The sequence below is a fragment of the Rutilus rutilus genome, assembly GCF_951802725.1.
Source record: "Rutilus rutilus genome assembly, chromosome: 8".
Taxonomy (NCBI): Eukaryota; Metazoa; Chordata; class Actinopteri; order Cypriniformes; family Leuciscidae; genus Rutilus; species Rutilus rutilus.
Window position 1 is genome coordinate 41,960,044 of NC_140222.1, and position 144,179 is coordinate 42,104,222.

A 144,179-nucleotide genomic window follows, 5' to 3' on the forward strand; every position below is an offset into this window, starting at 1 on the left:
CTGCAATAACAGAGCACTAGATGGCACGATTGAAGAATCAGCGCCAGTGTGTTGATGAGGCACAATGAAATTGAGTAGGCTATTGCAGGGAGCTGTGGAAAAACAGAATTGCTTTGTCAAGTCTAGTGGACAGTGGACTAGTGGACAGCCTCAAGCTGTTGCGGTGTGGCGAAAAGACTAGAAAATATGACAAGGCATATCTCGCCCTCAGATTCACCAGTACAATGATGGGTAATGAAGAGAGACCACAGGGTGTTGCGTGCCTCAAAATATGAACTTCTAACCATTATGAAGTTGAACAAGTGAAGACGCCACTTAGAGACTCATATCACATACAGAAGGAGAAACTTGTTGATGTTGAGAAGTTGTAGTACCTTATTAATTAGAATATTTTAAATAAATCAAGTTCCTGTCTGAGTGTCTTTTTGTGGGTGTATCTTTATTCATCAAAGAATACTGAAAAAAACATGAAGCAGCACAACTGTAATGTAATGATGCTGAAAATTCAGCTTTGATGACAGGATGTAAATGTAACATATTCAGATAAAAACCAAATATTTGAAGTTGGATTATTTCATAATATTGCCTTTTACTTTATATTAAATATATAAATGCACCCTTGTTGAGCATGAGAGACGTCCAAAAACCAAAAATCTTACATCACAAACACAAGGGGGGAAGAGGTCTTAAAAATATTTTTCTCTACAAAACGGGGTCTGGCAGAAAAGGTTAGGGAACCACTGCCATTGTCACACCACTGTATGAACGAGGACACAGAGATAAGGATAACAAAGGTTTATTTAGACACTGTATGCAGCTCCGGATAGCTTGGAGGCACAAATGGTCAAACTCAGGGAATATAACGTAGAACTTAGAGTTTCTAGAATGCAGGAAACAGATAGAGTCACTCAGGGCATGGAACTGGGATACATGAAGATTGGCAGGTTGAGACAAACAGGACTGGTCTTGATCTTGAGGGATTCCAGGAAATCACCGGTTAATGAAGCTGGCAGGGAACACACAGAGAGAGTAATGAGAGACTTGAACTTGAGGTATACTTGCAGAATAACAGAGTCGTGGAGAATAGCGCTGGGGAGTCACAGGTGTCTGAAGACGAGACCGGACAGTGAGCTGTGGTGTGACTGGGGTTTATATCCAGAGTGAAGTGATGAGTTGCAGGTGCAGACAATCAGAATTCGGGTGAGTGAGATCGCGACCAGGTGTGTTGAGTTGACGCTGGCTGAGGTGTGCTGAGTGGATCCGTGACAGTACCCCCTCCTCCACGGCCAGCTCCTGAGGGCCGTATGCCCCGACGACGAGGGCGACCCCTAGGACGAGGGGCTGGACGATCCGGGTGTTCACGGTGAAAGTCCTGGAGGAGCGTGGGGTCTAAGATGTCGTCCCGGTGTACCCAACAGCGCTCCTCTGGTCCGAACCCCTCCCAGTCCACGAGATACTGCAGTTGGCCCCCCCGTCGTCGGGAATCCAGAATGGCGTGGACCTGATACACGGCTTCGTCAATGGGGTCCACTGGAGGAGGAGGGGGTACATCACCAGCGTCAGCTTCTGTGGAAGGGGAAGAAAGAGGTGCAATGTAAGGTTTCAGCAGTGATACGTGAAAAGTGGGTGCAATCCTGTAGTGACGGGGTAGTGCAAGTCGATACGTGACTTCATTGACCTGCCTCAGTATCGCAAACGGACCTATGAACCTGGGACTCAGCTTACGAGAGGGCAGCCGGAGGCGAATATCCCTGGTGGAGAGCCACACCAGCTGGCCAGGGTTATAGTGGGGTGTGGCTCTACGACGTGCGTCGGGCTGCTGTTGGAACCTCCGGACTGCCCCCTGAAGATGGACATGGGCTGAGTCCCAGACCCTCTCACTCTCGGTGAACCAGTGTTGGACCGCTGGAACGTCCGATGGTTCACCTGTCCAAGGGAAAAGAGGTGGTTGATACCCTAGAACGCACTGGAACGGTGTTAATCCGGTGGATGTCTGGCGTAGGGAGTTCTGGGCATACTCTGCCCATGGGAGGTACTGGTTCCAGCGGTCCTGAGCTTCATGGCAGTAGGTCCTCAGGTACCTCCCGATCTCCTGGATTTTACGTTCTGCTTGGCCGTTAGACTGTGGATGGTACCCCGACGTCAAACTGACCGATACCCCCAGAAGTTTGAAGAAGGATTTCCAGACTCTTGATATGAACTGTGGCCCCCGATCCGAGACAATATCCTCTGGTATACCGAAATGGCGGAAGATCTCGGAAAACAACATTTCTGCTGTCTTGAAGGCTGTGGGAAGACCAGATAGGGAAATCAATTTGCAGGACTTGGAAAATCTGTCCACGACCACTAGAATGCAGGTCTTGGAGTCGGATGATGGTAGATCGGTGACGAAATCCACGGCCAGATGGGACCAGGGTCGATTCGGAAGAGGCAGTGGCAGGAGCTTTCATTCGGGAAGACGTCGGGGTACTTTGGCCATAGCACAAGCGGTGCATCCCTGCACATATCGGGAGGTATCCTGAGCCATGCTGGGCCACCAGTACCGTTGTTGAAGGAGTGAGAGGGTCTGTTGGCTGCCTGGGTGTCCAGAGCCCGGAGAGGTGTGTACAGAGTCCATGAGGGGAAGACGGAGATTGGTGGGTACGAAAACCTTCCCCTCAGGACCTCCCGGCGGAGCAGGTTCGGCAAGGGTGGCGTCGGCTATGAGTTCGTCGATGTTCCACTGGATGGGGCTGACAATCATAGTTGGAGGGAGGATGGTTTCGTTGATCTCTGTGGAGGACTCAGGCTGATATAAGCGTGACAGGGCGTCTGCTTTGAGATTCTTGGAACCAGGGCGGTAAGTAACCGTGAAGTTAAAGCGTGTGAAGAAGAGAGCCCACCTAGCCTGGCGAGGATTTAATCTCTTGGCTTCCCGGAGATACTCAAGGTTGCGGTGATCTGTGATCACTTGGAACGGATGATTGGCTCCCTCCAACCAGTGTCTCCATTCCTCTAGCGCCAACTTAATGGCCAGGAGTTCTCGGTTACCGACATCGTAATTCTGCTCCGCCGGGGACATCTTACGTGAAAAGAAGGCGCATGGATGAAGTCGTGGAGGGGTCCCCTGCCGCTGGGATAGAACTGCTCCAACTCCGTTGGTGGAGGCGTCCACTTCCACTAGAAATGGTAGTTCTGGATCTGGATGACTTAGCATAGGAGCAGAACAGAAGGCTTCTTTGAGGTTTTCAAAGGCTTGACACGCCTCTGTAGACCAGGTTAGCTGCTTGATGCCCTTCTTCACCATGGATGTCACTGGAGCGCAGATCTTACTGTAGTCGCGGATGAACCGGCGATAGAAGTTGGCAAAGCCGAGAAAGCGTTGCAGCTCTTTCAGGGTTTGAGGCTTAGGCCAGTTGATTACCGCCTCCACTTTACTTTGATCCATTGAGATGCCGTCTGGACGGATCACATACCCGAGGAAGTGCATGGATTCTCGATGGAATTCGCATTTTTCTAACTTCAGGTATAACTGGTACTCACGGAGGCGTCTTAGCACTTTCTTCACCTGAAGGATGTGTTCATCGAGGTTGGAGGAGTAGATCAGGATGTCATCAATGTAGATGATCACAAACCGGTGGAGCATATCTCGGAAGATTTCATTCATGAAGCCCTGGAAGATCGCTGGACTGTTGGACAGGCCAAAGGGCATAACCCGATATTCGTAGTGCCCCGCAGGAGTGATGAAGGCCGTTTTCCACTCATCTCCTTCTCGGATACGAACCAGGTTGTAAGCACTTCTCAAGTCGAGTTTGGTGAAGATTTTCGCTGAACGGAGTTGTTCCAGGGCAGAGGGCACCAATGGTAACGGATATCTGTACTTGACTGTGGCTGCGTTAAGAATGCGATAATCAATACATGGACGGAGTCCTCCATCTTTTTTCCCAACGAAGAAGAAGCTTGAAGCGGCAGGGGACGTGGATGGTCGAATGTATCCTTGGCGTAGAGCTTCCTCCACGTACTCCTCCATGGCCTTCTGCTCCGGGATGGACAATGGATAAACTTTCCCATGCGGTAGTGTGGCCCCAGGCAGCAGGTCGATTGCGCAGTCCCATGGCCGGTGAGGTGGAAGAATGGTGGCGAGTTGCTTACTAAACACGTCCTGGAACGCCCAGTATTCTGGAGGAATCTGAGGAGCTGTATCTGTGGCTGGACTCTCGATGGAGGTTGAACCCAGGATAGCAGGAGAAGTGACCAAGGACGGGGCGGTTGATTTCTTCTTGATGGGACGTAAACAATGCGATTTGCAATAATCACTCCATTGGCGTACCTCTCCAGATGTCCAGCAGATGTCAGGCGAGTGCTGGTTAAGCCAAGGGCGTCCCAGGACGATATCAGATGTGGAACCCTCCAGTACCAGTAATGAACATCTTTCCTGATGTAAGCATCCGATGGAAAGTTGTAACTCGGGACTGCAGTGAAGAATACTTCTGTTACTGAGGGGTTTTCCCAGAATGGAGTGAATACTCAGTGGGCGACTCAAGCGATGACGGCGGGCTTGTAACCGGTTGAGCAGAGAGGCTGATACGAAATTCCCCGCAGCACCAGAGTCGATCAGAGCTTTTGCTGAAACAGAATGTTTTCGGTAGGTAAGTAGCACTGGAGTTTGCTTCAGGTTTGATACAGGAAATGGCAGTTCAACTGTACTCACCGCCGAACGACTGGGACGAACGGGACATTCAGCTCGGTAATGTTCAGAAGCCCCACAGTAGAAACACAGATTATTGGTACGACGTCGATTACGTTCTGTTGTGGTTAGACGTCCTGAGTCGACCTCCATTGGCTCTGGTACTGGAGGGTTTACGGGCTCGGAGAGGCGAGGAGGTCGTGCAGAGGAATTTTGAAAGCAAGCAGTGCGGTGTTGAGCTATGAGTATGGAGCGTTGAATAAGTTTTTCTATCCCGATGGTGTCGTCATAAATGGCCAGTTGTAAACAGATGTCTGAGTTGAGTCCTTGCCGATAGGCTGTCATCAAAGCGATTTCATTCCATCCACTGCTTGCAGCGATAGTTCGAAACTTCAGGGCGTAATCTGAAACAGAGGAATTGCCTTGCCGTAGGCGAAACAACTGATCATGAATTGACATGGCATTGGATGCTTGAGAAAATACTATATTGAAATGATCAAGGAACCCATTGAAAGACTGTAATGCCGGTGCATTGGAATCCCAGAGAGCTTGAGCCCAGTTCAACGCTCGACCTGTGAGCAGGGAAATTATGAAAGCAATTTTGGCTTTTTCAGAAATGAACTGAACAGCATTTACCTCCATATAAAGCTTGCACTGTAGCAGAAATCCTTTGCACTCTCCGTTGCCCGAATAATTAGCAGGTTTGGCCATGGGACTTACTGAGGCAGGTCGGTAGTTCTGAAGAGTATGACTGAATTCCCTTAGCGTTTCTTGTAGTGTAGGTTGCGGGGTGACGGCTGTGTGCACAGGGGTACTCTGAGAGGCTTCGGTGGGTGAAGCGGAGATTCCGGAAGCCGTGGGAGCCTGCATTGTGTGTGGTCCGGTCTTCTGTCACACCACTGTATGAACGAGGACACAGAGATAAGGATAACAAAGGTTTATTTAGACACTGTATGCAGCTCCGGATAGCTTGGAGGCACAAATGGTCAAACTCAGGGAATATAACGTAGAACTTAGAGTTTCTAGAATGCAGGAAACAGATAGAGTCACTCAGGGCATGGAACTGGGATACATGAAGCTTGGCAGGTTGAGACAAACAGGACTGGTCTTGATCTTGAGGGATTCCAGGAAATCACCGGTTAATGAAGCTGGCAGGGAACACACAGAGAGAGTAATGAGAGACTTGAACTTGAGGTATACTTGCAGAATAACAGAGTCGTGGAGAATAGCGCTGGGGAGTCACAGGTGTCTGAAGACGAGACCGGACAGTGAGCTGTGGTGTGACTGGGGTTTATATCCAGAGTGAAGTGATGAGTTGCAGGTGCAGACAATCAGAATTCGGGTGAGTGAGATCGCGACCAGGTGTGTTGAGTTGACGCTGGCTGAGGTGTGCTGAGTGGATCCGTGACAGCCATAGACTATCAATACTCATGAAACAAGCCATCCAGGATCAGCAGCAGATCATCTCACTTTATTAGAAGTATTTGCTTGTAGAATAAATGCTGAAAGCCTATGAAATTGCTCTAGTAATACTATTATTTCTCAAATGACACAGAAAATAGAAAATAGCAGTAATATAAAGACAGACACTAATGTCACCCATCTTTATCAATCACTGTTATTTGTTCATATGAATCTAAATTTCCTAATAACTACATTCATAACAATAAAGTAATTAGTTCCCTTTCGAGAATACTCTCGTGTTGCGTAAGCTTTAGCTTACACTACAGGGAAAACCCCTTTTCTCGAGAAGATTGAAGCCAAAAATTATCCTTTAATTTTTCTTTAATTTAAAACGCACTTGCTGCAGCAAGCAGACCTAAGCGAGATGGCTCGCGCGCTTATTGGCTACTCTGCGGCAACTGCTGCAACCTATGGAGAGGCAGCTGTGACGTGTGAACCGATCGCACCCTCCGTGCGTCACAGCCCGCCAAAATGGGCGTGGCTCATGGCTATATTAAGCCATGGCACCCGAGGTTGCCCTTTGATTTCATCTCCTTCAGCGAATGATCCTCTTCGCTGACTCTGGAAGAAGCCTCGCGCCGTCGAACAGCACTTCAGCAGGATGACCTACTGCACTGCAGGACTGAGGAAGCCGGCTTCGGACACTCTCCCTACGCCGCCTTCAGCCGCCGTCTCCCGCTGCGCCATCCGCCGCGTATATATCCTTTGAAAGCTTCCCTGTGTGTCGCCGTTGCGTTCACACACGTTCTAAAAGAGCAAATTAATGGCCGTTGTTTCAAATGCCCCGCCTCACCTGCGGCTCGTGCCGAGCCGCCCTCACAGCTGGAGACCGCCACATCCTATGCATTTCCTGCCTGGGGAAGGACCACGCCGAGGCTAAAGGCGGCTGCCCGGAGTGCGATGAGATGGATTTATCGACCCTGCGGGCTCGAGTAGCTTTTTTCGGCGAGGACACCACACTTCGCCTCTCTCTCATGGGCCGCGCCTTAAGAAGCGCCGCTCTCAGAGAGCACCAGAGACTACAACATGCGAGCTCACGCCGGTGGGATCCCCACGTGCCTCGCTCACTGACTCGCCCTCACCTGTCTTCTTCACTGATGGTCAGCGCCCGGCTGTTTCCGCTATCACTCCCATCACATTCGGTGGACCATGCGGTGACGATGCTAATGAGGACAGCTGTTCTCTCGCCGCCTCGGGAAGCGAGGAATGCTCGGGCTCCGTTCCGGACACCGCCCCCCTCAACCCAGGCTAGTACCAGAAGGGTGAGAGCCAGTGAGGACGCGGAGCTTATCCGTCTGCTGACGAAGGCCGTGGAAGACCTCGGCCTCGAGTGATCTCCACCCGACGAACCAGCACGCAACAGGCTCGACGAATGGTTTCTGCAGGGGCGCCACCAGGCCCCTCAGCAAAGGCCCGCCCCGTTTCTTCTGGAGCTCCATGACGAGCTAACAAAATCATGGAAGGCGGCGTTTTCCGCCAGGCTGAAAACTTGAGTCTCCTCGCCGCTCTCCGTTGTTGACGGCGCCCAGGAAAAAGGCTACTTCCCCCTATCGAAGAGGCTGTGTCCACACACCTTTGTCCGACCTCCGCTGGATGGCAGTCTAAGGCCGCTCACCCCTCAAAAGCCTGTCGAACACGTCAGCTCTCACCGGTCACGCCTACGCCGCCGCCGGTCAAGCTGCATCAGCATTCCAGACGATGGCGGTGCTTCAAGTGATTCAGGCCAACCTTCTCCATACTATGGACGAGGTCGGTCCGGACCCAGAGGCGTTTAGAGACCTGCGCAGCGCAATTGACCTAGCCCTGCGAGCGGCGAAAACCACCGCTCAGGCTATGCGACACTTTCTGTCCAGGCGCTCGAGTTCTGCATCAGGCCGCTCTAAGAAGCAGCCGCCTGCCCAGATTTCAAAGCCGCCGCCGCCCCCGCCGCCAGCTATCCAGTGCCATCCGCCTGCTGAAGCTCGCCATCGCTCGCGCTCATCGAGCCGTCGCAGACCGCCTCCCCCACGGGGACCAAGGCCCAGGATTGTGCTAAACCCTTGAGCCTCCGAAGCCCTCCTGACCACAAGGGGGAAACAACAACGGTTAAGTCTCGCTGCGGCCGGACCACCATCGAAGAGCTCGCGCACACTTCTCACAGTTCAGTTCACAGTTCACTTCTCGCCTCCGCATCAGAGGCGACTGGAGATGTTTATATTGCAGTACACAAGCCTGTTACACAACATGCACGCCTGCACACAAACGCCATTTTTACGACAACCCAAATAAATCTCCAAAAGAGCAAAATGTCTCTTTTATTCGGCTCACGCCTACTGTGTTTTAAATGTAGGAACTGTGCCCACTATTCAGTGCTCACCCCTACTCATAAACACTGCGCGTTTAGAGTCACACACACACTTAGGGCTCCCATTAATAAAACACTTCCCCGCTCTCGCGGCGAATGTATCATGTGTAAACCAGGCTCCCGTAACTCAACGCGCACCTCCACATATAAGCACTGTATGTACAGTGTCACAAGCAAGAGTCAATCAGGTCACCGGATCCCTAGTACACAGCGATCCGAGCCTAGACACCATTCTACCCCTAGCCATACAGTATGTGCAAAAGCATGGGAAATCATCCCGGTGTGTCAGAATGGGTGTTATAATAAAGCGAGGCTACTCGCTGCAGTTTGCTCGCAGACCCCCGCGCTTTCGAGCCGTGGTCGAAACTACGGTGAAAAGCGAAGTAGCACATCTACTTCACGCCAAGATAGCGAAACTGCTGAGAAAAGGGGCTATAGAAACCGTTCCTCTAACACAGAGCGAGTCGGGTTTTTACAGTCATTATTTTCTCTTTCCAAAGAAGGATGGTGGTCTCCGACCCATCCTAGACCTCAGACATTTGAACAAAGCGCTTATGAGGCGATCGTTCAAAATGCTGACGACCAAACAAATCCTTGCGCAAATTCTTCCGGGGGACTGGTTTATGTCAGTGGATCTGAAAGACGCGTATTTTCAGATACAAATAGCGCCCCATCACAGGCCATTCTTGAGATTCGCCTTCTAGGGTCGAGCTTATCAGTACACTGTACGTTCACGAAGTGCATGGACACGGCGCTCGCTCCCCTGAGACAACAGGGCATGCGAATACTGAACTATTTAGACAACTGGCTAATTCTAGCTCAGTCAGAGACAGAACTGGTGACTCACAAAGTTTTGCTACTCAGTCATTTAGAGAATCTGGGTCTCAGAATCAATTGGACCAAGAGTTCGCTGTTACCCAGCCAGAAAATTTATTTTCTGGGAACAAAAATAGACTCTGTGTCAATGAAAGCGCGGCTTACGTCACAGCGCGCGCTCTCCATCCAGCGCCTAGCGGCGTCATTCAAAGCTGGCAATGTCACTCCTCTCAAAATGTTTCAGAGGATTCTGGGCCGCATGGCCTCGGCTTCAGCAGTGGTTCAGCTGGGTCTGCTACAAATGCGCCCCCTCCAGTACTGGCTGAAGTCCCGAGTCCTGTCTCGCGTGTGGACCTCGGGTCACTTTCGTCTCAGGGTAAGCCAGGGCTTTATCGAAGCCCTGGAACCTTGGAAGGCAGCCAACTGGTACCAGTTAAGGGAGCAACCACAGACAAGAAATTTTTATGAAAACACCTGTAATAGCCACCCATGCCTAAAAATCGTCGCAACTCTCTCCTCGTAGTGGGCACAGGGGATGCAAGAATAGCGGTCACTTTTGCGTCGACCGGACGTACTTGACCGTTTCCAACCTGTTTCCCCAAGTATGTAACGGAGGCTTTCGCAAAATCGCATTTAGTCAAATTTAACGTTAAAGAGGCGGCTGTTAATCGGCTAAAAACATTGTGCAAGGTAGAGATGTGCTCAGTCCATGTAGAAGAATAAATAACAACATCAAAATAAATATTACAGTTTGGAACGTCACCTAAAACTGTAGACATTAACCTTTGAAAGGTAGCAGGTGCGTTCCGAAGACCGAACGCCATGCGCGTATATTGAAAGAAAGAATCGGGAGTCACAAATGCGGAGATCTCAGAAGCACGTTCAGTCAATGGCACCTGCCAATAGCTTTTTAAAAGATCTAATTTCGTAATGTACCGAGCAGTGCCAAGGTTGTCAATACAATCCTCTATTCGAGGCAACGGAAATGCATCCGGCACAGTAACAGAATTCACCTTGCGAAAATCAGTACAAAAACGGAATGAACCGTTAGCTTTAGGTACTAAAATGCACGGTGAACTCCACGGGCTATTACTCTTTTTGGCAAAACCATTTGTAACCAGATAGTTCACTTCACATTTCATGATCTCCCGTTTACCTACTGGAGAACGATACGCATGCTGTTTTATGAGAAGTGCGTTACCCACCTCAATATCATGTTGGATGACAGAGATACCAGACGGAACATCACTAAACAAGTTAGGATAATCTTCTATTAAGTCAATCACATCCTGACCTTGGTCGCTAGATAAATAAGACAAATGAGATGGTAAAACTCTTAAAATCTCTGAATTCTTTAGAGGACCGCCACTGAACATCTCCGTTGACATTTTCAACCCATCATCTACATCTTCAGCACCCATGGTACTGGACAGCAAAGATACTCGTTCGACATTTGACACCGGCTGAACCTCACTCTGAGACAAGTCAGTCACCTCATCAGTCTTCACAGTTCGAGCTACATATTGTTTCAGCATATTTACATGACACAAACGTGTCTTCCGTCGTCGTTCTGGGGTATATATAATCTGGGGACTATATAATCAGTGTCACTCAGCTTGCTCTTAATTACATAAGGACCTGCAAATCGCGCAGCTAAAGCAGAACCAGGCAAAAGGAAGCAACACTAGTACTTTTTCTCCAGGCGTAAAATTACGCACAACCGCACGCTTGTCAAAACGACGCTTCATTTTCTTCTGCGAAAGAGAAAGAGCTTCTTTCGCGACAGCACAAGCATTTCGCAATCGTTCACGGGTACGAGAAACGAAATCAAGCACATTATGTTTCTCAGTCACACCGGTAGAGAAAAATTAATCTTTCAGTACTTTTAAAGGACCCCGTACATTATGTCCAAAGACCAATTCCGACGGACTAAAACCAAGTGACTGTTGTCGCGCTTCACGCAGTGCAAATAAAACCAAAGGGACTCCCTCATCCCACTCATTCCCTGCCTCCAGGCAATAATTTCGCAAACTGGACTTCAGCGTCTGGTGCCACCTCTCCAGTGCCCCCTGCGATTCAGGATGGTAGGCACTGGATGTGACATGTGACACGCTCAAACCTTTCAACACATTTCGGAATATTTTTGACAAGAAATTAGTACCTTGATCTGTTTGAACAGTTCTCGGCAATCCGAATGTTGTGAACAATTCTATTAGAGCTTTGGTGACGCTTTTGGTAGTTATATTCTGTAGCGGAATTGCTTCTGGAAACCGCGTGACAGCGCACATGATTGTTAAAATATACTGAGAACCAGATTTAGTTCGCGGCTGCGGCCCAACACAATCTACCAAGACGCGTTCAAACGGTTCACCTACAGCCAGAATAGGGCGAAGTGGAGCAGGTGGCACAATCTGATTGGGCTTTCCTACTACTTGACATGCATGACAAGACTTACAATATCGAGACACATCAGCTTTCAACCCAGGCCAAAAGAAATGCTGGAGCACCCGATGGTAAGTTTTATTTATACCAAGGTGCCCAGACCAAGGATGATCATGTGCCAAGCTTAAAATATGCTGTCGAAATTTCGAGGGTACCACAATCTGATGGACCACGTTCCAATCATCCGAATTTTCATCATTCGATAATCGAGCCTTCCAGCTACGCATTAACACAGTTTTGTTCCAATAGAAATGATGGTTATACGAAGGTGACTTTTTAGTGTCAGCACTTAAAACGACATTTCTCTAACGTATGATCACTTTTCTGAGCTGCAGTAAGAACATCGCACGAAATAGGCAAAAATACGTCAGGATCGGGACAAACAGATTTTTGGATCGAATTAACATCCACATGCTCTGTCATGGCATTTTTCTCAAAAATCTCTGCAAAGATAGACTCACTTAAATTCACTTCATTCTCCTTACCGAGACTTTTCGCCTGAGCGCGTGTCGTAACTGCACTAGAAGCAAAAACATTTTTAACAAAAAAAAATACATAAAAAAAGGATGAACAGTCTTAAGACTAGTCTTAGCAGTTTATGCAACCGGCCACAGGTCTCAACCGTCGACCACGCTGTTTTCGGAGGTTCTGGGTGTTATTGTTAAGTTTTGATTTTGTAAATAAAAGACTCCTGTGTTTAAATCCTGCACTTTTATTTCATTCTGCTTCAAACAAACCAGGACAGTTATTATTATTTGCTGAATGTTTTTATAAACGTTCCGAGTACAACGTTCATGGAACGTCCTTAAAATGTTACTTTTACTTGATGAAGGTTCTCATAACATTAATAGAAAACATTATTAGAACAACCTTGGAATGTCTTTATGATGTTTTATATATTTACTGAATGTTTTTGGAATGTTTGATTAAAACATGAAAACAATTTTAATGATTTTAGTGTTATTTGTCAAAGTAAAAAAAACTAATTTGCACAGAGCTTTTCACAATACACATTGTTTCAAAGCAGATTTACAGAAAATCATGATGTTATAATGTTGACAATATCATCATGCCTTCATTTAGCAGATTCCCAGCAAACAGGGGACGTTCTCAGAGCTAATGTTGAGTCAAGGTTTTCTTAAAATTATGAACAAACTTTCTTCCAGGAACATTAAGAAACAGAGATGAAACCTGGAGATAGCAGAAGTGCAGGTGATGACAATGGGGGAAATCATAGAAACACAGGTAAGGGATATAGGAGCTCTCTGGAGCACTGGAGAGCTTTACCTTTGGCATAAATACAGGGTGGGCCATTTACACCGTAATAACATGGGAATGGTTGGTGATATTAAAGTCCTGTTTGTGGTACATTAGTATATGTGAGGGGGCAAACTCCTCAAGATGGGTGGTGACCATGGTGGCCATTTAGAAGTCGGCCATCTTGGATACAACTATTGTTTTTTTCAATAGGAAGAGGGCCATGTGACACATCATGTAAATAACTCATGAACGAATAAAGTTACGTTGCAACCAAGCACACCATTGTTTTTCTTGTGACATTACCAATAAGTTTGATGTGTCACATGGCCCTCTTCCTATTGAAAAAACAAAAGTTGTATCCAAGATGGCCGACTTCTAAATGGCCACCATGGTCACCACCCATCTTGAGGAGTTTGCCCCCTCACATATACTAATGTGCCATATAAATGGCCCACCCTGTACATTTCATACATGCAACAGAACACTAGGATAATTTTTTTTTTTAAATGATTTCTATTTCTTATTTCCTTTTGCTGTTTTTAATGACATTTAAGTAAAGCAGTTTGTATTACCTTCATGTAAAAACGTGCAATATAAATACACTTAAGTATACTAGTCTATACAGTACCAGTTGGTAGTGTTTACTTCCATTAATGGAATCATGAATTTGGATTAAAAACTGAATTTTTCAGTTCATAGATAAATTTGTTGCATAGAGTTAGAACAGTAATTAATTTTGGTAAAACAATGAATAAATTCTTAAAACTTAAATATTGAAGGTGGGAAATCCTTAATTTAATTGGAGACTCATGAGACTCAATAGAAAACAAACCCTTTAATGATGAAGGTTAAAACGGTTCAGAGATACAGATTCTAGACATTTCCTTCAGTAATCAAACCCACATCAAGGCACCTCAAAGGACAATCATCAATGTTAAGTAATGGTTCACAAGAGTGCTATGATATTTGACAAGAAAGGGACTGGAAATAACACGAGTGGATTGGTTTTGTTGAAATGCAAATACTTGTGTTTAAAGGGAGATGGCAAGCCAGTCCACAGTCATCTAAGTGTTAATCTTCATCAGAAAATGACAACATGGTACGAATAAACCAAGGAACCACAGAAACACTAAGTTATTAGGGAATGAATTCCACACAAAGAAAGCTACAGGTAACAGTGTTTTTAGATACGCAAGAAAGTTTCTAGTTTGCTTTTCAAATCTCAAAAGATCCAAACTAATTTGTAGTGCTTCATGATCATGTTCAGGGTCTCCAGCCGTCTGTCTGAGATGTGGCTGTGATGTGGTTTACTCGGCTCCAGCTGCTTCCTCTTCCTCCATCTCTACTAAAGCTGCGTGGCGGTTGGCCTGCGAGCCCTCCTTGAAGAACACCTTCTTGATGACCCCTGCTTTGGGTGCACGGATGGTGTGCTGCCCAGGAAGAGGAGGACACCATCAGTTGTGATGTGGACTATAAAGTGCACTCAATGAGAAAGTGACAGAGCCTCACCTCCATTTTCATGGCATTCATCACCATTAAGGGATCTCCTTTCTGGACCGAGTCTCCAGCCTTGACTAGGACCTACAAACACAGCAAAGCACGAGTTTCACATGCACTGACCATAACAAGCACTCTCTACTGAAACCAGACAGAGTCACAGTTCGGCTGCCAGATAGAGTAAAGTGCCCCTATTATGCTATTTTAAAGGCTCCTGATTTTGTTTTGGAGTCGCCTACAATAGGTTTACATGCATCCAAGGTAAAAAAAACCGCTTAATTGTTCTCATAATATACATTACAGCATCAGCTCTCTTCTCACAGTGTCTGAAATGGTTAGATAAAGAACTCTGCGCTGATTGGTCAGATGACCCAGTCTGTTGTGATTGGTCTACTCTACTCTGCTCTGTTTGGTCAGATGGCCCAGTCTGTTGTGATTGGTCTACTCTACTCTGCTCTGTTTGGTCAGATGACCCAGTCTGTTGTGATTGGTCTACTCTGCTCTGATTGGTCAGATGGCCCAGTCTGTTGTGAATGGTCTACTCTGCTCTGATTGGTCAGATGGCTCAGTCTGTTGTGAATGGTCTACTCTGCTCTGATTGGTCAGATGGCCCAGTCTGTTGTGATTTGTCTACTCTGCTCTGATTGGTCAGATGGCCCAGTCTGTTGTGATTGGTCTACTCTACTCTGCTCTGTTTGGTCAGATGACCCAGTCTGTTGTGAATGGTCTACTCTGCTCTGATTGGTCAGATGGCCCAGTCTGTTGTGATTGGTCTACTCTGCTCTGATTGGTCAGATGGCCCAGTCTGTTGTGATTGGTCTACTCTACTCTGCTCTGTTTGGTCAGATGACCCAGTCTGTTGTGAATGGTCTACTCTGCTCTGATTGGTCAGATGGCCCAGTCCGTTGTGAATGGTCTACTCTGCTCTGATTGGTCAGATGGCCCAGTCTGTTGTGATTGGTCTACTCTGCTCTGATTGGTCAGATGGCCCAGTCTGTTGTGATTGGTCTACTCTACTCTGCTCTGTTTGGTCAGATGACCCAGTCTGTTGTGAATGGTCTACTCTGCTCTGATTGGTCAGATGGTCCAGTCTGTTGTGACTGGTCTACTCTGCTCTGAATGGTCAGATGGTCCAGTCTGTTGTGATTGGTCTACTCTGCTCTGATTGGTCAGATGGCTCAGTCTGTTGTGATACTTGTTAGATAGTAATACGAACAGATGGTGTTTGTTTCACCGTATCAATTCCAGCACGAGTCCTCATCCTTATGAAGTGCATTAAAGTGGATTCAGAAAAGCATAATGGGGCACTTTAATTATCATTTTATCTGTAAATGTGACCTTTTTTACACATACATTTTTGTATTCTATGATTCTTGACACACTACTCTAGTCTGTCATACTGTATAGAGGATGTACAGTACACAAACTTCAACCACAGCTGCCTAAATACCTTTTCAATAGTGCCGGTCATGGGTGCAACAGCGCCACCCTGTGCACTGGCGCCACTTACACCAGCCAGGAACTTGGGAACAGGCACATCCACCTGAGCACTTCCCTCCTGAAAGAGAACGAACAAAAAAATATCATACATAGTCTTGACATGAAACCTGAAGCGTAATTCAAAGGGTGAAAGAAACCCACCATAGAAAAGATGTGTACAGTGTTGTCCAGAATGACTAGTTTGGGTCGGGACAGAACCCCATTCACGGAGCAGCACAGGAAGGTCACGCCACCCTCCAGCTGCAGCTCCCCTGACACGTGGAACACCTGACCTCCAGTCTAACAACCAAAAATGACCCAGATACCTTAGTGAAAGGTTATATTTAGTGCATGACACATTAGTGCATCGTTGTTCTGACTAAGACTGCGAAATCTCTGGCAAAAACCCTGCTATTCTTTTTGATTTGGCAATGCAGATGTGCATCATCATCTTTACAGTCCAAAAACATAATTTACCTCCATACTGTACGTCCCATCTGGATTGAATGTAACAGCTAATGCCACTTCTGTAAAAGAAATAATACAATTAGTTAAATATCATCTGGGTGAATCTGACAGACACAAAGGAAATGTCCAGGTCATATTTCACCCCAAAATCTAAAAAAAAAAAATTTTCTTAAAGAAAACTAAACCTATTTAGGACAATTCGTATTTTCTTTTGCATTGTGGCATTATTTTATATGACAATTATGCATATTTCCTCCCCAGCTTTTAAGTATTGTCATTAATAATACTGTAACACACACACACACACACACACACAACATTAAACTGTAAAGTATGCATTACTATATATTACAGTAAGTGCCTCTAATCAAGTGAATCTAATACTGTACTTTGGTAACACTTTAAAATAAGGTTTCATTAGTTAACTAAATTATTAATCTCAGTTAATGTTAATCTCGACGTACTAAAACGTGATTAAAATCAAAAGTTGTATCAGTTAACATTAGTTAATGAACATGAACTAACAATGAACAGTTAGTATTTAAGAACTGTAATGAACGTATTGCTCATTGTTAGTTAATATTAATTAATGCATTAACTAACCTCAACTATTGGAACCTTAGTGTAGTCTTACTAATATTTTAAAAACATTAACTATACAGTACCAGTCAAAAGTTTGGAAACACTACTGTTTTTAATGTTTTTGAAAGAAGTCTCTTATGCTCATCAAGCCTGCAGTTAAAAAAAAAAAAAAAAAAAAACAACACAGTAATATTATTAAATATTATTACAATTTAAAATAATGGTTCTCTTTTTTAATACACTTTAAAATGTAATTTATTTTTGTGATGCAAAGCTGAATTTTCATCAGCAAGTACTCCAGTCTTTGGGGTCTTATGATCCTTCAGAAATCATTCTAATATGCTGATTTATGATCAATGTTGGAAACAGTTGTGCTGCTTAATATTTTTTTATAACCTGAGATACTTTTTTCAGGATTATTTGATGAATAAAAAGTTAAAAAGAACTGTATTTATTTAGAATAGAAATCTTTTGTAACAATATACACTACCGTTCAAAAGTTTGGGAACAATAACTTTTTTTTTTTAAAGAAATTAGTACTTTAATTCAACAAGGATGCGTTAAATTGATAAAAGGTGATGGTAACGATTCATATTGTTAGAAATGTTTTTATTTTGAATAAATGCTGTTTTTATGAATAAATGCTGTTAACGTTTTACTCATCAATGAATCCTGAAAAAAGTATTCCAAAAAAATATATTAAACAGCACAACTGTTTCCATCATTGATAATAACTGAGTATCAAATCATCATATTAGAATGATTTCTGAAGGATCATAAGACACCAAAGACTGGAGTACTTGCTGATGAAAATTCAGCTTTGCATCACAAAAATAAATTACATTTTAAAGTATATTAAAAAAGAGAACCATTATTTTAAATTGTAATAATATTTCATAATATTACTGTTTTTTTTTTTTTTTTTTTTTTTTTTAACTGCAGGCTTGATGAGCATAAGAGACTTCTTTCAAAAGCATTAAAAACAGTAGTGTTTCCAAACTTTTGACTGGTACTGTACATATAAATATACATTAATCATGATTAACTTTGCAGGAGCTTGACCCCTGACCTTTCCAAAATGTGACATTAATCAGAACATATATAACTAAACCACTGAATAAATCCTGATTGTGTAAAAACAATTTTCTAAAGATAAAAAAAAAAAAATCAAACAAAAAGTAATATAACAATAATTATTTGTGAAAGTGTTAACTCCAGCACAAATATGATCTTAATTACTGAATTCATCCTATAAAAATCTACAAGAATGCAGAATATTTATGGATGATGTTCCTGCAGATTTGTCAGGTGTAACTCTTCTCCTGAAGTGAATCGTTCAGAGTCAAACCTTCACTGGTTCAGACAGGCATCGTGGCTCAGTGGTGTGTGTGTGTGTGTGTGTGTGTGTGTGTGTGTGTGTGTGTGTGTGTGCACACTCACTGTTGTCCCCGAGCTGCAGTGTCAAGTTCCTGCAGTGCAAGACATTGAGTCGTCTCCCGTTACTGGAGGCAAACGGTGAGTACATGTCTGCGAGAGGAAGCTCAGGTTAACATCTCAAACAAGCGTCACACACACTGAACCAACAACATCAATGATCAACATCTCACCACTGGACTGGTCCCTGAACTCCTCGGTGTGCCGTTTCTCTCGGAGCAGCAGACCCAGAGCGGCCTGACACAGCACCGCACCACACGGGCTCTGGGCCGCGGGGAACAGCTGATCGTAGTGCAGCGGGATGAAGCTGGTGTGAACGTTCCCCGCCGCGAACTCGGGATGCCCCGAAAGACTCAGTAGGAAGTCGATGTTGGTGTTGAGACCCACAATCTGTCAAATGTACATTTGTTAAATACAAAGGACTGTTGTTTTTAAATGTCTTGGTAGCTGATGGTTAGAAAAGTTAATGTAATAATGTACTGTACATCCACAGAATAAACCCTGACAGGGTGATCAGGACAGGGCTTGTGACACCCTGAAGGGGTTTATTCTGAGATAACAACCGACTGCACATCCGTTACTTTTAGCCGAAACGACTGAACAAGTTCAAACTAGAAGAACATTTTAAAGTGTTCATCAAGAAAATCCAGCTTTTAAAGTCCGCGTGAACCGGAAGTTGCAAACGACTTTTCTCCAGTGTTGTGACGTATTTCCCAGTGAAAAGGAATATTGAACAGAGGGCAGGGTTTTACTCTAGCGCTCCTCCTCTCCATCTCTCGCTCATAGCAGACTAACGGTTTGAGGGGAGTGGTTAAGCGTTTCCCAAACCAAGCCGTCAAACATACGTCATCAGGGAAGGTCCTCCAAGGCAGAGGGGAGGGGCATTTTCAGATTTTGATTAAAGATTACAAAGCCAAAAAAAAATTTTGTGTGGATTGACTTGCACAGATGAATTGTTCACCACAAAACTAACAATTTAGGCAAACAAAGTAAATATGGTCAATTTTGAATTCATGTGGACTTTAATGTTGTTTATACATCTATGTGGTGTTTTTAATACGCTTTAAGACAAACCATGTGTAAACTCATAAGTCGACACCATTGCTGAGTATTTCCTCCTTAAAACTGCAGTGAACCGAAGACAGTCTCAAACACACGCTTTGGTGTTTCTGACGTCACAAACTACCTTGTAACCAATCAGATCAACGTGTGATCGTCAACCAGTGGATCTCTGAGCTGAGTGAGTGAGTGGAGGCGGGGCTCATTTGCATATTAAAAAAAACGTGCATACTAAATGAGGCAAGAGTGTCGAGTTACATTCAAGATATTTTTAGGCATGATGACATTTTTCTTTCAAGGAAAAAACGTTTAAATATGTAATTTTGGTGATCAAAGATGAGTTTTAAGGGATACAATTATGACTACAGGGGGACTTTAAGTACAGTCATATCACTCATTACACAGCTTTTCACCATATAGATCAGGGGTGCCCAACCCTGCTCCTGCCGATCGACTGTCCTGCACAGTTCATCTCCAACCCTAATCAAACACACCTGCCTTTAATTTTCAAGCGATCCTGAAGACCTTAATTGGTTGCTTCAGGCGTGTTTGATTAGGGTTGGAGATGAACAGTGCAGGACAGTCGATCGGCAGGAGCAGGGTTGGGTACCCCTGATATAGATGATTATGGGGACAAGAGATATTGATTTGAGATTAAACTGTTTTGAAATCTTACGCGTTTATTATCTTATAATCCATGTACAAAACAATCCTGGCAAGAAGATAAACACAGCAACAATATTACAGTACTATCTGAAGTCTCTTTTGATTTTGATTTTTAATAAGTCGAAAACATTTCACAGAGACGCAAGATGGCAGCAGCTGCATTAGTAAGAATGGGGGAAGAGCGAGTCCGCAGTGTGAAGCGACAGACATGAAAGATGCTCAGGCTTCAGATACCCGGATGTTATTCAGCGTTGCTATTGACGACGGTTATTATCGGGGAATAACACGCCTCAGACGGACCAATCAGAATCAAGTATTCCAGAGAGCTGTGTAATAATTGAGAAATAAACTGCACATGACAATAACTCACTGAATTACTCAACTATATAGAAGTACTTCTGTATCTGTATTGCTGCTGTGTTGATAAATGAACAATGGACCTTTTTCACTAACGTGAACAAACCTTATGAACTTTTGAACAGGGTTAACAAACATTTAAATAAATGAGATACTAAAGATAGTAAAATATCAGTGCTTGTGGATGAGAATGTGTGCTTACATTGTATTGTCGTAGACAGTATCTGAGTCTCTTCAGAGCAGCGGAGCGATCTTCTCCCCAAACCACCAGTTTAGCGATCATGGGGTCATAATGGGCAGACACTTCATCACCTTAGACATTATGAACAGACGTACAGCATTACCAACCAACACTAAATCATTCATGAATGACGTAAGTGCTCATATTTATTCTCTAATAAAGGTATTTTTTGGTAATGATTAAGTATTATCAAGGGTAAAACATCATTATCCAGGAGCGTAACTCTGGATTATTTATGTGCCATAATCATTACATGTTTTTCCTCAAGTCACAATGAAACACAAGTAGCGACAGATCTTTTCTTGTGTATTATTGTGATGCACATCCGAGTGTAATGGATTATCGAAAAAGGAAAGGTTATAATGCTCCTAAAATTCAAGATATCATGAGTTTTGTATGTGTGAGTTTGTACAGTATATCATTATATAGTAAAGCCATATCACACAAGTGATGTTTTTGTCAAATGTGATATTGATTTTATACAACAGTTCAATAAATAAGAAGTTAATATTGTGAAAAATATCAGTACCTTGATACAAAAACAACTAATATAAAATATTTGAATGTGGGGAAGAAATATTATTTAAACTATAAAAGAAAAGCCATTTGAATACATTAGGTGACTATGTACTATGAAGTGAAGCACCTTCTCGAACGCCGGTCTCTATGCGTGTGCACGGGTCCCCCTGCGGGGTGGACAGGTGTAGCAGGGGTCCCGCTCCGGGGAGGAAGTCGTTATTGGGGTCTTCAGCGTATATTCTGGCTTCAAAAGAATGACCCCGCAACATGATCTGCTCCTGCGTGAGGGGCAACTTCTCCCCCGCTGCCACCTGAGGGACAAACACCACATGACACGACTCAGCCACAAACGAGGAAAGCAAGCAGGTGTTATTGTGACCCCTTGTGGACAAATCTGCGAATGACTTGTGAAATATGTCAGTATCTTAGGTAGCTTCTGAAGGGCAGTGTTTGGAGTCTTACACGCAGTTGCCACTCCACCAGGTCCGTTCCTGTGATCATCTCCGAGACGGGATGCTCCACCTGCAGACGCGTGTTCATCTCCATGAAGTAGAAGTTGTGCTGCGCGTCCATGATGAACTCCACAGTTCCTGTTCAGCCAAAAATGAAAATTCAGTTATCATTGACTTCATCCATCAACTTATCCATTGTTTCTTGTTGATTGGGAAACTTCTTACTGGTGAATAAAACTGTTGATTTCCTTTAAAGAGAGCATATTATGGCCTTTTACAGTCTTGATTTTACTAGAACAGGTTTTCCTGCTTGAATGTTGATTTTTTTTTTCATATTCTCCATTGTTGCAGCTCCTCTCTTCCCAGTCTGTCAGTAACGCTCTGTTTAGTTCCTGTATCTATGAAGCCCCTCCTCCTGAAAAGCACACTGTGCTCTGATTGGTCGGCTGGATCAGTGTGTTGTGATTGGTCGAGCGCTTCGAGTGTGTTTGGGAAATGTCCCGCCCCTAATTACCATAACCGCCAGTTTAACACACTACTAACTAACTCAACCAGGCCCCGCCCCTTTATTCTGTGTATTAATTATTTAAATGAGGAATATTGTGACGTGTTCGTTCCCGGAAGAAACTCAAGACTACAATGGAGGCGTTTCAGGGAGTTCAGAAACAGTGAAACTGATAACTCCCGCTGGAGTGACGTTTTCATACTCAAACAGCAACAAGTAAAATATAATTTATTCCTGTGATCAAAGCTGAATTTTCAGCATCATTACTCCAGTCTTCAGTGTCACATGATCATTCTCTAATCAGTCTAATATGACGATTTGATGCTCAAGAAACATTTATGATTATTTTCAATGCAGTTGAGCTGCTTTATATTTTCCTGGATTTTTTTCTGGTGTTTTTGATGAATATAATGTTCAATAAAACAGCATTTATTTTGAAATCGAATCTTTTGTAAGATTCTAAATGTATTTACAGTCAGCTGTGATCGATGTACTGCATCCTTGCTGAATGAAAGTATACATTTCTTAAAAAATAAATTAAAAAAATACAGACCCCAAACTTTTGAATGGTTGTGTACATATTGTCATCACACTAATGCATCACAGAGGTCACATGACATCATCATCACCTGCTCCAACATAGTTGACTGCTTTGGCTGCCCGCACAGCGGCCTCTCCGAGCTTCTGCCGGACCTCAGGACTGATGCCTGGCTGTAGAGACACACACACACACACACACACACACACACACACACACACACAAATCAAGCCCGGGCATTTACATTAAAGGGATAGTTCACCCAAAATTTAAAATTAGCCCATGAATTACTCACCCTCAAACCATCCTAGGTGTACATGACTTTCTTCTTTCAGATGAACGAATACAATCTGAGTTATATTAAAAAATGTCCTGGCTCTTTGAAGTCCATAAAAGTGCATCTATCCATGATAAAAGTGCATCTATCCATCATAAAAGTGCATCTATCCATCATAACAGTGCATCTATCCAATATTAAAAGTGCATCTATCCATCATAAAAGTGCATCTATCCATCATAAAAGTGCATCTATCCATGATAAAAGTGCATCTATCATAATAAAAGTCCATCTATCCATCATAAAAGTGCATCCATCCATGATAAAAGTGCATCTATCCATCATTAAAGTGCATCTATCCATCATAAAGTGCATCTATCCATGATAAAAGTGCATCCATCCATGAAAAAAGTGCATCTATCCATCATTAAAGTGCATCTATCCATCATAAAGTGCATCTATCCATGATAAAAGTGCATCTATCCATCATAAAAGTGCATCTATCCATGATAAAAGTGCATCTATCATCATAAAAGTGCATCTATCCATCATAAAAGTGCATCTATCCATCATAAAAGTGCATCTATCATCATAAAAGTGCATCTATCCATCATTAAAGTGCATCTATCCATCATAAAGTGCATCTATCCATGATAAAAGTGCATCTATCCATCATAAAAGTGCATCTATCCATGATAAAAGTGCATCTATCCATCATAAAAGTGCATCTATCCATCATAAAAGTGCATCCATCCATGATAAAAGTGCATCTATCCATCATACAAGTGCATCTATCCATGATAAAAGTGCATCTATCCATGATAAAAGTGCATCTATCCATCATAAAAGTGCATCTATCCATCATTAAAGTGCATCTATCCATCATTAAAGTGCATCTATCCATGATAAAAGTGCATCTATCCATCATTAAAGTGCTTTTATCATGGATGGATGCACTTTTATGGACTTCAAAACAGAAACAGCCATTCACTGCCATTATAAAGCTTGGAAGAGCCAGGACATTTTTTAATGTAACCCCGATTGTATTCGTCTGAAAGAATAAAGTATATAATAAAAATAATAAAAAATATACACCTAGGATGGCTTGAGGGTGAGTGGGCTAATTTTTATTTTTGGGTGAACACCACCAGCACACATCATACCCACACAGGATCAAACTGAAGATGCTGAGTGAGTGAGTGAGTGAGTGAGTGAGTGAGTGAGTGAGTGAGTGAGTGAGTGAGTGAGTGAGTGAGTGAGTGAGTGAGTGAGTGAGTGAGTGAGTGAGTGTGACTCTTACCCCGGGTGCTTCCTCTATGATCTTCTGGTGTCGTCTCTGTACGCTACAGTCTCTCTCGAACAGATAGACCGCATCACCAGACTGATCTCCGAACACCTGCACCTCCACGTGTCTAACGCAACAACACACACACACACACACACATCACATCACACACATCAAACTATGTGAGTGACGCACACTGGATAAACCAAACAGACCTGGGGTTTTCCACAAACTTCTCGACCAGCATCACGTCGTCGTTGAAGGACTTGCGAGCTTCTCTCCGAGCGGATTCCAGCTGCTCCAGGAACTCTGCTTCCGAGTGTGCGGTTCGCATTCCCTGTGGGATCAAGCAGAGGTTTCAGACGAGCATATCACACACTACACAATCATTCAGAGGAAACACACGCCACCTTTCCTCCGCCGCCGCGCACTGCTTTGATCATCACAGGGTAGCCAATCCTGGCTGCCTCGCTCTGAAGCCTCTCGTCTGATTGGTCCTCGCCATGGTAACCCTCAATGATTGGCACGCCTGCAGCCGACATGATGTGTTTAGATGTGCTAAAACACAAGAAACAAAGATGTGTTTCTACTGCATAAATAGAAAAGAAAGACACTTTAATGTTGGTTAGAAACTGATAGTTTAGCGTACTTTTTAAAATAGTACTTATTACAGAAATAATATACCTTAAAAGAATATACTTAAGTGTGAACTGATTGTAATATTAAATGTAATTAGAGTGCTTTTGACACATTTAAGCAGGACTTAAGAACATCATCTTTACATGTAATTTCATAATTCTATGTCTTTGAAGTACATTTAAAGTGTTGCTGACTGTACTGTTAAGGATTTTTAGCATTATAGTATTATGTGATATTAAAAAGTAGATTTTTAATATATTTTAATGTCATTTCTATTCAAATTTGTATGTCGTGTATTTGCAAATACACATTTGTCATGATGAAGTTGTAATTTAGTACATTTAAAATGCCTTAACTTTAAAATGTATTATTGAATAAAACACAATAGTTACAATTATAATCAAGTAATGCACATTCTAGTACATTAAGCGCTGAACAACGATTAAAACAATGAGTTAAAATGTACTTTACATTAAAACCTTTCTTCGGAGTGCACTTTTTAAAAGAGTACTTAAGTGTGTTCAGAAACATAGTTTTGAAAGTGTACACTTAAATGTATAGTGGAGGATTTTCTTTTTCCGGGTGGATCATCAAGACTATTGGTCCTCCTAGTTGTCAATCATTCTGGTGATATGTTTACGTGAGGCCGTCGTACGTGCTCGTCCCTAGGTAGTTTTCGCTTTCTGAACACGCGCACTTTCGGGTGTATGTGTGTGGTGAGCTACGGTTTCAGCCATTCATTAAAGCTCGCCGTTCTCACCGGGTTTTTTCAAAATGTCTGACAGCAACTAGTAAACAGAGCATTTTTGGTTCTTTTCTAAAATTCGGGAAAATCCTCCGCTATACCTTTAAGTGGCATATTTCAGTAATATTAAGTAGTTTTTAAAAATATACTTTTTAAGATTTGAAGTACACTACAAGTGCACATTCAACACAATTAGAGAGTTGCTAACACAAAAAGAGTTGCTTAATGGGATACTTTACCTCTGGAAAGATGAATGTGTATTTAAAATGGGTAATTTATGTAGTAGAAATGTGAAATTATTTTTGCATTTGGAGCCTTCTAGACTGAGAAAAGCCAGAAAATGTATTTTTGGCTCATGTGGATGAAAGACAACAACTCACAGAAAGCACTTGCTTTGCTGCCCTAGGAGGCCACTCCCAAGCCACGCCTACCGGTAAGAGAGCGCAGTTAAACAACAAGGCTAGGCTACTAGTGAATCTCCGTGACGAGTTTGCCCGGGATTTCGAGATCGTCCAAAATTCGGCTTTTGCGTTCTACAGTCGCCATTCATCATGTTTACTGTGGCGAGCAGGACGAGGCTGAGGGGCGCGGGAGAACGATCAGAGGCCGGTGGTGTGATTACTGATTATCTCTCACGGAGGAGCGGGAATTTTCTTAGCAATGTTAAAACGCACATCAACCGATCACTTATTTAGCGTTCATGTAAACACTACATTCAGATTCACCAATCGGAATGAATTCAGTTAGACTGAAACAAAAGGTGTGCATGTAAACAATGAATGGCGACTGCAGTAGGGATGGCTCGATACCACAATTTTGGTTTCGGTACGGTACCAGAACCTAATACCTCGGTATCGATACTAAATCGATACCACAGGTGACAAATAACCAGCCTCAAAATGTAAGTGAATTGAAACAATTTTATTAAAAAACACTGCTTGAAACTCTGCTGTACCGAATGTGCAAACAAAAAATATCAAAATGTTAAAATAAATAAATAAATAAAAAACAGTCAGGGAACTTAAAGTAGATTAAGAAACCTGAAATGATACAATTAAAATAGGTTAATATCTATAATAATTGATTAATATAGAATAATAATAGAATAATGAAATGACAAATTTTTAGCTGTCATGCATTAACAGAGAATTATCAACATTTATAGCATTTATTCATCTTGGTTTGATTACTGTTTGGTTTGTGTTTGGGTTCATATTAGTTTAATGCATTGCATAAAGTAATGTTAACATGCTAAACATGTATTAGTATATTTAAATAATAATTACTGATTGATCTAGATTAATAAATGCTATAATACTGTCAGGTCAGGTTACCTAATGAATGTTGACAAATGTAGCTTAAATGTAAAGTGTTACTCTAACATTCATATTAGTAATATCCATATTACTAGGCTACTATTACTCTCTCTCTCTCGGCTGATTCCTCTAGAGGTCGCACTCGCCACAGCGGCAGTGATATGCCATTCATTTTACTATCAATAATCCTAAAATTAATATCACTAATCTCTTTATTCATTCAAATTCAATTAATATATGATTGTTTGAAAGTGCAAAAATTATGAGACCTAAACTTCATTGGTTCTAGCGTGTCATGCAAGCACATTTGAGCTTTCGTGTTTACCGTATCATATTTAATTGATAAGCTCTTATGTATGTGCGCTGTGAATAAAGTCTAAATTAAATCAGTTGAATGATGGACTCACCTGTCGATCTCTGAACTCTTTGAACAAGTCAGGATGAGCAAGTGACAGTGCTTAGCCAGATTGATGTGTTGCCTCCCGTCGCAAATTTAAAGCAGTGTTTGTAGAGTGGTGCATTGAGGTCTGTTGCTTCACCTTCCTCATTACTTTTGTAGGCAAATTAATGCTATATTTCACTCCTACTGCTCTCTTTATTTATTAATTTCGGGCGTGTAGAATGAGCTTCATCTGTTTGATCCATTTCCTCCGTTGTCACCGTTTGCCGGTTTTGCGTGACCCGCGTTAGTTTGGGTAGCGCACTGCCGCCTAGCGGTGAACTTCGAAACAGCAGCGCATCAAATACCGAATTGAGCAAAATTATGATATTGTACCGTTTGAAATATAATATATACCGGTATTTTTGCAGTATCGGTATACCGCGCATCCCTAGACTGCAGAAAGCAAAAGCCGAATCCCGGACATTTTGGACGATCTCGACGGCCGGACATGTCCGGGAAAAAGAGGATGGTAACCCCTACTACTCAGCTTTCTCCACAGAACAAGAGCCTGTTAGCTTAGCTTCCAAAAAAAGATGGCTGACACTATGTGTACATTCTGTGAGTGAGATCCTCTATGGGCGGGTTGAAAACATGCAGAACAGCTCCTACTACTGGCTGTAGTCTCTCGCCGCTGGCCAAAAAATCCTCAGATGACGCAAAATGATGATTTTTGCATCATTGGAGGATTTTTTCCAGACAAAAAATACATAAATCTCTCGTCTCAGGGGGATATGAGGGAGGGAAGCACGGTAACCCGAAAATACCAGGTTTTCTACTGATACAAAGCTTAATGCTAAATGCTGAAGTGTCCCTTTAAAGGACAAGTTCGGTATTTTACACTTAAAGCCCTGTTTACAGATCGTTTCTGATGAAATAGAACGGTTAAGATTAAAATTTGGACACATGCTGCTGTCCCGAGAATTTTAGGTTTATTTCGCTTCCCCCCCACCTACACATTGGTAGCCTATGGGCACTGGAACAATCCTTCCTAAAATGCATTAAACTTTCGTTTACAAAGACGTGAAACTCACCGAGTGGTCAGGGGTGTTCACTGATATGCTCACACAAAAATCGCTGCAAAAGATGCTTTCCAACAGGTTTTATCGTAGTTTTTGTCCAACTCCATTGACTTGTATTGAATGTGCTGTGTGAGGTACGGTCATAGACAGTATATAAACTGGACACAGCGACCCCATAGGTTTCAACGGAGAGAAGTTGAAGCACATTAGAAGCAGTCACTTCCTGATTGCCGAGCGTACTGCGCAGACTCAAACTGAGCTTGACGACGTGGATGTGACGTGAGCAGCCTGCCTGACAGTTGTAAGTTTTCTAGTAGCCGTGCCAACCGAAATCTGAACCATTCCCTTCCGAATCTTGCAGAGACGGAAAGCGTGAGTAGGATCTGTCCATGAGCTAGGAGCAGGAGCAACGTCATGACTTTCTATGGGCTTCTCCCTTTACTTTATCGGACTTTATGCCTCCACGTCCCCCCGATTGATTGCGAGCTTCTCTTCCTGGCTCTACGGTAATTTCCAGAGAGTCGCGTGGTTATGACGCAATCGTTAGCCTACTTTTACAAAAACTGCTTCTACGGGGCCATAACGTAAGATACAAGGTAATGGAGCCTTTTATACATTGCCGTGTTTCTTTAGAAATAAACAATGGACAAATGGAGTCTTTAAACGCCTCAGATGTAAAGTTATTCGCTGTCAAAGTGACGCCAAAATGAATGGGAGTCAATGGGATGCTAACAGCAGGTGAAGGCTTGTTAGCCAATGGCGGCTCCCGGGGGTACCTTCAAAATAATATGAAACCCTGACCGCCTGGGTACGGTATTACTCCGCTGCTTCTTCTTCTGCTTCTTCTTTGTATTCAGTGAAATGCCAGCGGTTTGCTTGCAATTGGCAAAGGTGCATTATCGCCACCAACTGGGCTGGAGTGTCTATTATTCAAGCTCTCAACGGAAGAATCTACGGGTGTGAGACGTTTGGAAAAATAGATCCACAGTTTTACAACGAATGGTAAAACACCTGTTGGAAAGCATCTTTTGCAGCGATTTTTGTGTGAGTATATCAGTGAACACCCCTGACCACTCGGTGAGTTTAACGTCTTTGTAAACGAAAGTTTAATGCGTTTTAGGAAGAATTGTTCCAGTGCACCTATACACCCATTCTAGAGGTTTTGGGGAAAGCGAAAGAAACCTAAAATTCTCGGGACAGCAGCATGTGTCCAAATTTGAATCTTAACCGTTCTATTTCATCAGAAACGATCTGTAAACAGGGCTTTAAGTGTAAAATACCGAACTTACCCTTTAAGCTTTTTCTAGGGTGCAGTTGTTACACAGACAAATACAAATTTTTTGCAAATGTTATTATGATCAAAATAACTGTACCTTTTGATTCCCATGTCCCGAATGGCTGATGATGGTGGGCCGATGAAGATGATGCCTTCTTGTTTGCACAGTTCAGCAAACTCTGTATTTTCCGACAGGAAACCATAACCAGGATGGACCGCCTTACCAAAACAATTAAAAAAACGAGAGATTTTCAAATGATATATATATATAAAATGAAAGATCTTGTTCAGAAAGACATGTGTTGAGGTCAGCACACCTGTGCGCGGGATCTCTTGGCCACGTCCAGGATCTTGTCCATGCACAGGTAACTCTGCTGAGACGCCGCTGGTCCGATATGATACGCCTCATCCGCCTGAGTCACAGAGGAGACCGCTGACTTCACTACCGCTAACTACTACTGTTTAATGTGTTTAATTCTGCTCACCCAGGCTGAATTTATTTGATTAAAAATACAGTAAAAACAGTGGAATATTATTACAATGAAAAATAGCTGTTTTCTATGGGAATATATTAGTAAAGTGTAATTTATTCCTGTGATCAAAGCTGAGATTTTACGTATTATCATTACAGTGATCCTTCAGAAATCATTATAATATGCTGATTTACTGCTCAAGAAACATGCAGTTATGATATCAGGACAGCTGGAGTCCCTCGTGAAAAAGAAGTGTATTGAATGTGGATATAAGTTTCAATAGAAATGACCTTTAAGTAGATTGTAGTTTATCATGAATTCTTGTCACTACATTCAGCAGTAACTTTAACCATATTTCAAAGACAATATAGAATTATGAAATTACATATAAAGATGTACATACCAGGGTAAAAAAACAAAACATATAACATTTATTTAAGTGTCCGAAACCATTACATAAGTTCGTACTTAAGTATATTCGCACTTAAGTCGCCCTTTGGTGTAAATCCAGCTTTTAATGTAGTTTATATGTCTATGTGGTGTTTTTAATGTGCTTTAAGACAAACCATGTGTAAATTCATAAGTCGACACCATTGCTGAGTATTTCCTCCTTAAAACTGCAGTGAACCAAAGACAGTCTCAAACACACGCTTTGAAATCGCTGGTGTTTCTGACGTCACAAACTACCTTGTAACCAATCAGATCAACGTGTGATCGTCAACCAGTGGATCTCTGAGCTGAGTGAGTGAGTGGAGGCGGGGCTCATTTGCATATTCATAGAACCGCGTATACTAAATGAGGCAAGGGTGTCGAGTTACATTCAAGATATTTTAAGGTGTGAATACATTTTTTTTTAGGAAAAAACGCTTAAATATGTCACTTTGGTGATCAAAGATGAGTTTTAAGGGATAAAGTTGACTACAGGGGGACTTTAATGTGTATTATTTTCCGTGATACTCTTCTGATAAGGAAAATACATCTGAATTCAGAAATTAAAAACGTACTTATCATAGAAAAGGTGTATTCAAGTCAATGTATGTAATGTGAGAATTGCATTTTGTATTTTTGGAATCCCAAATCATTGACGACTCCATCCACACGTTCGGTCTATCCACCCATCACACACTAATGAGGTGTGTGTAGTTGGTGTTTCCTCACCATGGCCACATGCATGGCCTGTCTGTCTGCATCACTGTACACGGCCACAGAGCGAACACCCATCTTCCTCGCCGTCCGCATCACACGGCACGCGATCTCTCCTCTGTTAGCAATGAGGACCTTCTCAATCCGGCCTGTGAGAGAGAAACAACACTGTAAATAATAATAATCATCATAATCATAATAATCATAATAATAGCATCCCCATGACAGGTCTCTTACCCACAGATGCATGTCTGAAGGATCCTCTGGTCCAGATCAGAGTCCTGAAGTCAAGAGAGCAAGAGATCATCTGAGCACTGGGCTTGTGTGGTAAACAGTGTCAAGGGCAAACACATCTGCAGAGGTCATGACCTCTCCGTTTAAGGTCAAACATGCAGATATATCACTTAATAACACAGCAAAACATCACACACATATTCATAACTTCACTATAAGCTCATCTTCAGTCACCAAATACACATTCATAAACAATCACACGTTATGTTTGACCCATATATGACTTCACAGCAGAATTTAGACATAAAGATATCAGTGCAATGAATCTCGAAGGTCCGAATGCATTAGTTTAAAAGAGAAATAAAGCTACTTCGCTTAAAGTTTGAATGTCATACTTCTGACAGATCGACTGATGCAGACACTGACCTCTGAACACAGCCAACTTTAATGGACACCTATATTTTGTTCTTTAAATGATATAATAAAGTAGCTTGTGACTTACAGCAGATGTTTGTTTATATCTCTGTTGATATGAGTTTTCAGAAACACTGCAGCCATGTTCACTGTGTTAGCGAATGACAAGTGTAACTTAACAGTTACTCGACTCCTGCCCTAAAACAGCGCATTGATTTAATCTTTTTCATGGGTTTTACAGCTCCATTATCATAACATTCATGGATTATTTCCAAACATGTATACTCTGTCTAACTAATCCGTGTGAAATGGCATTAAAACGATCATATAGGCTACGTGGTGCTAAGTGTAGCGGCAGCAATAGCAAAACACATTAAATTTGTCCTCTTTATGTTACCGTACTTACAGCAGCCAATCAGAAGACAGAGATTGGAGGCGGGGACTGACGTATGTGTAGGGATTATGGGATATGAAGTCAAAACAAAAAGAGGTTTCACTTAACATAGACGATTTAAAGCCATAATATATATATATTATAACATAATAGTGTGGCTTTAAATCTGTCGTGAATATAAATTCATATATATATATATATATATATATATACATACATATATAACGTTATATATAAAATATATATATATATATATATATATATATATATATATATATATATTTATTTATTTATTTATTTATTCTAATTTATTTATTTTATCCTCATCTCACACATCATAGATCTACACTTACTTTTGCAACAAGACAAATTCTATATAATGTATTTCTTTAATAAAATACATATGTGATACATGATCTCACCTCTTATGTGAAATGTGGAGGCAAAATGGCTAAACAAAAAAACTTATACAGCCATATTATCTTTTTTAAATGTATAATTAGCAAACAAACAATATAATTCTTGTTCAGAGTAATACACATGAAATTGATAATACACGATGAAATTAAATAAAAAAATGATTGCACAACTGTCCAGTAGGTGGCGATACGCACTAAGAATGTAAATCACTACTAAACACGCAGGGACCAGTGACGTTTGTGTGCAATTTCCCGCGAAATCCGTCCCGACATCTATGAAATATTAAGGCTGCGTTGGTTTGGGTAAAGTATATTCAACTATATTCTGTTTTGTTAAATAATAATGGGTAAATTAAGTTAGAAAGCATTTTTACTGTATAGACAAGCTTTAAAGTCTTACCTATGAAAAAGACAAAGACAAACTTTGCTGAACACACAGAATTATACTTGTTGTCACTTTCAACAAGGGTTGTTGAAAATACTGGGATACATTATGTCAATTAAGTCTTCTCCTGTTGGGACTTCATAATTAAGCAACATCAATTTTCTTATTGAAAAATCTGCTTCTTCTTTTTTTTCATGGCATTTTACAATGTAATGTAATACCTGCATTTTGACATATGGCCCCAAATCCTCAGACATCAGAATGAAAAAGCGACGTATGCATTACAATGAACACATTGACAACAGCAGTTCGTGTCTCTCGTATTTTAATTGTTTACTGAGATCATTTAAAACTGTAAAGCAATATCCACACACTATAAAACAATGAAATCTCTTGATTCATCTCCACTCGGTGCTCATCTAGATCTGCTCGTAGCCTCGGCCCCGGCGCTCTCGCACCAGCACATACGTCAGGATGGCGATCAGGCAAATGGCTACAGCGACGGCCCCCAGAATGATCGGGATCATCCGTTTGTTGTAGTCCGCCGAGCACTCAACCTCTGAAATTAAGTCACGATAAAACATCTTATTCTTGGGCAAACAGGTTGATAGATCACGTTTTGATTTATATGTGAATTATATTGACCTTTCCCGAAGACTCCACCGGCGAGGTCAAAGGCCTGAATCTGCAGCGGCACCAGTTTGAGCGTGAGGGTGCCGGACAGTTTCTCAATCGTCTCAGACTTGCACTTGAAGCTTAGGCCAGATTTAGCTGAGAAAAGCTTGTCATGATCCACGATTCCAACGTAGGTTTTATCTGTGGATTAAATGGCGGTAAAAAAAAAAAAAAGTAGTAATCAGCTCATATTAAGAAAATTCTCCTAAGCCAACAAAGATTAATCTTATGGAAACTGACAAGAACGATACCTGAGTCACATTTAACCCCAAAATCAAAAGTAAGAAATGAGGCACATTATGATTTTTTACACTGTGACATTTACATGAAAATTAAGTTTTTTTTTTTTTTTTTTTTTACCAAATTCTTATTTTGTGTGTGTATATATATATATATTGGTTTGGGTGTGAAATATATGGAAGCTTGTTTCATTTTAAAAGATAATTGAGACTTTTTATCTCACAATTGCGAGTTTACATCTCGCAATTCTGACTTTATTTCTCAGAATTGCGAGATATAAAGTCAGAATTGCGTGAAACAAAGTCAGAATTGCGAGATATAAAGTCAGAATTGCGTGAAATAAAGTCGCAATTGCGTGTTATAAAGTCAGAATTGCGTGATATAAAGTCAGAATTGCGAGATATAAAGTCGCAATTGCGAGATATAAAGTCAGAATTGCATGATATAAAGTCAGAATTGCGTGTTATAAAGTCAGAATTGCGAGATATAAAGTCGCAATTGCGAGATATAAAGTCAGAATTGCATGATATAAAGTCAGAATTGCGAGATATAAAGTCAGAATTGCGAGATATAAAGTCAGAATTGTGAGATATAAAGTCGCAATTGCGAGATATAAAGTCAGAATTGCGAGATATAAAGTCAGAATTGCGAGATATAAAGTCAGAATTGCGAGATATAAAGTCAGAATTGTGAGATATAAAGTCGCAATTGCATGATATAAAGTCAGAATTGCGAGATATAAAGTCAGAATTGCGAGATATAAAGTCAGAATTGCGTGAAATAAAGTCGCAATTGCGTGTTATAAAGTCAGAATTCTGACTTTTTTTCTCGCAATTGCGACTTTATATCAAGTCCAATTCTCTTTTTTTTTACCTCAGAATAGTTTATATCTCACAATTCTGACTTTATAACACGCAATTGCGACTTTATATCATGCAATTCTGACTTTATATCTCGCAATTGCGACTTTATTTCTCAGAATTGCGACTTTATATCTCACACTTGCAAGTTTACATCTCACAATTTGCGAGATATAAAGTCGCAATTCTGAGATATAAAGTCGCAATTACGAGATATAAAGTCGCAATTATTATTATGTATTTATTATTCAGTGGCGGAAACAAGCTTCCATAGAAATATGACCTGACTTGTTTTTGTAAAATTCACTCTTAGGGGCCGTTTACACGACAGTTTTCAACTAAAAACGTAAAAACTTTTTATATGTGTTTTGGTCGTTCATTTACACAACATCAGTGTTTTCGGGGCCTGAAAACACAAACTTTTGAAAACGAGTTTCAAAGTACAAGTTTTGAAAACGATACCGTTATCGTCTCCGCGTAAACTACAAAAACATGAATCTGTGAAAATGCTGATGTCATGCGCATGTGTATTATGTGATCAGTCTATAGTGTTTCTTTACAAAGTGACATCGCCACCTACTGGCCAGGCATGAATAATACAGCGTTTTTAGGCGTTTTCACGAATGGGGATCGTTTTGACAACGTTGTCGTCTGTACGCAAAAAAACGCAAACATTTCCATTTTTAGTACATGGTTGTCATTTAAACGTTCCCGTGTTATGAATATAAATATTGTATGCTTAATGATTAAGCACACAAAAAGGAGCCCTAATAAAAAGTTTTCCGTTTTTAATTGGAGAACAATGTTGTGTAAATGGCAGTATATCACAGGGTTCCTGATGTTTTCTATCAGTGATATCAGATTTATACTTACTCTGGCAATTTTTACAAGGAGGAGTAGGCATCAGAAGACCTTGGATAGTCTTCACATAGGAGACATCGCCTTCCTGCAAGTGTGGCGAAATACTGAATTGCATGTTGATCGAGGCTAGATGTTGTGCGCATATTTAACCTCAAGAGAAACGTGTCATAAATGCAAACAGATAATACTGTAGGTACCTTGATGAAAGTGAACTGCAGATTTCCACCATCAAAATCCAATGAGAGATGAGTCTTTTTGTTGCCACAGTATCCCGTGGCTTGTGTCGAGCCGGAATTCAGGTTGAAATAGTACTTTTTCTGGAATACAAGTTATGCAACGTGACTAATGGAGGCTGGAAATCAAAATCCTAACAATATCAAAACCGTTGGGATGTAAAGCTCAAGACACACAAATTGGGTTTGACTGACTAGAGGGAGTCGATTTTGCAGAATTTGCAGCAGCAGAAAGTCATATGTTCAACATTGAACCCTTTGAGTTTACTGAATGCATGGACATAGTGAAAAAGATATTGGTTGAAAAATTTGGCTGAAACGGGCTGACCCCAACACTGGCACACGAACAAACACGATATACAACTGGAAGTAAATAAATGTAAGCTGATTAATAATATCCCAAAATTCAGTTCATTTGAAATGTGAAATAAGTACACTTTAGCACACTTTAAAATCAGTAATTATTACACAAATAATATACTTTGAATATACTTAAGTGTGAACTAAGAGTAAAGTTAAATTAAAATGTTTCATATATTATGTATAATTCATATTAAATGTAATCAGCTGAACTTTAGAGTGTTTTTGACCCACTTAAGTACATCTTAAGTAATACACTTAAAACTTGTCATTTGTAATGATGAATCTGGAATTTAGTACATTTAAAGTATTAACTTGTAATATATATATATATATATATATATATATATATATATATATATATATATATATATATATATATATTGTTGCTTTACCCCCAAATGCTATTACTCCTAAGTGGTGCATATTCATACATTTACCTTATAAGTTATAAATATGTTAATAATTAGCAATTATTTTGAAGTTGATTAATAATATCCCAAAATTCAGGTCATTTGAAAGGTATCTCTCATGAAAAAGAAGTACACTTTAGCACAGTAATTATTACACCACAAAAATATACTTTAAAATAATATACTTAAGTGTGATCTGAAAGTTAAGTTAAATTAAAATGTATTACAGTTTAGATTGATATTATATGTAATTAGTTGAACTGTAGAGTGTATTTGACCCACTTAAATACATCTTAAGTAATATACTTAAATAATAACTTGTAATTTGTACTGATGAAGCTGGAATTTAGTACATTTAAAGTGTATATATATACACACTGAAAACAAAAACTTTGCATTTTTATTTGGCAAGTTTTTGCACGCATATTTTTAAAGTAAATTTCAAATATGGAAACTCTCATTTTAAGTAAACTCTACTTAAGTTAAGCTTTACTTAGAAACATCTAAGTGATAAATACAATAGATATTGTGTGAGACACCTTATCTACATATCAGAAGTTATTCAATATGTGACCTCAGAGACCTCAACACTTGGTAGACAATGACGGTAACATTTGATGGATCGTTTTTGTGTTTGAATGTGTCATTTTGAGTAGAAAATGAACTCCAATTGTCACAAAATGGCAAGTTACTAATCCTAACAACAAAAGCAATGATGAAACAGTGTAAATACAGCTGGAAAACAGTGAAAAATCAACCTCATCAAGGCCCAGTGCATAATGGGAACCCCAGTATCAGAAAAGTTGAATAAATTTACTTAATTTTATAATGTTGATATTTACTTTTGCTTTCATTTCTACAAGCATGAATTGAGTACTAATATAGAATTTACTTCGTTTTTCTTTTTTATTCTTGCCTTAACTAACTTTTTCATTCAACTTTTTTCAGTATTTACTTCACCACAAAATCATTTTCATCAGTGTAGTGTAAAGTAGTCAACATTTGAAGTGGATCAACAAAGTTCAAAGTTGTCCTAAGACAAGAATGCGTATTGTTCAAAATTCATGTAAAACTTTTGATCCGTGCACTTCAGATGTTGACTACTGTATATATATATACGGTAATAGAATATATTGTTGCTTTATTACTCCCAAATGGTGCATATTCATACGTCAAGCTCTTAATGAAACTGTCCCAGTTCAAAGCTGTTGTACCCAAAACCCTTTGTACCCTTTCTGCACACAAAGCTTTCTGACAGTGAGCCGTTGCAGATGTTAGTGTTAAACCAAGTGAGTTCTCACCCCTAGAAGGAATATGCTGAGAGGTGGAATAAAAGTGCTGAGAGCATAACAAGCTTACTTTGTTCTCTCTCACCACATACTGCGCTCCCAAACTGGCTCGCACACACACTTGTCCTTTAGGGTTCTTGAGGGTGTAGGTGACCTGAGGCGGGGCAGTTTCTTTGGGCTGCAGGACGGGTCTCTTGGGAGCACCTCTACTGCTGATTGCATGAACTTCATCACTGGAAGCTGCGGAGTCTGAAAGGTCAATAGAGTTTGAGGCTAGAGAATTTCCTGTTAGTACATTGTGGGGGGCTTCAAGATGCACCACTCGCGAGGAAGTGTTAACCAACATGAGGCATCGCAAGCAACAAAATGTGTTGCTTTGTGCTTGTGAACAACTAGACTACGGCTTGCTTTCTAAAAGTTGAACTTTCTCTTTGTAAATCACAAGTTTGTGGAATAATTTGATTCAAATGAAAAGGCAAATCGACTCACCAAGCCAGTGCAGGGAAGACAGCATGAGAAACAGAGCGATGGGTCGGCGCGTGCGAGTCATGTTGAGAACGAGGTTGTTGGGTAGCAGAGCAGATGCTGTTATGGTTTCGGCGTTAAACTAATGCCAGTGTGGTTGTGAAGGAGGACCCTTATGCCTCAATGCTGTCAGCAATTGTATGACACCAGGAAGCATTTTAGCCAAGCCCACAATTAGTACACCAAGTAATGATATGAGTAATGACTCTATATCAAAGTAGTATTATTTTTCTATTTGAGTTTTGGGAAATCTAGACATCTGTGCGATGAAAGGCAGTGGCACTGTTGTAGAGGCGGGTCTGGACATCACTGGTGCCAATTTTGGAGACAAAACCAAAATTTAGGAGAAAATAGTGTCACTCGTGCTTTTTTTGTTGGAGAAAAAATGCATTTAATGCCTCAAATGGTTCAATGTCACAGCAAGCACCACTCACATTTCCTAAAGACTATTAAATATTGAGTTGTTTTTCATTCAATTACCAAAAACATTTTTTCTTTAAATAAGTTGACTGTATGTGAGCATTTAAAAACTTCCACAACATCGTCGTCACAACTAACAGCAAGTTTATTAAAAGGATAGTTCACCCAAAAATGTTGTCATCATTTACTCACCCTCAGGTTTCTTTCTTCTGTTGAACATAAAAGTTGAACCAGACAGTTGCTGGTCCCCACTGACTTTCATAGTAGGAAAAATATATACAATGGAAGTCAATGTGGTCCATCATGGGGTCTGGTTACTGACATTAACAAAATATCTTCTTTTGTGTTCAGCAGAAGAAAGAAACCTGAGTGTGAGTAAATGATGACAATTTGCATTTTTGGGGGGTGAACTATCCCTGTGTTCAACTTTGCATGTTTATCTGCAGTTAATTGAAAAACCCTGACAAAATAAGCACATTTCTTAAACACTGGAGATACAAGTGTTTTGTCATTTTTGAATTTTGAAGGTGTGAACGATGAGCAGATTGCCCAGACTCGTCTGTTCACACTTTATGTGCTTTGTTCACTGTTTTACTTCCCTTCCCACTTCAGTTTTGGTTGCTGTCTCTCTCTCTCTCTTTTTTTTTTTTTTTTTGGTCTTTTGTGTGTTCAAGTTTCTTGTGTTTTTTATTTTATTTTAAACATTTTAGAAAATACTGAAGATGAGAAGGTGCAATCCATGTTGTAGCATACTTTTGAAAAATGTGGATGACATTATCTTATCAGTAATTACTACATTTATGGATGAATGATGTGAAACTATTTTATTGTCAAGTTTATTACTCAAAAATACATGCAAATATTCAACAACCTTTTCAATTTCTGAAGTAAAAGTTTAGAATTCTTCTCTTTTTTTTTTCTTTTTTTTTTTTGTGGTGCAATGTACTAACGCAAAATATTGTTTGTAAAATTAAAAACTTACTGAATGCAGGTAGTCTTTTTGATGCCAAAAATGCATGGTTTAACTTTTTTAACCACTTGTTTTTATGTCAAGTCAAGTCACCTTTATTTATATAGAGCTTTTTTACAATACAGATTGTATCAAAGCAGCTTCACAGTGATAACTGGAAAATAATACAACAAAGTTTGTTTCTAGAAGAAAATTGTGTCATCGTCAGAAGTAAGGCAGATCAATAATGTTGTTGAATATTAAATGTCCCCAACTAAGCAAGCCAAAAGCCAAGGCAACAGTGGCAAGGAACCAAAACCCCATCAGTGACAGAATGGAGAAAAAAACCTTGGGAGAACCCAGGCTCAGTCGGGGCCAGTTCTCCTCTGGCCAACGAGCGAACGGTGTATGATTATGATTCTGGCAGCATTACAGGTCAGACGTCAGATTTGATCAGAACATTCAGAATATTATCCAGTTCATCTGGTTGGAAGTCGGAGTCATCACGCCGGTATGGAGACGAGTTTGTTGAGGATCAGTGCCGATGGCTGTCGTGTCGATGAGGCCTTCACAGGGCTGATGAGGCTGGCACCTCAGGGATGCGTCATGGATGGGTCCAGGCGCAGGTCCACCATCTGATCTGGATACGGCTGGGATCCGACTGACTTCAGTAAACGGGAGGGACTGGTTCACACTTCAGGACTGCGTTGTTGTCACGTCCAGGCGCAGGTCCTTCATCAGATCTGGATACGCCCTGCTAAATAGGAGAAGGATCTACCGCCAGTAGTCGATTTTGATATTCTAGGTATTATCAACTGTCGCAATAGATGTGAAGGACTATAATGCGTTAAGAGCTCGCTCAAGTACTGCGGAGCTAAACCATTTAGTGCTTTGTAAGTGATCAGCAATATTTAAAAATGTATACAGTGTTTAATAGGGAGCCAATGCAGTGTTGACAGAACGGGGCTAGTATGGTCACACTTCCTGGTTCTGGTAAGAACTCGAGCTGCTGCGTTTTGGACTAGCTGTAGTTTGTTTATTAAGCGTGCAGGGCAACCACCCAGTAGAGCATTACAATAATCTAGCCTTGAGGTCATGAACGCATGAACTAATTGTTCTGCATTTGTCAATGAGAGCATATGGCGTAATTTAGACATATTTTTAAGATGAAAAAATGCGGTTTTACAGATACTAGACACGTGACTTTCAAATGAAAGATTGGTATCAAAGAGCACACCCAGGTTCCTAACCGACGACGAAGACTTGACAGAGCAGCCATCAAGTGTTAGACAGTATTCTACGTTATTACGTGATGACGTTTTTTGTCCAATAATTAGAATCTGTGTTTTTTTCAGAATTTAGTAGTAGGAAATTGCTAGTCATCCAGTTTTTTATATCAGCTATGCATTCAGTTAATTTTGTGAATTGCTAAGTTTCGTCAGGGCGCGAAGAAATATAGAGCTGAGTATCATCAGCATAACAGTGAAAACTAATGCCATGTTTCCTAATGATATCTCCCAAGGGTAGCATGTACAGAGTGAACAGCAACGGTCCTAGTACTGAGCCTTGTGGTATGCCATACTGAACTTGTGATCGATAAGACATCTCTTCATTTACTGCTACAAACTGATAACGGTCAGATAAGTATGATTTAAACCACGCTAATGCAATTCCACTAATGCCAACATAATTTTCGAGTCTATTTAAAAGAATTTTGTGGTCAATAGTATCAAATGCAGCACTGAGATCGAGTAACACCAATAGAGAGATACAACCACGATCAGATAAGAGCAAATCATTTGTGACTCTAATGAGAGCAGTCTCAGTACTATGGTACGGTCTAAATCCTGACTGAAAATCCTCGCAGATATCATTTCTTTCTAAAAAGGAACATATTTGTGAGGATACCGCCTTTTCTAGTATCTTTGACAGAAAAGGTAGATTCGAGATCGGCCTGTAATTGACTAATTCTGTAGGATCAAGTTGTGTTTTTTTAACAAGCGGTTTAATCATAGCCAGCTTACAAGTTTTTGGTACATATCCTAATGACAAAGATGAATTAATGATATTAAGAAAGGCATTTATGCTAGGGCTTCACAATATTGAAAGAAAACTGACATTGCAATGTTTTGTTTTTCAGCAATAAATTGCAATACGAAAGCAATTTCACCAGATGATTAAATAGCTCTGCTCGGAAAGAATTAATCCTTCTAGAATGATTGAGGTGATTTTTTAGGGGAGTGAATTTTTTAGCCAGAGTTCCCTTTCAGTCGGTCATGTTCGACGTGCCAATGTAATTGGGATCACTTCAGACACATGGTGCTCAGTCACCTCAGCCAGTTGGGACTTTGGGTCAACTGGGAGAAGAGAAGAGCAAACTCGCCCCCGTGCAAAGGATCACTTTTCTTGGTATGGAGTTGGAATCGGTCAGCCTAACAGCACGCCTCACAGAGGCACGTGTTCAGTCGGTGTTGAACTGCTTGAATTAGTTCAAACGCAGAACAGCGGCCCCACTGAAACACTTTCAGAGGCTCCTAGAGCATATGGGATCCGCAGCCGCTGTGACGGATTGCTTCATATGAGGCCGAGCACTGGCTTCACAGCCGGGTCCCGAGATGAGCGTGACAGCGTGGCTTGTACCGGATTTGTATCACCCTGTACTGCCGCCAAATCTTCAGCCCTTGGTCGTACCCTTCATTTCTACGGGCAAGTGTTCCCCTAGAACAAGTGTCCAGGCATACTGTAGTCTTCACGGATGCCTCTGCCACCGGCTGGGGCAATATTATCTGTCTGCAGTCCCGGAGGCTGCATTTTCAGGACCGCACTTCTAGGACCGCATTTCTAGGACCCTAGTTTTTTGTGACAGCGCCACCTACCGACTCGGAGAACCGCAGTCTCAGGAACGCATTTCCAAGACCCTAGTTTTGGAAGACTGAAAAAAGTGCCACCAAGGCAGTATTTCCACCCAGTTTTACTTACATTAGAGTTTTACATTTTTTAAAGTTTTATTACACACAAATTCTACTTTCTTTATTGCAATTAAACCTGGTTCCTAGGAATGTTGAGGAATTATTGGGTCTAGCATAATAGGCCTATAATAACTCAAGTGAAATAAACAAGGAATCAAGTTATAGTCTTTTCAGTCAGATCGACCACATTTTCAAGTAAAGAGGGAAGACAAGGATGACTCTGGGTTACCCTATTTAAGATTGTGTTTATTTTACAAAATAATATATAACAACTGAACTTCAACACACACAAAAACATATTTGTTCCTGACGTGAACCACATAGACAGAACGTCATGGACAGCATCATCACTGACTCCTAAGAGAGAGAAAGAGAAGTGAATTAAATAAGGAACATTTAGTTGAACATGTTCTACTCTCTAATTTTAAATTTCATATTTAAAAGATCTTAGTTACCACAGAGTGCACACACATATATGATACAAAAATTATGATATCAATCTTCATACCAATTAATGTTCATAATACTATTATTGCATACTCTTCAAAGATTTGAAAAAAAAATATTTATTTTGATGTTGTGGGAACAAAGGTTTTAAAAAAACTCATGTCAATAAAGCCCATCTCAACTGAGAAAAAATAATAATAATAGAGAGAGATGCAAGAAATCTGAATAGAAATAGCATATTATACATTTGTTATGTTTCTTGAAAAACATTTTTAAGTTAATTTCATATAAATAAATAGACATAAATAAGGCCTAAGCTTAACCAATTTATTTATTTATCTTTTGTCATACTATTGCCTACCCTGAGCTGTGTCCTTGAAAGCACTTCATATAGAGTAGGCTAGCCTACAGTAAACAGTAAATGACACAATCTAACACGTGGTATTTTAACAGTCAGTTATTATGATGGCCTCTCTGTTATGTCTGACTATTAAAATGTCATGTCTCAACCAACTTTATAAAACCATGTCAAAATGAAGAGACGTACTCAAATGTATTGTGAGTAGGCTAACATTAAACAGACTGACTGTGAGCACGTGACAGTGAAAACATTATTTTAACTGAATTAAAATGGAAAAACAATGCGTAATTAACAAGCTTTCAGAACGAACATGCTACAGTTTAATGAGCTTTCAATAAGTCAACACGGGCTTATCATGCAACAGTTCCGTTAAATGAATGTGCTAACAATTCATTTTACAGCATTAGAGGCTAATATGATGGCTATGCATTCAAGACTATTTATTTACCAAATCCCCATCGCGTTAGCTACGTTAACTTTCCAATGAAATGCATCACAGTTGTTTTTAAAGTTAAACAAATATGAAAATTGATTCGCATTTGATACTCACACTCTGATTGTCATCCATCTTAGTTCGCTGGTCCTCTAATTCGGTAGGTGGCGTTGTCACTAAAAACCTAGGGTCCTAGAAATGCGGTCCTAAAAGTGGGGTCCTGAAAATGAAGCCTCCGGCTCTGCAGGCAGACCCTTCTCGGCTGGGGGGCCACGTACAACGAGCATGCAGTGTCATGTCTGTGGACGGTGCCTCAACTGCACTGGCACATCAACTGCCTCGAGTTGCTAGCAGTACACCTTACTCTGAGCCGCCTCAAGGGGCCGCTACGAGGCAAGCATATACTGGTCTGTACGGACAACACTGCGGCCGCTGTGTACATCAACCATCAGGGTGGTCTACGCTCCCGCCGCATGTCACAACTCGCCCGCCATCTTCTCCTATGGAGTCAGATGCATCTGAGGTCGCTTCGTGCCACTTATATCCCCGGTCTGCTCACCCGTGCCGCTGACGAGCTCTCCCCAGGTGGTCCAGCTGAATTGGAGGCGCTTCGGGACCGCACAGGTAGATCTGTTTGCCGCGTCTGACACGTCGCACTGCCAGTTGTTTTATTCCCTGACCGAGGGCACCCTCGGCATGGATGCGCTGGCACACAGCTGGCCCCGGGTCCTACGCAAGTATTCGTTTTCCCCAGTGAGCCTTCTCACACAAACACTGTGCAAAGTCAGGGAGTATGAGGAGCAGGTCTTGCTAGTTACACCTTACTGGCCCAACCAGACCTGGTTCCCAGAACTGTGAAAATTACAGCGCTGTACTTAAGGAAGTTGCGTAGATCTGCAAAATATTGTTGAATGCAAAGAGCAAAACTCCTACCTTTGTAGCCTCCAGGATTTCATAGAGAGCCAGTTGAGCCCCTTCGTGATAGCCCCTCCTTGGCCCATTCCTTTGAGAAAGGAATCCTTTCAGTCAAGGGTAAGTCGCTGGGGAAGCGCGACCTGATCGTCAGGTTCCTGAGGGGGTCGAGAAGACTAAATCCTCCTCGCCCTCACTCGATACCCTTTTGGGACTTGTCTTTGGTGCTTACAGCACAGCAGAGACCAACCTTTGAGTCCTTGCAGTAAGTGGAGTTAAAAATGGTGTCTTGGAAGACAGTACTCCTGGTTGCATTAGCCTCCATTAAGAGGGTAGGGGTCCTGCATGCATTTTCCGTCCACGTGCCTGGAATAAGACCCGGCCAACTCTCACGTTATTCTGAGACCCCGGCCGGGATACGTGCCCAAGGTTCCTGCCACTCCCTTCCGGGACAAGGTGGTGAACCTGCGAGCACTGCCGCTCGTTATAATTAATTATAAATATACAGTGCTCGAGTTACAAACTGAGTTCTCTTTCGTGTTTTGAATGGTTTAATAAAACTGCATTAATGTTTAAACTGACTGGTCCTTAAACACATTCACTCTATGATGGTTAAACTTTTCAATTAATCCGAGAATCATGTGGGCTTCGAACCGTGGTACCTGGTCTATACTGATCAACTACGATCCCTATTGGCATCGCTAAAACGATACGTTGTGCAGCCCTACTGTACGTCTCACACAATGAGAATTCCTCTGAAAAAATCCTTAAAGACAACCTGTGGGCATCATTTTTAAGGGATATGTTTCATAATTTAGAGTATTATGCTAGGTATTCCTCACTGAGTGCTGATTTCTGCTCGGCTGCCATTTTGAGTGATACGCTTCAAGATGAGCAAAACAGATAAAGGTATAAAAAGATAAACTACTATACAGCAGACATAGGCATATGGGATAGGTTACATTTCTGTATTAATGAGCACATAACTAAAAAACAAAAGTGAGAGAAATATAACTATTAAAATATAACTAAATGTAATGCATCACATACAATTCTGAGAACATCCTGTTACTGTTTTTCACCGTCATGCTTTTGTACATAGAAAAACTATTTTAACAATTATTATATAAATATTTAATATGTATGTTAATGTAAAGTAAATGAACAATTAACATTACTGTAGCATTTTTACCAATTTAAAAAATATATATTTTAATACATTATGTTATTAGTAAATTCAAGTACATTCAAGTAGAGACTGAATTCTATGTGAGATCATTTCTTTAATTTCATGAGAGGAAAACTCACAGCACAGGACAAAGGTGGAGGGGACAAAGTATTCCCTTAAATACACACAGCTACTTTTGTCAATTTGCTTAGCGCAACTTTGCTTTCTACCACTGGTAAATGCTGCGTGTTTGTCTCTGTTATGGACTTTTTTCTGTCATTCTTTTGTTATTTTATTGTGTAACTCACGATAATATGAATACTTGAGATAAATACGTAAAATATATCCAAAAAGCTGTATAATCAATAATCTCTTTGTAAGCAAACTGGGCGACTTGCAAACAAACAACTTTCTATTGGCTTGACAGCTAATGTTTGTGTCCAGAGCACATGGATTGATTATTTTTTTTTTGGAACAGATTGTCCACCATAATAAAATGTTAAAACAAAGTCAAATTGTGCACCATCATGTAAAGGTCTCTGTGAAAGGTCTCTTATCATTGCTTTGGAGTTGGACTTGTGATTCAGGGAATTCTGCGTGTTGTCGAGAGCGTCTCAAATGAGTAAACATTTGCTTTACAGCTGCTGAATACCAGCTCACCATATTTGGACAGGTGGAGATAGAGACAGAATTTAGCGATAAAGCAGTGAGTAAATCATTACAGGGGCGGATAGAGTCCAGTGGGAACATTTCTGAACACTTTCAGTGGTTTCCAGACGAGCAGAGACGTTCATGACACCATGATGCGGGACAAGATCTTGGTGGTTTTTGCTTTAGCTTGGCTCTACTGTTCTTTGGGACATGGACAAACTGACACACGCATCCCGTGTGACGATAAACGTGTGGAAGATGTTGTCAGTTTAACTCTCACCAAACATAACGAGATATTAACCGAAGGCGCAAAACTGGCTCTCTATGAAATCCTGGAGGCTACAAAGGTAGGAGTTTTGCTCTTTGCATTCAACAATATTTTGCAGATCTATGCAACTTTCCTTAAGTACAACGCTGTAATTTCACACAGGCTCAGAATGAATCGGGGGACGTTCTGTTTGTGCGCTTCACAAGCAGAGAGAGCGACTGTCCCGCGGGAGGAGACAAGCCTTGGCATCAGTGCGACTACCTGCAGCGAGTAGATGCGGTAAGATCTGACCAAGTTATCTACGTGAACATTATCGCAAAATAAACCCCAACTTTTAGAAACAAGCTATGCAAGAAATCTAAAGAATATCAGTTACACAGGTTAGAATTAACAATACAACATTTTGATTGCACAATGCCACTATTGACCAATCACGATCAATAATCTAGCCTGACAACAGCCTTTATCCATGACCCTAGTCACATTATATTAGGGGTGTAACGGTACACAGAAGTCACGGTTCGGTACGAACCACGGTTTTGGTGTCACGGTTCGATACGAGTTCGGTACTACAGGAAAAAGCAACAAATCCCCAATGCTAGGTTACTTTTTATTATTATTTTGAACAGACAGTAGAGCAAATTACAGTTTGTACCACCTAGCAGCATTTAGTCCCCTGAGGTAGTTGGTACATTACAGCCTCCTATAGTGTAGTAAGCACTAAGCAATGAACAGAATGCACTCTTGCCAATTCCCTCCAGATTCCTGATTGATGAATAGGGATGCATAGGGGGCGCTAGTGAACTATGGGTCGGTAGGTCGCACTCCCCTGCAGCTCCCGCAAAATTATTATTAAATGTACTTTTTTTAACATTAATTTCTACATAAAGAGTTTTCCTTGCAAGCTGGATTAGTTTCGTTTACACTCATCGGCTACAAGATGAAAGCGAGCTTGAAGACACAATCCTCAAAAAAGGAATAGGGATGCACAATATATCGGCCACCATATCGGTATCGGCCGATATAAGCGCAAGTCTGTCATATAGGCCACATAAAATTATAATGTGAACATCATTATAATTGTGTGTTTGGGACATGGCTTTTAATGGTGAGACTTTTGTAATCATGCTCTCAAAAATTTGGATTTAGATGTATCGGCCAATATATCGGTTATCAGCTTTCAAACATAAAGAGTTATCGGGATCGGCCAAAATGTTCATATCGGTGGATCCCTATTAAGGAATAGTTGGTTTGAATAACGTGTTGTGCGTAGCCTACTGTTACGAACTGCTCAGAGGCACAAAGGTTTGAGATCCAAACGCAGCTTTTATGGAGTAATCCAGAACCGTAATCCAAACACAGGCAAAGGGTCAAGCACAGGAAGGCAGTCCAGACAAAACAAACAAACAGGCAAAAGGGGAATCCAAGAAACAGGGAAAAATCGAAGAACCAAGAGACATGAAACCAGAGAGAATGCTCAGAAATGCAGAGTAACACTAAACAAGACTTCGCCATGAATGACTGAGATAACCAGGCTATTATAGGGTGAGATAATGAGCTAACGAGTCACACAGGTGGATGTAATCATGGCTGATTAGTCTGGGGCAAAGGATTATGGGGAATGGAGTCCGTGATAATGTGGTGATTGTCCGGGGTGGAGTCAGAGTGCCCTCTGGTGGCCATCGAGGGCACTCCAGCTGGTGATCTTGACACCTAAGCTGGCATTTTCTTTGCGCACAAGGGTTCATTAACATGCGGACGCACAAAGTTCAATATTATGCTTTTTCAAGAAATCCCAAATCGGCACAATGCCAAATGATTTTGTCTCACTATAACAGCAACTTAAAATACATACAGATAAGAGTAAGAAACTGTAAAGGGTTTACTTTTATGTACACTCACAATAAAAGCAAAACATTGTGCTTTTGAAAAGTAAAAAAACAAACATGATGCCGCTTTCTGCCGTCCCGGTTCCCTTTCCCTGAAGTTTCTTGAGCGTGTCACAAAAATTTATCGAAACTCAGCGTACAGGCGACTATCAAGCTCTTGCACGCCCTCTGAACTCTTGTTTTTGGTTGGTGCATAGACAGTATATAAGCTGGACACAGCGCCCCCATTGGATTCAACGGAAACAAGTGAAGTCAATTAGAAGCACTAACGTCCTGATGGCTGAGCGTACTGCGCAGACTCAAACTGAGCTTGACGACGTAGATGTGACGTGAGCAACCCGTCTGTCTTCTAGTAGCTGTGCCGAGAGAAATCTGAATCATTCCCTTCCGAAACTTGCCGAGACGGAGAGCGTGAGGAGGAGGTGTCCATGAGCTAGGAGCAGGAGAAACTTTTGCTAGGTATTCTGATTAATTATTTTGTCATTTTGCCTCCACGTCCCCCCGATTGCCCGCGAGCTTCTCCTCCTGTCCATACGGTAATCTCTCTACTGTGCGACAGAGAGTCGCGTGGTTATGACGCAATCGTTAGCCTATTTTTACAAAAACTGCATCTACGGGGCCATAACGTAAGATACAAGGTAATGGAGCCTTTTATACATTTTCGTGTTTCTTTAGAAATAAATAATGGACAAATGGAGTCTTTAAACGCCTCAGATGTAAAGTTATTCGCTGTCAAAGTGACGCCAAAATGAATGGGAGTCAATGGAATGCTAACAGCAGGTGATGGTCCGCTAGCCAATGGCAGCGCCCGGGGAAGCTTCAAAATAATATGAAACCCTGCCCCCCTGGGTTGGTGCATAGATCATCTTTTCTTCTGCTCTTTTTCCTGTTGTGGTGGTTAGTAAACAACGTTGCATTACCGTCAGCGCCCCCTTCTGTATTGGAGTGTGGATCGCCTGTGACTGACTGTATGCACTGAACCGTGACGTATACATGTACCGCTGCACCCCTACATTATAGCATGGCTTCTTATTACTGAAATATCTGTCTTTCTTGTCTTGGGGTAACGTACATTTTGTGGTTCCTCAGGCACTCAGAATCTGTCATGCAAAAGTTCTGTTTACAGAAGCAGGTCAAGAGTTACTGATGCATGACTGTTCAGGTATGTTGTATTATGGCTGCCGGCTGAATGTTATAACAATATCTCATGGCTCATTTCTTCAGTTCTAATGACACATAGTAATTTTTCCATATTTAAAGGAATTAATAGAACTTTTATGCCTTAAACGCAAAACTCTGATGCTTTTCTTCTGTCGGTCAAACTTATTTTTTTTTTGCTCAATGAAATGATTGTACTATATTTTAGGTCAATAATGTTTTTTATTCAATATTTTGTATTTTTAGGTGATTTTATGGTACTAAATTATAATTATGCAGTAGTTATAATCCATTTATTCACTTTTTTGAGCATAAACCTGAAAATGAAATTTCCAACTTTAACTCATAAATCTTGAATGCTTTGGAGCGCAGGCTGAAGTTTGGTCCCTTTTTACAGACGAGACTTGTCGGATTATTGCTGAAGTGAAAAAAAGTTTGAAAAAGTGAACTTGGAAAAAATGTATAAAGCTTTACATTTATTGTTATAAATTTTTATATGAAACAAATTTTCCAAAAAATGTTTTACTCTAAAACCATAAATCTAAACAAAAGCTGTGTTCCAAATTTGAGGTTGATATCTCAAAAAAATAGCTTGTTTGTGCGCAGTACCAAATGGTTCCACTAGATGAAATTTGTCTCCCATTTCAAATGCGCTCATTTTGACCGCGTACAATAAAAGTGTGACTATTTTTTTATTTATTTTTCAGGACCATTTAACCTTTTTGAATCATGTCCATGATTTTTTTTTGTGTGTGTGTTCATACAGTTAGTGCCAAAACCTTTACCAAGTTTCACACCATTCCGATGAAGTAAAAAAAAAAAAAAAAAAAACGTTAAATGTTTCGATCAAAACCGGACGAACAGCACCAGAGGATTAATATGCCTTATGACAGACAAGATTCAAGCACAGACAAGATTCATCCCGTACATCACAGCATCTGATTCAAAGTATTTAATCAGTAGAAATCAGAAGACAAATGTACAAGACTGTGTACTCTTCCCATAATGCACTGCGAATTATGAAATTGGGTTAAAAAATGCCATATTATAAAACTATTTATGTGCAGTCCTTACATAAAACATTTAAACATTTACAAATACTTATATCACTAGTTTGAAAATGTGATTTCCATTTTAATGGTAACGCTGGCTTCTCTGATTGGTGGATCTGTGTTGAGGATTCTGGGTAGTGTAGTTTTTCCACTATGAATTAAACAGTATTTTTTTTAAAGGAAGTTGAAATCACTCTGGATGGTGGAGTACATTAAATTTTACTCTCTCTTTCCTAAAATTCTCTGACAGCTGAGCCGGCTATTTCCTCTAAAGTTGCCCATTGCCTGGGCTGCCCTGAAAAGATTGACTTACATCAAGAAGAACTGAGAGAACCGCTCATTCATTCTTTGACCAAAGCCAACGCTATGGTCAATCATCAGCATTTCTACATCTTTAAGGACTTGACATTGGCAACAAAACAGGTACACTTTTTCTTTCCGTGATCCTGTAGCTCAGCTGGTAGAGCTTGGCACTAGAAAAAAAGGTTCAATGGGTTCTGTATAGAACCCTTGGGTTCTTGACTTAATTTTAAAGAACACTTTAGGCCAAAAAAGTACAATATGAGGAAAAAAAAATTAATCTTGTTATTAATAATTAAAACTAAATCCATAAAATGGTCCCATGATGGAAACCCCTATATATGAAGCGCCAGACAGAACCCAGAAGACAGAATCCCAAGGTTCTAGATAGAAATTTGAAGTCACTTAGAGCCCTTTCTTCTAAGAGTGTGTAGCAACTCAGTTGGTGTGACTTTGGGTAGATGCATAAATATGAACGTAAAATCACCTCATTTAAACCATTTAGCTATTTTATTGTTGAATTGGGCTGCGGTGTTAATGTTGTGGTGTTGTGGTTCTTCTCTATGTGTAGGTGGTTGCTGGATTCAGGTACAAATTGCAGTTTAAAATTGAGAAGAGCAACTGCACCAGGAAGGAATTCAAATTTGTTACTGAGGAGTGTCACCCAATGCAGGAGAACACCGTAAGATTCACAACACTTTTGTATTTTAGTGGAAACCTTAATACTTTTTTTCAAGATTCTTTGAATCTCATTTATTTGAAATAGAAATCCGTTATAACAATACAAATGTCTTTAATGCATCCTTTCTGAATGAAAGTATTAATTTATTAATTTATTAAGAAATGTTATTTAATTTTTTATTAAATTTTTTTACTTACCCCAAACTTATAATATTAAACATTATTTTCTATTAATTTAGTCTGAGATGGCACAATGCACTTTAGTAACACTCAAAGATGTTCTTTGTCTGACAGAATGTTGAAAATTTTTATATACATAAATGTATGTTATTGTATGCAATTATGAGTTTATATCTGGCAATTCTGACGCTTTTCTCGCAATTGCGAGTTTCTATAACAATTCTGACGTTTTTCTCGCAATTGCGAGTTTATATCTTACAATTCGGATGCTTTTCTCGCAATTGCGAGTTTATATCTCACAATTCGGACGCTTTTCTCGCAATTGCGAGTTTATATCTCACAATTCTGACGTTTTTCTCGCAATTGCGAGTTTATATCTCACAATTCTGAAGTTTTTTTGCAATTGCGAGTTTATACCTCACAATTCGGACGCTTTTCTTGGAATTGCGAGTTTATATCTCACAATTCTGACGTTTTTCTCGCAATTGCGAGTTTATATCTCGCAATTCTGACACTTTTATCGCAATTGTGAGTTTATATAATGAAATACTGATGTTTTTCTCGCAATTGTGAGTTTATATCTCGCAATTCGGACGCTTTTCTCGCAATTTCTAGTTTATACCTCACAATTCTGACACTTTTCTCGCAATTGCTAGTTTATATCTCGCAATTCTGATGCTTTTCTTTCAATTGCAAGTTTATATTCCACAAGTCTGATGCTTTTCTCTCAATTGCGAGTTTATATCTCGCAATTCTGACACTTTTCTCACAATTGTGAGTTTATATTCCGGAATTCTGATGCTTTTCTCTCAATTGCTAGTTTATATCTCGCAGTTCTGGCGCTTTTCTCGCAATTGCTAGTTTATATAACAATTCTGACGTTTTTCTCGCAATTGCGAGTTTATATCTTACAATTTGGATGCTTTTCTCGCAATTGCGAGTTTATATCTCACAATTCGGATGCTTTTCTCGCAATTGCTAGTTTATATCTTACAGTTCGGATGCTTTTCTTGCAATTGCTAGTTTATATCTCACAATTCTGACGCTTTTCTCGCAATTGCGAGTTTATATCTCACAATTCTGACGTTTTTTTGCAATTGCGAGTTTATACCTCACAATTCTGACACTTTTCTCGCAATTGCTAGTTTATACCTCACAATTCTGACACTTTTCTCACAATTGCTAGTTTATATTGCAATTCTGATGCTTTTCTCGCAACTGCTAGTTTATATCTCGAAATTCCTACTTTCTCGCAATAGTTAGTTTATATCGCAATTCTTATGCTTCTCTCGCAATTGATAGTTTATATCTCGCAATTCTTGATGCTTATGTCGCACTTGAGTTTATATCTCGCAATTCTGACTTTTTCTTGCAATTGCGAGTTTATATCTTGCAATTCTGACGCTTTTCTCACAACTGTGTTCATATCTCGCAATTCTGACACTTTGCTCGCAATTGAGTTTATATCTTGCAATTCTGACTTTTTTTCTCACTATTATGCTTATCTTGAAATTCTGGAAAAAAAAGGTCAGATCTGTGAGATTGTAAACACAGATTCTCGTAAATTCTCTTGCGAGAAAAGAAGTCGCTTCTATTCTAGCTCTTCTAACTCTTTTTTCAGAATTGTGAGATAAACTCGCAATTGCGTGACAATGTCAGAATTGTGAGATAAAAACTCACATTTACCTTTTGTATATCATTTTATTTATTTTGTGGCGGAAACAAACTTCCATAGTTGTGTATAGAAACAAACTCAAAGAAAGTGTACTTGTATCCTCACACGTACAGTTGTTGTTTAGGAGGTTATGCAGTGTAACTCCACTGTGGATGTTGCTCCTTGGAGACACGAGGTCCCAGAAGTGCATGTTGAATGTCAGCCAGGTGTCATGGGGGTGAGCTACCCATCAATATATTTACACATAAATGAATATATTCAATTATATAGATCATTTTCACCGCATAAAGTATTGCGATCGATTTTCAATGAACCCGTTTGTGCCCAACATCTTGCTTTCAGGAGTTAACAAGATTCAAACGGCCACCAGGCTGGTCTCCTCTTAGGGGCTTGAAACTTCCCAAACCCAAAGAATCCTCAGAGGATTCCAAGGAGCGCATTAGTGCAACCCAAAGCACACCGCTGAAATGTCCTACCAAACCCTGGAAAGAGTTCAAGCCCGTCACTGACAGCATTGCTGCTCCAAACACTACAGAGTCGGCCACAGCAGACACTGCTCTCAGCGATCTGGATTTGATGTGATGAGCAGCCCGTGTTTGTTTGTCTTTATGCGCTCTGTGGTTAAATGATTATCTAAAATAAAAAAATAAGGCAAGGATGAAAGAAAATGCAACTAACATTCTTATAATGTGTTTTATGGAGTTTTGTCAGTCATTTATTTGTGGATTAGAATAATTCACAGTTGTCTCATATTTCACAATAAAGAGGAATATACAAATATGCTATTTGATGAATTGTATTGCTTGTCTATGCAACGTAATAAAATCTGTTTTTTTTCCCAAGAAGATTTGTATGAAAAAAACAACAACTGCAACTAGTAACAGCGACTTTATCTCACATTTTTGAAAAATCACATTATAAACTCGTAATTCTGACATTTTATCACAATCGCGTGTTTATATCTTGTAATACTGACTTTTTTCTCCAAATTGTGAGATAAAATACTTCCTCCTGGGGTCAAACTAACTACTTCATGCTTGTATGCTCAGGCACTATAAAACTTTATTAATCATAACTTTTTTTTACACAATGACAAGAAAATGCACAAGAGGGAAATAAAGAGCTAAAGCGTATTAGCTATGTTTCCATCCACCTATTTGTATGTGCATAATGGGATATCGCATAAAAAAACGCTGGATGCATCTCGAATGTTGGTTTTTGGTGGTTCTGAAATGCAATTATTTTTAAGCTTGTGTGGTTGTAAAAGCAGTAAGCACAATTAAAGTTGGTTAGAAACAGACCCAAATTTGACACGTCACGGCCACAAAAAAAAACGGGTTCCCCTTCATCTCCGTTTCAGCGCTTTTCTGCGGCACTGAGGACAGTGAGGACTCAGTAGCCTACCTGAATTTAATGCGTAATTAGCATAGGTTTTAAAAAAAATTAAACTGGAATTTTTTTTCGCTTTTTTTAATACAATTACAGTTTCATTTAATTTATTGTTTAATAAAATTATAGGCCTATTATTTTTAGTTTATTAACAGCAACAACAGCTGTAAAGATGAAGTTGACGATCGCCATCTCCATAGTGAACGCGCCTATAGAGAGAAATGCACATCATGGATTACATAACCAGAGAGTAGCCTATTTCTTTTAGTTTTAAATTGTTAAAAAGACATTTCAAGCTTTCTTAAGATATATTTCATGTCTGTGAGGCATATGCTGAGTTTCGTTAAGGTAGGATGAGCGCTCCTGTTCACGAGCAATGCAAGTGACTGCGCAGGCGCCTCCATGATTATGTTGTCTGCTATATTTGCTTCTTATTTATTAAATTAAATTTAAATTAAATTAAAAATTATTAAAATTAAGATACAATTTATACAAAACGAAATTCACTTAAAAAAAGGCTTTAAACAAAACAAACCTTAATTAAGTGGTCAAAATCATGTCTGACCCGCTCCATGTCTCTCGATATTGCGCATCATATCTTACTCATAACTTTTCATAATCAACATAAATGAAAAAATATCATTATAATATTTGAACAAATATGAAACTAAATGAGCTTATTTAATGGCTACAACACATATAGTAGGCCTACAGACTCTCTATTTGTACAAATTGCTGCACATTCATTTTATACTGAATTTTGCACTAAGTTGAAAGGCATTTGTTTGTGCATGCATGTAAACATATCTCCAACATTTATCAAGTTCACTGATAATTATGCGTGCATTTAATAATTACTATTTTAATGAATAATGTAACAAGGACGAAGCATGTAAACTGCGCTGTTTGTTTAGAATGGAATGGATCGCAAATAGATCCGAATTAAGAAACGTACAAAACCATAGTAGAAAATGGGTGGGCACGGACCTAAAATGGGTGGGCCTGGCCCAATGGTAGCGCCGCGGCTGGTCACGGCAGGGTTGACATCAGTGGCATCAAATGCCAGCGTTTCTCTCATATAACACGTATCTGAATGTGATGAACTCATAGCTGTTGTATGTATGACTTCAGTCTGCTTATATGATCCTAACTTATTTTCTCTACTTTCGTAGTATGGAAAAGAGCAGCATGAACATTCTTTTAAAGTTCTCTTTTATTGTTCCACAGATGAACGATTTTCAAACAGGTTTGGACCTAATCGGAGACGATCTTCTGTGTATTATAGTCACGGTGAACCATTGGCGTAATCTTGACTTTAGCAATCTAATTGTTCAGTTATTCATCAACGCTGAGATGTTTACTTTTGTTTGCAATTCCCTAAAATGAGTATTTCTTGTCACGGATGTTCCGGTGATGAAATGATGGTCTGCGGAAATAAAAACGGTTGGTAATTGTAGTCAAAGATGAGGTTAGGTGTACATGAATGGGTTGATGTTTGCGGTTCACGGGTCAGAGGTATGAATCATCTTGCTGACGTTCTTCGGTAGTTTGCATTGCCTTCGGAGGTGCTGTGAGGTCGCGACCCGTGTCAAACACCGCGTTTCACGTGGATGCGTTTAGAAACGATACGTGTGAGAGCATATAAACGCTTGAGATGGTCCTAGTTCTGTCACACGAGAGGAGTCGCTCACAACAGACGTCTGTCTCAAATCAATCCTGCCACTCGACACAATGGTCAGAGAACGCATCTTCCTTCTAACCGTAACCTGCTCCGTCTTGATGTTACTAGTCCGCTGCGATGATTTCCTAGAGATCCGCTCGCCAGGAGATAACATGAAGGCTCAAGAGGAGAAGGAACTGGTGAGGCATCTTTTCTTAGTCAGGAAATCATTCATTCATCATAGCATTGACAGTTAAACTATAAAGGGTAAAAAAAAAAAAAAAAACATTTTACAGATCGAGGCTCTTCAAGAAGTTCTTGAAAAACTGAGAAACAAACAGATTCCCACCGCGGAGAAGAAGTTTGGCTGGGTTCCGTCGGTAAGTCTGTTCATTGGTCATTTGTACACATTAATGTAATTAATTACATAAGCAATAACAATGTGAAATTGGACAATGTGTAACTTGATTATTTACACAATGACATGAAAATAAACAGGATGGAAATAATGAGTTAAAGTTTTTGTTACGTTTTTGTTTTTTTACATATTTTTTATTATGTTATCATACCAATTTCTTTAATTTTATCAGACTTTCTTTTCGTTATCAACTTTTAAAGGGGAACAAACCGACTAATACCTCTAAACATCAATAATTCATCAAATCCATTTCCAATCCTGTTGTTTAAACATTAAGGAACTTGTTTTTCCGAGCTGAAGGGATCCACTAAAGCCGCTAGTTTGAGCACGCCAAATTTCTTTTCTACACCAAAAACTCTACGCAAGAGTCGGTCCATAGACCTTATTCACAGCAGCGTCATCTTTGATGTTTAACGGGAATGAAAGCGAACACTTGAACTTACATTAGCGTGATAAATACTATCTAAAACCATCTTTGGAAAAAACTTATTTGAGGTGTAATTTGATGTTTTAATTTTGCTCGCGTCCCATTAGATTACATGGAGAGGGCGGGGCTTAAGACCTGTACTGCAGCCAGACACCAGGGGGCGATAGACATATCTTGGTTTACTTTACTTTTCAGGATTTATGGCACGAGTCGGACACAAGTGTGCTGCACAAGTCCTGAAAAGTCAAGCCAACATGTGTCGATCGCCCCCTGGTGTCTGGCTGAGGTACAGGTCATTTGTATGCATTTGCATACATGGACATTTTCTTCACAGACACTGCAACGGTTGTGATATGACATCACATGTCTGTTTTCTTAAACATAAAATCAACGAATGAAATCCAGAAAGTAAAAATATAAAATCGACTTCACTTTACTGAAAAATTGCGTTTTTTTAATTCATGTCATGAATGTCATACACCGATTTTTTTTTTTTTTCTATTATTAAAGTCAGTGGCTACCGTCAACTCAATCAAATTTGATTATCAATCAAATATAAAATTTTGAATTTTTTTTTTTTTTTTGGTGAACTATCCCTTTAACAGAATGGGAAGCAATATCGTGAACATAAGAAGATGGTTAAGGTTAAAACATTTTGTTTAGAGAAAGGAAAAATATTCCAAATTATAAACTGCTTAATAAAGAGATTGTTCAAGTTGTATTCAGCACACACTAATGTAATTACAATGTATTGTAAAAACAGTGATGCATTTATCAAGTGTGTGTCAGTGTGATGCAGGCGAGCAGTGTGCGGTGCGGAAAGGCTCTCGCTTCGGGAAGCTGTGCAGTTGTCCAGGAGGAACCAGCTGCAGTTTCTCCATCCTCAAGTGCTTGTGAAAACATCTCCCGCTCTGTCATAAGCCGTTTATTGTGCACATGTTTGTTGTTTCCAGTCACAGTTGTAACATGTTTTATCAAACTGACGCATAAAATAAATGCATGCATTTTTGTATAAATCTCTATTTTTATTCAAAGTCTGATTACTCTGAGAACATGTAAAACATTAAATGTCGTACTACTGTTTCTTATTCTTGTTGACTTTTATAAGAGCTTGCAACTTTATGACCGGCCACAAGGTGGCGCTAAGAGTATTTGTATTTCCTGATGAATATGAATCCTAAATGAATCAGGAGTATGTGTCATATCAGAGGGCATGTTTAAGGTCAGGATCTTTGAACCTCCTAATAATTAAGAGTCTAACTTTAAATAAAAATATTTGCCACACTGCACCAGGTTATTTACACACAGTTTTAACCTCATTTTTAATGCCAATTTGCATGCATTTCATTGCATTGCATATTAAATACTCTCTTTTTTATTCAATGCCACATGAACAGGAGTTATTACATAATAATATTAAAGTTGTCATGAAACATAGGCTAGTCTTTTCCTCCCTATTGTGACGTATATCCGAGTGAAACGGCTCATCAACAAGAACAAATGTGACGAACAAAGTTAGGGAATTACATTTGAAAATATTGCATGATATATATATCCCACAAACTTGTTTATCTCAAAATTCACGCCTGTTGATCATTTTTGTAAGACAGAACAAGAATCGTTAACTCTTTTTTGGTTGTTCCTTTTGTATTACATTCTGGAAAGTATACAATAACAATTGAAGGGAAACAGATTATTACCTATTTTGATTGTAAAGATAGAAATGTATGTAATATTGTAAATCTCTATTTTACTAGGTAAGTTCCATATTCATAAAGCAAAATTTTCCAAATCAAGACCATGCTTTAAATTATTCCAAATTGAAACTGATATATATGTATATTGAGTCTCAGGTAAAAAACTTCCAAGCTTGAGTATATTGGTAAAAAATAAGAAAGCTATGTTAATAACTGATATATACTCAAAACTTTTCAATTAAAAAATCCTTTTATCCTTATAATTATTGAAGGTTTTAAGTCTGTTGTTTTTTATTTTTATAATTTTTTTATTTAATTCATGTTATTTATTGTTTGCTACTTGTAATTATTTGATGTATATTCTTTGTTTATGGACTGTGATAACTGAATGTTTGTAAATTGATTTCTAAATAATAATAAAATAAATAAATAAATAAATAAAAACAAGGACAAATGTAGGGCGGGGCTTGATTTTGTCTGTGGGGAATTGATTGGATGGTGGTGGTTTGCTATTGGCGGATCTCATGTGATTGACAGGTTATAGCCCCGCCTTGTTGGAGAAGAGAAGAGATGAGCTGCGGAGGGGAAGTTATTCTGATTATTAAGATTATGAGGAACATGAATTTAAAATAATAATAATGTGCACCGATAAATCATTTATAATAAATACAGCAATATTCCAAAATATAACACAAACTGTCCATTTTGATTTCATGGATTTTTAAAAAAGTGACATCAGTGACATGTTTTCAGCTCTTTTTTGTTTTTAGTTTGTTAAAAGGATTTATATATAACTTAAAATCATTTCTAAAATAAGAAATTTGGTTAAAAAGAGCCCACTAATGCATATGACATTTTCCTTATAAAATAAATAACTTCACAATGTATTGTTTTTTTGTTTTGTTTCATTTTTTACATTTTTCAGATGGCATTCTAAAAAAGCTCATCAAATGCACAAGTTTTCTTTTAATATGGTTCCAAAATACCAAATTTGCAATCTCTTTATCAGCTGATAGGACACAAATGACGTCAGGCACTATTCCCCGCCCCTCACATGCAAATTGTGGGTGTTTCCCTGAGCGCATCTCGCTTGTAGAGTACCATTGGGTAGTCCGATTCATTAGAGGGGATCGGTTCGTTCGAACGAATCATTTCAATAAACCGGTTCTTTCGAGTCTAAATTGTTAATACCAGAAGTCAACACGCAGCATTTCGCGTTTCTTTGTTTCGCACCTATATTAATATTTGGCTGTTATCACCATCTTTTCGATTAAGTTATATATATAGTGTGAGTTATTGGTTGTATTCAATGAAAATGTGTACCAGATTAATTTGCTCAAACTGCGAGTCCCTGGTTTGGCTTATCAGTTATTCAACCTTTCTGCATATTTGAAAAAAAGAAATCATCTTTGTCTCAAATTCAGTGTTGTTTGTTGCTCCTGTTTTCCTCTCACAGCAAGTTCCCCGTAATGGATCTGGAGAGAATCGATTCGACCGAATCATTAAAAAGAGCCGATTCAAATGAACAATTCGTTTGCGAATCGGACATCGTGAATGTGATAAACTTTGCAACATGGCGGCGGACCACATCGGCGAGTTGGCAAGCATGGAGAACTCCAACCGAAGCGCTCGTCCCGGTTTCTGCAGCGATAAATACTCTCTGCTCGTCATTGTCGGACAGCCCGGTCCGGCTGGATTTGTGGATGTACTAGTGTCCGAGATTGAAAGAGGTAAACATTTGTCTTACTGTGGGATGGTGACTGAATGAGATCCAGCGCGCGCTTCCCTCGCCCATCACTCCGAGTCTACGTCATGAAGAGAAAAAACGCTGAAAACAAACTAGTTTATCAATGCAGCGTCTTCAGAAAACGACGGCAGTCTCTTTTTGTAGCTCTTATTGCTGGAACATTATTATTGTTGTTATTAAAAATGTTGGAATACAACGAGGAAGAACTAATTTTGTAGTTTCATTAAATTTCTGCTGCCAGTTTAATCCTATTATAACTTTAAAATGCATCTCAGTATTGAGGACTGGCTAATATAAAAGGCTGGGTGATATAAATGGGGATGTTTGCTGAGTTTTCATTGAAAGTCTCTTGAAAGCTGTCACATGGCATGGATGTAACCATAATACTAAACTCCAGAGACTCCCTTTTGTTATCATGACCTTGACCTCCTTTCATTTTGTCTGCTGAGTAGGAACTAAAAGAGATGAATGCCCACACAGGGCTCATATACGCGTGTTTACTGTTGAACTGGGCTCTCGGCTTTCAGCAATGCCATAGTCCTGTACACACCGCGAACAAGATGTGTTCCAAGAGCGTTTTGCGAACATTCCATTTAAGTTCTAAAAATGCTATTTTGGAATGTTCTCTGAACGTTCAAACCGTTTAAAAAAATGTTTTACCCACGTTTTATTATTATTGGTTATGAAAAAGATAAGTGAGCATTGAATTTGATCCCTTTGCAAACATTTTGGTAACGTTACTTCTGAATGTTATCCGAATGCACCCCTAAAAGGTGCATAATAGTACCTTAGAGTAGCAATATGTACCTTTGAACATTTCAGGGGTAAATGAGGTACAAAGATGTCCCTTTGTAGGGTTACTTCAGCCAAAAATGAAAATTACCCCTTGATTGTTCTCTCTCTTTAAGCCATCATAGGTGTACATGCCACCTATTCTTTCAGACGAATACAATCAGAGTTTTATAAAAAAAAATATCCTGGCTCTTCCAAGCTTTATAATGGCAGTGAATGTAGGATGAGATTTTTTTTTTCTTACTTGACCCCCACAGAGCCTGTGTTGCACTTTTATCATGGATAGATGCACTTTTATGATGGATAGATGCACTTTAATCATGGATAGATGCACTTTAATGATGGATAGATGCACTTTTATCATGGATAGATGCACTTTTATCATGGATATGATGGACTTTTATCATGGATATGATGGACTTTTATGATGGATAGATGCACTTTTATCATGGATAGATGCACTTTTATCATGGATATGATGGACTTTTATGATGGATAGATGCACTTTTATGATGGATAGATGCACTTTTATCATGGATAGATGCACTTTTATGATGGATAGATGCACTTTTATCATGGATAGATGCACTTTTATCATGGATATGATGGACTTTTATGATGGATAGATGCACTTTTATCATGGATAGATGCACTTTTATCATGGATATGATGGACTTTTATGATGGATAGATGCACTTTTATCATGGATATGATGGACTTTTATGATGGATAGATGCACTTTTATGATGGATAGATGCACTTTAATCATGGATAGATGCACTTTAATGATGGATAGATGCACTTTTATGATGGATAGATGCACTTTAATCATGGATAGATGCACTTTAATGATGGATAGATGCACTTTTATCATGGATAGATGCACTTTAATGATGGATAGATGCACTTTTATGATGGATAGATGCACTTTTATGATGGATAGATGCACTTTTATCATGGATAGATGCACTTTAATGATGGATAGATGCACTTTTATGATGGATAGATGCACTTTTATCATGGATATGATGGACTTTTATGATGGATAGATGCACTTTTATGATGGATAGATGCACTTGGATAGAAGCCAGGACATTTTTGTATATATTCGTCTGAAAGAAGAAAGTCATATACACCTAGGATGGCTTGAGAGGGTGACTAAATCCTGGGCTAATTTTCATTTTTGGGTGAACTATTAACCTTTAAGGGAACTGCCCCTGTGAAAAGCGGTTGTGCAGATAAAAGGTGCAATTTTTGCACTTTTTTTTTCTTTTTTTTCTGAGAGTGAATGTCTAAATAACAGTATGACAACAGACTAAATAACAGTATGCTGTGGCATTTCAAGCCTTCGGTTCATGTCCATGTAGAGCCTTGCCTGTCTGTGCAACAATATATTTTTCTTCTAGCCTCACTGAGGTGGGAATTATGCTATTGGTTTCCCAGTATTTTTATTTTTTTGTGCCAGATTCTTGGCCTCTGGATCCCAGAGCACATAAACAGACCCATGCAGCTCTGCAGAACATAAATAATGCAGCTCATTTACTTCAGCATGGCTTCCCTGTCTGCTAGAGATCTCTGCGGGCCTGCAATCCCCAAATCTGAACGCACACTCTCATCAAGGATAAGCGCAATCGCGCCGCAGCAGATGTGCGTCGATGACTTGTTTTTTCTCTCGGTTGAAAGTCCCTGAAAAGGCGACGCACTTCTTTTGTCGATGGACAGCAGGGTTATATATAGCGAGTCTTGTGTTTGCAGACTCTCCTTCCTCATTGTGCTGGTTTGTGCAGCTCAAAGTTCATCTGTAATGAGTGTGAGGTGCATCTGCTGCGTTGAGAGAGAGCCGTTTCGACACTGTTTGGTTGGTCAGACTGGGAGAAAACACTGGTTAGACATGATCGAGTCATTTTCCTTTTATCATCCGCTTTCCTTTGATTTTCAGTCTCTTTATCTGAGGCTATACACAAGGGCCGTGTGACTGATACACACACATCCTCTTTCTGACTGTTGCCAGCGTTTCCTTCTCTTCCTGGTCAGACGGTGCCGCTTCCACCACAGTGATCTGACAGGAATAAGATGTGTTCTGGTTTAGATGGTGTCAGCATCTTCGGAGAGAAACTGTTGAATCTGGTTGAAACTCTTCAGTTGGTTTAAATCGCCTCAGTTTGGCCCAATTTTTCTGCACCACTTTCATTAAAACACGATCAGCTGCCTTCTTTATTCTCCTAAAAGACACCAGTCCGCAAAATTAAGTGTGCTTGAGGCCGTTTGTTCAACAAACACTCCTCGGCAACTGCATATCAACACCTAGGCTGTAGCAACCAGTGTTGGACAAGCTACTTTGTAAAGTTGTTCTGTAAAGTCCCCCTGTAGTCAATCATTGTATCCCTTACAACTCCTCTTTAATCACCAAAATGACATATTTAAGCATTTTTTTTCCTTGAAATAAATTCGTCATGCCTTAAAACATCTTGACTGTAACTCGACACCCTCGCCTCATTTAGTATGCGCGGTTCTATGAATATGCAAATGAGCCCCGCCTCCACTCACTCACTCAGCTCAGAGATCCACTGGTTGACGATCACACGTTGATCTGATTGGTTTCAAGGTAGTTTGTGACGTCAGAAACACCAGCGATTTCAAAGCGTGTGTTTGAGACTGTCTTTGGTTCACTGCAGTTTAAGGAGGAAATACTCAGCAATGGCGTCGACTTATGAATTTACACATGGTTTGACTTAAAGCACATTAAAAACACCACATAGACACATAAACAACATTAAAAGCTGGATTTTTCACCACAGGGGGACTTTAAAATAAATTGGACTGAAATGCCAGAGTCCCCTAACAAAAAAACTCCAAGCACTAGAAATAAACACAACATAAATTGCATAAAGTAATCAAATGTATAAAAACACTGCATGCATAGTCTTCACTGTGTAAATTAAATATAGGCTACATTTATTCTTATTAAACTTACAAAAGTGATTGATTAGCATTAATAACAGCAAGACCGGCTGCACTGATCCAATATACTTATACGTTTTCCTTCTCAACTGTTTACGTACACTTAAGACATAAATGAACGTTTACTTGCAAAAGACTTGGTCACTTTGACACACAGATATGTGTGTTTAACAGTTCAAGACCAGTTAGGCGTCAAAAAGCACTCGGTTTTCACTTGCTCTATGAGCAGCGGCTTCGTGTCGCACGTTTTTAAGACCGCGCTGACACCGAGACACAGTCTGACCGCGCGCGCATATAGCAAAATGAGTTGTCTTTTAATGCCAACTGTGCTTAAACAGTTTAAAATCACTTGTTTTTAAACCGCGATAGGTAAAAACACATGCAAACGGTAATATTTCGTGACCGCGCAACACATCAGCGTAACCGCGATAGAGGCAATAGTCCTCTAATAGTGTCTGCTGGTGTATCGCCCACCCCTGGTCATGGTCCACCACTGCTGGAAACTCAACAATTGGTGTCTCTTACTAAACCCGAGCTGGTATTTGGCAGTACATGAGAAACCTGAAGTCATTGCAGTAGTAGGGTTCTTCTTAAATGAGTCAGTGCTGGAAAGAGGTCATCTTATTTTGGCTCAAAAAAAAAAAAAAAAACTTTTTCCAGTTTCTTTTGAATTCTGTATTGTGGCTCTTTGGGTTATTTCTGTCCAAAGGACAAAAGTTTGACTTCAACCTCATTTTATAACTTTATTTATATATCCGGAGAAGAAAACATGAGACCTAGCAGCTTTCGCAGAACCTGTGAAGTCTGTGGTTGACCTACTCATTTCTTTCACGGCAGAGGCAGAAAATCTCACCACAGGGTTTCCGCCGGGCATTAAAAAGCATTAAATTGATTTTGCGAAAATTAAGGCCTTAAATAGCATCAAAAAGCATAAAATTTTATCCTACAGGCATTAAAAATTTAGATATAGTTTTGAAGAAAATTGTCTACTATCAGTTTATTTGAATATAGCCTTCATAATTAATCATTTTTATTTGCTGTCGCAAAATATGTGCGTTAGTGTGATTTACGCAGAACCGGTTTGGTGATTGCTTCCGGCCGGAGCAGAAAAAAAAGTGCAAATTACATTAGAAGTGGATATTTAACGCAATTAACGCAGCATCCGTACATTTTTGTTATCCTTTGGCAAGTTTTACATTATATGATCCCGCTCTAATTCATGCTTTGAACCTGAACTTGCCTTGAACAAACAGTAACACCTTCATTCATTCATAAGAAATATGCCATTAAACATAAGTCTGTTTGTTGTTTCTACATTGATTTGGAGATTAACTGTGAAATTATTACATTATAAAATATATAAACTAGATATAAACCTACAAAAATGCAGAACAAAATTGTGATTGAGTAAATTTTTTTAATCGATTGACAGCACATGTAATATTTTGTTATTTATATAATATTTTATTATTTGTATTTATATAATATGTATGTATGTTATTTGTATTTTTGAAAGAAGTCTCTAATGCTTATCAAGGCTGCATTTATTTTATCAGAAATACAGAAAAAAAACGGTAATATTGTGAAATATTATTACAACTTAAAATAATAGTTTTCTATTTGAATATACCTAAAAAAATAATTTATTCCTGTGATCAAAGCTGAATTTTCAGCATCATTACTCCAGTCTTCAGTGTCACATGTGACATCCAGCCTATCACATGATCCTTTAGAAATCATTCTAATATTCTGATTTATTATGAGTGTTGGAAACAGTTCTGCTGCCTAATATATTTGATGAATAAAAGGTTAAAAAGAACTGCATTTATTTAAAAAAAAAAAATTCTAATTATGTAAATCTTCTTTACTATCACTTTTTATCAATTTAACACATCCTTGCTGAATAAAAGTATTGATTTATTTCAAAAAAAGAAAGAATAAAATTACTGACCCCAAATTACTGACTAGTAGTGTATATTGTTGTTACAAAAGATTTCTATTTTTTTTTAAATTTACTTCTTTTTTTTTTTTTGACGTTTTATTCATCAAAGTGTCCTAAAAAAGTATCACAGGTTATGAAAAAATATTAAGCAGCAGAACTGTTTCCAACTTTGATAATGAATCATCATATTAGAATGATTTCTAAAGGATCATGTGATAGACTGGAGTAATGATCCTGAAAATTCAGCTTTGCATCACAGAAATAAATGATAATTTAAATTTTAAAGTATAATAAATTGAAAACCAATTCTTTTTAATTGTAATAATATATCACAATATTACTTGTTTTTTTTTTTTTTCTGTATTTTTGATCAAATAAATGCAGGCTTGATGAGCAGAAGAAACCTCTTTCAAAAACATTAAAAATAGTAATGTTTCCAAACTTTTGACCTGTACTGTATGTATATTATGTATATGTATACTATATATATGTATATGTGTATATGTGGTTAGTGTCATGTATGGCATTAAACATTTTTAAAATGGCATTAAAAAAGGCATTACATTTTATTTGAAGACGCCTGCAGAAACCCTGCACCAGGAGGGTTATAAATAGTCTGTGTCACTGTCTCTTGTCCCGTGGACCACAGGATGATGTGGACGTTGAATGTGGTCGATGAATAATTGAGCTTCCGCATGTGTTGACTGAAGTCTGACTGGGCTGGATTTGTCTCTGCACAGGTGTTCGCTCGTGGGACGTCGACCTGACCGCCTGCAACATAGACGAACAGCTCAAACTGTTTATTTCAAGACACTCCGCTTGCTTCTCTGAGGACCTCAAAGGTAAGAAGCTAACAATATATGAAAGATTCACCCTTGTGTTGTTTTGGCATTTTCATTTTGGGGGGTGATCTGTGGAATTTTGTGGGATGGAAAAGAATATGACATGGGAAGAAATAATATTCCAATGATTTTGTGGTCTTTGTTTTAGTTTTTTTCACTGCTCTATAAAACTTTGCGTTCGGACAAAAATTATTGGGGCAACGCAAAAGATTTGCAAGCAGAGTTTCATGGGGGAACTAAAAACTTTGTGCAAATGAACGCAACGTTTCATGGTGAACACAAAAGTTTTCGTGAGCGAACGCAGTTTCAGTTTTTGTGAGCGAACGCAAAAAGATTTTGTGAGCGAACGCGACGTTTCATGGGGGAACGCAAAGGTTTTTGTGAGCGAACGCAAAGTTTCATGGGGGAACGCAAAGGTTTTTGTGAGCGAACGCAAAGTTTCATGGGGGAACGCAAAGGTTTTTGCGAGAGAATGCAAAGTTTCAGTTTTTGTGAGCGAATGGAAAGTTTCGTGGGGGAACGCAAAAGATTTTGTGAGCGAACGCAAAGTTTCGTGGGGGAACGCAAAGGTTTTTGTGAGCGAACGCAAAGTTTCGTGGGGGAACGCAAAGGTTTTTGTGAGCGAACGCAAAGTTTCGTGGGGGAACGCAAAGGTTTTTGCAAGAGAATGCAAAGTTTCAGTTTTTGTGAGCGAATGGAAAGTTTCGTGGGGGAACGCAAAAAGATTTTGTGAGCGAACGCAAAGTTTCAGTTTTTGTGAGCGAACGCAAAGTTTCATGGGGGAACGCAAACGTTTTTCGTGAGCGACCGCAAAGTTTCATTGGGTAACGCAAAAGTTTTTGCGAGAGAATGCAAAGTTTCAGTTTTTGTGAGCGAATGGAAAGTTTCATGGGGGAACGCAAACGTTTTTCGTGAGCGACCGCAAAGTTTCATTGGGTAACGCAAAAGTTTTTGCGAGAGAATGCAAAGTTTCAGTTTTTGTGAGCGAATGGAAAGTTTCGTGGGGGAACGCAAAAAGATTTTGTGAGCGAACGCAAAGTTTCAGTTTTTGTGAGCGAACGCAAAGTTTCATGGGGGAACGCAAACGTTTTTCGTGAGCGACCGCAAAGTTTCATTGGGTAACGCAAAAGTTTTTGCGAGAGAATGCAAAGTTTCAGTTTTTGTGAGCGAATGGAAAGTTTTGTGGGGGAACGCAAAAGATTTTGTGAGCGAACGCAAAGTTTCAGTTTTTGTGAGCGAACGGAAAGTTTCATGGGGGAACGCAAACGTTTTTCGTGAGCGAACGCAAAGTTTCATGGGGGAACGCAAAGGTTTTTGCGAGAGAATGCAAAGGTTCAGTTTTTGTGAGCGAATGGAAAGTTTCGTGGGGGAACGCAAAAAGATTTTGTGAGCGAACGCAAAGTTTCAGTTTTTGTGAGCGAACGCAAAGTTTCATGGGGGAACGCAAAGGTTTTTGTGAGCGAACGCAAAGTTTCATGGGGGAACGCAAAGGTTTTTGCGAGAGAATGCAAAGTTTCAGTTTTTGTGAGCGAATGGAAAGTTTCGTGGGGGAACGCAAAAGATTTTGTGAGCGAACGCAAAGTTTCGTGGGGGAACGCAAAGGTTTTTGTGAGCGAACGCAAAGTTTCGTGGGGGAACGCAAAGGTTTTTGTGAGCGAACGCAAAGTTTCGTGGGGGAACGCAAAGGTTTTTGCAAGAGAATGCAAAGTTTCAGTTTTTGTGAGCGAATGGAAAGTTTCGTGGGGGAACGCAAAAAGATTTTGTGAGCGAACGCAAAGTTTCAGTTTTTGTGAGCGAACGCAAAGTTTCATGGGGGAACGCAAACGTTTTTCGTGAGCGACCGCAAAGTTTCATTGGGTAACGCAAAAGTTTTTGCGAGAGAATGCAAAGTTTCAGTTTTTGTGAGCGAATGGAAAGTTTCATGGGGGAACGCAAACGTTTTTCGTGAGCGACCGCAAAGTTTCATTGGGTAACGCAAAAGTTTTTGCGAGAGAATGCAAAGTTTCAGTTTTTGTGAGCGAATGGAAAGTTTCGTGGGGGAACGCAAAAAGATTTTGTGAGCGAACGCAAAGTTTCAGTTTTTGTGAGCGAACGCAAAGTTTCATGGGGGAACGCAAACGTTTTTCGTGAGCGACCGCAAAGTTTCATTGGGTAACGCAAAAGTTTTTGCGAGAGAATGCAAAGTTTCAGTTTTTGTGAGCGAATGGAAAGTTTTGTGGGGGAACGCAAAAGATTTTGTGAGCGAACGCAAAGTTTCAGTTTTTGTGAGCGAACGGAAAGTTTCATGGGGGAACGCAAACGTTTTTCGTGAGCGAACGCAAAGTTTCATGGGGGAACGCAAAGGTTTTTGCGAGAGAATGCAAAGGTTCAGTTTTTGTGAGCGAATGGAAAGTTTCGTGGGGGAACGCAAAAAGATTTTGTGAGCGAACGCAAAGTTTCAGTTTTTGTGAGCGAATGCAAAGTTTCATGGGGGAACGCAAACGTTTTTCGTGAGCGACCGCAAAGTTTCATTGGGGAACGCAAAAGTTTTTGTGAGAGAATGCAAAGTTTCAGTTTTTGTGAGCAAACGGAAAGTTTCATGGGGGAACGCAAAAGATTTTGTGAGCGAACGCAAAGTTTCATTGGGGAACGCAAAAGTTTTTGTGAGAGAATGCAAAGTTTCAGTTTTTGTGAGCGAGCGCAAACTTTCATGACGGAAAGCAAAAGTTTCAGTTTTTGTGAGCGAACGCAAAGTTTCATTGGGGAACGCAAAAGTTTTTGTGAGCGAACGCAAAGTTTCATTGGGGAACGCAAAAGTTTTTGCGAGAGAATGCAAAGTTTCAGTTTTTGTGAGCGAACGCAAAGTTTCATTGGGGAACGCAAAGGTTTTTGTGAGCGAACGCAAAGTTTCATGGGGGAACGCAAAGGTTTTTGTGAGAGAATGCAAAGTTTCAGTTTTTGTGAGCGAATGGAAAGTTTCGTGGGGGAACGCAAAAGATTTTGTGAGCGAACGCAAAGTTTCATGGGGGAACGCAAACGTTTTTCGTGAGCGACCGCAAAGTTTCATTGGGGAACGCAAAAGTTTTTGCGAGAGAATGCAAAGTTTCAGTTTTTGTGAGCGAATGGAAAGTTTCGTGGGGGAACGCAAAAAGATTTTGTGAGCGAACGCAAAGTTTCAGTTTTTGTGAGCGAACGGAAAGTTTCATGGGGGAACGCAAACGTTTTTCGTGAGCGACCGCAAAGTTTCATTGGGGAACGCAAAAGTTTTTGCGAGAGAATGCAAAGTTTCAGTTTTTGTGAGCGAATGGAAAGTTTCGTGGGGGAACGCAAAAGATTTTGTGAGCGAACGCAAAGTTTCAGTTTTTGTGAGCGAATGGAAAGTTTCATGGGGGAACGCAAACGTTTTTCGTGAGCGACCGCAAAGTTTCATTGGGTAACGCAAAAGTTTTTGCGAGAGAATGCAAAGTTTCAGTTTTTGTGAGCGAATGGAAAGTTTCGTGGGGGAACGCAAAAGATTTTGTGAGCGAACGCAAAGTTTCAGTTTTTGTGAGCGAACGGAAAGTTTCATGGGGGAACGCAAACGTTTTTCGTGAGCGACCGCAAAGTTTCATTGGGGAACGCAAAAGTTTTTGCGAGAGAATGCAAAGGTTCAGTTTTTGTGAGCGAATTGAAAGTTTCGTGGGGGAACGCAAAAAGATTTTGTGAGCGAACGCAAAGTTTCATTGGGTAACGCAAAAGTTTTTCGTGAGCGACTGCAAAGTTTCATTGGGGAACGCAAAAGTTTTTGCGAGAGAATGCAAAGTTTCAGTTTTTGTGAGCGAACGGAAAGTTTCATGGGGGAACGCAAACGTTTTTCGTGAGCGACCGCAAAGTTTCATTGGGGAACGCAAAAGTTTTTGCGAGAGAATGCAAAGTTTCAGTTTTTGTGAGCGAATGGAAAGTTTCGTGGGGGAACGCAAAAAGATTTTGTGAGCGAACGCAAAGTTTCAGTTTTTGTGAGCGAATGGAAAGTTTCATGGGGGAACGCAAACGTTTTTCGTGAGCGACCACAAAGTTTCATTGGGGAACGCAAAAGTTTTTGCGAGAGAATGCAAAGTTTCAGTTTTTGTGAGCAAACGGAAAGTTTCATGGGGGAACGCAAAAGATTTTGTGAGCGAACGCAAAGTTTCATTGGGGAACGCAAAAGTTTTTGTGAGCGAGCGCAAACTTTCATGACGGAAAGCAAAAGTTTCAGTTTTTGTGAGCGAACGCAAAGTTTCATTGGGGAACGCAAAAGATTTTGTGAGCGAACGCAAAGTTTCATTGGGGAGCGCAAAAGTTTTTGCGAGAGAATGCAAAGTTTCAGTTTTTGTGAGCGAGCGCAAACTTTCATGACGGAAAGCAAAAGTTTCAGTTTTTGTGAGTGAACGCAAAGTTTCGTTGGGGAACGCAAAAGTTTTTGCAAGAGAGTATAAAAATAATTATATGAATGAATGTAATTATATTATTCCTCCTTTTTTGATCAGTAGTGAATAGATGTTTGTAAAGAGAGAACAGATATGTAGGCCTGAAACTTTTTATCATGAATCAGCGAAAATGAGGAAACCAACATGTCCTTGCACAAACTGTGTAAACGTCCCCTCCAGTCCGGTTGAAGACTGGAGTGGGGCAGAAAAGACCAACAGCTGACCGAACAGCTGAACTTCTCCAGGCCCAAGTCATCTTTAATACTTCATATTCAAGCCGCGCTGCTCAAGGGAATCCTTTATAACCCTGTTTAGTGTGTGTGCTGTGTATTCTTCCTCGGCCCTGAATCATCTCAAGGCGTGGTGATGTGATTCTGCATCTCTGATGCTTTGTTCTGATGCCGAGTGCGAGTGATCGTTCCTGGCGTCTGATGATGGCTGCTTTTGCTTTGCCCTCAGCAATGACGACACCAATGAAGTCTGACTTCCTATTCTGTCTCATGGGTGTATATTAATGTCCAGTGGATTTTCAGGCCTGTCTTGATTTTCAGATCCTGTCATGACCATTTCATTATCTTGTGTTAGTGAAATGCGGTTAACGCACAGATGAAACAGTCAAGCCAGTTTGCATTTCTCCTGTCACCTGCATGTAAAGTTTTGACAGCTTTGCTGAAGTAGGTCAGGATGGACAATGATGGTCTTTTAAGCACGGTCATACAGTGAGGATTAAATCAGCAATGTCACAAATTTAGTGACCAGCTGCCGCCATCCTGGCTGTGAGCCGTTAACTGCTGGTTGTTGTTATTAAAAAGTCAGTCTGTACTGGTTACACTGGGGGGGGAGAAATGGTGTAGAAACCAGTTTCACTTGGAAATTGCTAGTAAATGCCACAAATATTTAAAAAGAATTGTCAAGTTGAATTAAATGAGATTTTGAAGTAGAAAGATGGCAATAGTGTTTTCTTGTCAAACGCATTCAAACAATCTGTGTTATTTACAAATTAGTTACATTTCTGTGTAGTGTCTTGGTTGAGGTTACAGAACAATGTTTTCTTTGTGCCGTTTTGATCGAGATATTCCTCATTATTCCTCACTTATGTTATGATGAATCTAGTTTGGGCTTGGCTGAGCGATGTGTGACGGTTTATAGTGTGTAATGGAGAAAACGGCTTTGCTCTTTTAAACTGCAGATGGCCTGTGTTCACACAGCTGTCGATGGGCTTCATTAATACATGCTTATAATAGTACAATAAATAAAATAATGGTTGCGCTGTGTCCTTTCACATGTAATGTAAACCAGGACTGGTTTACATTACATGTGAAAGGACACAGTGCAACCATTATTTTATTTATTGTACTATTATAAGCATGTATTAATATTTGAAATGTTATATTTTCAGCTTTCATTTTAATTTGTTTTGTTTACTTTTTTTTGTGTGAAATATTCATGTTTTATATTTTAGTATTATAATTTGAATAATAAAATGTTGTTATCATTTATGTAGTTAAATATTTTAGTTTTAGTAATTTTAATACTTCAACTTTTGTTATTTAGTTGCGAAGATGACATTTCTATTTTTCGTTCATGTAATATTTCTTTTATTTCAGCTTTTAATTGACGAAAATGCAATGAAACTAAAAACAACAAAACTCATTATAAACAGTGATTCTGTCTACACAGATCTCAGACAGTAAACTGATGCTTCGTTTGATTTTTGACGTACTGACATGGACAAATGCTTTTCATCGGGCGTTTGTCGCTTCCAGTGTAGACATGTCCGGTGTAGGGTTAGCGTTAAAGACCCAAATAAAGGCAAGAAAACGAGTCTTTCTATGAAACTGTTCTTGCACATATAGCTTAATAACTTCGATAACCGATGATTTAAATGTTTACCTTTTTAACTCAGGATTTACTAGATTATATATAATAATGTTTGGGTCACACTTTATATTAGGTGGCCTCAACTACTATGTACTTAACCATTTGATACAATTTACTTATTGTGTACTGTGGTGTGTTGTAATTACATTTAAAGTGATTGACTTTAACTTTACCCTTAACAATGATCTAATTGTAGTTTAGGCCAGCTAATATAAAGTGTGACAAATTTATATGTATATATAAATTACATTGCGCAACTTAAGGTGTGCATTTAATTTACTGGTTTATTTATTCACAGGCTATGCTTACTATAATTCCAGCAAAATACCATTGCTTTGTTGTCGTGTAAACATGCCTTAGCCTTATTTTACATCAATGTACTAAAAATGGGAACGTCTCTCCTTTGCATTTTTCACGTAGGCTACAGACGACAACGTCATCAAAACGATCCCCGTTCACACGGATCTGTGAAAACGCTGTATTATTCATGCCTGGCCAGTAGGTGGCGATGTTACTTTGTAAAGAAACACTAAGTGCCTATAGGCTGAACACATAATACACATGCGCATGACGTCAGCGTTTTCACAGATTCACGTTTTTGTAGTTTACAAAGAGACGATAAAACGGTATCGTTTTCACAAACTTGCACTTTGAAACACGTTTTCAAAGTTTGCCGGTTCAGGCCTCCTGTCGTGTAAATGAACGACTCGCCAAAGCGACCGTTTTTGTAGAAAACAGTGTTGTGTAAACCGCCCCTAAGATAAGATGTCTTGGATGTTATACCGAATGTAAAAGAGTCTCCCTGATCTGAACTTCCCCTCCGGCTCAAACTGTTCTTTTCGTGGACGTCACCTCTCAGAGGAATCCGCTCGAAGGACCCGTCTATATCTGTAAACCTCTCTGTGCCCAGAACAACACAGCCTTTCACTGCAGCACAAACAGACCGAAACATTTTTCTTTGTGTCGTTTAAGAATTAATAATTCGTTTGTGCCTTTTAGATCACAGGGAGCTCAAGCTTTCGGTGTTTTGATTTGGCTTGTACAATGAAGGCACTGTGTTGAAGCGTTCGGGACCAGCAGGGGGAAAACTTCATTACCTCCGTCTCCTGTCCCTGAAGACATTGGCAGCATCTTTCACACAATGTTTTTTTTTTTTTTTTTTTTGGGCTTACGTCCGGCTGAATGGGACAGGTATATACACTGTCCCAGTCATTTCCAGGCACATATGCTGACTAATCCTGACTAATCATTGAGCAGCTGTTCAGGAATGCCAGTCTATCTCTTGTCAAGCTGTTTTATCCTGTACCTGGACACTGATTTATTTCCACAGTGCGTCTATAATGGTATTGTAAGGTATAATCAAACGCTTTTGAATTATAAAACCCCATTAGTGAGTCTTTTTGTCCCTCATGGGTTCCCAGCTTTCCCGTCTGATAGATGTTTGGGTTCTGTATACTTTTTAGCAGTAGTGACTCTTTTCCCCAAGACCAAAGAGACTCTGTTTCTGGAGATCTGCCTCAATCTAGAGAAAAGATTCATTTTCAAGTTGTATTTTTATTAACCAAGTAACATTTAACAAAGATCAATATACTTAATAGTGCTCAAAGTCCGATTGTAGCGTTTTATTGTCTTTACTTTATGGTATTGTTCATATTTGCCCCAAACAGCTGTTTTTTTGTTTGTTTGTTTTTTTTGTATGTAGGTTCAGTGTTTTTAGTTTTATTAGTTTGTGTTCAAGTTTAATGCTGCCATGCTGATTGAGATCTTCCTCTAACTATATAATTTGATTGTCTAAAAAGACAAGTTTGGGGACACCTGATGATTACAGCAACAGGGCATTCCTACTCTTCTGGGAAGGCTTTCCACAAGATTTTGGTGAGTGTCTGTGGGATTTTCTTTTTCTTTTTCCATTTAATCCAGTGGAGCATTTGTGAGGTCAGGCACTGATGTCGGCCTGTCTCGTAATCTCCGTTCCAGTTCATCCCAAAGCTGCTGGACGGGGTTGAGGTCAGGGTTCAGTGCTGGCCAGTCAGAACCTCCACACCAAACTCATCGAAACATGTCTTTATGGACCTTATTTTGTGCACTGGAGCGCGTGCTGGAATAGAAAATGGCCTTCCCCAAACTGTTCCCAAAAGTAGCATTATCCAAAATGTCTTGGGTATGCTGAAGGATTACGTTTTCCTTTCACTGGAAGTAAGGAGCCAAGCCCCTGAAAAACAACCCCGCACCATGATCCCCCCTCCATCAGACATTACAGTTGACCCAAAGCAGTCAAGCTGGTACCGTTCTCCTGGCACCCGCCAAACCCAGACTCGTCCGTCAGACTGTCAAATGGAGACGCATTACTCGTCACTCTACAGAATGGGTTTTCACTGCTTGAGTCCAGAAGCGCTGTGCTTTACACCACTGCATCCCACGCTTGGTGAAGTGAGGCTTGCTTGCAGCTGCTCGGCCATAGAAACCCACTCCGTGACGCTCCCGCCGGCGCCGCACAGTTCATGTGCTGATATTGATGCTAGTGGAAGTGTGTAACATTGCGCTGGCGACTTTTACACACTATGGCCTCGTTTACACTGCAGGTCTTGATGCCCAATTCTGATTTGTTGCCTATATCCGAATTATTTCTTTATTTTATTTTTTGACCGTCTGTTAATGCCTGGTTCAGATTATACGATTTTAGCCCGATTTCGGCTCGATCCGTTTGACGTAGGGTGTCGTGGGGATTTGTAAACGACAACGGGCGTCAGGACGCAAGATTCGATCGCTTCATCTCGTATAGTGTGTCATAGTGGCCGACAACCGACGTCGCGTCTGCGATGCTTCACGACATCACGATAAAAAGACTAGCATATTACTACCACGACGGTTCCGTCGCGAGTGAGTGTGTATGTGTGTGTGTGAGACAGCACGTGATGACTGGTCGGAAAGCAACGTGTAGGCCAGGCATTCTCAACCCTGGTCCTGGAGGGCCACTGTCCTGCAGAGTTTAGGTCCAACCTTGATCAAACTCACCTGCCTGTAGCTTTCCAGTAATCCTGAAAGGCTTAATTAGCTTAATTAGCTGGCTCAGGTGTGTTTGATCAAGGTTGGACCTAAACTCTGCAGGACAGTGGCCCTCCAGGACCAGGGTTGAGAATGCCTGGTGTAGGCTGACATAGGGCTGCACAATATATCGAAAAATTATCGTTAACGCTATAATAGTATATGCGATATCCGTTTCGCAGAGAGGTGCGATAAATTGCATTTATTTTATGTGCCAAGCGTTTGTGTGATGCATGCATAGGTTGTTTATCCAAATTCGACCAATCAAATGGGGGCTTACTATCTTTAAACCCGCCTCCCCAGTAGGTGCTATTATGCTATTGGCTAGATCGGGCCCAAAGGGGAACCTAGTGGCTCAGAGCAGAGAGAGGAAAATAAAAACTAATGACGGGAGTAGAAACAAGCGAGGAGAATGACAACAGCGAAGAACCTGTGCCTTAAGAGAACTGTACGTCTGAAATATGGCAATATTTTGGCTTCAATAGAGAAGACGTGTCATAAATGCAGGTACTGTGAAAGGGGCCGTTCACATATCGCGTCTTAAAAACACATGGAAAGCGCGCCCGCGCCGCTATCTCCTCCTTTCCACAAGCGCTTGCGTCTGTCGTTGCTATGCAACCATGACCTGCGTGAGCTTGCGGAATTTGAGCGCAAAAAACACGATATGTGAACATAAGTGACGGTGTCACTAAGTCGTGCCGAAAAATGTTGGCCACGTCGAGAGGAAACTAATCTCCACAGTCATCTGGAACGCCACCTTAGGGAGATATATGAAGACTTCAGAAAGTGTAAGCCCAAATCTACCAAAACTGCTAATGCCAAGTAACAATAAGAGTTTCACAGACAACCATTAATCAGAGTGTTGCATGTGTAACGTTAACTCCTTATGAAAAAAACTGAGATATTCTTCTGAAGATCATATTCTTGATGTTTATATAAATATATAAATGATAAAAAAAATTTGTAATAAAAATAGCATTTCTCTAGGGTAATCACAATACTCAACAACAATATCGCATATCGCATATTTTCCCAGTATCGTGCAGCCCTAGTCGGACATGTTTCTTGTCCACGGCAAGATTTTAGGAGTCAAAATCGCGTAATCTGACACCGTGACTATCGTAACAGACAAAAAAAATCGTGTAATCTGAACCGGGCATTACACGTTCTTTCAATTGTGACCCATATCTGAATCATGTGTTTACTCTTGTCATACTGCTGTATCTGAAACATCACGCATGCTTAAAGGGGGATCTTGCACAGATGGACGAACGAGAAATGAGCTTGATGCTAGCTTTGCGCTATATCGAAGTTCGCCAAACATCACCATGATTTTGAGGCGGAGGAGGAAAGGGGCCATCATCAATGCATTGCATATTGTGGCGGGCCTTAACGAGGAGCAGTGGGTCCGAAACTTTAGGATGAGCAAGCCAACCTTTGATATGTTGTCAACGTTTGTCCACATTCCTCTCCGACGACGACACAACGTTTCGTTTGTGCCATCCGTCCCTTTGCAGATCCGCGTCGGGGTTTCTCTCGTCATTGTACTGCGGAGACGTAGCCTAATGCCTCAGTCACATTGGCACATATCTGACTTATTTCCACATATGAATGAGGCCTGAAACCGATCTCGAAATATCCGAATGCATGCGTTTTTTCCCCCGTTTACACGGTCATAGAACACATCCGATCTGTGTCACATATGAGCACAAAATCTGAATTGGGTCACGTGTAAACGAGGCCTGTCAGCGCTCATGGTCTTCTGCACTGTGGCCGAGTTGCTGCTGTTCTTAAACACTTCCACTTTCCAATGAAACCCCTCACAGTTGAGCGAGACATATCTAGCAGGGATGACATTTCAAGAGCTGACTAATCACAGTGTCACGCTTGAGGTCACTGAGCTCTTCAGAACGACACAGTGTTTTCACTAATGTGTGTAAATGCAGACTGCATTGGCTAGGTGTTTGATTTTACAGACCTGAAACACATGAAGTCAATAATTAAGAGATGTGTCCCAATACTTTTGTCCATATAGTGTATTAACATCCCCATTAGTAACTTTTTTTTTTCTCAATAGTGTGACTGTAGTTCAGCTGTAGAGCAGCCGGTCCCGCCGGTATGTTGTGAAAGCTAGCACCAGAGAGATCAGATTAAACCCCTCACACCCATTCACAAAAAGTGACGGAGAACAGGACCAGCTGGGAGCATGTGCTTATCTGAGCCCCAGTACTCTTGATCATGTCCCATACACAACACGAATAGTACTGTTATTTCCATATGCTGTTGTGCTTCTGTCGTCGGCCACATGTCTCTGCTCTGAGAGCTGTCGCAGTTTCAGTCAGCGCTGCGGTTGTTTGTGTGTTTGGGGAAGGGCAGCCACAGCATATAATCGCTGTTAGATAAGATCATCAGAGATACGCTGAAGGGAGTCGAGGAAAGCTTTCGCTGGAGTTTATCATTCTGGTAAACAACAACAGTACTGGGACACGGTTTCTGCAGGTGCCGTATTCATGCCCTTGATTTCTAACTGAAGTATGGATTTGCTTTGGCACTTTGCACCAGAATTCAAACATTGAATACGCCTAGAAGGATTCAAGAATGTGTTTTAATATTTTAAAATTGAAGCTTTCAAACACATATTTTACACTATAAAATAATTATATGATCAAACATATTTAGGGCTGTGAAACGATTAGCCTATTATATTGTGTGTATAAATACACACACACACACACACACGCATATATTTAAGAATTTTTTTTATATTTCTATATATGAAATATTTCTATATAATAAATTATATATACGTGCAAATATTTCTATATATGTTTATTATATATATGCATGTATATATGCATGTGTGTGTATTTTATTTATATATATATGCATCCACTAGTCTTTTCTAGCATATAAAATTCAATAGGTTTACATTTTTATGTTATGTCATTAAAATATCATGTGATGTTGCCATCAAATGAAAAGTGATAAAATATTTCTTTACACTTTGACAACATACGAATGTAGACCTCTTGAACAACACTTTTGAAATATTTTTCATGTATTATTTTTTTTAAATATTCATACATTTTTAGACAGTTTCTCCAAATGACATTTTCCAAACTAAAGTAATCTTGCCTTTTCATGGAAAATGTATAATTTTTTTCTGATATCCTAAAAGACCACATGACCTTCTGCCAGAGTCCTCTCTATGATATAATTTCCTGTTTTGTCTCGAGTTTCTTCTCTTTGAATGAATTGATCCCATTAAAGGCTAGATATGTCCTGCATGTATTGATGCAATATGTCGACTATATATGACTATTATTGGTTGTGTTCAGTGTAGATTTTACATGTTTTAAAAAATATTGAGACTTAAGTTTAATTTTAGTCATTTTGTTATGGGCTTTTGTCATTACATTCATTTATTACATAAATTTTTTTTTTTTTTTTTTTCGGTTTTAGTTAGTTTTAGTTAATTTATTTCCAGGTAATAATTTTAGTGCTTCAACTTAAACTTATTTCTGTTTATTGCCAAGGCAACATTTCCAAGGCAGCATTAGGCCTATTTATATTTAGATTGTATTGTCCGCATTCTTTAACACAAACATATTTAATATTTTTTGTTACTGATAATAGCTCTGGTTGCATCCTTTAATTTTTAATTTAAAGGACCCACACCTGTGCAGTTGAGCGGCTCCAGTGCCTCCACTTTCATTTGTTATTCTGGAGACCTAGATATTGTTTGTCAATTTGTCTGTTGACTGATAGAGGCTGCAAAGATGTTGTCATAGCTCAGCGTCTGCTACAGGAAGGAAGGAGAGGCCTTCCTACCATGTGTTTTCGACTCGTCATGGTGCCGAGCAGAAGGCTAGAGTTACCTTCGGCTCACGTTTGCTCATTGTTTGTGGAGAAGACAGGAACATGTCACGCAGCTAGTCTTCTTAAACATCCTTTTTCTGACCCCTTTAACGTCCTGTACTTCCTAATCCACAGCTTGAAAAAAATGAAAATACAAGTTTGAGGAAGTAAAGTAGAACCTTTCATCTAGAGCAATAAACCCACATGATGATATTTGCTGCTGTGGTTTTGGACTTCACACCATTCGGATCAGGAAATCTTCAAACTTATGCAACCTGCGCCAGCGCCATAGCTCAATGTGTACGAGCTCATAGACTGTCTGTTATTTCCATTAAATTGTCACTGTGCTGTGGCCACTGTGTGTATCTGTACATACTCAATTAAAATAATCACCTAGTGTTCATGGACTAACGTTTTTAAAAGATCTCCCACTCTGTCTCCATCCACAGGCCAGAAGACACTGCAGCACAGCGGGGATGTGCTAGAGACCCAGGTGATCGTTAACCCATCTCATGATTTGGTTTGTTCAGAGGTGAGTGTCTTAAGTGCTTTGTGTAGTTTGCAACACACTAATATCATCACATGCTTAGCATAACTAGTAGAGTTGTCAAAGTGGCCAAATTCATATTTCTGTCTTAAATATTAGCTATATTCGAATTCTGAAGACAATATTAAGAGGAAAAAGTACTGTATCGTCCCCTATGCACACAAGGGGGTACAAGAAAATAAACCAAATCAAGCATCGTATCTTTTATTGATATTGACATTCACTTTTTAAAATGCCTTCACTTTTGAAACGAGTGCTCTTAAATAAAATATAATTTCCTTAATGTGCATGCAAGGGAAATTAGGTTACAATAGTGCATAAAACTGTGTATGTGCATCAGTAACCAGAGAAAACACGCTTCAACAGACTGCGTAGTGTAACCAGGGTGGCCGCGGGTCCTTAAAAAGTCTTAAAATGTCTTAAATAAAGTTTTCCTAATAAAAGGCCTTAAAAAGTATTAAAATGCCTTAAATTCAGATTCAATAGGTCTTAAATATTTCTGGTCACGTTAACACTAAAATGTATCCAGTCTGACGGACCTAATGTCCGTCAAATAACCAGTGAAGCATCGAATCGCGAGAATGATTCAGATTTTATTACATATTAAACAGCTATTGATAATGATAATGTAGGCTTTTTTTTGGTAACCCTGTTGAGGCTCGCACTGCTTGTCTCTGTGATAGATTTTATAGGAAGAAATCAAAACAAATGAGCATAACGGCAAACACAAAAAAACTCCCAGAAGAAACATACTGAGGTAAAAATTCTAAATGTTGAGTTTTTTTATTTATAACATGTGATATAGTTAAGTAACATAACATGACGGGAGCAATTTTGCTGAATATTCTCACGACTGCAAATGTTACATTGATTTTAGTTCAATAAACAAGTAGTGAATATTAAATTATTTCAATTACTTAGGTTAAATATTACATATACGCATGTAATATAAGGTGTATTTCCATCGCAGGTTTGGTCTTAAATTTCATTCAAAGTGGCATTAAAAAGGTCTTAAAAAGTCTTAAATTTAACTTGTTTATATCTGTAGACACCCTGGTAACGTTACTACATGAACACAAAATAGCAAACTTGCCATTCAGAAACAATCCACATCTACTCACGACACATCTACATATTGTTTGTCTAAAACACAATCATCATCATCATCATGTCTCGCGCACCACACACCAAAAATTCGAATGAACGGTTTTTGCACTCGTATATGCAGCTTTTTTTTATTAAATTTAATGAATATTCGAAATGCGCATTTTTATTCAACGGCCCTAATAACTAGTTTACCTGGAGCAGGGCTGCTAATATAAAACTTAGCAACATTGTGAATATCACTTTGATGTTAATTATCTTTTTATTGGGCAAATAAATCGATAGATCAGTTTTGTAAGTAATATTTTAGAGTTTGAAGTTGTTAAAACCATATCCTCTTTGATTTAAACCTCAGAAGCCAAAACATTGATTCAATACATTTTTTAAATCATGCGCATGGAAGTCCCTGCCAGATTATTTTTATAAACAGCAATATTTAACAATAAATATTAATATATTACACTGCACTGTTACATTTTTCCTTCTGAATGAAAATATATATGTTAAGGCATCAAAATACTGCTAAAATCATTCCCTGTTCCAGCTTGTACTATTCTAGATGTTTGAAACTTTCAACACTTCTCACTTCATTTCCTCCTTAAGATGAATTGCTTGTTGTATTCCGCATTTGATAATCTCTTTGGATAAAATCGTTTGCTTAGTGAATAAATGTAAGTGCAAATATAAAGATTTTTTAAAAGCTAAATTACCCAACCCTGTTTCGCTTTTATGATCCAATTGATTTTCTTATGTTTAAACGGTTAAATATTGGTTTTGCTGTATAATTCCACACTTGCACCCTCAGTTCTCTGGCCACTGCAGTTATTTCCTGATAAATGTATGAAAGCTATTTGACTGGTGTTTACCCAACTGTGTTTGACTGTGTAAACATAGGGAGATGTTGATGCATTTCTTGAAGTACCTTGTCCAGTTATATTTGCTATCCAGAGCAGCAGCCAAGTGTCTTCTTTTAATCCCTCTTAAAATGTAGTTAGGGACTTGATTTGAGGGCTGAATACCTGTTTGTATAGTTCAACGTTAGCTTGCTTATACTCTCCAATAATATTTAAGTGTAACCCATACTTGTTGCACTTAATGTGGTCTTTATGATGCTGGTCTTTATTTTCGTAGGTCCGTCGGCTCATTTCTGATACGTCTCTTCATAAGCTGCTAATTCTTGCTGGACAATGTGTTGAAGATACTGGAGACCTTGAGTTGCAAATTGGGTCTTTTTCACTAAATGACTTTATCCAGATATTTACAGATGAAGAGGTCAGTCATCTGTTTGTCATACAAGTTAATTATGTAGTAATTCTACTCTTTTGATATTAAAATACACAAAAACAAATGAATTGCCTCCAATTAATGAAAGTTTCCATTTCCCTACACAGATTGGAGATCTTCTGAGCTCTGCAGACCCTACTCAGAAAGCCAGCCTAACCCTGAGCTGTCCAGAATCTGGGATGTGGAAAAATTCTCAATTAGAAAAGCATAATTTGCAAGATTATATAGAAATTAAAACCAACCCTCCATTAGTGCTACCAGAGATGGAGGGCCTTCAGGAGTTCACCGAGTATCTGTCAGAGTCTCTTGAAGCTCAGTCGCCTTTTGATCTCCTTGTGCCACCCAGTACAGTGGGCTTCCTGAAACTGTCCCGTCCCTGCTGCTATGTGTTTCCTGGAGGAAGAGGTGACTGTGCCTTCTTTGCTGTGAATGGTTTCAATGTCTTGGTCAATGGGGGGTCTGATACTCGATCCTGTTTTTGGAAACTGGTGAGACATTTAGACCGAGTCGACTCAGTATTGCTCACCCATGTTGGTGTGGATAATCTACCTGGTATGAACAGCCTACTTCACAGAAAAGTGGCTGAACAACAAGAAGAAGAGGAGTCCGCTGGATCGCAGAGTAATGAAGACTGGCAGAAGAATCTAATATCGCCAGAACTAGGGGTTGTATTTTTCAATGCTTCTGAAAGACTCAAAACATTGCAGACTGACCCCAAGGTCCTTCGAAGTTGTGATCAAGTTGCCCTAACGTTACAGCATTTAGAAAGGTTGTCAATTTTTCCAGAACAGCTCAGTCGCTCTGCTGGGCCGGCTATCGAGCCGGTGATTCTTTTCCAGAAGATGGGTGTAGGTCGCCTAGATCTTTATGTACTCAATCCAGTCAAAGGTAGCAAAGAACTTGAAGCTTTCTTGCAAACTTGGCCTGCTAGCACTCCAAACATAAAAACCTCAGAAATCCCTCTAGACTGTATGGTCTCCATATGTGCCCTGTTGGTTTGGCATCCAGCGAATCCTCGAGAAAAGATAATTCGGGTTCTGTTTCCTGGGTGCACTCCAGAATCCAAGATCTTTGAAGGTTTAGAGAGACTAAAGCATCTAGAGTTTCTCAAACACCCAGTAGTTAGTTTGAAGGACCTTGAGACATCAAAGTTGGATAAACAGCCAAAGCATGCTGGGAGCAAGGAAAGTCTTAAGAGTATTTCCAAAGAATCTCGACCTGGTAGTGCCTTACTCAAAGACAAGGTAAGCAAAGTAGAGTTGAAAAGGCAAGACACTAAAACAAAGACCAAATCCACTAATGAAACCGTTCCAAAAGAAGGGAAAGAGGGTGAGGAAAAAGCAAAGCCAAAAGATGATGTGAAACAAAGACCATCTAAGCCTGAAAAGCAAGTGACTAAGAAAGAACCTGCTAAAGATGAAAAGAGGGAAGTTAGGAAGAAAGAGGAACGGCCACCGACAAGTATTGCAAAGAAGGATGAGAATGTAGAGAAAAAGAAAGAACCCTTGAAAAAAGATCTCAGTGCAAAGCCTAAGAAAGATATTAAACCCGATGTGAAAAAAGAGGTTAAGAAAGAGGTCAAACCAGAAGACAAAAAAACAACTACAAAAAGTCTTGGTAAGGATGTTAAGAAAGTCACTGGACATTTGCCAGGCAGTGCAGAGTCTAGAAAGTCAGTTGTTAAGAATGGCTCACTAAAGAAAGATTTGATGGTCCCTAAAAAGGATCCTTTACCCAAAGGGAAGCCAAAGCCAGACAAAAAAGAGCCTGACAATCTGAAATCCTCAAGTGAAGCAAGTGCAGACCGGCCAAAGACATCTACGCCTGAGGATGTTACTGCACAAATGGAAAAGTTGAAAATGGAGAATGAACAATTGCAGGATGTTGAAGGCAATAATCTAAGCTCAAGAACTGAATGTGCCTCTGGCAACAACGATGTGCAGGTGAATGGCTCTAAAAAAGGTACTGACGAAAGTCCAGAGAAGTTTCGGAGTATGGATGGGAACCCTGGCTCAAACATTACTATTGGACCATCCTCCCCACTTGCACAGACTCCAAAGAGTGAGAGAAGTGTAAACTTTGATCTCACTCCAACAGAGCTTAATGGATGCCCCAAAGAGGAGGTCTGTACAAGCTTGGACGAAAAAACTCTCGAGTTAGTTTCTCCCACGGACTCTGTGAAGAATAATGCTTCTCCGGTCTCTGGCGAAGATTGTAAGGCTGGTATCAGGGCTTCTGGTATCGGTTTTGAAGACAGTCAGATGGTATTCTGCAAGAACTCGATGGCAGGTTGTTCGAGAAGCAATCTAGAAAACAGCTCCATATCATCACAAGATAGACAACCAAGCTTTCTCTCCTCTACTTCACTTAAAGATACTCTACCCGACGCCTCTCCTAGCCTCACTTCCTTTCCTGCGGAAGTTGGCTCTCCACACTCCACTGAAGTAGATGATTCGTTATCCTATGAACAAGTGCCTGTTTGTCATTCACAGGAGGAGATTGGTAATTTGGCATACACTAATGGACATTTAGCAGACCGCGACCCAAAAACGGATTTAAAAACATCTCTTAATACTCAAAACACATATGATGAATCTGAGAATCACCTCTTTGGACCACAGATTGACATCCTTCCACATGATGTCGATCTATGTCTGGTTTCACCTTGTGAGTTTCAGCATCACAAATCTCCAGAGAACCAGCAGGGACTGTCCTGTGAGGTTGTTGCCCCAAGTCCTGACCTCTCTCAAGAGCCGAACCAGTGCAGTAGTAGTGATCATCAGTCAGTGGATGGTCAGGAGACAACGTCCTCTGTTAGCGTCTCCCTCATCTCGGTTTCTGATTCTGATGCGCCACCGGCCACTGAAGAGTGTCCCTCCATTACTGAGGACTTGGACTCTGATGAGGAAGCTAGTGATATCTTTCCACCCCACCATCCTCATGACCATCCTAGCACTCATTCGATACACCACAATTCCCAGCGTGTCTCCGAAGACCCTCCACCTGCCCCGATGAAGGATTTACCACCGCTGCCACCCCAGCCTGGTGCCTGCATGGCCGACCCAGAGGCCGATGCTCAGGGGAGATCTTCCAAGAATGTAACGTCAAAGACCAAAAAAATAGCAACTATGTCCTCAAAGACTGCATCTGCAAACATAACGCAAAGTGGGAAGGCAAAGACTGGTGCTCCGGTATCTACCAGTGGAACTTTTCGGGCTATGTCCAGTCTGGACACCAGGCCTGGATCCCGCAATGCTACCAGTGGATCTAGACCAGGGCTTTCAAAGTCCTCATCCAGTGAGTGCTCATGGCTTCTTCCAGAAATATATGAATTGCACATCTATTGGGGATTGGGCATTTGACTAGTCCAGGGATTCTCGACTCTGGCCATCGAGGTCCACTTTCCTGCAGAGTTTAGCTCCAACCTTAATCAAACACATCTGAACAGGCTAATCAAGGTCTTCAGGATTAGTAGAAAATTGCAAGTATTTGAGTTTGATCAAGTTTGGAGCTAAACTCTGCCAGAAAGTGGATATTGATGGCTAGAGTTGAGAACCCCTGGATTAGTCAATTAGTGAGGGATGGATTTCTATCTAAGGGGATTTTAGCATGCTAACCGTAACCCTTGGATTCCCTAAAAGGTTGTGTCTCTAAATTCATTCAACCATACAGGAATAAAAGTCCAGTTGTGCATAATGTCAATGCCTCTCCTTGCAGGTTCTGTCAGTGCAGTCTGTTTGGACTTGGCATATTTGCCCTCTGGCTCGGCAGCTTCCACTGTCGATGTGGAGTTTTTCCGGCGCCTCCGCTCATCCTGCTATATAATTAGTGGAGATGAGCCGCACAAGAAAACAGCCATGAGATCTATTCTCGACTCTCTTTTAGAGGGCAAAGCATCCTGGCCAGATGTTCAGGTAACTAGATGTTTTATTTATTCATCGCCTTTCCCAAGCTCAAGGTGCTTTACAAAAGGTGTAGAACATACAGCAATATTACACAAAAAGCCGAACCTTCTGAATAATCTCCAGCATTGTTTATACAGTTGTATGGATGGTTTAAACTTAAAGGAATAGTTTTGACAAGGTTCACTCACCCTGATAGTGTCAGGTCTTTGCACAGGTTGACTGTCAGATAGTTACTGTTTTACTGATAAATTGTTTAATAGTTTTTCCGTTCACTTCCAGGTGACTTTGATCCCCACCTTTGATTCAGTGACTATGCACAACTGGTACCAGGAGACCCATGAACGGCAGCGAGATCTGTCAATCACAGTACTCGGAAGCAACAGCACTGTCGCCATGCAGGACGAGACCTTCCCAGCATGCAAAGTGGAGTTTTAAAGACACCTGAAGAATCACACCCCTTGCCTGTCACTAGAGCACTTCTGTTCACTTTCTAAATAATGTGCAAAATGATGCCTCTCAGTTTCTTCACACATTTTACCTTGTTTACCATGAAGCATTTCGGTTCAGTTCATCAGCAATGATGTTTTATCTGTAATTTAACATGTACACTTGCTGCTTATTAAAGTGTTATGGATTCTGTGTGAACAGGGTAGACAACATTGCCATTTTCTTTTTTTTTTGCTATTTTTAGCAGTTTGGTTATGTTATTTTATATAATTCATTGCATCTAGTTGATATCTAGCATGTTGATTTCTAGATGTTACCAGCTCATGGTCCTACATTACTTACACATATATTTTGCACAGTTTAGATGCCCCTTGGAAAACTATGGTAGAATAGAGTTAAATATCCAGGTTAACACTTGATATGTCTGTAAATGGCGTTTCACTGTACAGATCCTGCGCTGAATCATGCACAGCAGGGCCAATGTGTATCAGTGGCACCTTTAACAAGTTTAGGCAAGTAAAATCTGTTTTGTTTAACAAAACTGAACCACCTTCGTCAATTAATGAACAAAAACTAAGCTATACCATCTCGATAAAAATTTCACTAAGGTAATTGAGGTTGTACTTTGAACCAAATGACGATTTTTAGATTAAACCGTTCAACGGAAAGTGTGGTTTCAAAATGTCAGGATCTATTTTATTGCAAACACTATGTAGGAAAGTAGAGTTTATTTTCGTGGAACATATATGTAGTGCAAGCCAGGTGACAAATTAGTTCTGCATTTATTGATAATACTCTGAAAATAGGCCCCTTGTCTTGGCTCCTTTTGGAGGAGAAACATTATATGTATACAAAGATGAATGCCTTATTGTTCTGCCATCATCGACTAACACTAAAAGCAGCATGTCGTTTGAATCGTGAATACTTTTTGCTGATCACCTTGTTTTTGTTGAATGTCATGTTGTAGACAGCTCAACTAATGTGCACATTGTTGTCACAGCAATGGCTGCAATACTTAATGAGAAATAAAATGTTTTATGGAAAGGGCCTCACCAGACCACAATTAAAACATGTTTTTCTTTGTTTGGTCCTTTATAAAGCTGTTAGTGGGACCGTTTATGCGTTACTTTTTTTAAAATTGCACTTTGATTGTTTTCCTTTCTGAGCCGATAAAAACGATTTTTATGAGGTACAAGTACTATGTTTTAGATTTTTTTTTTTTCTTAAAAGGAAAAAAAAAGAAAAACAGCCAAAAAAAGAAAATAAATATAGCAAGTGTGTGCTAATGTCACTAACAGGCTTAAATATATCAGTACGAGATTCCAAAATGTAAGCATATTTTCAAATGTCAAATAAAGTTGATAAATTAAGAATGACAGTACTTTGTGTGTGTGTGTGTTTTTTTTTTTTTTTTTTGCAGTGACGCTCACAAAAAATCCTCCAGAAAACTATGACAAACAAAAAGTTCAATCTTTCAAATTGACACCAATGAAATACAAGTGTGTACTATGCTACTGTGGCAATATAATGACAGTCATATCAGATGGCACCTGAATGATTATATTCATGCAATATATCATATCATGCCAATAAATTGTACTTAAAAGAATACCATGGTACATGATTAGATACAGTTGTATTTTATGGTACTTATTACTGTGTCAAGCGTGTGGGGGGTGGGGGAGATGATTATAAAAATATTGACAAAAATGAATCCTTGTTCGTGTAATGGAAAGATATTCATCATCAAGATAATAATCAATGACCAAAAATATATTTGTGCACGCTTAGGTTTCGAGGTCATGCAAAACTGAATAGAGACAAAAACATATTTATATTTAATCAAGGATCTTTTAAAGAACGTGTTTGACCGCGTTATTTGATTGTGTATCTGAGTTATTTGAATATATTGGTTTTCCCTGCAACAATAATGCATGAAATGTCTGCCCTCTGCTGGCCGGCAGTAAAACACGCCACATGCACTTTCGTTTTCTCGATATCGAGAACAACATTGCTCTTGGATCATCGGATCTCTTTCAACTTCAGTGTTGTAAGTATGTTTTAATTTGGTTTGCATTGACATACTGAGTTATATGTTCCTCACAAAAATAACCTGGTAAAGCTCTACTGAAAGGTTTTGAAAGTTTGAGAGGTCTGACATTTATTCGGCGATGCAAACACATCTTTAATATATGCGTTTCATTGACACGGCTCAGTGTTCATATGTGTCCGTGTTAAACTGAAGCAGTGCTGGAGTTTATTAGATTATTACTGTAAGTCAAGTCACCTTTATTTATATAGCGCTTTTTACGAAAAACAGATTATTTCAAAGCAGCTTTACAGAGATAACAGGAGAATAATGCAATAAAGTTTGTTTCTAGAAGAAAATAGCATCATAGTCCAGCTTAAGTAAGTTCAGTGATGGTTCATTTCTGTTGTAAAAAAAGTTATTAACTTAGTATATATATACTAGCATTTATATATATAGCCGCTCTGGAGAAAACCGTGATGTAATCGTCCAGCTCAGTGCAGTTCTCATATAATGGTGTCAATGCAGGCAGATCAATAATGTTGAATATGAAGTGTCTCCAACTAAGCAAGAACTCAAGCCAATATTAAATGATGAACACGTGTTGTGAGCAGGAAGTTATTAACTACAGTGTAATTTAGACACTCACATACATAAACAATCGGCATATGAAATGCAACAATGCTGACATGTTTCATGCCAGCATACAAAAACGTATTCATGGCTCCCAGCATGCATTGCAGAATGAATAATTGTCACCATTGTTGAGGTTTGAATGATGAGTGCTGATGTGTAAGAGCGTCTCAACTTACATAACAGAGGTTGTAGTGTTTTTGGAAGATCTCACACAGATCCCACCAGTATTACAAATGATCTTTCTGTCACAACAGCTGAATTTATAAGTTCATCAATGCTTCAACTTCATAACTATTTAAATCTGTCATGAAACTACAGAAAAAAAGCAGCCATTTTTATCTTCTTTTTTGAGCAATGCACAAATGTTCACTGGAAATATTATTGTAATTGCTGAAAGAGAAATGAGGTAAAAGTCAAGGCTCAAGAGCACATCTAAAGCAAACAATGATCAGCATAATGGTGACTTAAAAACCCTATTTTCAACATCTAAACCTCTGTTAATCTCATTAAAAACTTTTGTACATGAATGAAATAAAATGAAGACAAACTGTACTGTAATAAGTGAAGATGTAATGCTGTGAGTTGTTTAAAGTCCCCCTGTAGTCAATAATTGTATCCCTTAAAACTCATCTTTGCTCACCAAAATGACATATTTAAACATATTTTCCTTGAACAATTTTTTTTTGTCATGCCTTAAAGCTCCTTGATCACTTACGATTTTCCACAGCTTATATTGTCTGGGGGTTTTTGTCTACTGAAATTCCTTGGAAAGATATTTTTGCAGTGATTCGTCAGCAGAACAATCCAAAAACACAAGAGATGTATGTCTATCCCTCACAGCCTCGCTTTCATTCCTGTTAAACATCAAAGATGGCGCTGCTGGGAATAAGATCTATACTTCTGGTGTTATGGATGATTGTCAGTGCATATGACGTGTGTGTGTGTGTGTGTGTGTGTGTACTGAGTAATCTAAGATCTTGTACTGCTGTCTATGATTCTAGGCACATCAGCAAACATTCCCTTATCTGATCAACAATGTTCGCCGCCCTTTCCAGCAGCAAGCCTGAACCAGTCAGTTTTAGTCCATCCACACCTTTCGGCTCCATTTCCAGCAGCAACCCTGAACCAGTCTTTTGTCTAGCCGCAGCATCATCTCGAGAGACCAAATCTGCTCGCAAAACTGAAAAAGCAACAAAACCTCAGTTCTCTCCTCTAGGTAAAATAACACAGTTATTCAAACAACCTCGCAAATAACTTTAATGAGAAGTCCTGCTGTCTACTTCAGAACTATTGATTTTTTTATACCTTAACAGATTTTATACCCTTGCTGGAAAACCAGTGGAGAAGTATGGATTGGAGTGAAGAGTAAGTGGAACCACAGCTTGGAAACTGGATGTTTGTATGTCATGAGATTGAGGTATCTAACAGCATTAATGTGTTTAGAGCGAAGGAGACCCTGATGGAGTCGGTCAGGTCGTTTAAACCAGCCAGTGAGAGCGTGACCGAAGCCAGGGTTCTGCTGATCGGCCCAGTCGGCGCTGGGAAGTCCAGCTTCATCAGTTCTGTCCAGTCCGTGTTCTCCGGACGGGTCATTAACAGAGCCATGGTGGGATCATCATCCTCTACCAGCTTCACCAAGAAGGTAAACATGTCTAGAACTGGAAGCTTTGAAATCAAAGTGAATCTGAGGTTGACGATACACATATTGAAATAGTTTTGAGCTAACAAAAATATGTTCTAAGAATGTTGTAAAAATGTAATAAAAATGTTGTTTCTGAATGTTCTCCGAACGTTCAAAACTTTTTTTTTTCTTGGTTATGCGAACATTAAAGCAACACTATGTAACATTTTTTACCGTAAAATAATGTTTCCAAAATCGTTTCAGTGGTTCATCAAGTCGTAACAGGGTGAAAGGCACTTATGCCTTCGCTTTGCGGCCCTATATCTGCTATAACCACACTATGTAAGATTGCCAGATCGGGTCGCGTTTCTGTAGTTCTAATGAGACATAAGAAACTACAAATTTGACTTGCTTTACGCCAAGCGTTACAATAGTCGTTATTTTGTTTTTCTTCGTTTCTGATGTCGCAATACATCATACTTTAATAAAATCATGCATCATACTCTACCTTGTCTGTGGACATCGTTCTTTCCAAAGCCGGTGCTGGATAAACAGTGAGTGTGCATGCGACGGTAGGCTGTGGGAGGCTAAATGATTTACGACAGCGGTAATGGACAATTCCGCTTCCAACCTGTAGGGCGACCGAAGAGGAAAAGTTCCATAGTGTTGCTTAAAAGGATTGGTTCACTTCAGAATTAAAATCTCCTGATAATTTACTCTCCCCCACGTCATCCAAGATGTTCATGTCTTTCTCTCTTTAGTCGAAAAGAAATTAAGGTTTTTGAGGAAAACATTCCAGGATTGTTCTCCATATAGTGACTTCAATGGGGTCCAAATGTGAGTTTCAGTGCAGCTTCAAAGTCTCGACACGATCCAGCCGAGGAATTAGAGTCTTATCTAGACAAACCATCCACCATCCATTTTAGTTGAAAGGTCAAGCGTGATGTAGGCGGAAGTACAGACCTAGTGTTTACAAAGCCAACGTGCAAAGACTAAGTCAAACGCCGTTCACAAAAACAAACAAATAAAAGGTAAAAAAATGATGTCGGACATTTTTTGAAGTTGGAGGAGAAAATGAGATTGAGTTTTTCGCCCTACATTTTTTAACCGGTACACACGTGACCGGTCAACGTGATTATGTAATGTGTGGCGCATCACAGCTAGTGCAAGATGAGCATTTGTGGTTAAAAAGTATATAAATGTTTATTTTTTTATAAAATGGCCGATGGTTTGTCTAGATAAGACTCTGGGATCGTGTAGAGACTTTGAAGCTGCACTGAAACTCACATTTGGACCTTCAACCCGTTGGACCCCATTGAAGTCACTATATGGAGAAAAATCCCATCCATCCAAAAATGTTTTCCTCAAAAACCTTAATTTCTTTTCGACTGAAGAAAGAAAGACATGAACATCTTGGATGACGTGGTGAGCTAATCCTTTAAAGGAACATTACCTTTTATCATTCTTCAAATATTGTGGCGTTAGGCAAACATCCAACTAAACGTTTCATGAACGATTCATAAGTAATGTTTTTGTGCTAACATTATTAAAGACCAGACCACTTTGAATGAATGTTTTATCAGAATTACTGGAAGAAGGCTTGTTCATAACTTTGAGAGAACCTTGCCTGAACATTAGCTGAAGTTCTGAGAACGTTAGCCGGGTTCATCTATATTTTGCCCAGTTTTTGCAGAAAGTAGTGGTTTATTTTGGTTGGTGTTTCTCAGCTTCGCTCGTTCACCATCAGAGGGGCGGGAGAGAAGGCGGACGAGCCCACAGCTCTGGTCATGTGTGACGTCATGGGGGTCGGCGAAGGAGAAACCACTGGACTGACTCTTCACGATGCGCTGTCGGTCATTAAAGGACACGCTCCAGAGGGACACCAGGTACATCTCAGTTGGTTAATATGACTTTCATGTCTTTCAAAAAAAAAAAAAAAAAAGTTTATATATATATACAGTATATATATTTGTTTTTGTTTTTTTGTGAACCTTAGTGTTAAAAATACAGTGACAAAACTTAAAGCATCACATTAGTATGTCTATATATTTTACAGTTTATAAATGTATGGTTATGTTATATTAATATTTTAAATTTTAATATTTTAATAATAATAGACTTAAAGACTTAAATACGCTTGGTACTTTTTAAATGCAAAGGTAACTTCCATAATTACACAGGTGATACAATGAAAGACCACATTATGACTACACAACATTTAAATTATGTAAGAAATATTATATAATCAGGGGTTTTCAAACTTTTTGAAACTTTTTGACCACCAAATATAACTCCCTTGTAAAGGACCCCGATGGAAAAAAAAAAAGGCTGCCATATATATATATATATAAAACTTTTTTTTTTTTTTTTTTTAGGTATAAAACTTTTTTTTTAAGTATAAAAACTTTAAAAAAAAAAAAGTAAAAATTAAGTAAAAAAAAATATGAACCAATTATTATACATTTTTTCAAAATTAAAGAATTTGCTTTTACATTGTCATTATGCTAAAAACAATTTGTTAAAATATTATCTCACATAAGTGAACAGTGTATAATTTTTTCACCCCACACAAAAATATTTAGAAAAGTGAACAAATTGTGACAGAAAAATTGTATAATTGCAATTAATATCTTGATTTCTGACCAGTCTTTAGAAAGCAATATTATACTACTAAATTTAGTAAATGTGAATGTTATAAATAATTATGATAAACATGTTTCACTAATATCTTAAGTGCACACACTAACTTTGACACTCCTAACAATAAAGTTGTTCAGTTATTATTATTTATTTTTTATTCAGGCTGTAGTGAAGCCTTGAAGAAGACTTAAAGAAGGACATTAATAACGTATATTTGTAAAACGAAAAAAAAGTCTTTGTTTAGATCCACACGGGACTCTCAGGAGATCGTAGGAGATCAAACAAATACAACCAAGTTAACATGAATGATAACGGACAAAGAACTGAACAAAAGACAGGGCTTAAATACTGAAATGAAGCGTAAAACAAAAAAAAAAGATGCGTTTTGGCCGTTCGTTTTCACGACAATGGCGTTTTGAGTGCCTAAAAACGCAAACTTTTGAAAACGGGATTGTGTAAACAACAAAAACATGAATCTCTGAAGACGATGACATCATGCACATGCGTATTACGTGTTCAGTCTATAGTGTTTCATCGCCATCTACTGGCCTGGCAGCAGAATACGGCGTTTTTAGTCGTTTTCGCGGGTCCGTGTGAATGTGGATCGTTTTGACAATGTCCGTACGCGGAAAACTCAAAGTGAAAACTTCTCCATTTTAAGCATGTCCGTGTCGTGTAAACGTACCCTTAAGCAGGCAAAACAGGAACAGAATGAAAACGAACCTAAAACAGACTACATGTTACAGGGGGTCCTCAGTTTAACCAAAAATCCAAACTAAATAACGTAAATGTAACATTAAAACATGTAACCGGTTTCACAGACAGGGCTTAGATTAAGCCAGGATTAGGCCTGTGTTAAATTAGGACATTTAAGTAGCTTTTATAAACGTGCCTTAGGAAACAAACATTACTGTTGTGCATCTTGAGACAAAACAACAGCAGTGATATATTTGAAGATTTATCAGCTCAAACATGCTTTTTGATTTCTGCTTTTTAAATAAATATGAGGTGATTTATACTTCGGAAACAATATTTTAGCGTAAAAAGACTGGTTCTTTCTTGGGAAATAAATTAACTGTAAATTATGAGGTCATTCTTTCTATATTTACAAAAACAAATTTTACATTATTATACAGTAAACTTTCATTATCATTCAAAATGTGGTATTTACTACAGTTTAGTTTACTGTACTGTACGATTTTACATTATTTACATAAAAAATTCAAGTATTTTTACTGTGAACTCATTACTTCGTCGACGAAGTGTGTGTTTGTCAACAGTTATTGCTGTTTTCCAGTGAAACATGGCTTTGTCTGTGCAGTTTAGTCCCGAGCAGCCAGTCGGAGCTGATACTGTGGGCTACGTGAGGAAGCCCAGCATCACAGATAAAGTGCACTGTGTGGTGTTCGTGGTAGACGCCTCAAAGGTCGCCATCCTTCCCTCGGGTCATTTTGACCCGAAACTATTTTTTTTTAAATGTTAGAAAATTGAGTGTTCATCGGAGGGGTCCAAGACCCCAGTACTTTTGTCGCACTTGAACCACGAATACACACAAAAAAATATTGAATGGATTCGAGGAGTTTTGTGGTTGAAATTTAAAAAAGTAACAAACCCTTCCCTCACGGGTCAATTTGACCCCCATAGGAATGAATGGGATGCGAGGAATGCTTCAGGACACATAGAAAAACCTAAAAATGCTCAAAATTCAAACTAAAAATACTTTTTATAATGTCTACATGTGTATCTGAACGCATACTGAATGGCTTTAGGACGCAGCGGAACAGCTCATTTGCTCCATATAGAGCTATAAGGTCATCTAGTGGCAAGAGTCATGAAATATCATGTTATTTTATTATTTTTCCACAAGAGGTCGGCAAAGACACCCAATGTAAGGTATGTTGAGCTGAATTAAAAGGGTTATGCATGAAATTGTGAGTTATTTTGAATTTACATTTTTTAAATCTTTAAAAAAAATTGCATTAAAATAGAAAAAAATATGATCAAAATGAAATAAAATAAACTTTCTGGACAAAAAAATAATAATTCATGCGCTGAACTCAAAGATTTAAGACTTTTTCTATGTACACAAAAGGCCTATTTCACTCAAGTATTGCTCACAAATCTGTCTAAATCTGTGTTAGTGAGCACTTCTCCTTTGCCGAGATAATCCATCCACTTCACAGGTGTGGCATATCAAGATGCTGATTAGACAGCATGATTATTGCACAGGTGTGCCTTAGGCTGGCCACAATAAAAGACCACTCTAAAATGCTCTTGGCTTGTTGCGGCTTTCTGATTGGTGGAACTTCTGTACAGCATCATGGGTAATGTAGTTTTTCACCACGAATTCTGCTGTAAAACACAATTATAAAAATGTTTTTCCTACATTTATTTATTTTTTGTATATTCAGAATAAATTTTAGAAGGAAAGTTATTGATGACAGATTTCACATACAAATTTGTGCGTATGCTTGGTGAATGAGATCCAATGTGTTTTTTGAACATTCAAGCGCGAAAACCTATTCTAGAAGAGCCAAAAAACAACAACATCAAGACTTTGTTAAAGGGCATAATATGGCCTCTTTAAGAAACTATGATAAATCTAAAACCCTTCTAATTTGCAGGCGTACACCAAGTGGCATTACTGACCCACGTGGACCAAGTTTGTAAATCTACCGGAAGTGACGTCACCCATGTTTACAGGAGCCAGTCCGTTCAGCAGGCAGTATGTCATGCTTGATGGTTTAACTGTTTCACCTGCTGTCTGCCATGAGCTTCCCATGATTCCCTCTGTCTCTCTGTAGATGGCGAAGGCCGGAGCGCTGCTGGGAATGGCCACCTCCTACATTGTCCCAGTGAAGAACTACTGCTCAGAGCTGGATCTGGACGAAAACATAGATATTCTACTGCTCAAAGCTGTCGATCATATCTTACAATATGTCAATCTGTATTTCCAGGACAACAGCGATTAAAGCACTTCAGTAAGAAAAACGTCATTCCCCACATTTCCCAAAATGAGTTCATCTCAGATTTGTCCCTTTGAAATGTTGATGCCAAAGCTTGTAATTCTTTCATAAAATGTTGTGGTGATCTGAAGTTTATAAAGCTTTAACTTTCTTTACAGTATTTATGCGTTTGAATTGTCTGCGAAATATCAGTGTGCTTTGACCAAAGCTTTGGGTTGGTTGTGAGGTTATTCGGTTATAAATGAGAGTCTCGTGTGTTTTAGTCTTGTTTAATGAAGACACATATTTAGCTAGAGCTGATGTGCACCCTAAGTGCTTATTTATACAGAATGAAAAAAAAAGTGTGGTGGAATTTAAAAACTATGGATGTTTGTTTCTGCCACAGAATCAAACAATTAAAAAGTTATTGCTACTGGGCTTTATATCTTTGATTTTGATATAAACTTGCAATTGTGAGAGAAAAAAAGTCAGAATTGTGAGATTAAAAGTCACAATTACCTTTTATATATGTGGCAGAAACAAATTTCCGCAAAAAAAAAAAAGCATTTCTAGACATTTCTATTTTTGTTTTGTTTTTCAAAAACGCTTAATGTGTGAATGGTTCCCAAAACATATGAATAAAAAAGATATCCAACAAGTGCGCCATTATAGGTTTGCTTTTTCATCCGTAAAAACTTACAATACAAAAATATGTATAGGATTATATGTAGGCCTATAGGAATCCCTGGTTGTCAGGTGACTGCTGACACCAGCAAATAAAAACACCTAATACATGAGATGGCATATAAGCCATTGTCCTGATCGTAATATTTTTGCCCAGTTGAACATTGAAATCTTGCATATTTTACACGTACATAAAGTTGTTAAGCGAAAAAAAATATTTTTGCGTTGGCCGGGAATCGAACCCGGGTCAACTGCTTGGAAGGCAGCTATGCTCACCACTATACCACCAACGCCTGCTGTCGGTAACGCGCAGCACCTCAGTTATTCAGCGTCAACACGGGTGACACTGAGGAACCCTTCTCAATTATAATGCTTTTAAGGATTTAATTTCTTTCACTGCTGCTCTGGTCCTCAGCTTGGCTCTCTTTAGCCAATGTATTTTGAACGCAACTTCAAAAAAATAAAAAAATAATAATAATAATAATATTTTTTAACCGAGTCCACCTTTTTGGCGAAATTTGCTTTTTTAACTCAGAAAACTTTGAATCCAGTAAGTGATTCGTTTTACAAATATAACCTGTCTATTTCTTTGTTAGGCTAATCACTTATGCACTTAGGTAATCAGTTAATATGCGCAGCACAGAAATCTGCTGCAGCAATACGTAGTAACATTATTGTTAAAAGAAAAGAAGTGTTTGCTCATATTGTACACTGTGTATGAGTGCATCGCATGATGCTTTGCATAAGCTCTTCTTCTGTATAATTGTTTTTGTCACACTTCATCTATATCAAGGTTGTGGTTCATTCACACCTTTTCTCGTACGCACATACGCAGGTATAAGCTGTAGTGTAGGCTTTCAGTATAGATTTGACTTTGAGTGAACTAACACTTCTGTGCAGTGCGTCATTCTTGGTCCCTGATATCAGTGTCACTCTCTGTGTCTTTAACTCGATAAGGAAGATCCATAGTTATTTATCTAACAATTATTTAAATAAGTAACAATCACGTAAAGCGACGAGAAAAGAAACTAGTATCATATCGGGATAAGTCTGCAGCTGTCTGCGTAGTGGTGGACATTTTCTCTGTAGGTCACGTGATCGTTGTTGCACCAGAAGGTGGCGGCAGATGACCGTGTTTATGAGCGAGTCCGAATCATTCACTGAACCGATTCGTTCAAACACGCTGATTCATTCAGGGAAGTAACTGCGAATTATGCGCAAAAACTCTTGTGGTTTTCGCTCAACTCTACTCAAGAACACACAGATCAGTTCATGAGCTCGTATAGAATATAATTATTATTATTACTTATTATAACAAGCTGATAGTCGAAAGTGTGTTAAATAAAGGAGACATACAAGGCTGTGCAGTGCTGTGGTCCAAAATCACTGATCTAACCTATGAAACAAATTTGTGATTTTTTTTCATAACATAATCAAACTTTCAATAGAAAGAACAATGGGTAATTTGCAACTTGCAAGCAGAGTAATTGTATAACAAAACCCTTAAAATATTGTGTGGTTCAAAGGGGAAGTTGTTGTGATTTATCTCTGAGCTTGGTGTTTTATCAGGACTCTCTATAATAAGTTTTTGAATTCATGGGAATTTCATTTTGATCAGAAAGACAAACATTACTGTACATCTGCTGAACACCAAAACGCCAGCCTGCAACGTGCGCGTGCGCGTTCATACAGCAACGTAACGTATGTTACGACGTCATCACGCTGGACTCTGAGCCTGTTATTTGTCATGATCGAGTAAAATAACAAGTAAAGACCCGAGTTGTTCAGCCGAGGACCCTGGAGTAAAGGTAAGTCAGAAGTTACCTTCGGATATAACTTATCTGTTACGGAAGAAGACAGTCTCTGTGAAGCTGTTCTTCACTGATTAAGACACAAATCAACTGCGAGCTCGAGCTAAAGCAGGTGAGTCGATGTATAGGTTTATTATTAAACACACGACAGTCAATAGAAATGCGTACTGATTTGAAACAGGCTGCGTTTGTTGCGCAGTGCTAAAATAATAGGGCTCTTTTGCTGCTCTCTTGTTCTGACACTTGTGTTTACTGTATTAGTTTACAGAAGAGAGTTATGTCTCAACAACGTCGTTATCAAGGCGAAACATGCTTTTGAATCTAAATGAATTGTGAATGTGTTTATGGCTGGTGTAAAGCCAACACTTGAGAACTAACCAGAAGTAACCAGTGCGACAGTTTGAATAAAAAACATCTGCTTAATTAGTATTTGTATTGAGTGTACACATGAATATCTGAACCTGTGTAAAATGTGTGGTGCAAATAGGGAAGCTGAGTGAATCTCATAAAACCTGTCAAGAGCATGTCTGCGTCCTATTTAACCCCAAAACGGAATATAATTATATTTTGCTTAAACAAAATGAGTCTTTTTAAGATCCCCCAAAATTTGCCAAATTTACTTTTACACAACAACCCTATAATAGTAAAAATCAACCCAATCCTCTTTTTAATCCCAATAAATCATAAGCAGCGTCTCAGAACAAGCTGTTTGCAGATTGTAGCTTTTGTGACGTCACGTTGTACAGGCCCCGCCCACGACTGCTGACGGATTAGCATAGACCCCGCCCTCAGTGAGCTGTACACAGTCCACCATGTTTATCTCATTTCACAGCAGTATTCAAGTAAGAAATGTATTCTTATTAAAGCTGCTGAAGTTATTCAGTCAAGGAACAGTGAGTGATTTTCTGTTTTTCTTTTGTTATTTGGTTCATATTAACAGCATATTTAGCAGTGTATGACGCTGTTATTATTTTAATACACGGATCTAATATACACGTGCAATTGCTTTACTTGCTGTTTACGTTCACAGACATTAAAGTCTGTGTTTATGTGAGATGTGTGTGTTTTTGACATAACCTTGTGTGCATTTGACAGTTTAAGCGCAATAAGACGTGAAAGAGAACTTAGTTTAATACTCACGGGACGCTCCGTCTGACATCCAGCTTTCTGAAGAACTGCAATGTCACATGAGCGTGGGCATTATAGAGATAATGGTAACACTTTACAATAAGGTTCATTAGTTAATGTATTAACTAACATGAACTAACCATTGTCACGGTGACACAACCATCTATCAGCCCATCGTCACCAGATCAGCACGCTCCGCCCACTCGTAGTTCACTCTCCCCGGACTACTGATTCAACGCACCTGCACCTCCTCATCATTTGTTCCCTGTATCCTATTAATAAACTTTGTTTATACGATCACATGTCTGTTCTCTTCAGTTGTGTGACAGAAGACCAGACCACCAACGATGCAGAGTTCAACAAACCCCAGTGTTTGTTCAAGATCCGAAACAAGACTTTTTTCAAGCAGTTCGCCAGTCACTTCCTATATTTTGAAATGCAATCTCATCAGTTCACTAATGATCGCGCTCGCGTGGCGTTTGTCACATCTCTTCTGTCCGGTCCTGCGCTTCAGTGGGCGCAATCCCTGTGGCAATCCAACGCGCAGATCACCTCTTCACTCACCGCCTTCATCGACCACTTCAAGGAAGTTTTCGGCTAAACTGCCTCTGAGTTCTCCATCCATGATCAGCTTTCTAACCTGCGCCAAGGAAAGTTGTCAGTGAGCACTTACGCGCTTCAGTTCGGCACTCTGGCCACCTCGTGGTTGGGGTGAGATCACCCTTCTGACAGCCTTTCGCCAAGGACTCAACATTGAAATTCGCCTACTCATGGTTGTGTATGACGACTCGATGGGGTTGGAGAACTTCATTCAGGAGGCCATCCGTGACGTGTCTCCCAACGATTATCAGCCTGCCCTCCATCACAACCTGTCTCGCATCCTGAACCCATGCAGATCTACACTTATCATCTCATTCATGCGGAGCGTCAAAGAAGAATACTTAATCAGCTGTGCCTGTATTGTGGGGGAGAAGGTCACATCCTCACCACCTGTCCAGTTCGACCACTACGCCCGACGATGAGTACTCTTCAACTTCCTTCCAAAATCGCTCCGTTAACCCATACTACTGTACATATTATAACTCCACGCCTCTGTCTTCCAGCGCAAGCCCTCATCGACTCCGGCTCAGCGGGGAACTTCATCTCCCACCAACTTCTCCAGAAACTCAGCGTCAAGAGGAAACGTTGCTCCCAGGGATTAACCATCCAAGGAAAGCCGCTGGGCCGTGGTCGCATCAACCACTTCTCCCCCACCTTGACGCTCCGCATTGGCTGCCTGCATGAAGAGAAGATCATGTTCATGGTGCTGGAAGGTTCCACTGCTGAAATCATCCTGGGACGCCTCTGGATGTCTCAACATCATTCACAAGTTAACTTGAACACTGGTAAAATCCTCAAGTGAGGTGATTCCTGTCATGCCAACTGTCTGTCTGTTGTCCACAAACCATCTACCACTCCCGTCCAGCCCCGGCCGAGCTTGCAGCCGTGCATCGAGTACCGTCCGTCATCTGAACTCCCAAACAGTTAAATACAGCTATCCCCTTCCTCTGGTCCCGGCAGCCCTGGAACAACTACGTGGAGCTCGTGTCTTCTCAAAGCTAGACCTGAGGAGTGCATATAACCTTATCCGCATTCGTCGAGGTGACGAATGGAAGACGGCCTCTGCCACTGGGGTCGGAGCGGTACTATCGCAGCGGCAGGGCGATCCTCCACGCCTCCATCCATGTGCCGCCTTTTCCAAAAAGCAATCCCCGGCGGAGCAAAATTACGACATCGGCAATCACGAGTCCTTGCCATCAAGCTGGCACTGGAAGAATGGAGACACTGGCTGGAGGGAGCAAGTCACCGGTTTGAGGTAATAACCGGTCATCGGAACCTTGAGTATCTGCGCGAAGCTAGATGGGACCCTCTTCTTCACCTGGTTTGACTTCACCATAACGTACCGTCCGGGCAATCGAAATGGTAGAGCGGATGCTCTATCTTGCCTTCACCAGTCAGATCCTGAACCGTTGGATCCAGAACCTATTCTCCCTCCAGCCATGATCATAAGCTCTATCCAGTGGTCCATTGACGATCAAATCTCACAAGCTACCCGCTCCGAACTTGCTCCGCCGGGAGGTCCTGAGGGGCTTCGTTATGTTCCACCATCCCTTCGTCAGCCCCTCATGGACTTCTCCGGGCTCTGGACACCCAGGTAGTCAACACACCCTCTCGCTCTTACGTCATTGCGACTGTTGACCGTTTCTCGAAGGCTTGCAAGTTGATCCCTCTGAAAAGGGCCTGCCTACTGCATTTGAGACCTCCGTTATTCCCCTGGTCAGGCGAGCTGTCTGAGGTTCCAGCTGTCAACCATTGGTTCCAGCAGAGCGAGAGGGTGTGGGACTCAGCACACGTGCATCTCCAATGGGCAGTGCGGAGACACAAGAGAAATGCCGACGCCCGCAGAACCGTGACCCCGCAGTACCAGCCTGGCCAGAAGGTATGGCTCTCGACAAGGGACATCCATCTCTGCCTGCCCTGCCGTAAGCTGAGTCCCCGTTTTGAGGTCCATTTACGGTGCAGAGGCAGCTCAACGAGGTCACATACAGGCTGAACCTACCACCCACCTACAAAAGTTCACCATCATTTCATGTGTCACTCCTCAAACCCTTCACTGAACCTTTGTCTTCTCCCCTCACAGGATCTGGTGGCGATGAGGAACCTCCTCCTCCTAAATTGGCTGATGAAGAGGTCATCTACCAGGTCCGTGCCATCATCGATTCGTGGCGACGGGATAACAAGCTCGAGTACCTCATAGACTGGGAAGGCTATGGGCTGGAAGAACGATCCTGGGTTGCTCGCGATGATGTACTAGATCCATCCCTTCTCACCCAATTCCATTCATAGCACTCGAATCGTCCAGCTCCCAGAGGCAGAGGGAGACCCCGTCGTCGCACATTCCGGATGTCAGGAGCCGCCCATGGAGGAGGGGTTACTGTCACGGTGACACAACCATCTATCAGCCCATCGTCGCCAGATCAGCACGCTCCGCCCACTCGTTCACTCTCCCAGGACTACTGATTCAACGCACCTGCACCTCCTCATCAACCTGCACTATATATACCACACACAACCTGCACACCATTTTCTGGTCTCGTCTTACCACGTACAGACTCATCTCTTGCTACAACTCCCGTTACCAGCCTGATACCAGCCTAACTTACCCGTCTTCGGATGCCCGTCTTCAGTCTTCAGTCTTCTGTCGTCTGATCTGAGCCGTTGTGTGTGTTCAGCCTGCACCATCCTTCAACCACCTGTGATCATCATATTCCACCCAGCTAAGTCACAGTGCAACTGCTTGAACTTCACATCCACCCTTCCATCGACCAGTGTTTGTTCCCTGTATCCTATTAATAAACTTTGTTTACACGATCACTTGTCTGTTCTCTTTCGTTGTGTGACAACCATGAGCAATACACTTGTTACTGTATTTGTTAATCTTTGTTAACGTTAGTTTATAAAAAATACAGCTGTTCATTGTTTGTTCATGTTAGTTCACAGTGCATTAACTAATGTTAACAAGATTTTAATAAAGTATTAGTAAATGTTGAAATTAACATTACCAAAGATTAATAAATGCTGTATAAGTGCAGTTCCTTATTAGTTCATGCTAACTAATGTTAACTTATGAACCTTCTTGTAAAGTGTTACCGAGATAATTATCAAAATAAAACAGTTTTTGGTAGAGTATCCGAGGCACGAGCTGTAAAGGCCCCGCCCTCTTCTGGAAAAGGGGCGGGGAGCAGCAACTCATTTGCATTTAAAGATACATGCACGAAAACAGCGTGTTTTTCCTTCCACTCAAAAATGACATTTACAACATGGTATAATAAAGGAAACTTAAACAGACACATTTTGGGGAACCTGAAACTTATATTAAATCTTGTAAAAAGGGGCATAATAGGTCCGCTTAAAGTGTGAATGATTTATTGAAGGTAATATTTGTGTTGATTTTAATTTCATTTAGGGATGCATGATATATCGGCCACCAAATTGGTATCGGCCGATATATGTTCATTTTTAATGTTATCATTATCAGACCGATAAGAAAATTTAGCCGATATATTAAAGACTCTCCAGTTAAAGACACTTCAGATGTGCAATGTTCAACATGATGATTTTGAATTGCTTGAAATTTTATTGAAATCACTTTAAAAAAGAAAATACTGTGCAACGTGCTGTCATATAGGCTACATAAAATTATAATGAGATATTATATATAATTGTGTGCTTGGGTCATGGATTTTAATGGTGAGACTTTTTTGTTTTTGTAATCAATCTCTCAAAAAATGATATAAAAATTTTGATTTATCGGGCAATATATCGGTTATCGGCTTTCAAATATTAAGAATTATCGGGTATCGGCCAAAATGTTCATATCGGTGCATCCCAAATTTCATTACAGTAACGGGAATCTAATGAATCGCCTTTGAGAATAATGGGAAGAATTACACCTAAATCCAAAAGCATTGTGAACATGAGAATTTGTATTATAATACATTTAATTTAATATAGTGTAATAAGTAATGTTCACTCGTTCAAAACTTTGAGGTTGGTAAGATTTTTTTATGTTTTTAAAATATTGCCGCATTTATTTCATCAAAAACAGTAAAAACTGTAATTTTGAGAAATATTATTACAATTAAAAATAGTAAAAAGTTATTTAAACCGTATATTTAAGAAGATTTAAGAAGATTTAAGATATATATTTTTGTGGAAACTGATACTTTTTTTCAGAAATAGAAATTTATTTGAAATAGAAATATTTAGTTAGCTTACGTTATAAATCACTTTACTGCACCTTTTGGTCAATTTAATGCATCTTTGCTAAATATAAGTATTAATTTTAATCACACAAACAAAACTAACTGACCCCAACATTTTTATTCATTACTTTTTCATGAATCATGAATATAATGTTAGAAAAACGGCCCTTCGACAGGCTTCATTTTCTTTCAGTACTTTGATTTCTGCGGTGAAATATGACCTGAACATGTGTGTAAATGTTAATAACAAGCGGTCTGGTCCTTTAGCCCAGTGGAGCGGGATGTTGCCTGATAAAGATGGACCGAATGGAGGCGGAGGAGTCCGGGACGGGCCCGGGACAGAAGACCCTTCAGTGACCCTGTTCAGAGAGTACCTGCGGCTGAGGACCGTCCACCCCGAGCCCGACTACGGTACCTGAGCACAGACCTTCTCACTTTCTCCTACAAATAAACCGGAGATTAGTAGTGCTTCACCATCTAGGTTTATGACTACAGTTAACCTTTGCCCAGCAATTGTGCTGACCCTAGAAATGTTGTATAGGTTGGCACATGACTAGCTTTAAGACAGGCCGCTTTGCCTTGAGAGGTGTTGTAACGCATTACTAAATGACATCCATCCAAAGTGCATTAGTTGATCTCTGAACTCGGTCTCAAAGTGCTGAATATATATAAACTAGTATTCACTGCTTAAGGCGAGACACGGCAGGCAAAAACATCGTTTTTTTTTTACTGGTCAATTTAGAGATTTTTGGATATTTGTCTTCAATAACATGTCTTCTTTCAGACTTGTGGTGAAAAAAAGTCCGAAATACACATTTAGGTCTTTATTTTACTACACTTTGGCCTGAATGCGCAATCTCATTGGCTGATGATAAATCTTTAAAGCCCGTTTTCTCAAAATGACTTTTCTCTCATACTCCAAGTCCGAAATCTCCACTTCAGTAGCACCTATATACACCAAACTTTCCAGACTTGGACCTAATTATATTATGAAGACATTTACCGAGGGATTTGTAAATATATTATTCCTAGCCTGATTTATATAACATTTTATTCCAAAAAACATGGCGAAAATAATTTTTTTAAGGCTATTGACAGTATTTTCTAAATATGCAAATTAGCGCATATTTAATTAGATATTGCCTAATTTGCATATTTAAACATTAAATTACAGAAAACTTGTAATACATTTTTTTCTCATCTTAATGTAGGTAATCAACTGGGAAAGTTTCATGGTGATATCTGCTAGTTAAAATTTTTACCCTATTCACCTGTAGTGTCTCGCCTTAACCGAAATTGTTTGTTATGCTGAAACACAGAAGAGTCTTAAAGGGAAAGTTCAGCAAATAATGAAAGAATGTCATCTTTCTAAAGTCATTCCAAACCTGTATTGTTTTTCCCTCTATGGAACACAAAAGAAGACATTCAAACAATGTTGTAGATATTGAACTATGTTGGTGACCAAGCAGATTTGGTACCCATTGACTTCCATTGTATGGATGAAAAACCCAAAGAAAACTCTTATGTTCTACAGAAGAAAGAAAGGCACACGGGTTTGGACATGAGCAACAAATCCCCGCGTTTTGCCAGATGAAATATAACGTATATTTATAACATATTAATCATTTAAAGTCCGTCTGTAGCCAATAATTGTATCCCTTAAAACTCTTTTTGATCAGCAAAATGACCAATTTAAACTATTTTTGTACATGTAGTTAATGAATATTACTCAGTACTTGTGTAATTAAACTGTAACAACATCACCTTAAAATAAAGTGTGATTTGTGTTTTATTGTGCTATTTAATTCCAGCTACTGCGACTTTTGTAAATATTTTGTTTTTACGTAGTTACATTTGGACTAAATTTGACAATTTTCACTATTTACTAACTATTAACTATGACTTTTCCCTCAATAAATGTCTAATTACTGCTTATTAATAGTAATAGTCAGTAAGGTAGTTGTTAAGTTTAGGTATCGGGTGGATTAAGGGATGTAGAATATGATCATGCAGAATAAGGCATTAATATGTGCTTAGTAAGTACTAATAAACAGCCAATATCCCTAGTAATATGCATGATAATAAGCAACTAGTTAAGAGTGAGAATTGGACCCTAAACTAAAGTGTTACCAAGTAATTTGGTGCCCATTTACTCAACCAACTTTAACCGGTCCTGACGTGACAATTCCTTTTGAAATGACTGGATTTCACCCACAAATATCCGCAGAACCACCGTAAATATGACCGTACCGTAATGTGTTTTTCACAGCATGAGAAAAATCCAAGACTTTTTTGTTCGTCAAGTGGTGCAATATTTTACTGTCGAATGTAAATAGAAGATGATAATAAGTTAAGTCTCTGAATGTGATGGATAATGATTAAATGAAGCACAACCTTTGGTTATGATCACAAATGAGAATCATGTGAAAGTGAGCTGTGAAGTAAATCTTTACCATGTCCATGGATCATTGTCAGATGGTGCTTTAAGATTCCTGGAGCGGGTGGCGGACGAGCTCGGGTTACCCATGAAGAGGGTGGAGGTAATGATCTATGTGATACTGATATCCTCCCGCTGGATCTGTGTAACTTCCTTCATCATGCACACCTCTCTGACTCTCAGGTGTGTCCCGGTCGGGTCGTGGCCATCATCACGTGGGTCGGCACCAGGCCCGAGCTGAAGTCTGTGGTGCTGAACTCACACACTGATGTTGTCCCTGTGTATGAGGTACGGCCGTAACACACATCCATCAGCACACGCATCAGACCATCTCACTCATGCACTGTGTGTCTGTGCTTCAGGAACACTGGAAACATGATCCGTTTGCTGCCGTGAAAGATGCGGAGGGCAACATCTATGGCAGAGGGTCTCAGGATATGAAAAGTGTCACGATACAGTGAGTTTGAAACCAACTTAACGTCACAATAGTCCTCATTTTAATCATTAATACGCAGAATAAAGGGGCGGGGCCTGGTTGAGTTAGTTAGTAGTGTGTTGAAACTGGTGGTTATGGTAAGGGGCGGGACATTTCGAAGCACTTGACCAATCACAACGCACTGATCCAGCCGACCAATCAGAACACAGTGTGCTTTTCAGGAGGAGGGGCTTCATAGCGACAGGAACTAAACAGAGCGTTACTGACAGACTGGGAAGAGAGGAGCCGCAACAATGGAGAATATGAGGAAAATAATCAACAGGAAAACCTGTTCTAGTAGAGCCCAAAAACAAAATCAAGACTTTGATAACGGGATAATGCACATCCAGCCGGTTGTTATCTCAGAATAAACCCCCCGACAGGGTGATGAGGACCCCAAAGCGAAGCGGAGCCACATGAATAATTATGGAGATTAGAGATATTAATTTCAGATGAAACAGTTTTAAAATCATACCTGTTTGTATCTTATAATCCAACAGCGTACAGAACAATAGTCACCAAAATGGCAGCAGCTGCGTTTAACTGTACACAAAATATTGATTCGACTGCGTTTTAATATTTTATTAGCTCACCAAGTGCAAAACTTCCACGAAAAAACTTCCTGCGGTTGTTATCTGGGAATAACATGTCGCTGGATGGCGCGATTGACCAATCAGAATCAAGTATTCCCCAGAGCTGTGTAATAAGGCCACTTAAACATTTCTTACAAGCGTTGTCTGAAAGTTTAGGATAGTGTAAAAGCATTTGAAGATTGTACAGGCCATATTTCTCTCTATCTTCTTTGACTTCTGTCTTTGGTCGATACAGCTTCAAGAGTTGTGGTCACAGTAGTGAAATTTCCTCTGCAAAAATGGTCTGTTGTCAATAGTTGAAGCACAACTCACACTGAAGTCACTTTCACACCAAACCGAATTCACATGACCAGCTTAACCTGTATCGATTCCCGATCATCGCCCTTGAAATTGTGCAAAACACCGATAAATATGAGCGTACGTTTAGACGGAAAGACGGACAGATCGATTCGCTTTGGTTGAAATCGTGACCGATCTGAGATGGAGCGAGAACATTCTGTCAGTGTAAATCAGTGGCGTTTATATCTGCAAATCCGACCAATCACTTAGAAAAACAAAGCCTGCTGAGAGTGTGAACTGTGTGAAGGTCTGTGCCAAATCTGACGCCCGATTAGCTTAAAAGCTTAGCTTAGTCAGAAACATTTGATCATCTGCTGTGTTTTAATTAGATAAGACCAAGCAATGTTTGAAAAGAATATTAATTTGTTCTGTAATTTGCATATAGAGTTGATTGTGTCCTGATTCTGCCCTCAGGTACATTGAAGCGATTCGCAGACTGAAGGCATCTGGGAAGAGGTTTTCCCGCACTATCCATTTAACGTTTGTCCCAGGTCAGACCTCACCGACGTGCTCTGACAAACTGAGTGATCAAACTAACGCCACTTTTTAATTATACACACTGGTGCTAAATACGATTTTATTATCATATTTCCTTCATGGAACCAAAGATGCCAATAAAAAACCTTTATTGTTTAATAGTGCATATGTATGTAATACCAATTCCTCATTGGCTGATCGACTCCAAAACACACAACAACACAATCTTATCTACCAGAATGTGTGTTTATCCCTCACATACTCATTTTCATTAAAGGAACACGCCGACGTTTTGGGACTTTAGCTTATTCACCGTATCCCCCAGAGTTAGATGAGTCCATACATACCCTTCTCATCTCCGTGCGTGCCGTAACTCTGTCTGACGCACCCACCGCTAGCCTAGCTTAGCACAAAGACTGGAGGTAAATGGCTCCAGCTAGCATACTGCTCCCAATAAGTGATTAATATTTACATGTTGTGATTTGTATAGTCACAGCGTGTACAAAATAACAAGGTCACATGAGACACAGACATCTTCTAACCGTATACATACTGGGAACTATACACTTATTGGGAGCAGTATGCTAGCTGGAGCCATTTACCTCCAGTCTTTGTGCTAAGCTAGGCTAGCGGCGGGTGCGTCAGACAGAGTTAGGGCACGCACGGAAATGAGAAGGGTATGTATGGACTTATCTAACTCTGGGGGATACGGTGAATAAGATAAAGTCCCAAAAGGTCTGCGTGTTCCTTTAAACATGGCAACTGTCCTGACTGAGAAAACGTTTTGAAGCCACTTTCCCTACAAACCCGTGGTGTTTTTCACATGTTCTCAATAGACGAGGAGGTCGGCGGTCACAAGGGAATGGAGACGTTTGTGAAGCAGCCTGAATTTGAGGAGTTGAACATCGGTTTTGCCCTTGATGAAGGTAAACAGTGCTGTGGATTCAGTCTTCTAGCTCCTGTAGTCACTCTGACATGTAGATAGCGAGGGGTGAGTTAGTTATGTACAGTTACACTGTTTTAGTTCTGACACAACCTCATGCTCATCTGCAGAAACAGTGACGACAGTGCATTCAAACACACAACTGTACCAGTGTGTGCAATTCAGTCTGCATACAGTTCACTGTATACACTACATTTAAACAAGAACGCACCAACATTAAGGAGACTTTCTGCCTGTCTGATTTGTTCACAGGTTTGGCAAACCCAACCAGTGCTTATACCGTCTTCTATGGAGAGAGAAACCCCTGGTGTGAGTATCGTGTGTGTGTGTGTGTGTGTGTGTGTGAGTGTGAGTGTGTGTGAGTGTGTGTGAGTGTGTGTGTGTGTGTGTGTGTGTGTGTGTGTGTGTGTGTGTGTGTGTGTGTGTGTGTGTGTGTGTGTGTGTGTGTGTGTGTGTGTGTGTGTGTGTGTGTGTGTGTGTGAGCGTGTGCGTGTGCGTGTGTGTGTGTGTCAGTAAACATGCGCTCTGTGCTGCAGGGATCACAGTTCGCTGTCCAGGAAGTCCAGGTCACGGCTCCAGGTTTGTGGAGAACACAGCAGCAGAGAAACTAGTGAGTGTGTTCAGAGTGTCATGTGACCAAACACCGGAGGCTCTAGTTGCAGTGCATGTGAATGTGATTAACAAGAAAAATGCCAATCATCAATTTTCTCTATTTCTTTTTAAGAAGAATGAAAAAAAGAAAAGAAAAAAACTTTTGAATGATAGTATATAAATGTGTGTGTATATATATATATACTATGATTTAAAAAGTTTTTTTCTTTTTATATATATTTTTTCTTTTCATATATATATATATATATTCATATAAAAATATAAACTATTTTTCAAGTTTGGGGTCAGTAAGATTTTTCTTGAAAGAAATTAATACTTTTATTCAGCAAGGATGTTTTAAGTTGGAAAAACTTTGTTACAAAAGTTTCCTCAAAAATATGAAGCAGCTCAACTGTTTTCAACATTGATAATAATAATAAATGTTTCTTGAACAGCAAATCATCATATTAGAATGATTTCTGAAGGATCATGTGACACTGAAGACTGCAGTAATGATGCTCAGCTTTGATCACAGGAATAAATTACACTTTACTATATATTCACATAGAAAACAGCCGTTTTAAATTGTAATAATATTTCGCAGTATTACTGTTCTTACTGCATTTTTGCAGATTTTAAAATCTTAAGGCCCGTTCACACCAAGAATGATAGCTATACTGATAACGATAAAGATGTTCACATCACAGCTATAACAATAACTATATAGAGGAACCATATATTCAGAATCACTTTCAGATTTTAAGGGCTCATCGTTATAGTTGATGTGAACGGACCTTTACAGACCCCAAACTTTTCAACAGTGGTGTAAACAAACTCATAAACACAGTAAAATGAAGATTTTCAGCATCAATAAGCATAAAATAAGTGATATCTGTTTCAAATGGGTGTTGAATATTGGAAACAAATGTAATTTTATGTTCTGTCTAAAACTACTTTAAACAACACGTTCAGGATGTGTAATAGTTGCGGATGCAGTTTTCATGTTCAGAACTGAGAAACTACACAAAATATCTTCACTTTTAAGAAATCTCCAGGATTTATGAACGAATGAAAGGCATAAAGTTGTTTAAAATTGTGAGAAACTACACAAATGAGCTAAAATCATGAAGTTTGTTCCTGTTTGTGATGGATGTGTCTCTGCTGTGTCACAGCGGCGAGTTATTAACTCCTTCCTGGAGTTCAGAGAGAAAGAGAAGCAGCGGTGAGCTTTATTCACAGGTTGACTTTTCAGCAGATGCTTACAGGAGAGCTGGTAAATGTGGAAATACACCCGTCTGTGTGATTTGCAGGCTGGACACCAGCGAGTGCTTCACTCTGGGTGACGTCACCACCATCAACATGACCATGGTGAAAGGGGGCGTGGCTTATAACGTGGTTCCTGCAGAGATGGACGTGAGCTTTGACTTGAGGATCCCGCCCACCGTGAACCTGCCGGTGTGTATCTGGACCGGTGCATAAGTTGATTTGCTTTGAACTGATTGTCACTCGTGGTTCTGCTCATTCTGCAGGAGTTTGAAGAGAAGATAAAAGCCTGGTGCCGAGAAGCTGGGGAAGACGTCACGTATGATTTTGCACAGGTCTGATTTATTTCTACACACAACATGAAACAGATTCAACTGGCCTTTCATGTGTCCGCCAGGAGACTAAGAGGGCGACACTTTTTCAACTAAAAAAAACGCAAAACTTTGTATGCGTTTTTGCTGTTTATTTACCCGACAACTGCGTTTTGAGGGCCTGAAAAAGTGCGTCTCAAGTTTTTGAAAACGATACCGTTTTATCGTTTCTTTGTAGACTACACAAACTAGATTTTGTGAATACGGTGGCTTCATGCGCATGTGTATTACGTGTTCAGTCTATTGTGTTTCTTTACAAAGTGAAGTCGCCACCTACTGGGCTGGCATGAATAATACTGCGTTTTTAGTCGTTTTCACGGATCCGTGTGAACGGGGATCGCTTTGACAATGTTGTCGTCTGTGCGCGAAAAACTCAAAGGAAAAACGTTTCAGTTTTTATTACATGGGGCCCTATTTTAACGATCTGAAACGCAAGTATCAAACGCAAGTAACTTTGTGGGCGGGTCTCGAAATGTGCTGGTCTGAAGTAGCTTCATTATTCATAGGTGTGGTTTGGGCGTAACGTGAAATAAACCAATCAGAGCGTCATCTCACATTCCCTTTAAGAGCAGGCGCGCTTGTTCCATGGCTATTATAACGGCGGATTTGCCAGACGCACGCCAGGAGCGGTTCACAGCCGAGGAGACTGACGTTCTCGTCAGGGACGTAAAACACAGAGAAGTGACATTGGGGATGGAGAAACCCACCCAAATTAGCTTCGGTTAAACAGGCGTATGATCATTTGGGTAAATGTGTAAGCTAGATTTATGCCTATTTTTTCACATCTTCATGGACACCACAATGATTTCCCTCGTGTGGAATATTTTTCCTTGTAATAATGTATGATTTGCAAAAATGAAAACTGCTGCTTCTGTGTAGATGAGAGAATCAAAGTGTGTGTGTGTTGTGCTCACGCTACATTATGGCCAAGCATGCGCCCTTAAAATAGCATCTGAACACGCCACTGACTTTAGACTTGGTTTCTTCTGGTTTGTGGCGGAATTGTTTTCTGAAACTGCAAAATAGCACCAGGAAAAGTCCGCTGTGCGTCGGGTGCAAAATAGGAATGATACATGCGTCGGTGTACAAAGTCAGTTGCGCTGGGTGCAAGATAGGGCCCATGGTTGTCATGTAACCGTATCGTAGAACCGTTGGATAATTTACCTTTGACATTAGCCGGAATGATGTTATTACATAAACTTGCATTAAAAAAAATCAGTGAACACAAATATCTCATCAAATGCAAACGCAAGTGAAGACACTTCAAATGTTGGCTTGACAAAGCCTTGTCAAAAGTTGAAATAGTAATATAAGCACGATGGTTTGATTGGTGATTTGAGAAGTTGTGGCCATAAATATTTCTTAATGCCCATGAAACTGTATTTTTCATTATTTTGACATGTTTGAAATAATTCATTTATTTAATGTATTTAGATAAATATAGATATTTTATAATTACATATAATATATATAATTAATCGCAAATTTATCGCACATCAAATTTGGCTGAGAAATTACCTCCAAAAGATCATTTAAAGTCATTATTGTGTTAACTGGGGAAATCTCAGATAGACCACAAAAAGTAGCTTGGTAAATGAAATATATATATTTTTTAATGAAATGATACTGCAAATAAGAAACTAAAACTGTCAGTAGATGGCGGTGATATATGTTTAAATTAGTAAGTCATTTATTTATTCATTCAAACAGCTGATTCATTCAGTAATGAAGTAAATGGCTCTCTTTATGAACGAGTCATTGAATCATTGGCTCACCCGATTGATTCGCTCAACCCGGATTCATTCAGTAATGAAGTAAATGGCTCTCTTTATGAACGAGTCATTGAATCATTGGCTCACCCGATTGATTCGCTCAATCCAGATTCATTCAGTAATGAAGTAAATGGCTCTCTTTATGAACGAGTCATTGAATCATTGGCTCACCCGATTGATTCGCTCAACCCGGATTCATTCAGTAATGAAGTAAATGGCTCTCTTTATGAACGAGTCATTGAATCATTGGCTCACCCGATTGATTCGCTCAATCCGGATTCATTCAGTAATGAAGTAAATGGCTCTCTTTATGAACGAGTCATTGAATCATTGGCTCACCCGATTGATTCGCTCAACCCGGATTCATTCAGTAATGAAGTAAATGGCTCTCTTTATGAACGAGTCATTGAATCATTGGCTCACCCGATTGATTCGCTCAACCCGGATTCATTCAGAAACGAAACACCGCTGTGTTGCTCGGAGACGCACAACACTTCTGCTCTGGCTTTATACGTCATATTTTCATTGGAAAAATTTAGCAAAAGCGGACAATATTATGTCTATAAAATATTACACAATATTAACTTCTTTATTTATTGAAATGTTGTATAGAATCAATATCACATTTGCACTCGCGCTATTCGGGACAAAAGCATCACTTGTGTGATATTGCGCTTGTTACTCGTGTGATATTGCTTAACTATGATATAAATATGAAACAAAAACTCATACAGGGTCATTTTTGCCCTGATTTCTTGTATTTTAGGGGCATTATAACTTAATTTTATAGGCTCCATCACACAGTGAGCTGTTGTCCTGCTTCATGTTCATCACCAATCAACTGTATCAAATGTTAGAGGACCTATGTAGGTCTAAATGCGTTCATTTCAACCTTATTTTTTCTTATAACTAATTAATTAAATTATCGCGTCAAATCGACAGCCCTATTTTTGATATATATATATGTATATATATATATATATATATGTGTATGTAAATGTAAATGTATGTATGTATATATGCATGAAGAAAAAAGCTGTTTGTCCACATGATTTGGTTTCATATCTGTTGTTTTTTTCTTCTTCTCTTCAGAAACACATGGATCAGAACTTCACGTCGACGGAGGAGAGCGACCCCTGGTGGCACGCCTTCAGCTCCACCTGCACAGCCATGTGAGTGAGACACACTGACGCTTGTGAGCGTTGTGATGTGTTTTTAGTCGAACATGTGTATGTGACTCTGTCCGTCTCTGTCCGACAGGAACGTGACTCTGAAAAAGGAAATCTTCCCTGCTGCCACAGACAGTCGCTTCATGAGGGAAGTAAGTGTTTCACTTCTGTCTGCAAGCACGAAGAACCCGGCCCATAATCTAAAATATACCTAAATATGTGTGCAACTGTGAATTGTGTGTTTTTGTAGGTGGGTCTTCCTGCCATCGGCTTCTCTCCGATGAACCTCACCCCCATCCTGCTTCACGATCACAACGAGTACTTGAACGAGCAGGTGTTTCTGCGGGGCGTCCAGGTGTACGAGCGTTTGGTGCCCGCCCTCGCCAGCGTGGCTCCTCTGAGCGGAGAAGTGTAGATCACACACACACACACACACACAGCTGCTTCACACATATCGACAAACACATCTGCCGCCGTAACACCAAAGATCAGGGCTGATCCCATATAATGAACTCTCTTTAATTAACTCAGGAGTTCCTTCCTCTCATTAATGTCTTAGATATGATTTTAAGTCTTAATTGTCTGCACATTTAGAAGCTGCTATTAAGAGTTGTTTTAATTCATAAATTGTATAAATGTAACTCACTTAAAGGAACAGTTCATTTTAAAATTAAAACTCTTGTCATCATTTACTCTCCCTCATGTCGGTCCAAACCTGTGTGAGTTTCTTTCTTCTGCTGAACACAAAAGAAGATATTTTGAAGAATGTCAGTAACCAAACAGTTTTTGGACCCCATTGACTTCCATTGTATTTTGTTTTTCGTACATCAACTGCCTGGTTACATTCTTCAAAATATCTTCTTTTGTGTTCAGCAGAAGAAAGAAACTCATACAGGTTTGGAACGACTTGAGGGAGAGTAAATGATGACAAGAGTTTTCATTTTGAAGCGAACTATTCCTTTAAGTGAGTCAGTTTGTGTCTCGTACATCTAATGAAATAAGGACATGAATTCAGAGACTCGAACCATATAGCTGTGCTTGCCATAGATGCATTATATTTTTTAATACAAATGACTTGGATGCAATCTTATAGTTATGTATACTGAAACCGTGTGTGGGTCGTCGATTACTATGATGCCACACAATAATAATTATACACAATTATACTGAGTCACGTTTCATGGGTTATGATTTTTGAAGTCAGAATCTCTGTGGTTGACTGGTGCTACTTTGCCCTCCTGAATAAACAGAAGTTAAGAGGTACCGTATATCAACTCTGTCGGACATTATTATGTGTGTATTATATTATTGCATTATATTAAACCAGTGTGTTTTGGAATTGGTATTATGACATTAATATTTTGGTTTCAAATGCACTATTATTAGCCAATTATTATTATTGTCTTCCACAATTGCCTACATTAAACTTTTTATCGTTTCCATATTTCATCATGGGCAAAGGCTACTATTAGATGGATGGATTGATATATTTTAATATATGTTCTATAGCTATATAGTATTTTTACACTTGATTTATTACAGCTTGATTGGAAACAACACAAAGCAATACAAATATGTTCAATGTCCCGTCACACGTCTCTGGTTGATCTCAAACATGCTCTCGGTACACAAATACACTTTTGATTAAACATTTCCAGTACAGTTTTAATGTGATATTCACAAGATTAAAACTGTTTTATCTGTTTGTTTTTAATAAAAATCAAACCCTGGGATGGTGGAGGTCCAGAAGTTGAAAAAACAGTAATATCATAATTATAAACAGTTATAAGTCTTTTCTGTGATAACGTAGGACAGCTTTTTGTGAGGAGAAACCAACATTAACACAAATTAACAAGTCAATCATGATATAAATCTGAAGATGATAAGAACGTTAATTAAGTCTAAGCTTTAAAATAGTATGTGCTGACCCATGTGTCTAAATGCAGCCTAAAGGGGGCGCCGTGAGACGCGGTTTCCCAGCATGCTGTGCTGGAGGAGAGCGTTTGACCAGGAAAAAATGTGCCTTTTCTTTGTTTTGTTTTGTCAACTTATATTAGAAACAATAAAAATGTAAATTACGTAGAATTTTAAAACAGAGAATCTCTGCAACTCCTCCATTTTTTTCTTTTAAGGTTTCTTTCTTTTCCTCATGAAATCGGACTTCTATGTTTATAAGGACATCTTGGGTCAAATATATCTTTACACCTAAAAAGTGCACTTCTTTCCTGTGTTTATTGTGGTTGGCTGTACATTACAATAAGCCCAGCAGGAATATCTGCTATCACAATTTTAAAAAATCCAAATAAATACTAATAATAATAGTGGTCTCAAACTCGCCTGCTCGGACGTTTCTAGAGATGTGTGTGTAATTAAACTCTACAGGACAGTGATCCTCCAGGAGCTGAGTTTGAGGCCACTGATTCAAAGCCATCCAGTTAAACAAACAAACAAACAACAATGTATCCCGTGTTCATCCCATTCCCCTACAAAAATCCATTTGTTGTTTATGGTAATCAGTGTATTGTCCAAGCATGGCCTTTTAGGGTGCAATGACAACAAGCAACGGTATCTAGCAACATCCTACATGTCCTTTGCTGATTTGAAGAGACATGGCTTCCCTTTTTTTACCCTTCACTTCTGTCATGCAAACGAAAAACCATGTTTTGTGTCTACTGAAAAGCATCACAAAGAATCTGATGAAATTATGACTAACCACTGTGGGGTAGGTCCCATTAATACAAAGACGCCGTCAGCAACTGTGGGGAAGTCGAAGTGATAAGATGTAAGTTTAGTCAATCAAAGCTAAAAATTAACAAAGCTGTTTTATTAACAACGTTCGGCAGGAGCATGTTCAGATAATCTATCCAATCAGTGCAAGAGGAAGCTTATATATAGAGCCGACGTACAGTACCTCTGTTCTGTTTTTCCAACAACTCCTCAATCTCAGTTATTACTATCCCATCCTGGGATGGGGGAACTGCTCTGGATTCGGGCCAAACCCTTTCCTCGGACAACGCGGCAAATTTGCATATTTTATACTATATCTGATTATATGTTAGTCTGAACTCGTACATTTATTCTAATGGGACAAAACGGTTGGTTGGTGGACACTGGCATTTTATGCCAAATATGGGTGGGCTGACCATTTGCATTTTATTTGAAAAAGATGTTCACATCCATAAACCTGTTATCAGAAGCCCAGTAAATAGATTGCAAGTAAGTCTGTCCATTTCTAATTTATTGAAAGGGCAATAGTAGGTTGGACCTCTGATGATCCCCGTTGTACACTGGTTTGTCCACAAACCCGATTTCAAAAGAGTTGCCTCTCTCTCTCTCTTCAAAGTTTAGCATGAATTGAGAGTTTTAGAGTGCTGTCTTATATTTGACAGCTGTCTTGAGAAGCGTGGGCATCTGACGGCTCCTTTACAGCAGTGTTTCCCAACCCTGCTCCTGGAGGCACACCAACAGTGCACATTTTGGATGTCTCTCTCATCTGACCCACGTATTTCTGGTCTTGGAGTCTCTACTAACGAGCTGATGAGTTGATTTAGGTGTGATTGACTAGGAAGAATTGGAAAATGTGTAGTGTTGGTGTGCCTCCAGGACCAGGGTTGGGAAACACTGCCTTAGGAGTCATGTAGAATCAAGAAAAAAGGGAGATTCATCTTCCTAATTCATCTGTGAACTCCTGGTGTTTGACTCCCATCTCCTCCAGACTGGGGCCGGTTTCACAAAGATAGACTTTGACTACGGCTTAGATATAGTAGATAGACATCAAAATCAGACCGTTGCACAAAGCACTTAAGACTCTGACTATCTTAAGTGGGACTACACTGCAATGCATTCTGGGTAAAATAAGACACTTTTCAAAACAAAAAACATGGCGGATCGAGTAAGCGCATTCAACCGCTCGGTGCAGTTTACCCCAGCGGAGAATATGTGTTTGTTGGAGGAGTATAACAGTTACAAGGACATTTTACTTGGGGAATTTAGCGGAGAATGTAGTAACAAGAAGAAATGTTTAAATTATGAGCCATTTTCCCTTTTCTTTTGGCTGTAATGTAACTGATTGTTACTGCTGGTTGCCAAGGTAACAGAGTCTTAGACCTAAGTTAGCCTGGGGGTCAGGGGTCTTTTGGTCTAAATTAAGTCAGTCTTTATTTTTGTGAAACAGTCTAACTTGCATTAGCCTAGTCTATGAGCACATTTTAGACTTGTCTAACACTATAGACCGGTCTAAAATAGCTTTGTGAAACCGGCCCTTGGTGCTGCCTGAAGTCAAAGAGGAGCAGGCTGAACTAGCCTTCCCAACGTAAGCATCAACATAGTGTCGGCCCACGTCTGGTACACATTGAATCTGCATGTACTCCCGGATCTGGGCTGACACTATGTTACTGTCTGGGTCATGAATTGAGAGATTTTCCACCATCTTTGGGATTATGGACCTAGATCACCTAGAATGAGAGCCAAAAAGAAACGACAGGATAAACACAAAAAGTCACAGACAAGCCCACAAAAGGTCACAGAAACTTGACCACTTCCGTGAGTTGCTAATGGTGGTGAATGTCGAACATTCAGGGAACTCTCAGCTCTCCTGTAAGTAGTTATTTTAATTCTTACAGAATCTGAAGGAGAAGCTGGTCAGCCTTTCCTGCCGCTTCAGAAAATCCTGACACCATCAGAACTCCTTTGGTTTGAGGGTCATGTGAGCTGCCTGAAAAACAGGTTCATCTTGCGCAAAGAAATCTGCCGACACGGTAAAACAAACCGCAACAGCAATATCAGCAAAATCTGGTGCTGTTGAGCTGCAAAAGAGAGGAAAACACTCACCTTTCAAGAAGACATCACCCTGGGAGGTTTTATCTCGCCCGCTCTACCTCCTCGATTGTTATGTTTTGGGAAGACAGGTAGGCGGACGGCCTGCAACAAAAACTATTCTGCAGCTTTTGCAAGTCACTCTCCTCCAGGCGATCTGCACACAAAACATTCTGAGCGTTCTGTCTCTGTGAAAACTGGAAGTGGACAGTCCATTTGTAAGTGATTCCAAGAATTCCTGGGATCGCATTTGGCCGGGACTGACTCCTCAACAGCTCTGATTTCAAGAGCCAGCTCTCCCTGGCACATTGCTCATCTTCCTCCCCCTCAAGAGCACACGCTGGTCCTTTAGCCTGTCCAGCTCCTAGAGTTGGCTCTCCTCCTCCTCCAGATCCAAGATGGAGGCCATTGGTACCTTGATCAGTTCAGCAATGATTTCCTTGCACTTATTGTACATGTCAACATGGCGGCTTTAATCTTAATGCGGTGATGCGATCAACCATTATAGTTATTATGGGCAGATATGGTACGTTCTGCGGATTTAAAAGGAGATGAGACTGACATCTTACTAAGCGCGTCATTCTGGGTCCTGATTTCAAGGTGGTTTGGTGTTGTGTGGTGAGAGGGTACGAGTAGTTGCTGTGTTTAGTGGATAGGCAAGACGAATCCCCCAATTCTGAAGTGGTAAAATTGTGTGTGTAACATGTTCTATGGCTGATGAGCATTAATTTTAATGTTTGTATATTAAAATAGACCCGTTTTGTATTTTATTGTATGGTGTTTGGAGGAATAAATTGTGTGAAACGCTTTATCATTGTCTGTTATCTGACTCAGCCACTACGTATGCCTTGTGGACTTGATGTACCTTTGGGTCCCCGGCCAATTTCCGGGGTGGCGTAGTCTATTTAGTGCCATAATTGGCGTTGTATTAAGCTTTTGATAGCATACTGCCACATTAAGATGCCTTAGACAATAAGATTTCCTTAAATTCCCTACAACATAAAGATGTTTGTCCAATTTTGCACATTCCTTGGTGTCCACCAAGATATGACCATCAATGAGTACTGGAATAAAATTGCAAGTGACACGGCTGCATCTCAGCTCTGGAAACAAGTCCAGAAACAAGCTAACAAGTCCAGAGTAGCACTCCTGTCAACATTTCAGTATCCAGAAAAGGATTGGAGAAACTCAAAATTATACCCTTGTTTGACACAAAATGAATCTCATTCTGAAAGGGAAGGTCCATATGTGTGCCTTTGAAGTGTTTCCCAACCCTGCTCCTGGAAGCACACCAACAGTGCACATTTTTGGATGTCTCTCTCATCTGACCCACATATTTCTGGACTTGGAGTCTCTACTAACGAGCTGATGAGTTGATTCAGGTGTGATTGATTAGAAAGAGTTGGAAAATGTGTAGTGTTGGTGAGCCTCCAGGACCGGACACCCCTGCTCTAGAGTAGTGTTTCCCAACCCTATTCCTGGAGGCTCACCAACACTACACATTTTCCAACTCTTTCTAATCAATCACACCTGAATCAACTCATCAGCTCGTTAGTAGAGACTCCCAAGTCCAGAAATATGTGGGTCAGATGAGAGACACATCCAAAAATGTGCACTGTTGGTGTGCCTCCAGGAGCAGGGTTGGGAAACACTGGCCTAGAGCACAGGATCTCAACTCTGGACCTCTAGATGCACTTTCCTGCAGAGTTTACTGCCAACCTTGATAAAGTTCACCTACCTGTAGCTTTCTAGTAATCCTGAAGACCTTGATTAGGTTTGTCTAATTAGGGTTGGAGCTAAACTCAGCAGGAAAGTGAATCTCGAGGGCCAGAGTTGCCCACCTCTGGTGTATGGGGTCATATAGCCGTCACTAAAGGCGGCATACACTGCGATTTTGAGCCTAATTCTGACTCGTGCGACTCTTTTTCGGGTTGGGCCGATTTTCAGCGTTGTCATGCGTCATTTGTCGTGCAGTGTACAGGGGGAAACGAGAGGAAATAAACCTCTCACGACCGGCAATCGGATGGTTGCTCCATGTCACTATATCGCACAGTTGAAGCAGAGCTACGAACCGATTGCCCTAAACTCAGTGTTTTTTCCCTCACTGGATCGGCGCGAAAACAGAACTTTAACTGTTTCTTCTACAGCAAGAAAGAAAATGAAAAGAGGGAGATCTTAATTTCTGTAGCTAACAAACTAGCTACAAATTACTATTGCTGACCTCCTTTTTGTGTTGCAAAACGGATAAACCATATATTACCCACGTCTTCCAAGCCACCTGCGATGTAGCTACCGTGCCCCTTTAATTTGTTAAAGGGGTGGCTGATTATGATTTCACTTTTCTTTTTTTATTGGTGATTTTTGCCTTTTATTGGGACAGGACAGTAGAGAGTTGACAGGAAGTGAGGTGGGGGATGGGATCGGGAAAGGTCCTCGAGCCGGGACTTGAACTTGGGCCGCCCGAGCGCAACGGCGCTACATGTCGGCACGCTGACCACGAGGCCATCGGCACCGACATGATTTCACTTTTCTAACTTTAGTTAGTGTGTAATGTTGCTGTTTGAGCATAAACAACATCTGCAAAGTTACAACGCTCAAAGTTCAAAGCAAAGGGAGATATTTGCTTTTAAAGAAATTGGTTTTTAAGGACTACAACAAACGGCTGGTAGAGACTACACGACATTCCTCCCGGGTTAGTGACATCATCAACCCTAGAATTTACATAAACCCCGCCCCTGGAACACGATTTATAGATTATCATGACAGAATATGCTAATCGATGACTAATAATGACTTTAATTTGTTAAACAATGTCCATGTTAAACAAACTGTTTTTGAAATAAAGCTGTTTTGACTAATTATTGCAGTGTTCGGAAATATTATAGACTGTTAATAATTTTAATTATAGGCCTATTGTAATGGACCTAAATGTTTTTAGACAAATTTCAATGAGGAGGAGTAATCTTCTATGTAATCTTTTATTATCCTCACAGCGTGTTGGTTATGCGGTGATGCGCTATGAAATTATTGCGTGGCAAATTAATTATAATAGCCTATCAATTTAATAATAATACTAATAATAATTTTATACATAAATTGGAAATGCTAAATCATCTTGATATTGATAGCTGATGCTTGTTTTGACAATATCTCTGGATACATGATATCGTCTATAGGCGCAACCAGGCATGGGGGTTTATATTTCGCACGTATAGTGTGAGCAGTCTAGTCACAGCTTGTGACTTTTTCTAGAGATCCTGAAGACCTTTATTAGCTTGTTCGGGTGTGTTTTATTAGAGTTGGAGCTAAACAGTGGCTGTGTCTGAAATCGCCCCTATACCCTTAAATTGGGCACTATTTCAGGGGACAGTCATTTGTAGTGGTATCCGAAACCATAGTGGACACTATCGAATGCACTCAATTAATCCCACAATGCACCGCAATAACGAGTGTACAACTGATGTATGCTTAACGGCTAGAGAATACCCATAATGGACTGTAAGAGTCGAGTGCTGAATGAATTCCCACATCTGACCAGAAGATGGCGCCGCAGCTGAATCATCCATCCATCCATTTAAACAAACCATGCTGGTCCAATGTGGCTACAGCGTAATATCATGTATAAAATCATTTTTAATTGGTTATTAAATTGTTTAATTAAGGTTTATAGACAGTTTCCATGACAGAGTTTAAGATAAATCTTGTCATCTTCCTATTGGAGCTGGCAGTTTGCTAAGTTTCAAATAGCCTAATTATATAACAATAGGCATAAACTATACATAAGCAGCAGCTCATCCAGCGAACTCAGTGTCCAAATTCACACACTCGTTTTCATTCGCTCACTCACTTTCATTCACTTCAAGTGAATATATAGTGTATATAGACTATAGTGCTTCTCAGGAAGCCTCCCTCATCAAACACACCCAATTCAAGTCTTGCAGTCTGTACTAACGTGCTGATGAGTTGAATCAGGTGTTAGACGAGGGAGACTGTAAAGTTGTGCTGTGGTGTGTGGTCCCCAGGACAGGTTTGTATCAGTGGACTAATGTAGGCAATAGTGCATGAGGGTATAGGGGGGCGATTTGCAACTCATTACTTTTCTCAGTGAACTAGACAATATGCATGCTCACCTTATCACAAATATGGAAGCAAAATGCCAGGGTCTATTCATGATGCACAGATATATATAGTCATTGCACCGCAAGTATAAATTATGCCACTTTAGACTTAACAATGTTTAAGTTCTAAATTAAAGCACACCAACTTTTCTTGCCCTCTCTGGTTATCTTTTTCCGTGACACTGGGCACAAGCACAGTTTAACCTCACCCACAGCCCGAGGTTTCCGTGTCTATCTGGGCTGAGGCCCGCAGAACCCATTAGACCACAGAGAAGGTCAGAGATAAACTGGTTTCAGAGACGGTGAGCATTCAAACAATTGTACAATATGTAGGCCTATTGTAAAAAGCGCTATATAAATAAATGTGACTTGACTTGACATTCACAGTAGTATATCAACAAAATTTGTTGAGTGGAACGTTTCCATGTCACTTTTTGTTTACATTTCACCTTTCATTCTCTTGGAGTTACTATGTAAGGGATAATGTAGAGCGAGGCGGTTGTTGTAGCGAATACGACCCGACAGGCGACAGTCGGGGTCTTGAATCAGCCTGAAGGGGTTGTATTCGCCTCGTTACTAGAAGGAATTTTGATTTTCGGAAGAGTTTGCCCGTCACAGCCAAACGAAATCGGCGGTGTAGTCGCCAAACAGGAAGTCGTCCATATCTCAGGAACGCTGTCACGTATCGAAACCAAACTTTGGACATGATCTCGGGACTGCAATGTGAGGATGCACAAGATCAGATTTTTTTTTTTTTTTTTAGACTAATTGACAAACCCATTTACTTATGTCTATGCAAAAGAGTTTCACCTCACACTTTTAATGTTAATGCATTTAGACAGTAGGTGGCACTGTTGTATTACATTTCACAAGGGGGAAGAATAACTTTTGATGCATCAGTCTAATTTAATCATCTTCATTTATTAATATCTACAGATTTGTATGCATGAATTGTGCATTTCCAGTTCTCAAAACAGTTAATAACAAAAAAAAAAAAAACTTTATACAAAATACATCATGCTCTTCTTCGCTAACCGAACAAACAATTCATTGTCTGTGGCTGTGTTCGTGCGCGCGGGAAATATGCTGCGCATAACAATAGAAAACAAGGAGAAACGCGCAGTCACATGCTCAAACAATCAACAACGTCGCTCTAGAGGTGCGTTCTATTTGACCGTAAGTGGACTGCGAAGTGGACTTCACAGGGTATTCCGCTATCTTAAGTGAGATTCCAATCCGAAGGGAGCGAACATGTTCAGTTCGAAGGGCACTGCGCACAGCATAGGGAATAAGGGAACATCGATACATCACTTCACAGGAAGTGGAGAGCGATGATCACCCAACTGTCATTTCGCGCACCACGTCATCACCAGTCAGAACGGTCATAACTAACGATGGAGGAGTTTACGTATGTGTGTAAGTATTCATACATTTCACCATTGTTATACAAATGACAGTATTTTTAACGGTTATTGTTGTGAATATTACATATACTATTTTCGATGATTATAATTTACCTCAGTGAATGCAGCCAGCTTAGCTAGTTTGTGAAGTAAAGTGATTTTATTTTAGGTAGTTGTAAAATAGTGCAATATAATTGTAAATATATAATATAATAATAAAAATGTAAATATGAATGTAGTCCTATATACACTCACCTAAAGATTATTAGAAAGTGTGCCAAGAAAACATCCCCCACACCATTACACCACCACCACCAGCCTGCACAGTGGTAACAAGGCATGATGAATCCATGTTCTCATTCTGTTTATGCCAAATTCTGACTCTACCATCTGAATGTCTCAACAGAAATCGAGACTCATCAGACCAGGCAACATTTTTCCAGTCTTCAACTGTCCAATTTTGGTGAGCTCATGCAAATTGTAGCCTCTTTTTCCTATTTGTAGTGGAGATGAGTGGTACCCGGTGGGGTCTTCTGCTGTTGTTGCCCATCCGCCTCAAGGTTGTGCATGTTGTGGCTTCACAAATGCTTTGCTGCATACCTCGGTTGTAACGAGTGGTTATTTCAGTCAAAGTTGCTCTTCTATCAGCTTGAATCAGTCGGCCCATTCTCCTCTGACCTCTAGCATCAACAAGGCATTTTCGCCCACAGGACTGCCGCATACTGGATGTTTTTCCCTTTTCACACCATTCTTTGTAAACCCTAGAAATGGTTGTGCGTGAAAATCCCAGTAACTGAGCAGATTGTGAAATACTCAGACCGGCCCGTCTGGCACCAACAACCATGCCACGCTCAAAATTGCTTAAATCACCTTTCTTTCCCATTCTGACATTCAGTTTGGAGTTCAGGAGATTGTCTTGACCAGGACCACACCCCTAAATGCATTGAAGCAACTGCCATGTGATTGGTTGATTAGATAATTGCATTAATGAGAAATTGAACAGGTGTTCCTAATAATCCTTTAGGTGAGTGTATATTTATGTCATATCATAATCTGCGCGACCCCGTGGTTGACTTTCTTTGATGACGTTTGCAGGGCGTTTCAAATGAGCGGTTATTGTCAGTGAAGTCCACTTCAACTGATACACCGTGCTCAGGGAGTAGGGGAGCAGTGAACACTGCGTATGGACCCTGTCGAATGGAACGCACCTTAGATGTGTAAAAACAAGTGGAAAGCGCGGGCGCGCCGCTGTCTCCTTTCCACAAGCTTGCTCTCCCGTGGCGTCTGTCGTTGCTATGCAACCATGAACTGCGCTCTCCATGATGACAAGGAAGTATCAGCAAAAGATTAATTGATTTCTAGCCCTTGCATTAGCTTTACTACTAGATATATTTATGGAGATGAAAAATAATAAGGCAGCTATGATCAGCTGTTCGGCCGAGCATTCAATGTTGTTACGCTGCAAGCTGATCAGTTGGTTCGTTGCTGCCGCACTCTATCACTGGCACACCATAAAGAGCAAATTGTTTTTTAATGTTTCAATTTCGTGATTAAAATGACATAATTTGGAAGCGGATCATTTCTTCACAAACAGCTCATTATGACTCAATGTTAGAATGCTGCACCTACACTCGATAGTGTGAATAAGATCAGCGCAACGCAGACCACTGCATTGACAGCGTGAAACACATGATCTGTCTACGGCCAGGGCTCAGCGGAAGACAGAGAATGCCGGTCCAGCGCTGATTGAGGAATTAAATTAGAAAATAAAAGACAGTTTGACATCTTTTTTCTCGCATCTGTAAATTTATTTTTTAATCATTTGTTCTGAGATGAAGCAAATACATTTGTGCGGGAATTTCTCGCACTATAAAAGCTAACCTTGCGGGAATGGTTTAAATTATGCGCAATCCCCACATTCCCGCACCGAAATTCAAGCCCTGAAATGGCAGCGGGATGTGTAACTCTAGCATATGGCGCATATGTCATATAAAGTTAGGCAAGGCCAAACAGCGTTATCCATGTTGTTGCGATTGCATCGCTAGAGTAAGCTAATAGTGAAACTGATAGCGTTTTTCATTTAATTACAATATGAGGACTGACGGTAGGCTATAAAAATCAGCGTTTCTGTGTAGGTGATGACAACCATCTTGACAGCAGCAATCAAAGCATCGCTAATTACGGTAGACCTTAATTTGAGATAGTAAATTTGTTCCTAATCAAAGGGAACACTCAACCACAGAACAGCTGGGTGAGTTTTGTATTGGCTTATTGGATACAGTAAATGAAGACTGTCAACTTCTTTCCAATAGGCTACTATTTCATCACCCAAAACACTCCCACTCTCTGCTGATATTCATAACCAAATATTTCAAAACCAACAACCAAGCCACATAAACAATGCCATTGGCACTAGTCTACATTGCAGACATGTCTTAATGCACATAACTTTTCACCTTTTTGCACAATCTTGAAAAAAGTACTATTGTTGAAATTCTCAGATCAAGCAAACTTCAACGCACCCTTATCCACTACCTGCTCACTTTAGAGCAAGCACACTTCGCAGTTCCTCCGGAAATGCATTTTTCTAGTTCAACTTGTTTTCGCCCTATATGTTCTCCAAAAAACAGTGAGCCTACAGTTATTTACGAACGGCTCGCGAATCGTTTCGACCGAATCTTTCGGAAGAACGACTCGTTCGCGAGTGTCCTGAACTGGAAACGGAGCCCGTGATTCAGCGCCTGCTATCGGCCGAGGTCAGATCGCATATGCTCCACATTCCCTTCTGAATCTGAAGCGAAGCTCCGCCTCTGACCATCGCAAATCTGTGTGTGTGTGTGAGAGAGATGAGCAGGAGCAGAAAAAGCCGTCCTGATAAGTGAGGTCCACAAGCGTCCCAGTCCAGTTGAGTGTCGGTTCGATGATGGCCGCGGCTGTGGAGAGAGGAGGGGTCCGGGCCGCCTTCATGAGCCCGGGTGTCGGTGCCCCCGCTCCCGCACCCGCACCCGCGGCGCCCGGGGGATCAGCCATGGCCGGAGCTCTGGGCTCGGGCTCGGGCTCGGGTGCGGCGGGTTCGGCTCCCATCATGCCCGTGCCCATGAATTTGTTTGCAACGTGGGAGATTGACCGCTCATCTCCGAGCTGCGTTCCGAGGTACATCAAACCTAACGCTATTATTGTTGATGTGTGGGAATAATAAAGCTTCGGTGTTTATGCATTTGTCCGTTTGCATGCTTTTCTGTGCATGCAACATGGGCTTTAACTCGCGCATGTAACGTTAATGCTTGAGGTCAAAACAAAACTCGTGCATTCAGTGTTGTGATGCTGGTGGATATATGAACATATGAAAGTATGTTCATTTTAAAGGACATTTATAGACACGCCAAGTGTCTGTAGACAGAAATCATCAATAGTTTTGACCGGATTAATGCGCTTGTTTGGTAAAGCAGGTCATAAACAAATCATGTGTGTGTGATGCTGAAAAACCATTTGGAAAATGTTAGTGTTTCTATAGGCACATTCCTTTGTGTTTAGTTTGTTTTACACACACACACACACACACACACACACACACACACACACACACACACACAATTAGTTAACATGTTTTGGGTGTCATATAAACACACCCACTAAAGTTAAAGCATTGCAAATCGAAGCCTGTGATTAACAACTACATAACCATAGTTTGATTTCAATATCAGTCTTCTGATAGATGCTGTCAACATGCCGTTTTGTTATAGTGCATTACTATCATGTAATAGCAACTTTGCACACATTTACAGAAAAATCTTCTTGTTTTGGATTGGACATGAGGATCGAGCATGTTTTTAATGTTTTTTAAAGTGCATGTTAATTGCATGGAGGCTTTATAAGTCTGGAGCAATCGGTGGGCTCAAAAGCCCTTTTGTGTTCATTACAGTAAATCAATGCAAATTTGAGCTTGTTGTAATGGCCATGATGAACATAATGAACATGATGAACACGATGATTTTAAGATTGACATGCACATCAGGTTATAAAGGCTTTTTAACATTTATAAATGCTGTATTACATGAGTGTTGAACTGGCACAAAAGTGCGGCACGTTTTTGTGAAAGCAAATCCTTCCATATAATGTCGCTGAAAGACGAATAGTGAAGGAGTTGATCAGCTCTACGTGTATTTGCACTGTCTATGTTCATATAGACCTCTATAGGGTGAAATAAAATGTGCTCATCATCCCAATATTTTCAAGAATGATCAATACGTTATTCAATTTCCCCCGTTATCACTTTTTCTCACAATTGCGAGTTAATATCTCAGAATTGACATTTACTCAGAATTGTAAGATATAGTTTATATCTCACAATTTGGACTTCATAACTCACAATTGCAAGTTTATATCTTACAATTCTAAAGAAAAAGTCAGAATTGCTTGATATAAACTTGCAATTCTGACTTTTTTTCTCAGAAATGTGAGATATAAACTTGCAATTGCCAGTTATAAAGTCCAAATTGCGAGATAAAAAGTCAAAATTACCTTCTTTTTCTTACATTTTGTGACAGAAAAAAGCTTCCATAAATAACAAAAATAGTAATAACTAAGAAAATAGAAACAAATGTGATGGGTCACACTGGAACTTTTGGGAACGCTCCTTTTTACCTTTAAATTATAAGGACAAATAAAAAGTAGGCCAAAACAAAACAAAATTATTAAAAATAAAAGGGCATTCATACAGTACTTTTTACCCATTGAATATGTCTTAAAATGCTAAATAAAATATATGTGTTTTTTTACAATATTTTACAGTATTTATATAATAAGATAAAGTATATTGTACTCCCATATGAATTTGTGTAATCGCATTCGTACATTTTCAGCTTTAGGAGTGCGATGCTCAGTTTTACTGATGAATGGAAAGCTCATTGGATTCTCAAGCATTGTAAAGCATAAGCACATCCCGGGTCTGTTGTTTTCTACAACTGTCAGATCAAATCATAACACAAAACAGCACGATAAAGCAGCCAGTATTGTAGAGTTCATACTTTGGGAATCTAGCCTAAAACAAAATGCATTTAATGGAAGATCAGATTCACTAAATATGGCAGTTTACACATATAAATATACAGTAGGCTACATATATACACAATGTCAACATATATACAGTACATGTACTTGCAGTGTACTTACCCAAGAAAGCACTGGTAATATAAGGTAACTACATGGGTTAAGGTTAGGTTTAGTGGTAGGTTAGTACCTAGTTAAAACCCAGTTACTGTAATAACTATAAGTACATAGTATGTACATGGGGAACAGGACTGTGAAATAAAGTGCTACCTAAATTCTGGTCATGGATGCTGTATTTGTCAATACAATTGTCAATTGTGTTTGCAGTGTATCACACAATGTTTGGTTCAGTATGTCGCAAGTGGGATCTGCTCCACCTTTCTGTTGTTGTTTTTGGATGATGGGCTCAGTACAGCGAGTGACTTGCGTATTACGCTCCACAGAGAGCAGCGAGAACTGGTGGGACTAGATTAATCAGCTCGGCCCAGATGTGTCTCGATGGCGTCGGTGATGAGAGCGGGACCGTGTCTCGCGTTGGGACTCCCGGGCGTCCCTCAAGGATCTGGACTTCAGTGGTTCACAGCTCAAGAGTCGTCATCTCAAAGAAAGGCCAAAATGTGAATATCACTGAAATGCCAAAGCTTTTTCTGCTCTGCTTCACACAGCATGATGGTTGGATGTCCTGAGTCTCTCTCTTAGACCCATTGGGCTTGGGAATCAAGAATCTGTTCTGTCCTTTTCCAGTTTCCCAGTTCCGTTAATGGATAATTGTACTAAAATGTTCAGTGTTTTCAGTCGTGACTTGCATCGCAATGGCTACGTTTACATGCAACCAAATAATCCGTTACACTCTAAAAAATGCTGGGTTGTTTTAACCCAATTTTGGGTCAAATATGGACAAACTCAAACATTGGGTTAAAAATGTAATAAAAAATGTAACCCAGTGGCTGGGTTTGTCCATATTTGACCCAAATTTGGGTTAAAACAACCCAGCATTTGGATTGACGGCTCAATCAGACTCAAAAGCCTTCAAGTATAAACACCTTAATCGACCCGATTGAGCTCTATCCCAATGAAATTTCGATCGGATTGAAAGGGTTGGTTTATTCCTTTTCTAATCCGATCCAGAGAACATGTAAACACTTGATTGGATTGAAAACCCAAACTGGGGCCGGTTTCACAAAGATAGACTTTGACTACGGTTTAGATATAGTAGATAGTCAGACTTCAGATAGACATCTAAATCAGACCGCTGCACAAAGCACTGAAGACTCTGACTATCTTAAGTAGGACTACACTGCAATGCATTCTGGGTAAAATAAGACACTTTTCAAAACAAAAAACATGGCGGATCGAGTAAGCGCATTCAACCGCTCGGTGCAGTTTACCCCAGCGGAGAATATGTGTCTGTTGGAGGAGTGTAACAGTTACAAGGACATTTTACTTGGGGAATTTAGCGGAGAATGTAGTAACAAGAAGAAATGTTTACATTATGAGCCATTTTCCCTTTTCTTTTGGCTGTTTGTAATGTAACTGATTGTTACTGCTGGTTGCCACGGTAACAGAGTCTTAGACCTAAGTTAGCCTGGGGGTCAGGGGTCTTTTGGTCTAAATTAAGTCAGTCTTTATTTCTGTGAAACAGTCTAACTTGCATTATAGCCTAGTCTATGAGCACATTATAGACTTGTCTAACACTATAGACCGGTCTAAAGTAGCTTTGTGAAACCGGCCCCTGAAAGGACTGCGCATGTGCAATGACGTTGAAAAATAGCGTAATGACGTGCGTAACGAGCTGTTGAATAAAGTGTCATAAACGAGTGTCCCGTCATCCTAAACTTCTCCTTTCACTCCTCAGCGTCTGTCAAATCTATTACGATACATATAAACGCGCACCTCAACCCGATCCCATGTTTAGCCTTCATGTAAACACTCAGAATGAATATGTAAACAGCCATTGTTGAGTGTTTCGTGAGGTAGTTTCCATCATCCAGCGCTATAGGTATAAGGGCCACTCGAAGCGACGTATAGATCGTTCCCCTCCTTCCTCTTGTCCTTGCGAAGACGAACGAGTGTAAAGCCATCCAGGCATAGATCAGCCCGCAGTAATTAAACATGCGTCTCCCATCAGTTCACGCAGCCAGTGGCGTGTCAATTATTCATGCTCCTTCATTGGGCCTTAATTGCTGTGGGACTCCGTGTAGGGTCATTATTTCTGATGAAACGCCAGCTGATGTCGGCAGGGCACATGATGTTGTCCTTTCCCAGAGATCCATGTGGTGGAAACGCACGCATCGCTGTACCTCTTGAAAGCCATTGCTTTCCGTCGCCCGAGGATCCCTCAGGAAACGAGCCGCACCGTTCCCGACCTCCTTTTCTGTTTTAAAACCACTGATACGCACTGAAAGGACTTCAGGGCGTCAGTAAATGTCTGCAACATTGACCTCACATTGAATGTCAGTAGGGTCTGAAATATCAAAATATGTTTTATTCAAACAAGTTATCTTCTTTACAAAGAATTCCCAACGTAAAGTGCCAAAATGAAAATGTCCATATTATTTACTCACTTTGAGGCCATCCAAGATGTATATATGACTTTCTTTCCTTGGCCGAAGAGAAATTAAGGTTTTGGAGGAAAACTTTCCAGGATTTTTCTCCATCTAATAAGTGAATGATGCTCAACATAGTCCATATTTGACAGCCCAAAATCCATATTTAGGCGGATGCAAAGCTCCACACGACAAATAAGGGTCTTCTAGTGTAACCATCAGTCATCTGCAGTAAATAATCAGGACATTTTCTATTTTGGGTGAACTATTCCTTTAAATTGCGCATAATAACTTGACAGATTTATTCAAACATACATAAATAATTAACAAAGCTTCTCTCTAGAGTTCTTTTTCCAGCTAATTAACAAACTTTGATCATTGAACAACCTTAACAAGCTGTTTGAATTGTCTTTTTGTGGTTATTGGATTGCATTTATTAACTTTCTGTGGCATTTATTTGGCCTCAGAAAAGGCTGTCATTAAAAATTAGCACATTTTAATTGGGAAGAATCATTAATTGAACCAACAACCAATTCTGTACAGTTCCTATCCTGTAGTGAACGTGCATAAGTGGCTGTGGATGTTCACTTGTAAAAACAAATGTAAAAGCAGTGGGCTTGTTGTTTTTTTTACTCCATTATCGTAGACCTGAAGGAACTCATTGGGTTCAAAGCTGTGATTAACTCTAGTTTCTCGATATCGGACGATTTGATGTCTTTTTCTCAGTCCTCTTTTAAAGAGGTCATCTTCAGCATTTGTCAGCCCAACGGGAGGCATTTTAATGAATTTTGGAGCGCCGCAGGAGCCCGGCTGAAGCCCGGTGTGTGGTTTTGCGGTTCTCTTCCCGTGGTAGAGCAGGGGATCACTGGATACTGGTGTTGTTTCTGAGGAGTTTTCTTCCTGGCATTTTCTGTCCTGGAACTGAGATGAAACAAGAACCGGCATTCCTATCTAGAAATGAACTGTTTATGATATCATTAACAATGCCCTGCTGAAGTAAGGCAGACGTACAACACTGGAAAAAAGATTATAGGAGTATTTCAAAATAGCTTTTCAGTCTTTCTACTTCCAAATTTCATGTTAAATTCAATGTTACTTTCTGTTTCTTTGTAATTATTTGTGAAATTTACTTGTAATTTCTGAGTGAAAATTGTTTCTAAGTAAATCCGACATCTTAGAGTAAGTAAAAGTAAGTAAAAGAGTAAGTAAAAAGACAATCCGCATCACATAATATGTATTTGAACTTTTATTGTAAAACACTATCAAATCATGGCAACTCTCGGTATAAGTTTAAGCGTGTTATTGAATATGGCAATGTTAGTGATGTAGTACTCGAGTCGAGACCGGTCTCGAGACCGATTTCTGCTTTCTCGGACTCGTCTCGGACTTGTTCCTTCAAAGACTCGGTCTTGACTCGGACTCGGCATAGGCGGTCTCGTCCCCATCACTAGTCCACTAGAATACATACCACTAGAAAACTAGTCCATATTAAGACGTTAAGACTGCTCCTCTAAACAATTCCCAATCTAGCTTAGTATGTAGGCCTAACTGTTGATTATTAACTGGGGTGATATTAAATCATGAATATGAAAACTGACATGCTTTTATGGTCTTGGTCTCGACTCCTAAAGACTCGGTCTCGACTCGGACTCGCTTCCTCAAAGACTCGGCCTTGACTCGGACTCGACTGTATTTGAAAACCAACGGACTCGGTCTCGACCCTTCAAAGACTCGGTCTTGACTCGGACTCGGCATAGGCGGTCTCGTCCCCATCACTAGGCAATGTTAATGTATTTGGTCTAGACGGTATGGACTTGCTACTGCTAATAGATACACAGAGACTCTGCCGTGAACATGTAAGTTATGCTGCTGCTGCATAAATAGATATACATAAATCCTGAATCAGATCTAGGCAGGTGGAGCTGGGGAGGTGGAGGGGTTCAGAGGAAGGACTAGCTTACAGCAAACACTGAACCAGGCTATTTAAATGTTCTCGCTTGCTGAAGCGATCTCATTGGAGCAAGCGATCTCATTGGCTGCATCCAAAATGGTATTCTTCCCTACTTTATAGTAGGCCAAAAATAGTATGTGATAAAAGAAGTATGTCTGAATTCACAGGACTCATAAAAGAGTAGCCGGATGACCTACTTCTTCCAGTGAGATTCTGAAGTGTGTGTATGATGGACACTTTACTGTCCCATGAGGCTACGGGAGAGGATTTATGAATGACAGTGAGGCGACGCAGCTGACGCTAGTAGGTCACATGATAATGACAACATGGCGGATGTAGTACGTCCAGATTGAAATAGTATTTACAACTTAGATGCCATCTTGTAATCCCTGAAAGATATTTGTATGGTGAGTTTCTTGCAAGAACAGTTTTTACTGTGAATTTAAAGGGATATTTCCCAAATGCATCATGATTCCTGTGCCAAGCATAACTACTTTTTCTCCCCCCCGTATTCTGGGTATGGGTGGGTGGTTTCCAGGACATTGCTGTGCGTTTGCTAGATGTTCTGAAAGTTTTAGTGCATTACTGTCACTGTGTGGTTGCCAGGTGTTTTCTGGGGTGACGTCATCATCTTACCAAGAGTGTTCTGGGTGGTTTTAGGGCTAGGGCAACATTGTTGCTAGGGTGATCAGGGTAATCATGGGAGACCTGGATGATGGCAGCGGCAGAACATCAACGTGTAGACGAATAGTGCAGAATGTGAAATTGAAACCATGAATCAGAAAGATGCATGAAGGCTGTTCGGGGGCTGCAAGTGTGTGTGTGTGTGTGTGTGCATTCGTAGGGTCTGGTGTTTTCATGTTTGCATTGCATGCAGAGATTGTGGCTCTTGTGGTATGCACTCTCTTCCTCCTATTGTTCTTCCTGTATGTCTGTGCATGAACGCATAAGTATGTATATACTCTACCGTACAAAATATTATTTTTATTTTTTTAAGACTTTTATCCAGCAAGGATGCATTACATTGATCAAAAGTGACAGATATTCGCACATTCAATACACATTCAGACCCAGTTACCAGGATTAAGCAGGATTTTCTTCAGCCGGGAAGACATTTCCTTCAGGAAGAAATGACGACTGCATTAATCTCTCCCACCTACTTTCCTTTCATCTCTCTCGTCCTCTCTCTTCCTCTCTTCCTCTATCCGAATCACTCTGGAAGGATAGCACAGGTTTCTCTCTCTCTTGCTGTACTCCTCCACAAATGGAAAATTACCCATGGCACCCCAGGGCAGCGCTGAGATTTGAGGCCACCAATAGCAGTGCAGCGAGAACGATGGTCCCGAACCGTGATCCATCTGCAGTAAAGTTAGAGATAACTCACATGTGGAGTGAAGAAACCCTGTCTGCTCCTGTACGGATCAGCTGCTGTGTACTACGATCCGTTTTATAATTAGCGTTGATTATGTACGAGGGGCAGAATTGATGCTACAAACAGCTCTAAAAATATACAATATTGAAAAGATTTTTGATAGTCCTACACTATATAGTCATAGGGAAGATAGATGGTGTGTTTTATGAACATATGAGCTTTTTTATTTACACCTTTTAGTGTATTTTATCATTCGTTATTAAGTCACGTTGTGAGAATGTGTGTGTGTGTGTGTGTGTGTGTGTGTTTAAGAAGTGTTTCCTCTTCAGGAAAGAGCTCCATGCTGCCACTTCCTGTGACTGTTCAGTCCATCCCAGCCTTTTATTTAGTTCATGTATTTATTCATACACAGTAATTAGGCCAGTGATGTAAATGTGTGAGATTTAGCACCTAACAGAAGATTATACTCTTATTCATGAACAACACTTCTGAACAATAAAAACAGAATGCAAACGCTGAATTTTTCAGCATCATTACTCCAGTCTTCAGTGTCACATGATCCTCCAGAAATCATTCTGATATGATTAGATGTATTTAGTGTATATATATATATTATTTTTCTATTTGTTGATTGTTTGTTCTGGATAGTTTCTTATTGTTCTTCAGGCACAAATAATAATAATTGTACTTAATAATAATTATAATGATAGTATTAATAATAACAGTAATAATAGTAATACACAGCAAGTACAGATCCAAATGCAATAATAATGCACAATAACAATAATAATAATTGTATTTAATATTGTGGTGGTTGATTATGATTTCACTTTTCTAACTTTAGTTAGTGTGTAATGTTGCTGTTTGAGCATAAACAACATCTGCAAAGTTACGACGCTCAAAGTTCAAAGCAAAGGGAGATATTTGCTTTTAAAGAAATCACTTTTTAAGGACTACAACAAACGGCTGGTAGAGACTACACGACATTCCTCCCGGGTTAGTGACATCACTAACCCTAAAATTTACATAACCCCGCCCCCTGAACACGATTTATAGATGATCACGACAGAATATGCTAATCAATGATTAGAAGATAACTCCACATCAGCTGCATAAATTTAAACAAAAGAGTTTTTGAAATTTTCAGGACACAAGCTGTTGTAGCTCCGCCCTCTGTGCCGGGAGCAGCAGCTCGTTTCCATTTAAAGGGACAGACACAAAAAACGGTGCATTTTTGCTCACCCTCAAAAAGTGACAATTTTAACATGCTATATAAAAATATCTGTGGGGTATTTTGAGCTGAAATTTCACATACACACTCTGGGGACATCAGAGACTTATTTTACATCTTGTGAAAAGGGCATTATACCACCCCTTTAATGTTATTATTATTATTTATTGTCCACACATCTGTCACAGTTATGTTTAGTTCTGTTTAGTTTAATAGTGGTTTGGATCTGTTTTCCCTGTTCTTGTTTGCCTGTGTTTCCTAGTTAGTTTCCAAGGTTGTTAATTTAGTCCCACTGTTCTGTTTTCCCTTGATTGCTCCCTTGTATATATATATGCCTTCAGTCCATTCAGTTCTTGGCCTGGTACAGTTGCATTTATTGGTACGTGGTTGTGATTTATGTTTACTCCCTGTGATTCTCCTTGTTATCATGCGCTTCATTAAAGCCACTCGCACCTGACAGAATACTGGACCAAAGAAAGTGAAAATATGGACTTGTAAGCCGTCCCTTGAGCAGGAATCCCTCGAGGACCTCACCAGAGGACATTAACAACTGGCGTCTAACAAACTTCGCAGGTCGGTCCTGGTGAGTATTCAATCTGACCAGCCTGAACGAGCACACAAAGGCATGCTTGCCCCGTGATGGTCCTCTGGGGACAGTTTGTGTAGTGGGTGCCCATTCACCATCTGCCCTGCTGAGGAGGACGTCACCTGCCCCACTCCAGACCCAGAGCCCAGCCCACACCTCTCACGGACAAGACACCAGAGCCCATCGCAATGAGCCTCCCGAGATGAAAGAGCCAGTAAAGAGGACTGAGCCAGTCATCGCCCTGGAGAATCAGTCAATGAATAAGTCTGATCAGGTGTGGGAACCGGTTACATCATCGGTGCCCGTGGGGCTGCTCGTGGAGTTCATGGGTTTGGAAGAAAGCCCGTCCCACACTCCCGCCATTGAGGGCGAGCTGCAGCTGGCCTCTGCACATTTTTATGAGGATTTGAACGTGGATATTTCCATGAAACTCCAGTCTCCGCTAGTCCCGCCCAGCTCAAAGTCTCCTGTGTCTCTAGAGATCCCACCCAGCCTCCCTCTCCCGCCTCTTCCTCCAAAGCCAGCCAGTCCTTTGGCCCCACCTCCGCTGGTTACCTTAAGCTCCTTGTTTGCTCCATTATGCTGCATGGATATGGCTTGGATCTTCCAGTCACCAGCTCCACCTCGGCTTGTCAACCAGCCGGCTCCACCTTGGCTCCTCCCTCACTTGGGACCATCATCCTTACGGCTCCACCGGGCTCCCTCTTCCCTCCGGCTTCGCCTTGGTTAGATGTTGCTCTCCTTGCATCACAGACATCCAGGCATTCATCTGCACTTCATCCCTCCACCCCTTGTGCTCCCTCCGGCTCCGCCTTGGTCCTCAGTCCCACAGGCTCCACCTCAGTGTTCTGGCACCCTGGCTCCACCTCGGACACTCGTTGCTGCGGCTCTGCCTCGGTCTCCTGATCCTTCGGTGTCGTTCGGTCTCATCGGCTCTTCGGCTCCACCTGGGTCTCCACCTGGGTCTCCACCTGGGTCTCCATCGGCTCCATCTGCCGTCCCTCTGGGTCCGCCTGCCAAGTCTCCACCATGGCTCCTCCCTCCCTCGACTCCACCGGGCCTTCATCCCGGCTGTACTCTGGGTCCCCGCCTGGCTCTTCCAGATCCCCCACCCTTCCTCCTCAGTTGGATTGTTACAAAACGACCCCTGGACATCCGCTTTGGATAACGTGAGGGTTCGTTTGTGAGCACTTCGTGCAAGGTGTAATTATTTACAGTACCGAAGTACAGTATATATATACAGTTTAAACACCAGCACCCCCGAAAACGTGTCAAAGAAACAAATGAGGACACAAATTTGTAGAATGACATGGGTATTACACTGGTATTACAACGTAAACGTGGTTTATGAGGACATTTCCCAAACCATCGCAATTAAAATGGCTTAAAAACATACTAAATATGTTTTATTAAAAAAAATTAAATGCAGAAAGTTTTCTGTAGGGTAGGTTTATGGGTAGGGTTAGTGTTAGGGGACAGAATATACAGTTTACAGTATAAAAACCATTAGGTCTATGGAATGTCCTCATAATGATAGGTGCACCAACATGCGAGTGAGTGAGAGTGTATATGTGTGTGTATCCGCACGCAACGGAGATCAACGCAGAGCAATGCTTCAGATACCGTCAGACAGACACATGAGATGAGTCAACACCATCTGTGTCACAACACACAAATATATGTGTGTGGGCGAGAGAGAAAGAGCCATACACACACGTACTGTCATTCAGCATCTCGGACTAAAGAGCAATTCAGCTGAAATGAAAGAGGAAGCTGTATGGATTTGGGATTTTTTCGTGTCATCTGGGACTGGGATAAACACACAGAGATTAGAGTATGTGAGAGCAGACATTCAACCCGTGCCATTGTTCTGAGCAAGTGGGGTGTAAGTGATGTGCATTAAACACATGCACACACACACAATGCAGTTGATCAATAAGAGATTAACAGGACTGTTTTTCCTGCATTTTGTCCCCCTTGTTCATTCCAGAATGTTGTTGATGTTCCTATAATGACCATTATGAATATAAAAAAAAAAGAAAAATAGCGTGACAGGGCTGTCATTTGCATCGGCAGTGTGTTGGAGCGAGTTTAACTGCATGTTTGTACATGGTTTACGTTGATTCCACATGGCCTGCTTTAGGTGTCTTTCAACAGGTGATGGGACTGAATTCATTTCATTTTTGCATTGTTAGCATTCACTGAGTGCAAATAGCATATTTTCTTAGCAACTATATTCTATTTATAAGGGAAAATAGCGATAGATGCTATTTACACTGTGAAAATAGCAGTATTTTCTTTGCAATAACTGTAAAGAGTAGTTAGATGCTTTTTATACGTGTAGTTATAAGTCGTGGCAGATGCTATTTGCAGGTATGCAGTAATAACATAGAGAGTTTATTATATTTATTAATATTACTAAATGGATGCCGCGTTATTGGGACAATAAAGCCCTCCCCACACCCACCCCTAACCGATAAACACTTGCTAGACACTTTATTTACACTTTTCGAATATTTTCTTCATTTTATTTAAAAATAAATGCCTTTCCGATCGGATATGTGATGGGAAAAGGGAGTAGAGCAAGTTTGGCCAAACGTTCTGATACGCGCCTTACCGCTATTGCTACTGTTGACAATCCAGCGGACTGCCGTGATTGTGTATGGCCCAATCAGACGTCAGTGGGCGGAGTTAGTGTAAATAGCTATTTACACTAACTCCGCCCACTGACGTCTGATTGGGCCAACAAGGCGGGCTATTTGCACTTATTGTAAATAGACACTCCGGAAGACAAAACAAGACCAAAGTGCACTATTTGTGGCAAGAATGATCAAATCTTAAGTCTTTGAACCATTTCAACCAAGAATCAGTGAATTGAAGCAAACAGTAAATGTGCAGTCACATCAGGCAAACATGATCCGATGTCAATAGAGTTTGTATGAAGCACTTTCACACCAAGCAGCTTTCTGTTGGTAAACATGCCAGATCCATGTGACCAACTTTAACCCGTTGAGAAATCTGTGTGGTGAAATCTTTCACAATTTACGCGCAAAAAAACGATTGTAATGACTGGATTTCGGCCAATGAAAAATATGGCAGTTTTGCTACCGAAAAAAAATCAAGTGCTATCAAAATTCTCTCGGATTTGCAATACACGAAAGAAAGAAGAATCATGAAAGTAGTGTATTGACATGCTCTTTAGGACACTTAGTAGTCTTGGCCCAAAAAAGGATTGCCATGAAAAGTCACCATGAAACCAAAATTGACAATTCCTGTTTGTATGGAATATTAGAGTATTTATTATTAAATGATTGGTCGGTGCACATCATTATTTTTTTGTAATTCATGTTCCTCGTAATCTTGAATCAGAGTAACTTCCTCTTGTAGCATCTCTTCTCTTCTCTGATGATGAGGGCGGGGCTATGACCTGTCAATCACATGAGATCAGCCAATAGCAAACCACAACCATCCAATCAATTCCCCACAGACAAAATCAAGCCCCGCCCACATTTGTTCTTATTCATAAGCAGAGCCGGACAGTAACGGAGTACATTTACTTGAGTACAGTACTTAAGTACAATTTTGAGGGATCTGTACTTTACTCAAGTATCATTTTTGGGGAGTACTCATGACTTTACTCAAGTACATTTGAGAGGCAAATATTGTATTCTTTACTCCGCTACATTTCTATCCATAACCGTGAGTACCCGTTACTTCTTCTAAAAAAAAAATCTTGGAAACCCTCAATTTGTTGTTTCCCTCTCAAACGTGATTGGATTGTGCAGGCGCC

At 40.0% G+C, this 144,179-nt stretch overlaps 8 protein-coding genes across 13 annotated transcripts in view; 6 read left to right on the plus strand and 2 right to left on the minus strand.

Moving 5' to 3' along the window:
- Positions 1-13,812: 13,812 nt before the first annotated feature.
- Positions 13,813-32,452, minus strand: mccc1 (methylcrotonyl-CoA carboxylase subunit). Its single transcript, XM_084418001.1, has 19 exons — positions 32,141-32,452; positions 31,642-31,685; positions 31,420-31,553; positions 30,106-30,201; positions 29,886-30,007; positions 24,762-24,909; positions 24,567-24,688; positions 24,367-24,478; positions 22,881-22,962; positions 21,757-21,884; positions 21,422-21,605; positions 20,737-20,846; positions 18,626-18,842; positions 18,459-18,545; positions 16,446-16,495; positions 16,131-16,268; positions 15,940-16,047; positions 14,502-14,573; positions 13,813-14,422 (listed from the first exon to the last, which is right to left on the minus strand). Exons 1-19 carry the CDS (start codon positions 32,194-32,196, stop codon positions 14,300-14,302), a joined length of 2,133 nt encoding a protein of 710 aa, XP_084274127.1. The 5' UTR covers positions 32,197-32,452; the 3' UTR covers positions 13,813-14,299.
- A 658-nt stretch (positions 32,453-33,110) lies between these two features.
- On the plus strand, positions 33,111-55,004 carry kng1 (kininogen 1). Of its 2 annotated transcripts, XM_084417989.1 has the most exons (8): positions 33,111-33,168; positions 47,007-47,363; positions 47,447-47,563; positions 50,263-50,335; positions 51,634-51,806; positions 52,255-52,365; positions 54,344-54,436; positions 54,562-55,004. In XM_084417989.1, exons 2-8 carry the CDS (start codon positions 47,166-47,168, stop codon positions 54,799-54,801), a joined length of 1,005 nt encoding a protein of 334 aa, XP_084274115.1. In that variant the 5' UTR covers positions 33,111-33,168; positions 47,007-47,165; the 3' UTR covers positions 54,802-55,004. The 2 variants fall into 2 exon arrangements, with proteins under 2 accessions (XP_084274115.1, XP_084274114.1); XM_084417988.1 differs by lacking the exon at positions 33,111-33,168 and having other exon boundaries at positions 46,924-47,363.
- lamp3 (lysosomal associated membrane protein 3) lies at positions 33,559-38,824 on the minus strand. The gene is made up of 6 exons (XM_084417990.1): positions 38,671-38,824; positions 38,252-38,430; positions 36,084-36,203; positions 35,899-35,971; positions 33,896-34,066; positions 33,559-33,809 (listed from the first exon to the last, which is right to left on the minus strand). The coding sequence occupies exons 1-6, from the start codon at positions 38,729-38,731 to the stop codon at positions 33,670-33,672; spliced, it is 744 nt and encodes a 247-aa protein (XP_084274116.1). The 5' UTR covers positions 38,732-38,824; the 3' UTR covers positions 33,559-33,669.
- Positions 55,005-57,204: 2,200 nt separating the features above from the next.
- LOC311296288 (cocaine- and amphetamine-regulated transcript protein) lies at positions 57,205-59,142 on the plus strand. The gene is made up of 3 exons (XM_084417992.1): positions 57,205-57,468; positions 57,565-57,648; positions 58,903-59,142. The coding sequence occupies exons 1-3, from the start codon at positions 57,340-57,342 to the stop codon at positions 59,008-59,010; spliced, it is 321 nt and encodes a 106-aa protein (XP_084274118.1). The 5' UTR covers positions 57,205-57,339; the 3' UTR covers positions 59,011-59,142.
- Positions 59,143-61,348: 2,206 nt separating this feature from the next.
- map1sa (microtubule-associated protein 1Sa) lies at positions 61,349-89,967 on the plus strand. The gene is made up of 7 exons (XM_084416287.1): positions 61,349-61,540; positions 67,993-68,094; positions 81,752-81,834; positions 84,085-84,225; positions 84,345-87,534; positions 87,955-88,151; positions 88,422-89,967. Exons 1-7 carry the CDS (start codon positions 61,384-61,386, stop codon positions 88,575-88,577), a joined length of 4,026 nt encoding a protein of 1,341 aa, XP_084272413.1. The 5' UTR covers positions 61,349-61,383; the 3' UTR covers positions 88,578-89,967.
- Positions 89,968-90,564: 597 nt separating this feature from the next.
- On the plus strand, positions 90,565-98,641 carry ifi44g (interferon induced protein 44g). The gene is made up of 8 exons (XM_084417125.1): positions 90,565-90,639; positions 92,256-92,470; positions 92,568-92,619; positions 92,698-92,896; positions 94,603-94,761; positions 96,837-96,960; positions 98,140-98,240; positions 98,320-98,641. Exons 2-8 carry the CDS (start codon positions 92,290-92,292, stop codon positions 98,485-98,487), a joined length of 984 nt encoding a protein of 327 aa, XP_084273251.1. The 5' UTR covers positions 90,565-90,639; positions 92,256-92,289; the 3' UTR covers positions 98,488-98,641.
- A 2,183-nt stretch (positions 98,642-100,824) lies between these two features.
- acy1 (aminoacylase 1) lies at positions 100,825-118,586 on the plus strand. 2 transcript variants are annotated; one of them, XM_084416807.1, is made up of 15 exons: positions 100,825-100,952; positions 107,156-107,299; positions 109,364-109,428; positions 109,509-109,613; positions 109,688-109,782; positions 111,147-111,223; positions 112,046-112,135; positions 112,405-112,461; positions 112,689-112,762; positions 113,916-113,965; positions 114,054-114,198; positions 114,273-114,341; positions 117,242-117,321; positions 117,410-117,470; positions 117,569-118,586. In XM_084416807.1, exons 2-15 carry the CDS (start codon positions 107,170-107,172, stop codon positions 117,731-117,733), a joined length of 1,263 nt encoding a protein of 420 aa, XP_084272933.1. In that variant the 5' UTR covers positions 100,825-100,952; positions 107,156-107,169; the 3' UTR covers positions 117,734-118,586. The 2 variants fall into 2 exon arrangements, with proteins under 2 accessions (XP_084272933.1, XP_084272934.1); XM_084416808.1 differs by having other exon boundaries at positions 100,870-101,067.
- An 11,879-nt stretch (positions 118,587-130,465) lies between these two features.
- Positions 130,466-144,179, plus strand: part of LOC311296291 (phosphofurin acidic cluster sorting protein 2) — a 69,082-nt gene continuing 55,368 nt past the window's right edge. For all 4 annotated transcript variants that reach the window (XM_084417997.1, XM_084417999.1, XM_084417998.1 and 1 more), the window contains exon 1: positions 130,466-130,807. In XM_084417997.1, the coding sequence (XP_084274123.1) occupies positions 130,575-130,807 (233 nt within the window). In that variant the 5' untranslated portion in view covers positions 130,466-130,574. The remainder of the gene's footprint in view (positions 130,808-144,179) is intronic.

Bases quoted from the DNA above. Each gene is read 5' to 3' on its own strand.
- acy1 (XM_084416807.1), top strand. From the start codon at position 107,170: ATGTTGCCTGATAAAGATGGACCGAATGGAGGCGGAGGAGTCCGGGAC. The intron at 111,224-112,045 runs GTCAGACCTCAC...TGTTCTCAATAG, and splicing joins CCATTTAACGTTTGTCCCAG to ACGAGGAGGTCGGCGGTCAC. The intron at 114,342-117,241 runs GTCTGATTTATT...TCTTCTCTTCAG, and splicing joins TCACGTATGATTTTGCACAG to AAACACATGGATCAGAACTT.
- lamp3 (XM_084417990.1), bottom strand. From the start codon at position 38,731: ATGACTCGCACGCGCCGACCCATCGCTCTGTTTCTCATGCTGTCTTCC. The intron at 36,204-38,251 runs GTAAGCTTGTTA...CTTGTATTCCAG, and splicing joins ATGTGGTGAGAGAGAACAAA to AAAAAGTACTATTTCAACCT. The intron at 35,972-36,083 runs GTACCTACAGTA...CCACACTTGCAG, and splicing joins TGCAGTTCACTTTCATCAAG to GAAGGCGATGTCTCCTATGT.
- mccc1 (XM_084418001.1), bottom strand. From the start codon at position 32,196: ATGGCTGCAGTGTTTCTGAAAACTCATATCAACAGAGATATAAACAAA. The intron at 21,885-22,880 runs GTGATGATGATG...TTGGCTGAACAG, and splicing joins AGTCAACTATGTTGGAGCAG to GAACTGTGGAGTTCATCATG. The intron at 20,847-21,421 runs GTGCTTCACTTC...ATAATGTCTAAG, and splicing joins AGAGACCGGCGTTCGAGAAG to GTGATGAAGTGTCTGCCCAT.
- kng1 (XM_084417989.1), top strand. From the start codon at position 47,166: ATGATGCGGGACAAGATCTTGGTGGTTTTTGCTTTAGCTTGGCTCTAC. The intron at 50,336-51,633 runs GTATGTTGTATT...ATTCTCTGACAG, and splicing joins ACTGATGCATGACTGTTCAG to CTGAGCCGGCTATTTCCTCT. The intron at 52,366-54,343 runs GTAAGATTCACA...GTTGTTGTTTAG, and splicing joins ACCCAATGCAGGAGAACACC to GAGGTTATGCAGTGTAACTC.
- map1sa (XM_084416287.1), top strand. From the start codon at position 61,384: ATGGCGGCGGACCACATCGGCGAGTTGGCAAGCATGGAGAACTCCAAC. The intron at 68,095-81,751 runs GTAAGAAGCTAA...CTCCATCCACAG, and splicing joins CTTCTCTGAGGACCTCAAAG to GCCAGAAGACACTGCAGCAC. The intron at 88,152-88,421 runs GTAACTAGATGT...GTTCACTTCCAG, and splicing joins CATCCTGGCCAGATGTTCAG to GTGACTTTGATCCCCACCTT.
- ifi44g (XM_084417125.1), top strand. From the start codon at position 92,290: ATGTTCGCCGCCCTTTCCAGCAGCAAGCCTGAACCAGTCAGTTTTAGT. The intron at 92,897-94,602 runs GTAAACATGTCT...GGTGTTTCTCAG, and splicing joins CTACCAGCTTCACCAAGAAG to CTTCGCTCGTTCACCATCAG. The intron at 98,241-98,319 runs GTATGTCATGCT...GTCTCTCTGTAG, and splicing joins GCCAGTCCGTTCAGCAGGCA to ATGGCGAAGGCCGGAGCGCT.
- LOC311296288 (XM_084417992.1), top strand. From the start codon at position 57,340: ATGGTCAGAGAACGCATCTTCCTTCTAACCGTAACCTGCTCCGTCTTG. The intron at 57,469-57,564 runs GTGAGGCATCTT...AACATTTTACAG, and splicing joins CTCAAGAGGAGAAGGAACTG to ATCGAGGCTCTTCAAGAAGT. The intron at 57,649-58,902 runs GTAAGTCTGTTC...AGTGTGTGTCAG, and splicing joins AGTTTGGCTGGGTTCCGTCG to TGTGATGCAGGCGAGCAGTG.